The 108984-nt window shown below is 38.7% G+C and overlaps 7 protein-coding genes and 1 long non-coding RNA gene across 14 annotated transcripts; 3 read left to right on the forward strand and 5 right to left on the reverse strand.

The window, feature by feature from the left end:
• Positions 1–6878: 6878 nt before the first annotated feature.
• Positions 6879–18175, reverse strand: LOC121887852. The gene is made up of 7 exons (XM_042398899.1): positions 18148–18175; positions 10406–10471; positions 9570–9679; positions 9272–9442; positions 8440–8985; positions 8147–8317; positions 6879–7857 (listed from the first exon to the last, which is right to left on the reverse strand). The coding sequence occupies exons 2-7, from the start codon at positions 10418–10420 to the stop codon at positions 6996–6998; spliced, it is 1875 nt and encodes a 624-aa protein (XP_042254833.1). The 5' UTR covers positions 10421–10471; positions 18148–18175; the 3' UTR covers positions 6879–6995.
• A 5674-nt stretch (positions 18176–23849) lies between these two features.
• On the reverse strand, positions 23850–36236 carry LOC121887853 (cystatin-B-like). 6 transcript variants are annotated; one of them, XM_042398905.1, is made up of 4 exons: positions 28454–28744; positions 24517–24569; positions 24326–24427; positions 23850–24106 (listed from the first exon to the last, which is right to left on the reverse strand). In XM_042398905.1, the coding sequence occupies exons 1-4, from the start codon at positions 28467–28469 to the stop codon at positions 23978–23980; spliced, it is 300 nt and encodes a 99-aa protein (XP_042254839.1). In that variant the 5' UTR covers positions 28470–28744; the 3' UTR covers positions 23850–23977. The 6 variants fall into 6 exon arrangements, with proteins under 6 accessions (XP_042254839.1, XP_042254840.1, XP_042254838.1 ...); XM_042398906.1 differs by lacking the exon at positions 24517–24569 and having other exon boundaries at positions 28401–28744; XM_042398904.1 differs by lacking the exon at positions 28454–28744 and having other exon boundaries at positions 24517–24917.
• A 4468-nt stretch (positions 36237–40704) lies between these two features.
• LOC121888349 lies at positions 40705–42036 on the forward strand. Its single transcript, XR_006093216.1, has 2 exons — positions 40705–40812; positions 41726–42036. It is a non-coding gene; the product is annotated as an uncharacterized LOC121888349 (long non-coding RNA).
• Positions 42037–42523: 487 nt separating this feature from the next.
• LOC121888445 (cystatin-A-like) lies at positions 42524–43346 on the reverse strand. The gene is made up of 3 exons (XM_042399949.1): positions 43184–43346; positions 42993–43094; positions 42524–42775 (listed from the first exon to the last, which is right to left on the reverse strand). The coding sequence occupies exons 1-3, from the start codon at positions 43250–43252 to the stop codon at positions 42650–42652; spliced, it is 297 nt and encodes a 98-aa protein (XP_042255883.1). The 5' UTR covers positions 43253–43346; the 3' UTR covers positions 42524–42649.
• Positions 43347–48121: 4775 nt separating this feature from the next.
• Positions 48122–51371, reverse strand: LOC121888071 (cystatin-B-like). Its single transcript, XM_042399344.1, has 3 exons — positions 51241–51371; positions 50272–50373; positions 48122–48504 (listed from the first exon to the last, which is right to left on the reverse strand). The coding sequence occupies exons 1-3, from the start codon at positions 51304–51306 to the stop codon at positions 48376–48378; spliced, it is 297 nt and encodes a 98-aa protein (XP_042255278.1). The 5' UTR covers positions 51307–51371; the 3' UTR covers positions 48122–48375.
• Positions 51372–57023: 5652 nt separating this feature from the next.
• On the reverse strand, positions 57024–59179 carry LOC121888072 (cystatin-B-like). The gene is made up of 3 exons (XM_042399345.1): positions 59046–59179; positions 58814–58915; positions 57024–57339 (listed from the first exon to the last, which is right to left on the reverse strand). The coding sequence occupies exons 1-3, from the start codon at positions 59109–59111 to the stop codon at positions 57211–57213; spliced, it is 297 nt and encodes a 98-aa protein (XP_042255279.1). The 5' UTR covers positions 59112–59179; the 3' UTR covers positions 57024–57210.
• A 6446-nt stretch (positions 59180–65625) lies between these two features.
• Positions 65626–67369, forward strand: si:ch211-161h7.8 (thiosulfate:glutathione sulfurtransferase). Its single transcript, XM_042399704.1, has 4 exons — positions 65626–65858; positions 66310–66432; positions 66511–66673; positions 67003–67369. The coding sequence occupies exons 1-4, from the start codon at positions 65723–65725 to the stop codon at positions 67055–67057; spliced, it is 477 nt and encodes a 158-aa protein (XP_042255638.1). The 5' UTR covers positions 65626–65722; the 3' UTR covers positions 67058–67369.
• A 6204-nt stretch (positions 67370–73573) lies between these two features.
• Positions 73574–93764, forward strand: drd3 (dopamine receptor D3). Of its 2 annotated transcripts, none has more exons than XM_042399517.1 (8): positions 73574–73679; positions 73990–74316; positions 79858–79970; positions 82198–82334; positions 84639–84832; positions 87819–87884; positions 90254–90632; positions 92662–93764. In XM_042399517.1, the coding sequence occupies exons 2-8, from the start codon at positions 74032–74034 to the stop codon at positions 92856–92858; spliced, it is 1371 nt and encodes a 456-aa protein (XP_042255451.1). In that variant the 5' UTR covers positions 73574–73679; positions 73990–74031; the 3' UTR covers positions 92859–93764. The 2 variants fall into 2 exon arrangements, with proteins under 2 accessions (XP_042255451.1, XP_042255452.1); XM_042399518.1 differs by having other exon boundaries at positions 90257–90632.
• Positions 93765–108984: the final 15220 nt, after the last annotated feature.

The raw sequence follows: 108984 nt of genomic DNA on the forward strand, positions 1-108984 counted from the left end.
TAATGTAGCATAGAATATTTTCAACCAGAGCTGCAACGATTAGTTAATAAATCAATTAGTTGTTTAGTCCATTAGTTGATTGGGAACTATTTTGATGATAGATTAATCGTTTAACCCTCCTGTTGTCCTCCTGGGTCAAAATTGACCCGAGGACAACAGGTGTAATTATGTGCTGTCATCAAAAAAATTGAAATGGTTTCAAAACAATATCCTGACTAAACTTTTACATATACCAGTCTGCCATAATCCATCGACATATTTTCCTCTGATCTCAGCTATAGTTAAAATAATTTGTATAATAAGTTTAGTTAGGATACTGTTTTGAAACCATTTCAATTTTTTTGATGACAGCACATAATGACACCTAACCAGGATTACAGGAGGGTTAAGGCATTTTTTCAAGCAAAAACACCAAACATTTAATAGTTTTAGGTTCTCAAATTTGAGAATTCAATGCTTTCTGTGGTCTTACCCTATAGTGAATTGAGACCAGAAATTTTATGACCTCGTCCTTGTTCTGTAGGATACTTTTTTTGATGTTTTTTGATGTTTTATTGACTAAACAATTAATAGATAAATCAAGGAAATAAAATAATCGGCAGATTGGTCCATAATGAAAATCATCGTTAGTTGCAGCCCTACTTTCAACATGATCACATTAGAAATATACAATGGGGTCATCTTTCCCCAAATCCTCCAGTACATCATGCAACACAACATCTGCTCCAGTACACATGAGCCTTTTGAAGACTTTGAGATGAAGATATTTGTCTCTTCCTATGTCAACCTGGACCAATTCAATTCCTCTTTTTAACACTAGAGGGGGCAAAACACACCAAAACTGTGACAATTGAGCCGTGTGAGAAAACTTGAGACAGACGTTGAGATTAATTTAACACAATAAAAATGACAAAGATTTACAATGAAAGTATTTATCACCATAAGCACAAGCACAACACAGTAGTTGAAAAGAAAGATATATCAAACAAAGAGCAAAACACCAGTTAAAGAAAGTGAGAAAATATAAGTACTAAGAAGTTTTTTGGGTTTTTTTTTAGAAATGTGAATTTATTGTGACAGTTAAAAACTCTTTTCAGTTTCAGCTTTGGGATCATTTGATTAGCAGAACTGAGAGATTTTAAGTTACTATATGCTCAGAACAATTTTGACTGTTGAATTATTGTAAGGCTAACTGTTAAGTATTTCACTCTTTCTTCTTTTACTCTTGTAGAAGTAAAAAGAGTAATTCATGTACTAATTCATTTTTATACAAACTTTTGTCCAATTTTTGTTTATGGCATTTTTTCTGATTTGTTACCATTGTATTTGTTGTCCAATACTGTTTTTACAGTTTCACAATTACTTCCAGTAAAAACTTCAAAGGCAATCCTCTGTATTCAACTTTAATTGGACATATGTTTAATTGGCTGTATAGTTATGCAGTGAGGGCAGAAGACTGATATGTGGAACATAGAAGTGTAATGTTATTTTTTAAAAAGTACAGTGGCCTTGTGGCAGTTTCAAGCTTTGTGTTTTAAATGTAAAACTATCATTAGGAGCAGCTAAAGATTTCAAGAATCAGCAGATAATAAAACAGCTAAAGGCCTAAAGAACACTTGTCAACACCCAAATCTTTCAACGGCATGCAAACAACTTAAAGGTCAGGTTCACAATTTCTCAAGTCCGTCTTAAAACAACAGTCAGGTGCCCAAACGAACACTGAAAGAGGTTTTCCTCGCTGTAATCATTCCTTCTGTTCATACCGGCTATTCAAAGATTTGCTTCAAATGTGCTTTCAATGTAAGTGATGGGGACCAAAATCCACAGTGTCCAAACAGTCATTTTGTGCAAAAATGTATTTAAAAGTTTATCTGAAGCTTATATGAGCAGTCTGAGTTAGTCATATCAAGGGGATATCATTTACAGCCTTTTTAGCATCAAATTCCCTCTTTGTGTTTCCCTGTTGAGCTGTGGTTGAAGTATAGTAACAAAAAGAAGGACTTTGGCACTAAAAAGACTGTAGAAAAATATCTACTTGATTTGACTCATTTGGATGGCCGAAGCTTCATATTAGCTTAAGATAAACTTTTAAATATATTTTTGCATAGAAGGAGGACTTTGGATTTTGTCCCCCATCACTTACATTATGAAGGGATCTTCTAATTCCTAGAGTTATCGCAGCCCTCTCTAAAACTATGATGCAGGTTGACATTTATCACTTGCATTCCCTGCTCTCATTCAGTTCACATTACTGTCCAGTGGCCAATTTGCACCATTGCCTCATTTATGTAAATATTAACACTGGATGGGACACAAATTGAAAGAGTTTCCTCTTATAAATATCTTGGGTTCTGGATTGATGATAAGCTGTGCTTCAAAAAGCACATTAATGAGCTAACAAAATCACTAAAAGCAAAACTATCATTCTTTTACAGAAATAAGACTTGTTTTACCCAGAACTGCAGAAAACAAATTGTTCGATCAACCTTTTTATCTGTTTTGGACTATGGCGATACAATTTATAAGCATACTTCTGCCGCGACTCTTAAATCTCTTGATTCAGTATATCTTTCAGCTCTAAGATTCATAACTGGAGATAGCTTCAGAACACATCATTGTACATTATATCAGAAAGTTGGCTGTGAGAAGGGAACAACAACACTGTATTCTATTTATTTACAAAGCATTACTGGGCAAACTTCCTACATATATCTTTTCAATTACAGATCACTTTCTCTCTACACTAGATCCCATGACTATTTGATTCTTGAAGAACATCATGTTAATACTGAAATTGGAAAACTGGCTAAAATGGAAGAGCTGATCCCTTATACTCATTTCAATTATCTGTTGGCAGATTTGGTACAGTGTGAATGTGCTTTTTATGAATGATGTTGAGGTCTCTGACTGAATGTCGTCTCTGTTTGTATGATTGCTGTAAATCTTGTTGTTTTTTATTTCAAATAAACTTTGTTTTTATCTTTTCTGTATGTTCTGTACTCACGGCAGCCTTGGAAAAGAGAGCATACTGTCAATGGCCCCTCCCTACAGAAATAGAGGTTAATAAAATTTATTTCCAGAGGGAATGATGCACCTTACACCCAAAGAATTTAAAAACACTCCCATTTGCCTCATTGTTAAATAACATATAATTATTTGCCTTTATATTAAAGACACAATTCCCAACGCAGCAAATCCTAGCTTTGTTTTATATACAACAAAATTGTTGTAATCATTGCTGTATGTTTATCATGACATTTATATTATTTCTTACTATTATTTCCAACAGTGACATTTGTCGTTTTTGGGTTGTTTTTTTTACTGTTTCTTATCTTAAAGTTTGGGCTGGGAGGTTACAAATGTTTCTCATTTGCATAAAAAAGCAGTAGAATGATGACCATGATGTCCTGATATAAACAACAGTGAACTTAGTGGAGGAATCACTACTCAACCTCATGTTGTGGCAAATCATAAAAAAATAAATTATAACACAGAACTGTGGGAATCACCAGAGATGACAAAGTTACTGATTGTTATTGATTATTGTCATTTAAAAAAAAGCTAAAGTTAACTACGCAGTCTAAAAGTGTTGAATGAGCCTTTTGTCTATCTTACAGACTAACAATATAAATCATTAGATTAGATAAGATTTATTCTTGACATCCATGTTGATCTTGATGTCCACATGATAATTTATATCATTGTGGTTTGGGAACTAATGGATTGTTACTTGAAGACCTACTTCATGTTTTGTGTTCAGAGGCAAGAAAGAAAGTAAGGACATTTACTCAAGTACTGTACTTTAGCTCAGGTGAGGTACTACTTTGTTTTTCCACCACCTTTTAATTTACATCAGCATTTAAACAGTTTAGTACAACTTCTCTACATAGTACTGCCAGTACTTTGTGTTTACTTTTATTCAGGCAAATCTTTAAATGAAGGGTTTCTACTGCCTTTTCACAGCAGACATTTTGACATTCACAGTATGAAAAACACAGGTGTAAACATTAAACTTAATGATGGCTGTCATGGTTACTGGGACACTTGGATAGAAAGGAGTCATTGTTAATGTTATTAGTAACACCAGTGCTTTTCCCACTATGACAACTCAAAACGTCTGCTGTGAAAAAGGCCTTATGGAATATCTTTCATTTTGTTGCTACTTTTGCTCAAGTAAATGATTCTTCATGACAGTTTAGAGGGAAACTATTTTACAAACAGGTACAGATAATCCCTGCATGCTTTATGTTTTTGTAGTATCTCTTTCGGTGCTGTACTTTTTAGGCATTGTCTACCTTTCTACGTTAAGAAAGAGGCATCACTTGGGTTTTAACAACGTTTCGCTTATGAGTTATTGATCTGGGAAGTTTGAACCTGTGAATATATTTCCAACTTAATGAGGTGCTGTTTTTTTGCCCCTTCTGGCACTTGGTGCCCTATAAGCACAGTGCGTGATGTGCATCATGTATAACAGTGGCGCTGCTGCAGATTCATTTTCTATGACCCATTTTCTACAAAAGAAATGTCAACTATTTTATTAGTTTCAATATATCGAGGGCTTGGAGCCAAAGGGGCCTAAGTGCCATGTGCGGCTAATATGAGTTTTATATATCAAATTAAAGCTCTCAGTGAGATCTTCGCAGTGCCAAAAGGACACAACTGAAATGATGACCCACAAGTTGTGATTAAAAGAAAACAGAAAGGTGTAACAGTAAAAGTCAGTGCAAAAAGGGCGTAAGCTCACTTGCGCCCTTTTGGCACTGAGCAAAGCATTGTGGGTACAACATTCTAACAACACTTAAGTCTAATTGGCTGAGAGGAAAGCATGGTCAAACGTTGAAAATAAATATTTGACAGCAGGTTTTAATGAGTTTGATGGAAGATGAACCAGATGAAATAGATGATCTTGATATCGACTTTGAGCCAGAAGGTAAATTCTTTTATACTTTTCTCACTCATCATTAGCATGCGAACAGTCCGAGCATGCTAGCAACATGATCGCAACATGATCATATCTTAATTAGTATTCTATGTCAATATTACATTCATGAAAATAGGTTAATATTGCCATAAAATGATTAGGCCTCTAGATTCAAAATGTTATTTTAAAACTTAAGAGTGTAAACTGGCCAGAATGAACAGTGGCATTAGCTAAAGTTAGCCTATGAATGCTATAATGTGTACACTATGTTATGCATACATGCTATGTGCCCTACATACATGTTGTGTAAAAGAAAAGCATGAATACATTTTTCTATTTATTTATAAATTGTTTATTTAGGAGGGTATCTGACTGAGGTCCAGGAGAAAGAGCAGCCAGGAAACGAGGGAGAGAGAGTTCAAGAAATAGAGAAAGATCAATAAATAAATGATAAGGGCATTTTAAAAGCCTTGATGAAAGTTGCTGTGCATTACTTCAAGGTATTTGTCCTTATCTTTTTTCAGTGTTGACTGAAGTGTAATTGATCAGTTTTAATTAAAATTAATGTGGTTTACAATTGTTTATTTACATATGCCCATATTCTGCATTAGTCTATGGGGAAAATGTTTGTGCCAAAAAGGTGTATCTCACTCTTTTGCCATTTTTAAAATGTTTAATAAATATTTTTCAACTTAAACTATAGCAGTATTCCTTTTATAGTAATGCTCAATCTGATAACACAAAAAGATCAAATATTGTGTACAGTATGTGGCAAAGGTAGCTGATTCAAGTTTGATCAAAATTTGTTTTGGCTCTCCTGTAAAATCTGATGTAAGGCACTTACGCCCCTTTGGCTCCAATGTATATAGCCAATGTTATTGAAGTCCAGATTAAATTAAGTTGTGTGGGCAATTTAGAGTTTCCAATTGATCTGTATATCTCTGGAATGTGGGAGGAAACCGGAGCACCCGGTTAAAACCCACGTCAACACGGGGAGAACATGTAAACTCTACACAGAAAGGGCTAAGGCCGCAAATCGAACCCTAAACCTTCTTCCTGTGAGGCCATACTGAGCTACTGTGCTGCCCTAACTCTTAAAAAGGATGTGTTCTTTTACCCGCAGCGGCACAGTGCTCATTTTAATTGTAAATTGTTATGTGTTTTGTGTAAAACTGAAATCAATCAATCAATTTATCAATCAATTTTTATCTATATAGCGCCATATCACAACAAAAGTCATCTCAAGGCACTTTTCACATAGAGCAGGTCAAGACCGTACTCTTTAATTTACAGAGACCCAACAATTCCCCCATGAGCAAGCACTTGGCGACAGCGGTAAGGAAAAACTCCCCTTTAACGGGTAGAAACCTCAAGCAGACCCCGGCTCTTGGTGGGCGGCCATCTGCTTTGACCGGTTGGGTTGAGAGAGAGAAAGAGAGAGGGAAAGGGGGAGGGGGGACAGAAGAACAACAATCATAACAACAACAAGTATAAGTATCAATAGCCAGGGAAGGATGCCATCAGGACTGTGAAGGACCGCGAAGGCTCGGCCCAGAACCCGGGGTTCCTGTGAGATGAGAAAGCACAAAAAACTCCGGGGAAGAAGCAAAGTTATTGACATGCATTGATGTTACATTAATGCATACAGATGGAGAGGAGGAGGAGGAGAGAGGAGCTCAGTGCATCATGGAAAGTCCCCCAGCAGTCTAGGCCTATAGCAGCATAACTAAGGGCTGATCCAAGGCGAGCCTGGTCGGCCCTAACTATAAGCTTTATCAAAAAGGAAAGTTTTAAGCCTACTCTTAAACATAGAGCATAGAGAGGGTGTCTGCACCCCGGACTGAATCTGGTAGATGGTTCCATAGAAAAGCAGCCTGATAGCTGAAGGCTCTGCCTCCCATTCTACTTTTAAAGACTGTAGGGACCACCAGTAGGCCTGCATTCTGGGAGCGCAGTGTTCTAGTGGGATAATACAGTATTATGAGCTCTTCAAGATATGATGGTGCCTGACCATTAAGGGCTTTGTAAGTTAGGAAATCCTGTTAATCGTGCTGATTGAACACACTTGTGTGTCCTAGTCGTCATGTGATCCACCACTGATGCAGGAGGTGAACGGCTTCCTCAGAACCTTGTCCAAGGAGGAGAACATCCTGGTGACGGCCGGACGCTTCTTCTTCTTTGGAGGCGGCGTTTGTGTTGATCCATTCTCCAGTTGGATGACTTCACAGGCTGGATTGACTCTTGCAGTGTTTCTCTGGAAAAACCTCCTCAGTTTCCTCACAAAGGTGCTGATTCTTCCTGTGGACTTCTGTCCAGAGAAATTCTCTCTCCGTGATACATCCACTGCCGGTCTGGGAGAAGCTTTTATGATATCAAAACTGCAGGCTGAACCCTCAGATGAAGAGCAGATTGATTCTGCATCCTCAGCGTCAAACTCCTCAACACTGGTGACTTCGTCGGGACCGGAAAACTCAGGGAGGACTGAACTCTCAGAGGAAGAAGAGATTGAATCTGCATCCTCAGCGTCAAACTCCTCAATGTCGTTGATTGAGTCTGCACTGGAATATAGATTGGGGTCATCATCTGGGGATCCTTCTTCAAGTCGTTTCCTTCTCCAAAGGCACCATTGCAGGATCTGGACCATATGATAGACCATATCATCCACAAGAGATTTGTTGTAGATGTTAGACTCAACAGCCTTGTGTAATTCTGGGAAAGCAGTCGATGAAAAAATTTCAGCCAGTGAGAGGTTCACCCTCCTCGTCACCTCTGCTGAGACCAACACCAGCAGTTTATCTGTGTTATGGGATCTCTTTGGTTCAACTCCCATCCCCGCTCCAACAGACCAATGCAGGCATGTCCCAATGTGGACTTTTGTTATTTTCTCATGCACCATGTAATGAAACCAGTGGGACTCTGACTCACGAATCCTGTTCCTTAAAAAGAGAAACAGTCACACATTAGTCAACTGACCTGTCCTGGGCAGTGCTATTCAAACATTTCCTTCTTTTATGACATTTTTCATTACTCAGGGCCTTTATTTGAACAAAACACATAAACTCTTTAGACTAGGATGTGGTGGAAAATGTTTTAAAAGGCAGTATTGATCATTAACTGTATTTTTGTGGATCCTAATAATCCCAGAGTTACAAAAAGCTACATACAATATGGATGTTGGAGAAGAAGGTGTGAGTGAATAACAGAGTTTGGAAGTTTTTGACTTACATTATGATTGAAGTGTTGCTGGACCCTGTCTGATGCATCCTGAACCGGACCCGAGCAAACATCTCTTTATGCACTATGTGGGTGATCTTGTCCACTATATCAAGACACAGGCCCGAGAGCAACCTGATGGTATCGGTGTCAGTGTGGTCAGTTGCCAAAAACTCCCACTGCCTGGAGGAAAAGAGTAGGAATGGTTAAGCAAAACAAACATTTCACCAGTGTATACACAGTATATAGTCATGATTTCTGCTGCTTCATGATTTAATGTAACTGAAATGTAACTTTTGACTTACTCCTCTGTTATTTTGTGGAGACTTGATTTTATAATTGGTTTGATGGCCGTTTGTATCGACTCCACAGGGCTGGTGACTTTTTCAGGACTGGAAACATCAGATATCTCAGAGCAGATTGATTCTGCATCCTCAGCATTGAGCTCCTCACTGTCAGTGGCTTCGTCTACACTTGAAAACTCAGAGAACTCACTGTCCTGGGATGTTTCTTCAAAACGTTTTTCTCTCCAAATGTACCCATGCATGATCTGGGCTGTATGGTACACCATGTCATCCAGGAGAGACTGGCAGGAGATGTCAGACCCACTAGACTGGGGCAATGGTGGGAAAGAGGGTGCGTAAAAGAAGTCAGTAATAGAGTGGTTCACCCTCCTCGTCACCTCCCCTGCGACCAACTCCAGCAGTTTATTGGCGTTGTGGGAACTCTCCTCCTTAACTCCCATCCCCTCTGCAAGAGAGACATTCAGGGTATCTCGAATGCAGCACTGCATGGCTTCCTCTGACACGAGATAATCACTCAAATCCATCTCTGACGCATCAATCCTGCTCCTTAAAAAGAGTTACAGTCACACATTAGTCAACTGCTTTGTCCTGGGCAGTGCTATTCAAACATATCTCTCTTTTATGACCTTTTTTTATAACTCAGGGCCTTTATGTGAACAAAACACATAAACTCTGTAGAACAGGATGTGGTGGGTTTTTAAAAGGCAATATTGATCATTAACTGTATTTTTGTGGATCCTAATAATCCTAGAGGTACAAAATGCTACATACAATATGGATGTTGGAGAAGAAGGTACAAGTGAATAACAGAGTTTGGAAGCTTTAGACTTACATTGTAGTCGAAGTGTTGCTGGACCCTAAGCTCTGCATACTGTTATAGACCTGAGGTAACACGTTGTCCATTATCATGCAGGTGATCGCCTTCACTACATCCTGGCACAGGTCCGAGAGCAAGCTGATGATATCCGTGTCAGTGTGGGCAGTTGCCAACATCTTCCACTGCCTTGAGGAAAAGAGTAGGAATGGTTAAGCTAAGCAAAACAAACATTTCACCAGTGTATACACATTATATAGTCATAATTTCTGCTGCTTAATGACTTAATGTAACTGAAATGTAACTTTTGACTTACTCTTCTGTTAGTTTGTGAAGATATGATGTAGTCACTGGGTCAATGGCCTTGAATAGGGAAAATCGTGCTGTGATGCGGTGACGCTCTCCATCAAATTCATATGATGAAATCTGACAGGAAAAGAAACAGGTTTTAACAACCAGGCATCTTTTACACAACAAAAACAGTTCTCATTAGGGTACTGTAAAACATCTATGTGTTCAAAATGTGACAACACTATTAACAGTGTGGTAGTTGGTGCACAATTCACAAACCATCTCTTAATGAAATGTGCAAGCTGTCTGCATTCAGAGTGAGCAGATATAGATCTGTGACTCTGTGTGATTAATGTGTTGTAAAATGTTGCATAACAATTAACTGTCAGATATTAAAAATAATAAAAATTTGGAAGTATGTAGCACAGTGCGATGAATAACAAGGTATTTTTCTCACACACATTGATTTTAATTGCATAAACTTTTATCATCTCTACACTAACTGATCTGAACTGAACTGAACTGAACAACATCTCCAAAATGAGGCCATTTCTTTCCTATTGTAAAGTCTTTACACTGGTTACCTGTTAGTTTTCCATTTTTAATACATTTTGTCAATCACTTGTAAAGCACTATGAATTGTTTTTTATTTGTTTGAAAGGTGTTATATAAATAAAGTTCGATTGATTAATTGAATCTATGTCTGCATAAAGATCAATTCATTTCTAATTTATTTTAAATAGAATCATAGCTGACAAAAGTATTTTCTAATCTAAGTAGGCTGGAGTATTTAATCAAAATGGAACGGAAAAGGATGAAATGGGCTCACTGGTCAATCACAACCGAACCTGATTTTCTTACCTGTGCGTTCTCCATAACGGCTGATAGTTTCTTTATTGATTTCTCGGTAGTTTCCACGATGAAGGTCTGTGTACAAATGATCACTGAGGTTATCTTGAGTTGATAAAGTGACTAGAACTGAAATGTCATAAAGGACCAAACGTCACAAAGCCACTCGCATGACGTCAAAGCGCTCTATCCACGTGTAGAACGCAGGAGCAGCGCCGCCGCTACGTGCACGCGCCTCACGCGCTGTGCGTAACACACGTAACTCAGCGTAACAGACAAGTGCTGATGTGTGCGCCTGATTCCGTGACAATTGGACAGGGTTTCAAAAACGTTTTGATTAATATCTATGGAGTAAACAGACACTTTTCTATCTAGACACGGTGATAGAGGCACAGATGAGAATTGTTCTATTTTTTATAGATACACTGTAAGCGATTTTTACTAGTATGACGAAGTTATGATCCGCCCTACTCTGCCTCTGACTGGCTTACCCTGATATTCGTACCCTCTTACAGAGTACAGGCGTAACCGCTGCTAGTACATTTTCTTTTAATGGTTTTAGGCCTGTTTGCGCTAGCGGTAATTAGCATTAGCATTATCACTGTGAACCATAAATTGTTAATGCACCGTTCTGATCTATATAGCAGCTAGCGCTATCACCAGTTCCACCCTCTCATCCAAATATGGTAACTTCTGGCTCCAAAACTCAAACATGGCAACGGTCAAATCCAAGATGGCTTGTGCTTTTACTTTTACTGTTTTATTTCCCCGTTTTCAGATGTCTTGAAGTTATGTTCGTAACCCAAAACAACCATATACAACTTCAAATGAAACTTCACAAAACACTGTTACTGGATATACACACTCAACACTATGACACCAAATGGATTTAAACGCACAATATGTAATTTCAGCCACTAGGGGTCTCTCAATCAAAACAACAACAAAAGAGGGAGTGTGATGACGGTGTGAAGTAGCAAGGGATCATGGGAGTTGTTGTCTTCAGTGTTAAACAACGTGCTTCTCCGGGGTAGGATTACTCCAGTGTTCATTCTTCAGGATGTTTTTACCGGAAGCAGAATTATCCGCAGAGGTCTCCTCCTCTCCAAAACAAACGGACCTGGTGATTACAGGGAAAAACGCTGAATAAAGCAGTTTCGCCTAAAAAAAATCAGCGTTTCTCCAACTATGTTCGGCGAGCAATGGACGTCTGGTAGGGGCTGTTATCTGAGCTGCTGCCAACATTTGCACTGTTTATTTCTCATATAACTTAAGATCCAGACGTCCGATGACTAAAATCATTCATCCGGCTAAAAGATATAGTAAAAAACGACCAAAATTTATCATGAAAATGTGGCTCAAAACGGAATAAAAGTCCATTTATAACAGTGTCTGTCGAACAACCACAATGCCGATGTATTACTTACTCTTTGGTAGATGCAATTGTAGCGGACAAACTCAACGCTGACGCATGCATCTTGTGCACTATACTCTTTGGTAGAGGGTTATGACTATGGCTCACATCACATATTTCTGATGTGATGTGAGCCAAATAAACAAGTGAAATGTTAGTATTTTATCCTCCTTGATTAGAAATTTGAGATGTGCTACCTTTTCCATATTTTTGGAACATGCCTACTGGATTTTGGGTTTAGCACTCTGCTGAGACTCCCATTGTTGAAGCTCAACCTCCTTCTCCAATTCAGTATAAACTTGTTCTATACAAATCTGTAATCTCTTAGCTCTCAGTAGCTATTTTCATTTTTTCTCCACTTCAATCCTATGGCCTGTAAATGGCAAGCTGTGTTGTCAACGCAGAAAAAACTCAACTTACAACATGTATTCTTTGGAATGTAGCCAAAAAACTATTTACGAACAAAATCAAAACTATAGTGGAAATTATTCTTCAATAGTTCATCTTTCAATATGTGTGGTCATTTTGTCTGTATCTCTATCCTATGGTGTGCTGTTGGCATTTGAAATTGGCCAAATTTTTTGGTACTAATAGCTGGTTGAAAGTGCAGATATTTTTGTGAAGATATTTGAAGACTGACTGAAAGAAAAACAGTTTGTTGGTTCGATACTAATGTTCTAAGGATGGTAAATGAGTCAATTTCAGTATTTACAATTAAACTATAACTTTAATTGATTTTCAAATTTTAATCACATTTAGACTAGTAGTCTACTGAAAACAGTAAAAACACATTTTAAAACCATTCAGTTCATTGTGAAGAGACATCAGTCATAACATCTTGAATCATCATCTCCTCTTAAACTAAAACTCATCTGAAAAGTAAAGATTAAGAATTATTGCTTATGTAAGGATAGAATATAGGCCTATCCAGAATGAATTAACCTATGCAGTATCACTGATATTTAAATATGAGTATTGATTATCTGAATTACGGCGCTGATTCATCAGGTGAGGTCAAAATTGGGGAGGAAAATAGTTAAAAAGTCAAAAGAGAGAAAATCTCCATTGAAACACAGTCAAATGAGCTTAAAGGGAACATCAGTGAATTTAAGATTGAAAGACAGGATATTTGATTCTCTGCACATGAAATTAAAAAAACAACTATATGAAATAAATCTATATATGGTGCACTAACATAGCATGAAAAGTATAAATTGATCATGCAGAAAAGTAATTAGCTGTAGTCATTTATATCCACCCCAGACAGTGTGTTTTTTTGGTAGCGTCCCCTTTAAGCCCACCAGGTAAAAATGTTAATTAAAAAATAAACAAAGATAAACATACACATTTATTATCTATTTAACAGTATAATAATATAAACTGCATACAAAAATGTAAACTACACATGCTTATGTCATTGCAATGAACCACACTATGCAGCTATTGTATTGATGCAGCATGTGGTTTGCCAACATGCTAAAACTCATATTTTGATTTCAAAAGAAAAAATATTTCTAATTCAAGTAATATACTAACATATGTCTTACTCAGAACACTAATCAAGTAAATTTTGATAACAAATGAGTATTTACTAAACACGGGAGTAAAAGTATGCCAAACATTTTATCTTCTGAGGGTACCAAAATCATCACAAGTTTTTTGATACTTCTTCTGGGATCAGCAGGCACATGTCACACGTGCTTTGATAACTTAATATTGACAAATCTGATTGATTTACATAAAAAGTGTCAACTCAGAAGTTGCAAGTGGGCTTATATGGTACATGGGCTTAATAGGGACGTTTATCCTACGTTAGCTGGGTGTTGTTCATAACATAACATAATTGTGTAGCTATTAAACAGGGTTTTGTAAATGTTTTTCGCTTTTATTTTAGACCTGGTCTTTGTGCTCAGGACCACAGGACAACATAAAGGAGTACCTGCAGTTTAAGGTATCTGACAATATCTGTCACTCAGTAACTTACTATGAGTAACATCATTCATTAAAATCGTTGTAGTGCTTACAGTATTAGATCATTTTGTCAGAACACTGCTTAGCCTACATATTCAGACCTGCCAACTTGTACACATTTTGCGTTGCATGTACACATTTTGACATCAAAGTACGCTGGTACGATTTGTCATTCTAAACTACGCAAAATCTGGTGGCGCCTGTAAGTTCAATTAATAAATGTATGGTTCAGTTGTGCATGTGCAGTACTCAAGTCCAACAGCAAGAGGCAGCAGCTTGTAGCTTGCCGAAAAGCAACAGAAGAAGAAGAGTTCCACCAGTCATAGCACCGGATTCATTCCTCTAGCCTTCACCCAAATATCAGCAGGGATATGGTCCATACATCCATGATATGGTCATACTTGACAAATACGTAATGACATTACAAGAGACTGCAAAGCGAAAGCAACATGTCACTGATTTTAACCCTTGCGATCCCCCCTCTCACTCCAGCTGGTTATTTCCTTAAGTGAGGACGCCACTTTTAACTCCTTAGTAAACGTGAACGTACTTGGGTGGATGTGGAAAGTTGAAATTGTGAATTGAGTTAAGTTAACGCAGACCTTCCAACTTTGGGAAAATATTTAACGTTAATAACGTTAGCCTAACGTTACGTAATTTGCAAGCTAGCTTGCAGGTGTGTGTAAAAGGTAGAATGGGCCTGTGGCCTACTAGGTGTGTATGTGTTGGCACTGTACTCTATAACTTTGCCTACTACAGGAAAATTTCAAGGAAACACCCCCTACTGCAAATTAAGTAGAATATGTAAGGAGGGATGTGATGACTTCTACAGTTTCAACAGTCATGTTCATATTCAGCCTGTATTGTCATTAGGTCATCATACCATTAAGTTACAGCCTTCCTATGATGAGAACTGTTGTATTAACCAGCTCTAAAATATTGATTTAATCGTAGCCACAAAATAGTCTGTTTAGGCTGGTTTGGGTTTTACAGCTACATTATCATCTTTTCAAATTAGCTAAAAATCATATTTTCAAAAATCAAATTGGCTTAAAGTTTGATTATTGTGGAGATGTTAACAATATAAATATAGAAATGCAGCAGTAGTGGTAGGTTAGTGTGTAGCCTGAGTGAAATTGTGTTCCTTGGTGAACTGTGTTTAGGCAGGTGAAAGACAAATGGACAAACAGCCATAAATGACCAACTAACAGTATCTGCAGATATTTCTGCAAACAATCTGTTATTGGTAGCAAGAATTTTCATATCAGTGCATCCCTCACATTTTTGTCAGTTTTTTGTCTATGCCGGGATATGGCGGAGGAGATCACCCACATAGTGCTGGACAACATGTTACCTCAGGTCTGTTACATGATGCACGGCTTAGGATCTAGCAAGACTTCGACCACAGTGTAAGTCAAAAGCTTCCAATAAACTGCTGATGTTGGTCACAGCAGAGGTGACGAGGAGGGTGAACAGCTCAATTACCGAATTTTTGTTGTTGTGTAAAAGATGCCTGGTTGTTAAAACCTGTTTCTTTTCCTGTCAGATTTCATCAGATGAATTTCATGAGGACAGTCCTCGCGTCAAGGCATGATTTTGCCTATCCGAGGCCGTCGACCCAGTGACCAGTTATTTATAAAATAACAAGAGTAAGTCAAAAATTACATTTCGGTAACATTAAGTCATCAATCTGCAGAAATTATGACTCTATACTGTGTATACACTGGTGAAATGTTTGTTTTGCTTAACCATTCCCACTCTTTTCCTCCAGGCAGTGGGAGTTGTTGGCAACTGCCCACACTGACACCAATACCATCAGCTAACGTTAGCTGGGAGGCTAGCAGAGGCTAACTGGCTGTGCTTCCCTCCGGTCATGCTGCAGCTAAAGCTCCGCTAGGATGTGGAAAGTTGAAATTGTGAATTGAGTTGAGTTAACGCAGACCTTCCAACTTTAGGAAAATATTTAATGTTAATAATATTAGCCTAATGTTACGTAATTTGCAAGCTAGCTTGCTTGTTCACCAGGCATTTAAGGTGGCAATGTAACGTTAGGACATATTGTCCATATGTCGCAGATTGTAAAACGTGACTTTTTCATAGTGTGTATTCATAATTATTGTTGCAGCCAAACCCGTAACTGTAATGAGAGGAGCGGTGGCACAATGGAAAAAGAGTGAGTTAATGTGCCACAGAAATAACGTTACCTCGAAAGTTACCAGGAGCTGTGTGTGCGCAGGTGTGTGTAAAAGGTAGAATGGGCCTGTGGCCTACTAGGTGTGTATGTGTTGGCACTGTAGTCTATAACTTTGCCTACTACAGGAAAATTTCAAGGAAACACCCCCTACTGCAAATTAAGTAGAATATGTAAGGAGGGATGTGATGACTTCTACAGTTTCAACAGCCATGTTCATATTCAGCCTGTATTGTCATTAGGTCTTCGTACCATTAAGTTACAGCCTTCCTATGATGAGAACTGTTGTATTAACCAGCTCTAAAATATTAATTTAATCGTAGCCACAAAATAGTCTGTTTAGGCTGGTCTGGGTTTTACAGCTACATTATCATCTTTTCAAATTAGCTAAAAATATATTTTCAAAAATCAAATTGGCTTAAAGTTTGATTATTGTGGAGATGTTAACAATATAAATATAGAAATGCAGCAGTAGTGGTAGGTTAGTGTGTAGCCTGAGTGAAATTGTGTTCCTTGGTGAACTGTGTGTTAGGCAGGTGAAAGACAAATGGACAAACAGCCATAAATGACCAACTAACAGTATCTGCAGATATTTCTGCAAACAATCTGTTATTGGTAGCAAGAATTTTCATATCAGTGCATCCCTCACATTTTTGTCAGTTTGCTGCATGTGTGCACGTGATGTACAAATTATGTATAATAATTCATTGTGCGAACAGCAGTGATTTGCATCTGACGCATTTAGGTTGCCGAAGTGGTACTGAAAAAATTCGTCCAGGGTTGGCAGGTCTACATATCACCCAGATACTTTATTTTTCCAAACAATTTTATTATGTGTGTGGATTTTAATTAATAGCAGTTTGTTTGTTACTTGTAGGGTTGGCTACCAAAGCAATTCAGCAGGTACCATGTATGCCATTATGAAGAGGTGGCTTCACTGGGAGACCACACTGGTTTTAATGCCACTGTGCTGGTGGATGTCTGCACTGAGCAGACCAAGGAGTGGGTGACAGTATCGAAGGGGTCGTCCAGAGTGACGTGGATGGTGAATGTTACCCGACCAAGGTTGGGGCGCCGCATGTAAGTTTTGCTGTCGAAACTTCTTAAAGCAACTTATTAGTGACCCTTTTTCCTTTGGCCCATACTGCAGTAAATTTATTACATTGTGACAGAGAAATCAATGCAGATCCGCAAATCGGGATGGGAGTTAAGGCAAGGTGATCCCACAACACAGATAAACTGCTGGTGTTGGTCACAGCAGACGTGTCGAGGATGGTGAACCGCTCACTGGCTGGAATTATTTCATTGACGGCTTTCCCACAATTACACCAGGCTGTTGAGTCTAACATCTCCCCCGAATCTATAGTGGATTATATGGTTTATCATATAGCCCGGATCATGCAATGACGCCCTTGGAGAAGAAAATGACTTGAAGGATGGGTGGGGATGGGAGTTAAGGTGAAGAGCAGTTGAGTTCCCACAACTCTGATAAACTGCTGGAGTTGGTCGCAGGAGAGGTGATGAAGAGGGTGAACCACTCAATTACTGACTCCTTTTACGTACCCTCTTTCCCACCATCACCCCAGTCTGGTGGGTCTGACATCTCTTGCCAATCTCTCGTGGATGACATGGTTTACCATACAGCCCAGATCCTGCATAGGTGCTTTTGGAGAGGAAAACAACTTGAAGAAAGATCCCAGGACAGTGACTTCACCGACGATGAGGAGCTCAATGCTGAGGATGCAGAATGAAAGATCAGTCCTTTCCGAGTTTTCCTGTCCAGACAAAGTCACTAGCCCTGTGGAGTTAGTAGACATGGCCATCAAACCAATTATAAAATCAAGTCTCCATAAAATAACAGAAGAGTAAGTCAAAAGATACGTCAAGTCATCCAGCTGCAGAAATTATGACTCTATACTGTGTATACACTTGCTTAACCATTCCTACTCTTTTCCTCACACTGACACCGATACCATCAGGTTGCTATCGGGCCTATGCCGGGATATGGCGGAGGAGATCACCCACATAGTGCTGGACAACATGTTACCTCAGGTCTGTTACATGATGCACGGCTTAGGATCTAGCAAGACTTCGACCACAGTGTAAGTCAAAAGCTTCCAATAAACTGCTGATGTTGGTCACAGCAGAGGTGACGAGGAGGGTGAACAGTTCAATTACCGAATTTTTGTTGTTGTGTAAAAGATGCCTGGTTGTTAAAACCCGTTTCTTTTCCTGTCAGATTTCATCGGATGAATTTCACGAGGACAGTCCCCGCGTCAAGGCATGACTTTGCCTATCCGAGGCCGTCGACCCAGTGACCAGTTATTTATAAAATAACAAGAGTAAGTCAAAAATTACATTTCAGTAACATTAAGTCATCAATCTGCAGAAATTATGACTCTATACTGTGTATACACTGGTGAAATGTTTGTTTTGCTTAACCATTCCCACTCTTTTCCTCCAGGCAGTGGGAGTTGTTGGCAACTGCCCACACTGACACCAATACCATCAGCTAACGTTAGCTGGGAGGCTAGCAGAGGCTAACTGGCTGTGCTTCCCTCCGGTCATGCTGCGGCTAACGCTCCGTTAGCCCCCTAGCTAGCCCCGAATCTCCGTTTGGATCCAACCGGAGCACCGAGCCCCGGTTTGTTATTCAGGTCAGTGGGAAAGTGGGAAGTTGGAAGAAGCAGCGGGTCTGTCAGGCAGCTGAGTGAAGTGGAGCCTGCGGAGGAAGCACCGGTTAGCCCCGGTTTCATTACAGGCAGATTCACTCACTACAGTGGGTGAGGAAATAAAACCAATGACTCAATAAGTACAAACACTTAATTTATTCCTGTGGAGCCGACATGCAAACTGTTTTGGTTTAGTAAATTTCAGCTGTCAGTTAGCCTGGTTAGTCTGTGGACAGACTCTCAAGCCTGTCAGAGGCGTTTAGGGAGGAGCGAAAGAGTACCGCTGTAAATTAAAGGGGTTCGCTTGATTTGCAACACAAGACAAAACGAGAACATCATTACAAAATGACAATAATAAACAATAATCATTTTATCTCAATGATCTTGTTTTCATAATCGTTGGAAGGCAAAATTATAATCAATATAAAGTTCGATTAATCGCACAGCCCTAGTATATATTGTTAATTACTTTTTATCTGGTTCAGTAGTGTTTAGTGATTTTCATGTGTGATCCATATATGCTAATTTGATGTTATTAGGGCAATCTATTAAGTTTCTTCCAATATTCCTAATAAGGAAGTAAGGAGGATTTTTTCTGAAATCTTAGATGATTGACAGATTTTGATAATCAGTTAATAAATTCAGTCATTTTACAAGCCAATATGCCGGTTTAGGTTTCTTAAATGTGAGCATTTGCTGTTTGTCTATTTTTATACCACTCTAAAATAATATCTTTGAGTTTTTAAGCTGTTGGTTGGACAAAATATTATATCTGAAGATGTCACTATGTTGTTAAAATGATCTGCAGTTTTATTAGTAGCCTAAGAGACAAATATCATAAAATCCAGACAAGTAAAACTGAAACTATCTGTGTGGCCTGATCAAGCGGCAACCTCCAGAGCTGAAAAGTGAAGCCAATGCGAAAGTGCCAAAAACCTGCATTCTATCTAATGGCCATCAAGGGGCGACTCCAGTGGTTGCAAAAAGAAGTCTGATTGTATGGAAGTCTATAAGAAAATGACCCTACTTCTCACTTGATTTATTACCTCAGTAAACTGTTTCCTAATGAGTTTATGGTCTCAATTGCTAGTTTCAAGTCTTCTCCAATACAGCATGGTGCTCATTTTATAATTTTAGAGTAAAATAGATGATAAAGCAGGGTATGCTTTAGGGCATGGCTACGTTGTGATTGACAAGTTGCCACCATGGTGACAATGTTGCTTACATAACGTAACTATTGCGTATAGGCATAGCTGCTGCCATTTCACAGTGTGTTTTCAGTTCACTAAAGTTAATTGTAACATTGTGGTCGCCTAAAAAAAGTCTTGTTCAGCGTTTGGTTGTAATAAAAGACACATCAATGAGTCGGATGATCAGTTTTTCTGGTGAGTACATTTTGTTTTAATGGTTTTAGGCCTGTTTTTCCCTAGTGAAAATTAGCATTAGCATTATCACTGTTAACCATGGCTTGTAAATGCATCATGCTAACGAAGCTAGCAGCTAGTGCTATGGTCAGCTCCACCCTCTCGTCCAAATATGGTCACTTCTGGCCCCAAAAATCAAACATGGCAACGGCCAAATCCAAGATGGCGATGGTCAAAATCGCTACACTCGAGACTTCAGAATGGCAGTTTGCAAACCAATGGGTGACGTCACGGTGACTGCGTCCATATTTTCTGGACAGTTAGGCACGGCAATTCCACTTGGACAAATCACATGTCACCATCAAGGAGCAATGGAGGGCTAACAAACTGATGCAGGGCAGGTGTGGAGGGAAAAGCAGGCTGGGAACACAGGAGGAAAAACACAGGGCAAACTGAAAACCAAAAGCCCACCATGCACATGAATGAACACTGTAGTCACACTGAGCAGGAATAACAAACACGCTTCAATATGACATTGACAACCTTAGGGTCTTTAAAGAACTCAGACAGTCATTGCCGTTGTCATGAACATGAAACAATAAGTTTGACAAGTGGCCTGCATGTAACAACAAAAATAGGACTGAAAGACAACTGTTGCTCTTAGTTTCATTTCACTTTTGCACTTAGATTCTACGAGGGTCAGTGTGTAGTGAGCAACAGTCCTCAGTCACATTTCCTTAAGAAAACAGGAAAAGTCTGAAGGTATCTGGTGGATTTGGGGGATTATGGCAACCAAGGAACACAGAGTTTGGGATTGTTTGTCAGACAAAATAAGAAATTTTATGACCTCACCTTGTTCTGTAGGATACTGATGTTTTTTACTGTTGTTGACTAAATGATTAATTGATTAATCAAGAAAATAATCAGCAGATTAATCCAAATGAGAATAGTCATCTGGAACGCAATCTTTTATCATCAGGGATTTCTTTAACAACTGGTTTTCCCTGTTTCGCTATGGATCAGTGAGCAATGAGATTAACAACAGTCAATAGATGAAGCTTTTACACATTTTTTTCAAACATCATAATCATACTTATCTTGATGAAGAGGTTCTGCTCTGAATTCTTCATATTGGTTTTTTCCTCCACTGAGGCTCTCACTTTTATGAAAATACAGCAAATCCAGAATGGAAATGGAGGTTAACAGTTTCGTCTGCCAAGGTTGTAAAGAAGGGAGGTAGACTGAAGCTCATCTGATCACAAATCATTTTTATCTCAGTAGCGTCCTTTGTCTCACTGAAAGCTTCAGGCATGTTAGACATTGTGATAAGATACAGTGAAGTTAATGATGAAGTCAACTGTCTCAGTAAAAATGTTCACTTTTAACTGTTTACTGAATATATACAAAGCACAGTCAGACTATAAACAGAGTTTTTATTATTCTTTTTCAATTTCTAAATATCTTCATGTATTGTGTATTTGTTAACACGTTAGGAATCAGAATCTGAGTTTCCTCTGTGGCATCCTTGAACACACTGATCCAAACCAAACCAGTTCAACTTCCAGTCATTTGGATCAGGTAATCCAAATCTAAAATATTAAAATGTCCATTCAACTTTTGCAAAACTTGAAACATTTCGTAGGTTTGTTCTAATACCAAACTAGTTGCATAAATGTTTCCTCTTTCTTAAGTGTGGTGACATTTTCTAAACTCAAATGGGCTCAGGGAGGATGAAAGTTTGGTCTTGATCAAAAACTTTGTTTCTCTCAGCAGCAACACTTGTATCAGCATTAACATAATTCTGACAAAACTCATACTCCACCCAGTGTTCAGAGGTCTGAGTATATAAATATGGCCCCTCAATAACATCTGAGGATGTAGAACGGCTGCATTAAAAGAGCCAAAACTGTGAGAGCCTGTCAGTCATCAAACAGCTCTAGGAGAGGATCAATTCAATTCCTCTTTCTAACACTAGAGGGAACAAAACACCACAAAACTGTGATAATTGAGCCACTTGAGAAACTTGAGACAGACATTGAGATTAATTTAACACAACAAAAATGATTAAGATTTACAATAAAAGCATTTATCACCATAAACACAAGTGCAACACAATAGTGTAAGAGAAAGATATATCAAACAAAGAGCAAAACACCAGTTAAAGAAAGTGAGAAAATATAAATAAGTAATAAGTTTTTTTTAGAAATGTGAATTTATTGTGAGTGGTAAAGTCTCTTTTCATTTTAAGCTCAGGGATCATCTGATTAGCAGAACTGAGAGATTTTAAGTTACTATTTGCTCAAAACAATTCAGAAATATACTCAGAGAGCCTGACAGGTAAACTTTTATTATCCACTGGCAGCTAATGAAGAGAGGTCAACACTGGACTCATGTGCTCCCTGCACTCTGTCTTTGTCTGAAAGTTTAAAACATTTGGCAATAATAAAAGTCTGAAATTGAAATATAATTTGAGACCAGGAGATTTACTGATTGTTCTTTCAAAAGCAGTTGAAATATTGACAGACATATTTGAAATAGTCCCCAAATGCCCCATTATCTGTAGGTATTCTTTTTATTACAGCTGTTTTGTGATTGTTACAACATTTTTAGACATTTTTAGACCAAACAACTAATCAATTAATGGAGAAAATAATCAACGGATTAAATCTATAATGAAAATAATCGTTAGTTGCAGCCCAAGGTGACAGAAATCTTAGACATGGGTGTCTCAAAACAAATAAAACAAACTATCTGACCAACTGTGTCTGCATGACTGAATACCACTTGTAACCAGAGAGAATATACAGTATGTTTTTATTTTTTTATTTATATTTTTTGCAATTTGAGTGAGTAGGGTTATTATTATAGACTAATAATGCAGCTTTTGTCTTTGTTTCGTCCAGTTAAACCTTATGCAATCAAAGCTGAATGTTGTCAATGTCAATGATAGAAGTCTGAAGGTACGCTCACTATTATCACTATTATCATTTACCCACAGTGTCTTATAATCCCACATTAATGATGTTTCTCTCTCTTATATGTTACTTATTCCTTTTTTTTTTCTCTGTTTAGGTTTTCAGTGAAAGGTGCAGAAGCCACTACACGCCCCCGAAGGTGAAGTGAGGCTCTGCGTGACGAGAGGAGCCGCTTCACTTGATGGTTGAATCCAGACTGGAGCTGAAACTGTGACCTGCTGCTGCGTGCCGACTGCAGGCTGTTCACCACGCAGACCACTCTGACCTCTTCTCCACCTCACTCATATTCCATTGTGGTTATTGTGCTGCATTAACATCACTGTAAAACATCACTGTGTGGTTCTTTGATGAGAAACATTGTACAAAAAGAGTCTTTTTTTAAAGATAATGAAATGTTTTCAAGTGAAGCTTGTTGTCTGTGATTTCATTTCATTTGAGATTTAATGTCAGCAATGTTTTGAAACAAGATTTCAGTCAGTGTCAGTCCCCTTCCTCGTTTTAGATCTGATGTATTGTATGATCTTAAGTATTTGTGAAATCTTAGTCCCCTCCAGAGCAACTGTCAGAAGTAACTGACAATAAGAAAATGTCTCCTGGTTTGTCATCACTCACAACAGGAGGATTTGATTACAGTTTCATTAAAAATAAAATACATTTTTCATGAACACCATTTAAAAATAATTCAATTTGATGTCCATGAGAAAATCCACTTCATTTGTATGGTGCAATTTAAACAACAGCCAGACTTAATCAGGTTAACGAGTCACCTTTTTTTATTTGTAACAATTTCTGCCCAGCAAGACGGCCTGTACTTTAAAACTCCATAGAAAAAAAGCAACAGTTGCAAGAATCACAACAAATCCTTTTTGTGTTTTTGATGCTTTCTTTATTCATTCTTTAGAAACACCAAAATGACTTTACTGCAGTGTAGATTGATTTCAGAACCAAGTATTTTGATAAGAGTTACTGAGCAGTTGAAACAGGTGATGTGATCACTTTAAAAAGGTATGAGGGGGTCGTCTTTGGTGCGGTTGTCCTGTACACCTTTCAGTTCAACTGCTCCTCCATTACATGGAAGTGCTTCAAAGACACTCAGATGAATGTACTGGACTCCTCCTACATGAACCTGCAGGAAAGAGAGGAAAACAGGACATCTAGATGAATATATTTCTCTTGATTTCTTGTTGCGATGTCACAATGAATTCAGTTCATAATCAAGTTTGAAGTTTGTTTATTGTTACATGTCATTACACAAGTACAAGAGTAAGTAGTCTTAGGTTTCAGCTCCTCAACTATGTAGTGAGGAAAAAAATAAATATTTAAAATAAATCACATTATTCATTACCTTGATGATGTAGTTTGTTCCAGCCACAATCTGCTCCCTGTATTTTACAGCTACGTATTCTTTGAAATTCTTCCCTGTTTTCTTTTCTACTTCGAGCTTCACCTGTTTATAAAGGAAATAACCACAAATGCAGAAAGTGATGAACACCAGAGTGTCTGTGGAGATGTGAAGAAGGTAGTTTGATAACTCACCTGATCACAAAGCTTCTGAATTTCCTTAGTGGCATCTTTTGTCTCACTGAATCCTCCACAGTTAGACATGATGAGGTTTGTTGAAGTTATCAAAGACGTCAGCTGTCTGGTTTTAAGAGTCTCAATGCAGGTGCTCAGTTTCAACTTTTCACATGTATTTATACTGTGTAACTACACCTGGAAGGTGGCTCCACTTCATGTTGGGTGGAGCTACATCTCATGACTGTAGTTATAGTTTTGTTGCTCTGTTGTGAATTCCTCCCCAAATTCCAGTTTACATTGTGGAATTTTACAAAATAACACCATGATCTCTGAACATTTCCTCCTTCTCAAGTTTGGTGAGCTGCCAAACCAAACTCAACGGAACATCCACAGCATGACTATTGTTGAGTAACATGCTTCTAATTAACAATATAAAAAATAGTTTTCATTTTCCCCTCAATAAAGTTATTTCTTCATAGCCTATAGATCATTTTGACCACTTTGAAATAAACCAAAACAAGATTGCATGCAGTGAAATTTGTTTTTGAACACTAAAATGATTGCAACAAATGTAATGTTTTGATGTTTTTATGTTTCACTGTCTCACAATGCTGTTAAAACTCACTTTTAAACTACATTTAGGCTAATTTTAAAATCTTAAAGTCTGCAGCTGCACCACAATCCTGCTCACTCAGAAATATCAATATATAATCTCTAATATTACATTAAAAATATCCCAGGGATGTTCAATCAATGCGACCAATTATGTCATGAGTTACATAAAGAATTAATCATTGGTTTTATATGTCTCAATCTTCATATAGACTTTTTAAAAATTAAACTGAGATTACACATTATGTGCAATAATTTAATTTCAGTGCAGGAAGTGCTCTAACAACCTGACATGTGTGCACATATCAGTGTTATAAAAAAAAAGAACTCACACTCAAAAAGGACATGTATAGATTTTATTCTGAGCTGAGGGTGAATAGACGCTGTGTAATATTTGAATGAGAGCACTGCTGTTCAAGGAAAGTGTAAAGTTGTCAAAGATAGTCCTTGAGATAACACACTAATGGACTGAATGAATGAGGAAATTAAACAGCGTGTCTCACTACCTGACAATAAGAAAATGTTTCCTGGTTTGTCATAACTCACAACATGAGGATTTAATCACAGTTTGATAAGAAATACAATAGCTACATTTTTCATGAGCACCATTTAAAAGTAATTAAATTTGATATCCATGAGAAAATCCACTTCATTGGTATGGTGCAATTTAAACAACAGCCAGACTTAATCAGGTTAACGAGTCACCTTTTTTTGTTTGTAACAATTTCTGCCCAGCAAGACGGCCTCTACTTTAAAACTCCATAGAGAAAAAGCAACAGTTGCAAGAATCACAACAAATAGTTTTTTTGTTTTTTTGATGCTTTCTTTATTCATTCTTTAGAAACACCAAATATTTGCCTATTACTTTACTGTAAAGGAATATTGCAGTGTAGATTGATTTCAAAGCCAAGTATTTTGATAAGAGGTGCTGAGCAGTTGAGACAAATGATGTCTCACTCTTTAAAAAAGTGTGAGGGGGTCGTCTTCGGTTTTGTGCTGCTGTACACGAACGTCTGCAGGAAAAGAGAGGAAAACAGGACATCAAGATAAATACATTTCTCTTGATCTCTTGTTGCTGTGCATGACGGGATGTCAAAATCAATTCAGTCAATTTACAAACATCTGACGCTTTCTTTTAAAGAAATAATATCACATTATTAATGAGCTTGATGATGTAGTTCATTCCATTCACAAGCTGACTCCTGTATTTTACAGCTACGAATTCTTTGCACTTCTTCCCTGTTTTCACTTCTACTTCAGGCTTCACCTGTTTATAAAGGAAATAACCACAAATGTAGTCTGTGGAGATATGAGGAAGGTAGTTTGATAACTCATCTAATCACAGAGCTTCTGAGTTTCCTCAGTGGCATCTATTGTCTTGGTGAATCCTCCAGTGATCGGCATGCTAAGGTTTGTTCAAGTTATCAAAGACGTCAGCTGTCTGGATGTTGTGGATGTTTGTGTTCTTACAATTTAGATTTTGATCACTTTGAATGGGTAAACAAGACCTAAAATTCAGTTTGTTTAAATGATAAATGCATATACTATTAAGGTCGGGCATCCAAATTCTCCATAACACCATGATCTCTGAACATTTCCTCCTTCTCAAGTTTAGTGAGCTGCCAAACCAAACTGAACTAAACATCCACAGCATGCCTATTGTTGAGTAACATGCTCCTAAGTAACAATATAAAAAAGTAGTTTTCATTTTCCCCTCAACAAAATTATTTCTTCAAAGCCTGTAGATCATTTTGACCACTTTGAAATAAACCAAAACAAGATTGCATGCAGTGAAATCTGTTTTTAACACTAGAACAATTGCAACAAATGTAACTTTTTGATTTTTTCTTTTTTTTTTTTAATATTCCATCACAAAATAAGTTATTCATGCTCCCCCCAACAATGAATGTCCTCATCTGTTGACACACACAAACCTGCATATACATTACTCTAAAAGAATACAGTAGTCTGTCGACTGCAGGCTGTTCACCACGCAGACCACTCTGACCTCTTCTCCACCTCACTCATATTTCATTGTGGTTATTGTGCTGCATTAACATCACTGTAAAACATCACTGTGTGGTTCTTGAATGAGAAACATTGTACAAAAAGTGTCTCTTTTTTTTTTAAAGATAATGAAATGTTTTCAAGTGAAGCTTGTTGTCTATGATTTCATTTCATTTGAGATTTAATGTCAGCAATGTCTTGAAACAAGATTTCAGTCAGTGTCAGTCCCCTTCCTCGTTTTAGATCTGATGTATTGTATGATCTTAAGTATTTGTGAAATCTTTGTCCCCTCCAGAGCACCTGTCAGAAGTAACTGACAATGAGAAAATGTTTCCTGGTTTGTCATAACTCACAACAGGAGGATTTGATTACAGTTTCATTAAAAATAAAATACATTTTTCATGAACACCATTTAAAAATAATTCAATTTGATGTCCATGAGAAAATCCACTTCATTTGTGTTATATGGTGCAATTTAAACAACAGCCAGACTTAATCAGGTTAACGAGTCACCTTTTTTTGTTTGTAACAATTTCTGCCCAGCAAGACGGCCTCTACTTTAAAACTCCATAGAGAAAAAGCAACAGTTGCAAGAATCACAACAAATCCTTTTTGTGTTTTTGATGCTTTCTTTATTCATTCTTTAGAAACACCAAAATGACTTTACTGCAGTGTAGATTGATTTCAGAACCAAGTATTTTGATAAGAGTTACTGAGCAGTTGAAACAGGTGATGTGATCACTTTAAAAAAGGCACGAGGGGGTCGTCTTTGGTGTGGTTCTCCTGTACACCGTTCAGTTCAACTGCTCCTCCATTACATGGAAGTGCTTCAGAGACACTCAGATGAATGTACTGGACTCCTCCTACATGAACCTGCAGGAAAGAGAGGAAAACAGGACATCTAGATGAATATATTTCTCTTGATTTCTTGTTGCGATGTCACAATTAATTCAGTCCATAATCAAGTTTGAAGTTTGTTTATTGTTACATGTCATTACACAAGTATAAGAGTAAGTAGTCTTAGGTTTCAGCTCCTCGACTATGTAGTGAGGAAAAAAATAAATATTTAAAATAAATCACATTATTCATTACCTTGATGAGGAAGTTTGCTCCAGCCACAATCTGCTCCCTGTATTTTACAGCTACGTATTCTTTGAAATTCTTCCCTGTTTCCTTTTCTACTTCAGGCTTCACCTGTTTATAAAGGAAATAACCACAAATGCAGAAAGTGATGAACACCAGAGTGTCTGTGGAGATGTGAAGAAGGTAGTTTGATAACTCACCTGATCACAAAGCTTCTGAATTTCCTTAGTGGCATCTAATGTTGGACCGTATCCTCCAAGGACAGACATGATGAGGTTTGTTGAAGTTATCAAAGACGTCAGCTGTCTGGTTTTAAGAGTCTCAATGCAGGTGCTCAGTTGCAACTTTTCACATGTATTTATACTGTGTAACTACACCTGGAAGGTGGCTCCACTTCATGTTGGGTGGAGCTACATCTCATGACTGTAGTTATAGTTTTGTTGCTCTGTTGTGAATTCCTCCCCAAATTCCAGTTTACATTGTGGAATTTTACAAAATAACACCATGATCTCTGAACATTTCCTCCTTCTCAAGTTTGGTGAGCTGCCAAACCAAACTGAACGGAACATCCACACCATGACTATTGTTGAGTAACATGCTTCTAATTAACAATATAAAAAAATAGTTTTCATTTTCCCCTCAATAAAGTTATTTCTTCATAGCCTATAGATCATTTTGACCACTTTGAAATAAACCAAAACAAGATTGCATGCAGTGAAATTTGTTTTTGAACACTAAAACGATTGCAACAAATGTAATGTTTTGATGTTTTTATGTTTCACTGTCTCACAATGCTGTTAAAACTCACTTTTAAACTACATTTAGGCTAATTTTAAAATCTTAAAGTCTGCAGCTGCACCACAATCCTGCTCACTCAGAAATATTAATATATAATCTCTAATATTACTTAAAAATATCACAGGGATGTTCAATCAGTGCGACCAATTATGTCATGAGTTACATAAAGAATTAATCATTGGTTTTATATGTCTCAATCTTCATATAGACTTTTTAAAAATTAAACTGAGATTACACATTATGTGCAATAATTTAATTTCAGTGCAGGAAGTGCTCTAACAACCTGACAGGTGTGCACATATCAGTGTTATAAAAAAAAAGAACTCACACTCAAAAAGGACATGTATAGATTTTATTCTGAGCTGAGGGTGAATAGACGCTGTGTAATATTTGAATGAGAGCACTGCTGTTCAAGGAAAGTGTAAAGTTGTCAAAGATAGTCCTTGAGTAACACACTAATGGACTGAATGAATGAGGAAATTAAACAGCGTGTCTCACTACCTGACAATAAGAAAATGTTTCCTGGTTTGTCATAACTCACAACATGAGTATTTAATCACAGTTTGATAAGAAATACAATAGCTACATTTTTCATGAGCACCATTTAAAAGTAATTAAATTTGATATCCATGAGAAAATCCACTTCATTGGTATGGTGCAATTTAAACAACAGCCAGACTTAATCAGGTTAACGAGTCACCTTTTTTTGTTTGTAACAATTTCTGCCCAGCAAGACGGCCTCTACTTTAAAACTCCATAGAGAAAAAGCAACAGTTGCAAGAATCACAACAAATAGTTTTTTTATTTTTTTGATGCTTTCTTTATTCATTCTTTAGAAACACCAAATATTTGCCTATTACTTTACTGTAAAGGAATATTGCAGTGTAGATTGATTTCAAAGCCAAGTATTTTGATAAGAGGTGCTGAGCAGTTGAGACAAATGATGTCTCACTCTTTAAAAAGTGTGAGGGGGTCGTCTTCGGTTTTGTGCTGCTGTACACGAACGTCTGCAGGAAAAGAGAGGAAAACAGGACATCAAGATAAATACATTTCTCTTGATCTCTTGTTGCTGTGCATGACGGGATGTCAAAATCAATTCAGTCAATTTACAAACATCTGACGCTTTCTTTTAAAGAAATAATATCACATTATTAATGAGCTTGATGATGTAGTTCATTCCATTCACAAGCTGACTCCTGTATTTTACAGCTACGAATTCTTTGCACTTCTTCCCTGTTTTCACTTCTACTTCAGGCTTCACCTGTTTATAAAGGAAATAACCACAAATGTAGTCTGTGGAGATATGAGGAAGGTAGTTTGATAACTCATCTAATCACAGAGCTTCTGAGTTTCCTCAGTGGCATCTATTGTCTTGGTGAATCCTCCAGTGATCGGCATGCTAAGGTTTGTTCAAGTTATCAAAGACGTCAGCTGTCTGGATGTTGTGGATGTTTGTGTTCTTACAATTTAGATTTTGATCACTTTGAATGGGTAAACAAGACCTAAAATTCAGTTTGTTTAAATGATAAATGCATATACTATTAAGGTCGGGCATCCAAATTCTCCATAACACCATGATCTCTGAACATTTCCTCCTTCTCAAGTTTGGTGAGCTGCCAAACCAAACTGAACTAAACATCCACAGCATGCCTATTGTTGAGTAACATGCTCCTAAGTAACAATATAAAAAAGTAGTTGTTATTTTCCCCTCAACAAAATTATTTCTTCAAAGCCTATAGATCATTTTGACCACTTTGAAATAAACCAAAACAAGCTTGCATGCAGTGAAATCTGTTTTTGAACACTAGAACAATTGCAACAAATGTAACTTTTTGATTTTTTTTTTTTTTTTTTTTTAATATTCCATCACAAAATAAGTTATTCATGCTCCCCCCAACAATGAATGTCCTCATCTGTTGACACACACAAACCTGCATATACATTACTCTAAAAGAATATTGTAGTAATTCCAAGGTAAAGGAGCAGATTTTTTTGATAAGAGACAGCAGATCTTTAGTGAAGAGAACATAATGTGAGAAAGTTGACTTCAGTTAGTGTCAGTTTACTTCCTCGTCTACTTAGCGTCTGTACAGTTCCCACTTATTTTTAATCTCATAGGTATGCATGACAACATTTTTCCTCCTCAAGGGAATATGTCAGAAGTAAATGACAATAAGAAACTGTTTCATGGTTTGTTTAGTTAGAACTCACAATTTAAGGATGTTTTTGAATTGCTAATTTAATCTCCATTTTAATTGAATTGAGATTTGATCACAGTTTAGTGAGGCCTAAACATCAAAGATTACTTAAATTGGATGTCAAATTGTTAAGGTTTGTGTAAAATCAAATCAACCCCAAACCCCTTCCTAATCACTCTGCATCAATCTGTAAAAATGTTTGTGCATGAATGCAAACAACAGGCATCCTCTACTGCTCACCCATGGAAGATGCGAAAAACAACAGCTGATCTTGTCTTAAGGAAGTATGACAGTGCGCTAGGACCAAACTCAGAAAAACTCACAATTGTAAAGAGAGCTTGATAACAATTGTAACAATGGAAACAGAAAACAGTAGACTTTTCTACATCTATGGTACAGTGAGAGGATCCTCACATTTGCAGAGACAGTTAGGCGTGCCCGCTCATTTACATAAAGCGCCTCGTAGAAATATTTCAGTTTTGATGTCTGAAATTCTGTAAGAAAATAGTATTTGTTTTGTGCAAAAAATGCACAAAAATGTTACACACAATGTTTCGCAACATTTCGCAACAATGAGGAAAACCTACTGCTGCATTTAAGAATTACAACACATCAGAAATCCCTTGCAAAGTTGTGCAACAGGTCAATAAAAGGCAGTCTCCATTTTAATCCAGTGTTGGTAGAAACATTAATGCATGGTTATGCAGACTGTGAACATTTATCCTTGAAAAACAGAGCAGCCTGAAATTAAGCAGGGAAAAGAGTTAATAAGTTAACAACAAAGTTTTATTCAGCATAGTCCATTAATTCAGTATTTAACAGACTTGAATAAAGTGGTGGAATCTTACTGTATGTTAGGCTATACATTACATTTTAAATATATTTATTCAGCTTTAATCTGATTGGGACAAAACAGAGCAGTGGCATCTCCACTTATGGTAGGTCCACCAATTCATCCTACCACTGTCTCTATCTATCCAGTAAAGACTTCATTGGATCTTCTCATCCCAGCCATCTCCTGCCTTCCAAAGGTCTTGGATGAGGATTTTAGCTCGTGTTGAGTATGGCATGAGATATTCCAGTGGGTCATATTGTGATGCCTTCACTTTGTAGACGTTTCTCAGTGTTGGCTGGGAGTACTCCAAGGGTGATGTCTGTAGCCAAGACGGTCCATGAAGCAGTTCCAACTGAGACATAAAGCTGGCTCTTCTGGGTCTTGGCCATGCTGGGAAAGCCACAGTTCTGTGCTGGCTGCTCTGGCTTCCATACAGAGGTGCTCTACAACTAATGAAACATTGCTAGCCCACTGCCTTATCTCAAAACCTCCTGCAGATAGCAACTCACACATTTGGTCAATGAGGTTCCCAGCTTTGTTGGCATATGTGGTGCTGTGCAAACAATTGTTGACAAAGGAGGCTCTCTCAATAGTGTCTAGTATGGCTTCATTGCCCTGGCTATGTCCTTTACATGTGTATGTGATGCAACACCACTTATGGCCAGTGTGTGTTCCTGGAAGCAGATGAGTTGGCTGTTGAGAGTCTGTCCGTTGTATTGGTACGAGCATTTGAAGACAAGCCTAGCTTTGCCATTGTGATTGACTGCATGATGTGGTAGATAGATACAATGACTCACTAGAGGACTCCACCGTCTCAGGGGACAGTTATTTGATATACCCTGCCATCTCCAGTTTCTGCACTTCTTGACAGTAGGTCTCCGCCTGCTTCATATCTTTGGCTATCCAACACTCTGTACTCCGTAGCTAAGGGAGCGGCACTGTCTTGGGTGCCTGGAGGATGGGGTTATCTTTGCAATTGAGGAGAGGTGTTGCATATCTTTTCACACGATCCACATCTAGCATGTACTTTTCAACCCATTTTCAAACTCATCACAATAGCTGGCCGGTAGTTTGTTCAGTAGCCTATCGACATGAGAACCACATTGCAGTTCACCCTCTAAACACCGGAGGATGCATACGAAGGCATGTACTGAGAGGGCAAATTTGTCAAGGCTTCTGGGTCCCTCACTCTTATTGGTGGAGAGTTCAAGATGGCACTGGTAAAATAAGGTAGGGCAGGCTTTGGGATTCCATATGGGGTAGCAGCTCCAAATGTTAGCGCCTGGCTAATTGTCAACTTTTGACACTGTTCCTCTGCTAGACTGTCCTCCATGAAGTTCAATCCAAAGAAACTTTAATGATCACTCGTTGAGTGAATACATGTCATGGATAAGCACAAGGCATTGGTTTGGGATGTGTGTGTGTGTGTGTGTGTGTGTGTGTGTGTGTGTGTGGTTCTAAAGAAAACAAAAGAAATAAAATACAGTATTAGTCTTCAATAACATGTAGTTTCATATATACATTAATAACTTATTAATATTAGGCTTGAATAGTGTAATGAAATATACTGGTTTTGAGCATTCTAGTTTATACATGAAAGAAATTAGTGTTACCTGTGTTACTATCACTGGAAATACACTGCAACTCAATTGCTGGCCGGAATGAACAATTCTGTGGTCAACAGACCCCTCTTGTGGCCAAATAATGTAACTGCAGTGCTGAAAACAGCCACATGGCTGAACACTGCCAATGAATGTAAGGACGTGCTGATGTATATAATTATCAAAGCATAACAAAAAACACTCCCAATATTATTGGCATATTCCAAAAGTATGACATTCATAACATAAAAACACGATGCAAGTAAGCTATATTAGCAAAAAAATATTGCACCGTGTTCACATATTCTGAACAATGTACGAGGAAAGTTATGCATTAAAAACATAAAGCACTCAAAAGAACAATTTCAGGACTAATAGTAAATTGGGTAATATTAATACTAACAATATTTGGTGGTCTGATATTAGCAAAAAGCTGAATGTTGAAGGAATGCTTATCACTATCATCATTTACCCACAGTGTCTTATAATCCCACATTAATGATGTTTCTCTCTCTTATATGTTACTTATTCCTGTTTTCTTTTCTCTGTTTAGGTTTTCAGTGAAAGGTGCAGAATCCACTACACGCCCCCGAAGGTGAAGTGAGGCTCTGCGTGACGAGAGGAGCCGCTTCACTCGATGGTTGAATCCAGACTGGAGCTGAAACAGTGACCTGCTGCTGCGTGCCGACTGCAGGCTGTTCACCACGCAGACCACTCTGACCTCTTCTCCACCTCACTCATATTCCATTGTGGTTATTGTGCTGCATTAACATCACTGTAAATCATCACTGTGTGGTTCTTTAATGAGAAACATTGTACAAAAAGAGTCTTTTTTAAAAAAAAAAAGATAATGAAATGTTTTCAAGTGAAGCTTGTTGTCTGTGATTTCATTTCATTTGAGATTTAATGTCAGCAATGTCTTGAAACAAGATTTCAGTCAGTGTCAGTCCCCTTCCTCGTTTTAGATCTGATGTATTGTATGATCTTAAGTATTTGTGAAATCTTAGTCCCCTCCAGAGCAACTGTCAGAAGTAACTGACAATAAGAAAACGTTTCCTGGTTTGTCATCACTCACAACAGGAGGATTTGATTACAGTTTCATTAAAGAGAAAATACATTTTATATGAACACCATTTAAAAATAATTAAATTTGATGATTTTGATGGATGAGAAAATCCAGTTCATTTGTATGGTGCAATTTAAACAACAGCAAATCTTAATCAGGTTAACGAGTCACCTTATTTTAGTTGTAACAATTTCTGCCCAGCAAGACGACCTGTACTTTAAAACTCCATAGAGAAAAAGCAACAGTTGCAAGAATCACAACAAATCCTTTTTGTGTTTTTGATGCTTTCTTTATTCATTCTTTAGAAACACCAAAATGACTTTACTGCAGTGTAGATTGATTTCAGAACCAAGTATTTTGATAAGAGTTACTGAGCAGTTGAAACAGGTGATGTGATCACTTTAAAAAAGGCTCGAGGTGGTCGTCTTTGGTGTGGTTCTCCTGTACACCGTTCAGTTCAACTGCTCCTCCATTACATGGAAGTGCTTCAAAGACACTCAGATGAATGTACTGGACTCCTCCTACATGAACCTGCAGGAGAGAGAGGAAAACAGGACATCTAGATGAATATATTTCTCTTGATTTCTTGTTGCGATGTCACAATGAATTCAGTTCATAATCAAGTTTGAAGTTTGTTTATTGTTACATGTCATTACACAAGTATAAGAGTAAGTAGTCTTAGGTTTCAGCTCCTCGACTATGTAGTGAGGAAAAAAATAAATATTTAAAATAAATCACATTATTCATTACCTTGATGAGGAAGTTTGTTCCAGCCACAATCTGCTCCCTGTATTTTACAGCTACGTATTCTTTGAAATTCTTCCCTGTTTTCTTTTCTACTTTGAGCACCTGTTTATAAAGGAAATAACCACAAATGCAGAAAGTGATGAACACCAGAGTATCTGTGGAGATGTGAAGAAGGTAGTTTGATAACTCACCTGATCACAAAGCTTCTGAATTTCCTTAGTGGCATCTTTTGTCTCACTGAATCCTCCAAGGACAGACATGATGAGGTTTGTTGAAGTTATCAAAGACGTCAGCTGTCTGGTTTTAAGAGTCTCAATGCAGGTGCTCAGTTTCAACTTTTCACATGTATTTATACTGTGTAACTACACCTGGAAGGTGGCTCCACTTCATGTTGGGTGGAGCTACATCTCATGACTGTAGTTATAGTTTTTTTGCTCTGTTGTGAATTCCTCCCCAAATTCCAGTTTACATTGTGGAATTTTACAAAATAACACCATGATCTCTGAACATTTCCTCCTTCTCAAGTTTGGTGAGCTGCCAAACCAAACTCAACGGAACATCCACAGCATGACTATTGTTGAGTAACATGCTTCTAATTAACAATATAAAAAATAGTTTTCATTTTCCCCTCAATAAAGTTATTTCTTCATAGCCTATAGATCATTTTGACCACTTTGAAATAAACCAAAACAAGATTGCATGCAGCGAAATTTGTTTTTGAACACTAAAACGATTGCAACAAATGTAATGTTTTGATGTTTTTATGTTTCACTGTCTCACAATGCTGTTAAAACTCACTTTTAAACTACATTTAGGCTAATTTTAAAATCTTAAAGTCTGCAGCTGCACCACAATCCTGCTCACTCAGAAATATTAATATATAATCTCTAATATTACTTAAAAAATATCACAGGGATGTTCAATCAATGTGACCAATTATGTCATGAGTTACATAAAGAATTAATCATTGGTTTTATATGTCTCAATCTTCATATAGACTTTTTAAAAATTAAACTGAGATTACACATTATGTGCAATAATTTCATTTCAGTGCAGGAAGTGCTCTAACAACCTGACAGGTGTGCACATATCAGTGTTATAAAAAAAAAGAACTCACACTCAAAAAGGACATGTATAGATTTTATTCTGAGCTGAGGGTGAATAGACGCTGTGTAATATTTGAATGAGAGCACTGCTGTTCAAGGAAAGTGTAAAGTTGTCAAAGACAGTCCTTAAGTAACACACTAATGGACTGAATGAATGAGGAAATTAAACAGCGTGTCTCACTACCTGACAATAAGAAAATGTTTCCTGGTTTGTCATAACTCACAACATGAGGATTTAATCACAGTTTGATAAGAAATACAATAGCTACATTTTATATGAGCACCATTTAAAAGTAATTAAATATATCCATGATATCCATGAGAAAATCCACTTCATTGGTATGGTGCAATTTAAACAACAGCCAGACTTAATCAGGTTAATGAGTCACCTTTTTTTGTTTGTAACAATTTCTGCCCAGCAAGACGGCCTCTACTTTAAAACTCCATAGAGAAAAAGCAACAGTTGCAAGAATCACAACAAATAGTTTTTTTGTTTTTTTGATGCTTTCTTTATTAATTCTTTAGAAACACCAAATATTTGCCTATTACTTTACTGTAAAGGAATATTGCAGTGTAGATTGATTTCAAAGCCAAGTATTTTGATAAGAGGTGCTGAGCAGTTGAGACAGATGATGTCTCACTCTTTAAAAAGTGTGAGGGGGTCGTCTTTGGTTTTGTGCTGCTGTACACGAACGTCTGCAGGAAAAGAGAGGAAAACAGGACATCAAGATAAATACATTTCTCTTGATCTCTTGTTGCTGTGCATGACGGGATGTCAAAATCAATTCAGTCAATTTACAAACATCTGACGCTTTCTTTTAAAGAAATAATATCACATTATTAATTAGCTTGATGATGTAGTTCATTCCATTCACAAGCTGACTCCTGTATTTTACAGCTACGAATTCTTTGCACTTCTTCCCTGTTTTCACTTCTACTTCAGGCTTCACCTGTTTATAAAGGAAATAACCACAAATGTAGTCTGTGGAGATGTGAAGAAGGTAGTTTGATAACTCATCTAATCACAGAGCTTCTGAGTTTCCTCAGTGGCATCTATTGTCTTAGTGAATCCTCCAGTGATCAGCATGCTGAGGTTTGTTCAAGTTATCAAAGACGTCAGCTGTCTGGATGTTGTGGATGCTTCTGTTCTTACAATTTAGATTTTGATCACTTTGAATGGGTAAACAAGACCAAAAATTCAGTTTGTTTAAATGATAAATGCATGTACTATTAAGGTCGGGCATCCAAATTCTCCATTACACCATGATCTCTGAACATTTCCTCCTTCTCAAGTTTGGTGAGCTGCCAAACCAAACTGAACTAAACATCCACAGCATGACTATTGTTGAGTAACATGCTCCTAAGTAACAATATAAAAAAGTAGTTTTCATTTTCCCCTCAACAAAATAATTTCTTCAAAGCCTGTAGATCATTTTGACCACTTTGAAATAAACCAAAACAAGATTGCATGCAGTGAAATCTGTTTTTAACACTAGAACAATTGCAACAAATGTAACTTTTTGATTTTTTCTTTTTTTTTTTTAATATTCCATCACAAAATAAGTTATTCATGCTCCCCCCAACAATGAATGTCCTCATCTGTTGACACACATTAAACCTGCATATACATTACACTAAAAGAATACAGTAGTCTGTCGACTGCAGGCTGTTCACCACGCAGACCACTCTGACCTCTTCTCCACCTCACTCATATTCCATTGTGGTTATTGTGCTGCATTAACATCACTGTAAAACATCACTGTGTGGTTCTTGAATGAGAAACATTGTACAAAAAGTGTCTCTTTTTTTTTTTAAAGATAATGAAATGTTTTCACGTGAAGCTTGTTGTCTATGATTTCATTTCATTTTAGATTTGATGTCAGCAATGTCTTGAAACAAGATTTCAGTCAGTGTCAGTCCCCTTCCTCGTTTTAGATCTGATGTATTGTATGATCTTAAGTATTTGTGAAATCTTTGTCCCCTCCAGAGCAACTGTCAGAAGTAACTGACAATAAGAAAATGTTTCCTGGTTTGTCATAACTCACAACAGGAGGATTTGATTACAGTTTCATTAAAAATAAAATACATTTTTCATGAACACCATTTAAAAATAATTCAATTTGATGTCCATGAGAAAATCCACTTCATTAGTATGGTGCAATTTAAACAACAGCAAATCTTAATCAGGTTAATGAGTCACCTTATTTTAGTTGTAACAATTTCTGCCCTAGTGTTTTTGCTAATTTAATCTCCATTTTAATTGAATTGAGATTTGATCACAGTTTAGTGAGGCCTAAACATCAAAGATTACTTAAATTGGATGTCAAATTGTTAAGGTCTGTGTAAAATCAAATCAACCCCAAACCCCTTCCTAATCACTCTGCATCAATCTGTAAAAAATGTTTGTGCATGAATGCAAACAACAGGCATCCTCTACTGCTCACCCATGGAAGATGCGAAAAACAACAGCTGATCTTGTCTTAAGGAAGTATGACAGTGCGCTAGGACCAAACTCAGAAAAACTCACAATTGTAAAGAGAGCTTGATAACAACTGTAACAATGGAAACAGAAAACAGTAGACTTTTCTACATCTATGGTACAGTGAGAGGATCCTCACATTTGCAGAGACAGTTAGGCGTGCCCGCTCATTTACATAAAGCGCCTCGTAGAAATATTTCAGTTTTGATGTCTGAAATTCTGTAAGAAAATAGTATTTGTTTTGTGCAAAAAATGCACAAAAATGTTACACACAATGTTTCGCAACATTTCGCAACAATGAGGAAAACCTACTGCTGCATTTAAGAATTACAACACATCAGAAATCCCTTGCAAAGTTGTGCAACAGGTCAATAAAAGGCAGTCTCCATTTTAATCCAGTGTTGGTAGAAACATTAATGCATGGTTATGCAGACTGTGAACATTTATCCTTGAAAAACAGAGCAGCCTGAAATTAAGCAAGGAAAAGAGTTAACAACAAAGTTTTATTCAGCATAGTCCATTAATTCAGTATTTAACAGACTTGAATAAAGTGGTGGAATCTTACTGTGTGTTAGGCTATACATTACATTTTAAATATATTTATTCAGCTTTAATCTGATTGGGACAAAACAGAGCAGTGGCATCTCCACTTATGGTAGGTCCACCAATTCATCCTCCCACTGTCTCTATCTATCCAGTAAAGACTTCATTGGATCTTCTCATCCCAGCCATCTCCTGCCTTCCAAAGGTCTTGGATGAGGATTTTAGCTCGTGTTGAGTATGGCATGAGATATTCCAGTGGGTCATATTGTGATGCCTTCACTTTGTAGACGTTTCTCAGTGTTGGCTGGGAGTACTCCAAGGGTGATGTCTGTAGCCAAGACGGTCCATGAAGCAGTTCCAACTGAGACATAAAGCTGGCTCTTCTGGGTCTTGGCCATGCTGGGAAAGCCACAGTTCTGTGCTGGCTGCTCTGGCTTCCATAAAGAGGTGCTCTACAACTAATGAAACATTGCTAGCCCACTGCCTTATCTCAAAACCTCCTGCAGATAGCAACTCACACATTTGGTCAATGAGGTTCCCAGCTTTGTTGGCATATGTGGTGCTGTGCAAACAATTGTTGACAAAGGAGGCTCTCTCAATAGTGTCTAGTATGGCTTCATTGCCCTGGCTATGTCCTTTACATGTGTATGCGATGCAACACCACTTATGGCCAGTGTGTGTTCCTGGAAGCAGATGAGTTGGCTGTTGAGAGTCTGTCCGTTGTATTGGTACGAGCATTTGAAGACAAGCCTAGCTTTGCCATTGTGATTGACTGCATGATGTGGTAGATAGATACAATGACTCACTAGAGGACTCCACAGTCTCAGGGGACAGTTATTTGATATACCCTGCCATCTCCAGTTTCTGCACTTCTTGACAGTAGGTCTCCGCCTGCTTCATATCTTTGGCTATCCAACACTCTGTACTCCGTAGCTAAGGGAGCGGCACTGTCTTGGGTGCCTGGAGGATGGGGTTATCTTTGCAATTGAGGAGAGGTGTTGCATATCTTTTCACACCATCCACATCTAGCATGTACTTTTCAACCCATTTTCAAACTCATCACAATAGCTGGCCGGTAGTTTGTTCAGTAGCCTATCGACATGAGAACCACTTTGCAGTTCACCGTCTAAACACCGGAGGATGCATACGAAGGCATGTACTGAGAGGGCAAATTTGTCAAGGCTTCTGGGTCCCTCACTCTTATTGGTGGAGAGTTCAAGATGGCACTGGTAAAATAAGGTAGGGCAGGCTTTGGGATTCCATATGGGGTAGCAGCTCCAAATGTTAGCGCCTGGCTAATTGTCAACTTTTGACACTGTTCCTCTGCTAGACTGTCCTCCATGAAGTTCAATCCAAAGAAACTTTAATGATCACTCGTTGAGTGAATACATGTCATGGATAAGCACAAGGCATTGGTTTGGGATGTGTGTGTGTGTGTGTGTGTGTGTGTGTGTGTGTGTGTGTGTGTGTGTGTGTGTGTGTGGTTCTAAAGAAAACAAAAGAAATAAAATACAGTATTAGTCTTCAATAACATGTATAGGCTTGAATAGTGTAATGAAATATACTGGTTTTAAGCATTCTAGTTTATACATGAAAGAAATTAGTGTTACCTGTGTTACTATCACTGGAAATACACTGCAACTCAATTGCTGGCCGGAATGAACAATTCTGTGGTCAACAGACCCCTCTTGTGGCCAAATAATGTAACTGCAGTGCTGAAAAGAGCCACATGGCTGAACACTGCCAATGAATGTAAGGACGTGCTGATGTATATAATTATCAAAGCATAACAAAAAACACTCCCAATATTATTGGCATATTCCAAAAGTATGACATTCATAACATAAAAACACGATGCAAGTAAGCTATATTAGCAAAAAAAATATTGCACCGTGTTCACATATTCTGAACAATGTACGAGGAAAGTTATGCATTAAAAACATAAAGCACTCAAAAGAACAATTTCAGGACTAATAGTAAATTGGGTAATATTAATACTAACAATATTTGGTGGTCTGATATTAGCAAAAAGCTGAATGTTGAAGGAATGCTTATCACTATCATCATTTACCCACAGTGTCTTATAATCCCACATTAATGATGTTTCTCTCTCTTATATGTTACTTATTCCTGTTTTCTTTTCTCTGTTTAGGTTTTCAGTGAAAGGTGCAGAATCCACTACACGCCCCCGAAGGTGAAATGAAGCTCTGCGTGACGAGAGGAGCCGCTTCACTCGATGGTTGAATCCAGACTGGAGCTGAAACTGTGACCTGCTGCTGCGTGCCGACTGCAGGCTGTTCACCACGCAGACCACTCTGACCTCTTCTCCACCTCACTCATATTCCATTGTGGTTATTGTGCTGCATTAACATCACTGTAAAACATCACTGTGTGGTTCTTTAATGAGAAACATTGTACAAAAAGAGTCTTTTTTTTAAAGATAATGAAATGTTTTCAAGTGAAGCTTGTTGTCTGTGATTTCATTTCATTTGAGATTTAATGTCAGCAATGTCTTGAAACAAGATTTCAGTCAGTGTCAGTCCCCTTCCTCGTTTTAGATCTGATGTATTGTATGATCTTAAGTATTTGTGAAATCTTAGTCCCCTCCAGAGCAACTGTCAGAAGTAACTGACAATAAGAAAATGTTTCCTGGTTTGTCATCACTCACAACAGGAGGATTTGATTACAGTTTCATTAAAGAGAAAATACATTTTTCATGAACACCATTTAAAAATAATTAAATTTGATGATTTTGATGGATGAGAAAATCCAGTTCATTTGTATGGTGCAATTTAAACAACAGCAAATCTTAATCAGGTTAATGAGTCACCTTATTTTAGTTGTAACAATTTCTGCCCAGCAAGACAACCTGTACTTTAAAACTCCATAGAGAAAAAGCAACAGTTGCAAGAATCACAACAAATCCTCTTTGTGTTTTTGATGCTTTCTTTATTCATTCTTTAGAAACACCAAATATTTGCCTATTACTTTACTGTAAAGGAATTTTGCAGTGTAGATTGATTTCAGAACCAAGTATTTTGATAAGAGTTGCTGAGCATTGAAACAGACGATGTGATCAGTTTAAAAAAGGCACGAGGGGGTTGTCTTTGGTGCAGTTGTCCAATGCACCCTTCAGTTCAACTGCTCCATCAAGTGCTTGGAAGACATGCAGAATAATGTAGTGGATGTCTCCCACATGAACCTGCAGGAAAGAGAGGAAAACAGGACATCTAGATGAATATATTTCTCTTGATTTCTTGTTTCGATGTCACAATTAATTCAGTCCATAATCAAGTTTGAAGTTTGTTTATTGTTACATGTCATTACACAAGTATAAGAGTAAAAATCTTAGGTTTCTGCTCCTCAATAATGCAGAAAAGGCTGAAAAAAGGAAATATTTAAAATATATCATTCATTACCTTGATGAGGAAGTTTCTTCCAGCCACAATCTGATCACTGTAATTCACAGCTACAAATTCTTTGAACTTCTTCCCTGTTTTCACTTCTACTTGGGGCTTCACCTGTTTATAAAGGAAATAACCACAAATGCAGAAAGAGATGAACACCAGAGTGTCTGTGGAGATGTAAAGAAGGTAGTTTGATAACTCACCTGATCACAGAGCTTCTGAGTTTCCTTAGTGGCATCTTTTGTCTCACTGAATGCTCCAGGGACAGACATGATGAGGTTTGAAGTTATCAGTGAGATCAGCTGGCCTGGTTTATGTTTGTCAGTACAGATGCGCAGGTTCGACTGTTTATATAGTGGTACATCTGACAGGGTCACAGCTTGGACAGTGGGTTTTTTTTAGGTGGAGCTACAGTACATGTGTAATCACAGCCCTCATATGACTGTTATTGTTGCTCAACCTTTATGAATCCCCTGTGGGAAAATTTGAACTATTCCTTTGATACATCCTTGATTAGGTGCTGGTTTTTTAAATTTTTGTACAGAGGCAGGCAAGCTGCTTCCAGTCTTTATGCTAACTTAACCTAAGTGTCTCCTGGCTGTAGCTTCATATTAAACTAATGGATAAGTGGTGTCAATATTCTCATCGAACGTGCAGCATAAAAAGCAAATAATTGTATTTCTCAAAATGTCAAACTTTGCCTCAATTAAATTGTAATGTTGGTTTATTCAAACATTCAAAGATTAGGAATGTTTTGATGGCAAATATGTCACAATAAAATTAGAGCTGCATTACTTATACATATATACTGGTTACATATCTTCCTATTAAAGCAGATGATTGAGCCGGACCTGGTATGCAAATCAACCTCTGTAGTATTCATTTGTACAGTAGTTATTTGACTGTGTGCAAATTTTCAGTTTTAACAACATTTTGGTTCAGAGAACATGGACAACATATCAGAAATACAGAAATAAAGGCAGTCAGCAAGTATTGGCTGACCTCCCTGTAAACTTCCTCATTTGGCCTGCGTATTTTATAAGGTTATGCGCACTCCCAATTTATTGGAATAGGGAGTGTACTCTTCCAAATGTCTTCCTCATTTGGAAATCCACAGGGAGTTCAACTTGCTGACCTGCCTGTGAAGTTTATTTTGTTCCCACATGGCTAAGCCTGAGGGATCAATCTCAGTACAAATGGAGTAGCTGTAGCAATACACAACATGCAATACCAGTGCAAGCATAAAGGACATAAGTGCAAAAAACAAAAAACATACAGTACACAGCTCCACATACCATACAATACAATTAGACCAACTTTTGTGTATTTATCAGCTGTACATCTTTGGGAAAGAAGCTCCGATATTCTGTCCTGCCTCCTATTGACCTGCACCTCCTGTCAGAGGGGAGACGCTGAAGCAGATAGTGAGCTGGATGGAGAGGGTCATCCGGGATCTTGATTGCCTGTGAGATGATGCGCTGTGTGTATATGGAGTCCAGCATGGGGAGATGGCAGTCTATGAGCTTTAATGCTCTGGTGATAATTCTGTCTGTTTTCTTTATTGTGTGCTTAGATTGTGTTTCCGTACCAGACAGTAATCAATAGTGACAGGATGCTCTGGATTATTGCTGTGTAAAATTGGACCAGTAGATTTTGCCTGACTCTGTGTTTTTTGAGTTGTCTCAGGAAGTAGAGTTTCTGTTGGGATGTTTGCATTTGATGGTTAGCGCTGAGGTCACATTTCAGGTTATTGCTGGTGTGTGTGCCAAGAAACTTGAAAGAGTCGGTTACTGTAATTGGTTGGTTGTCTATGATAATAGGTTCTTTTATTGATTGTTTTGTTCTGAAGTTGATGTTCATATCAGTAGTCTTTTTTTCATTCAGGACAGGTAATTTCCCCTGCACCAGTGGACTGACTTCTCTACCTCCAGCCTATAAGCATCTTCATTGTATTTTGAGGTCAGTCCTACAATTGTGGTGTCATCCACATATTTCAGAATCCTGATGGTGAGGAGGGAGAAGACAAAGAAGAAAGCAACCCTGTGGCACCCCCGCGTTGTGTTTTACAGTCAATCTGTCAGATCTGATTTTGTTTATTACATTTTTTTTATCTGACAAAACCAACATTTTGCTCATTCAGGGTCAATGAATCAACTCTAATTTAATGAATGAAAGAAATTAATTAATGTATTGACATTTGCTGTCAGTATCATTGGAAAAGCACTGTGTATATTCTGTATTATTTGCCCTGAAAGTCCTCAGCCTCACACCTATTAGCCTGAGCTTAAAATAACACTCCCTTTAAATTTAGTGGGCAGATACCTAACCACTATCATGGTCATTCAGTAACCTTTGACCTAAACATTTTTATTACTAAACCTACCTTGACCCCTTTTTATTGTAGGTCCCTATTATAGAAACTTCCTCCCCTCTGAATGACAGTTAGAGTTACAGCATCATTTTTAGGCTGTGGGGTCATGCCTTTATAGTGTTGCATAGCTGTGACTTGGAAATTTGAGGTTATAGTGATTTTATACATTAGAGCCACACAAGTAAGAAAAGTGCGATAGCAATGGCTTAGGTTAGAACACTGGACATTTCATTAAAATCCCAGAAATAGGATGGAAATCATTATTTCCTCCTCTCAAGGCAAAAATAATTCACAATTATAAACACTGCAACAAAAGTGACTTTATTGTATGAATATGAAAGTAATATCAAAGAGCTAAGAGAGCTACAAAGCAAAGTGCAAACTTATTTTATTCTTTTTTAAGAACAAAAAATCATATGATTAACCCTTGTCATATCATATGTTATCATATGATTTTTTGTTCACAAGGTGTCACAAGGTGAAGCTAACAAGGATGTGACTGTGACTGTCCAAGGATTGACAAATCCTGCTAAGTTGCATGCAACGTTACGTGTTATTTAGTTATTTTAAAAGTTTTCAATTTTGTTATGCACATTGAGGATTACTTGAAAAACATTCAAAAGTTGAAATGATGTAGAAAAAAGAAAATAGACACACAAAGAAGCACAGACAAACATTTCATTATCTCTTTAGTTTATGTGAGAGCCCCTGAATGAGGAATATAACTGTGACTGTGTGTTTTAAGCTGAGTGCTGAGAATATGCAGCCTTTGATACCGCAATAATTATAGATGTGTATAGTGGAATCACTTTTAAATAATGTATAAATTGATTGTTTAAAAAGCATTCAAATGTTGTAAAATGTTAAGTGTGTTATTAATTTACACATTAATTAAAACTTCATTGCTGAGTTCAAATTCAGCTGTTAATGTGATTCTCTCACGGATTCATACCATATAAATCAAACACCTCTCCTTTACACGCTCATCAGTCATTAAATTCATGGTTCACCACCAGAGCAGTTGGTGATTCACTGAGTCAACAACAAATGAATACACAAGCTTAGCCTGCACCTTAAGGCCGATAAATCAATCATTTGTTGTCATAATGGTCCATTGTGTACCTTTGTAGTAATATTTACTCTTTTTGTGACTGACAGCTTGTGTGGGTGGAAAAAAGTGCAGAATCACATCACTCCTCAGGTGTTTAAGGCAGACAGCATGTTCCCACCCTGTGAAAAATGCTGCATTGCATTGCATCACTGGCATTCCAAAGAAATCAAGCTTTGGGTGTGGTGGCCTCCGAGTGAGAGAGGTCGACTTAAATTCCACAACCTTGAGCAAGGTGCTTGACGCATTGGAGGTGACATCATACTGTGGCTTAGCTGGATAGTTTCCACATTTGTTCAATTGTAAAAAAAAAAAAAAGAGAGCATTGTACTCAGTGATACATGACTAGATAAGTAAAGATTTTTTTAATTTCTTGGAACCTACAAGAAAAGTATCAAGTAGATTTATTGACATGAAGGTCAACGGTTTGTCTTGCTGCTGTTAGGCTGCAGGTTTTCCAAACCTTGTGACAGTCACTTTTATATATAAACAAATGTCCGTTACATTCAAGCTCTTGCCAAATGAGTTCACATGATGCTGACTAAGTCTATCACCACTAGGTAAATCTCTTTGTATTTCACAGTATACAGAGTTTTTAAATCTCATGTCAGGTGCAACATTCCCGCGCCAGCCGTTTGGCTGTTATTCGTGCAGCTCTTCTAGACTTTCCAAATGTTATCAGACCCAATGGATCAAATCTGATAGTGAAACAAGTAATTTTAAAAAAAAAAAACGTTTTTGGGTCGATGGACCATCAAAATATATCCGTTTTTACCAGCCCTCTGTGTCAGGCACTTAAGTGGGCCACTTCAGGCAACGATGCGGCACTGCTGGCCTTCTTCTGGCTGGATAAAATGGATCTGAGCCTGAAATGGCCCACTCGTAAAATAGCAAATATGGCCCAAATATCCCAAATCAAACGTGGGCCTCTTTTGGTAAAGATGCGGTACTCTCAGGTTTGTGTATTCTGGATATGAACCAGTTCTGGTTTATCTGCTTTGTTCTTGGTTGACATACATCATTGCTGTGGCTTTCTTGTGGCCCAGATATGTGAAAGAGGAGCAGGAAACCCAAGTGCCATCATTCCACACGGTATGTGGGCCAGATGAAAGTGCCAAAAGTGTCAGGTGTGGGCCTGGTCTAGGCCACAACAATTTTGCTATCTGTGCTGCCAGAGGGGGGAGACAAAAGTCCCGCACTCCAGCTTTAAAGCAAAAAAGAGGGCAAGAGAAAGTGAGTGTGTCAAACCTCAAGAATTTTAAGGTAGTGTTTAAGGTGCTTAAGGCGTGGCATGATGGATGTCAGGTTGAGGATTTAATACCTACTTTATACCATGTTTCATATACTCCAATGATACTGGCAGTAAATATCTATAAACAACACTTTCCCTAACCTCAAAATAAAGACTATCAGGACCTTATTTTTTTAACAAGACTGGAGCAGCTTCAGGAGGGACTTTGTCATCTTAAGATCCATAAATCAATCAAGAACATTGAGCAATGTCAACAACATTTAACATAATCTTACGATAGTGAGTAGACTGCAGTTTGTCTTCATTGCTTTTGTGCAAAAATCTCTTTGTCCAACCCTTTTTCATCAAGACATACGCTCTGGCATGCAGCCATTAAAAATCAGAAACCACCACAGAAGGAAAAACAACACTTAACAGAGTCACAGCAAATTTGATTCATTTATGAATTCATCTTGTACAAAATTGTTCCTTCTTGACAAACTATCATCATGATCAGTATCATCATACAGTATGTTATTACATGTCAGTAACGAGAACTGCATATAACATTGTTTTTATATAATGATCCAAGACAAAAGAAGCAGAGCATTTTGATAATAATTGTTTACAATAAGACGGCAGCTTGTAGGCACTGATGGGGTGCTTTGCTTGGTTTGTGATCCGATCAGAAGTACTCAATAGGGTCGTGGTGGCTCTTGGATTGCTGCATATCAGTCAGCTCCAGGTCTCCTCCGTAACATGGGAGTTTTTTGTAGACACGGAGGTGAACATGATCGTCTCCACCCACATGCACCTGCAAGGAAAAAGTCAAGTATAGGCAAAGTTTCAGGACTGCATTAGTCACAAAGTGTAGCCAGGTAACTAGTGTTTTGCATGTTATTACGTTTTTCTTTTGATTTTATTTTTCCGTTTTGCCTGGTAGGCAATTTGGACACTCCCCAAACACACTTGAGGCGCATCACACAATCCAGAGAGATGTGTGGGTTTTGGACAGGCACTGATAAGCGCTCTGTTGGGACAGACGAGAGCAGGACCTAGTGTGGTGCGGGGTGTGGAGAATAGCAGAAAACCACTTGGACATCCAGCACGGCAAACAACTAGGCAGGCGTGGATGACGCAGCCAGTGACTCAAAGGAGAAATGGTAAACTATCGGAAAGTAAGGAGTGCGTACCGAGGACATCTGAAAGGATTGGGGACAGTCTCTCTAACCACGAAGAGCGTGCCAGTAACTGGACAACACAGATCCTTTCTTTAGTGCAAGATATGTGATTAACACAAACTGAATGCAGAATAAGTGATTAACATGAGAACAAATATGACACGGGACACGGTACAAACGGGAGAGGCAAAGAAGACCAGACAGTAACCCCATGAAAAACATCTCTGGTTGGGTGCCAGGGTGAAACCAGGATGAGTCAGGACAAAGTTTTTTTTTTCTCTCCCCCTCTCCACTCCTATCCAACCACATCTTTTTATAGTTTGTTTGCTTGTCTCGCTGCACTCCCCTTTCTTTCCTCCTCCCCCTTCCTTGCTCTCATTGCTCTCCCCTGCTTTAGGCCGCTCCTAGACCTGTTGGAGATTGATGGCCTGTTGCAGGTCAGATATCCTTTAGAAAAGCCCCCACCTCCGTTTTCAACAGATTAACAGCTGAAATTAAACTAAAATCCAAACTCCAAAGAATAATGTTTGTATTACTCCTATGTACACCAGCTAGTCCCTAACTCCGTCTGTCTGCCATTTGGTGTTGACAAGCATATAGTGGATTTTTAGAGCTTTTTTGCTGTGGCTGGAAATTACGTTATGAGTCTGAGAGCCGTGTGACCCAACCAAAACAGTAAAGTTGCGGCCAGAAATCCAAAACAATGAGCTGAAAGAGCTGAAAGCTCAAACGACGAATTATCACTTGATACAGCAGTTGCTTTCCACTCTATAGCTACTTTTTTGCTTTTTGGTGCATTTTGTCAAGTAGGGCTGGACAATATATTGATATTATATCAATATCGTGATATGATAGATATTGTTTTAGATTTTGGATCATTATATGGTGATATAGCATAAGTGTTGTCTTTTCCTGGTTTTAAAGGCTGCATTACAGCAGAGTCAGATAAGTTTTTGAACTTAACAGACTGCTCTAGCTGTTCTATAATTTGCCCACTTAGTCATTATATCCACATTACTGATGACTATTTATCAAAAATCTCATTGTGTAAATATTTTGTGAAAGCAAAATATGATGTTTGAGTTTGTCAGTATCTTCCAGCCCTACTGCCAAATGACAAAATGCAAATGCAAAATTCAGAATTGGCTATAGAGCTGAAAGGAACTGCTGTATCAATTGATAATTATCTGTGGGTTCATCACCATACTAGCAATCCCTTTCACATGCAAGTAGTCTGTTTTATGTGATCCATTAAAGATATTGATTATATTGGCTAGTAGCTTTATATCTCATTCGATCTCATGGATCTGTTGAGTTTATACGCACAAGATTAAAAAAGCATTCAGCATTTTGGGGGCTTTATATGTCCTATTATTTTTAGCCACATTAATGATAATTACCTTTATGAAGTAGTTGGTCCCGGCCACCACCTGCGACCTGTAACTCTTGGCGTTGAAGACATCATAGGATTTTCCTGCTTTTTTCTCTGCATGGGGCTTCATCTGAGTTATAATGAGGTGACATCAACATCAAAATGACACACAGTCCATGTTCAATGTGCAGAAACTGGAGTTTTCAGATTGTGGTCAAGCCAGCTGCCACATCATTTCCTCCTGCATGTACACATGTGTTATTATGGTAATGAGGTTTTTCCACTTGGAAGAACTGAAAATTGCATCGACAAAACGCGGTTCGCCATCACTTCCAAAAAATACACTATTTACTGTTCTAAATGCCAAATAAATTTCACTAACTCTGGATTTCCAGAACGTTTCATGATGGAATTACAGAATAAAAGCCTTTAAAACATATTATACACTAAAACATGATGTTCTGCTCAGAAATTTATTAAAAATAAACTGTTTACAATCAGTAATTCCACTTCCCAGAGGACCCCAGGTAGCTGCACAAAAAGTTTCAGAGCATTTCACTGTGGAATTTTAGAATAAAGACCCACCAAATATGTTATACACCAAACAAGATTTATAAATTAATAATATAAATTTAATAATTTATGAATTAATTAATTGTATGTGCAGCCACCTGTATCAGAGAGGTCAAGGCTATACATTCAAATGTCACAGTGAATACTCCTGAGTCATAACCTCCTTGGTGAGCCATTTCACTTTCTGAATCAAATCCTAATATTATAAGTCGACTGTAAAGTAAATTAAAGTGACAGAAAAACACGTTTTGTTAATGGATTATTCAATTCTACCAGGTGAAAACATCTCATTACCGTAATAACGCGAGTATATGCGCAGAAGGAAAGAATGTGGCTGCTGGCTTGACTGCAGTGTTTTCAGGGAGCAAAGTGGAAGTGCAATGAATTTTTATTTTTATTTTTTAAATCCCTATTTTCTACTTACGCTTTGACAGATCTCCTGAACAGCTTCGTCTGCAGGAGTTGACGGTTCAAGCCCTCCACATAACATTGTGACAGTCTTCACAGGTCAAAATCAGCGAATGACTAAACTAAACTGACGGGAAGCGCCCAGGTTGAGTCAGTAAATCATATGACGCTGTATTCTGGAGCGTACCATCAGCGTAAGGGTGAGGGGGTGTTTTATTAAATCATGTCAGAAACCGGCTAAAAACAACAAATAAAGTCTGTGATTTAAAAAATAACTACACAAACTACAATTTATATTTCCAGCGTAAATCATTTAAAGTATCAGAGACGGGAAGTTTGAAAATATATCTGAACATTTCTCTTTGTTCTCCCTCTTTAAAGGTAATGTGGATTAGTCTGGGGCTGGGCTGTGTTTGTAAATCAGCGCCGGTTTGACGATTTTGAGAATAAGTCACTATCACCTAAACAGCTTCATCAGCTTCCCTTCTTTCTAGTATTTCCTCTTTTAACATTCATTTATGCTGTACAGTAGATCTATAGTTTCCTGTACTGCAGCAGGATTAAAACCCTCCTTGTAGTCCAGTTATGCTTTGAAAAACTTTCCACAAGTTCACTTAACAGGTTTTGTGACTGTATAGTGATTTATATATTGTGGATATTATGCAAGTGCATTGAAATCAAGTCTGTCCCTATAGGCGTTCATTGGGCTTAACACATTACTGTCTGAAAGCCATGATAAAAGTTGAATAATATTGTAATAAACCTTGCTTTAGGTATGAATATTAAATACTGGACTGGCTGAAAAGCTACCACTGCCACCACCTTTTTCCCCCTGATATGGTCCGGTGTCAGAGATCTGAGAACATTACACACTGACCACAATATACAGAAAATATATAGATTTTATTTGACAGAGATGAGTTCATCAGACAACAGCTTATCCTCGGTCCACTCTTCTTAGTGGACCGAGGATAAGACTGGCCAAGCTATAACATACCACTTGATTTCACACTACTATGGGGTGTGCGGATTGAACTAACCGAGACAGTCATGTACAAGCTCCGTTCCCAGACCACAATCCTGCTCTCTCGGCTCTCCTTTACCAGTTCGCCACCTCCACAATCAAGGCCAGCTGAGACCAATCAGCTCACAGAGTCTCTGTCAGCGGCAACAGATCAGATATGGTGAAACCCATTAGTCTTTAATTAATTGTCAGCACCGTCACAGAACATCACAACCCAACTTCACTATAACGCTCTGGATGGACAACAAATTATATCTGGTGGACATTGACTCATGGAACTGTTTATGTATCTGATCAACGAGTGGATTTCAAGGAGTAAAAAAGAAAAACAAATCCTTTGATGCATGTTTACAGTGGACCTGTTTGACATGATAATTATTTGGACTGATGGAGCCGTTTGTCACGATTGAATGCATTTGTTCACTGCAATATACTGGATAGTTTAACGCTGGTATGAAGTACAGTCCCAACCTTTGAGAGCTCAATCAATTTCCACCGCCTGCTGATATAACGTTACACAGCCCCAAGTGTCAAGTGTGCTCACCATTGTATGAAATGCTGATGTGCATTGAATTCTACGACTGATTGTGTGCATATTATTGTGCTTTTGAATTGTTGATAAGACAAGATGTTGATCAAACATGGAAATGTTGTTGAGGTTGTTGAATATGAAGAATTTAATCCAAATGTGCTTGAAGAAAATATGTCTGGTACAGAAGTGAATGGTGCAAGCAAGCCAAAGGAACATAAAGAAAAGAGAGTGCCCAAACTAACTGAAAAGCTAAAATTAAGCAATTAATAAAAAGAAGAAGTGCTAAATTAAAGCAGTTGGTGATGAAAAGAAAACAAATATGTGGAGTATGATAATCTTGGGATTATTCTACAGCTGTATGACTCCTTTACTGAACTTCTTGGAGAGTTTAGTAAGTTACAATGCTCAGTTTATGAATTGCTTTCAGAAGAGGATAAAGAAAATGATCACATGCAGTGGTACTTACCAAAGGTTGCTCAGTCCCATGAATTTAAAAATACAATAAAAAGATGGATACAAGACGCAACAATACTTGTACAAGAACAGCAAACCATAGAGAAAACAGAAGAGCAAATTTCTGTTGTCTCTGTCAGGATAATAAGCAAGGATGGTCAGAGCAGTGTAAGAAGCAATAGATCTTCTACAGCCTCGTCTTCCAGACATAAGGTTAAAGTGGAAAGAGCTGCACTCTTGGTTCAAGCTGAAGGTTTTAACAGGAAACTTGCCCTTGAAAGAGAAGAAGCTAAGATGATTCGAAAGAGGGCAGAAATAAAGGCTAAAAAAGAAATGCCAACCCTTGAAACTGCTGCAAATGCAGAATTCAAAGCATATGATGAGATGGATGGACGGAGCAGTGTGTATTCAAAGCAAAAGGAGGACGTTACAAAACTTGAGTCCACTTTGGATCATTATGATGGCAAGGCAGAGGAGGAGGAGGAGGAGGATGATGGTGGCGATGATGATGGAGATTTTGTAGATGATGGTGGCATGAAAGGCAGCCATATTGCTGCAAATTGGCCTATACCTTATTTAAGTGCCTCCTGTGGTCAGCAGCTGCATGCACAATCCTCCAAGATGAAATTGCATTGAGGATAAAATAAATAATGATTGTGACAGCCTGTTTCTTTTTAAGCTTAAAAAGAAAGTTTCTTAAAGCCACCAACTTTCACCAGGAGTACAGAGCCTTCCTTGAAGATGTCATCAAAAAGGGGCGTGCTGAAATGGTGCTATGAAATCAGCTGGTACAAGAAGATGGCAAGGTGTGGTATTTTCCCCCAGAATTGTAATCAGAGAGTCAACCGATATTAATCAATGGAGACATATTAACAGCAAAGCTAATCCAACGTCTACCATGGTATGACCGCTGAGGCATTCCTGAAGCATGATGTTTGCATAAGCAGCCCTCAGTTCCCTCAGAGGAAGAGTGGCCACACAGTCTTGTGGATCTTGGTTACGTCTCCCATGACGACCCTGAAATCAAGAGGGAGAAAGTCACAGCCAATGTAATCCAAAAAACAGAACCAAATGCAATTAACATGCTCATTCCCTTTTCTCAACATGGACCAAGCTCCAAAGAACAGTAGTGTGGTTCCTCCACTTAAAAAATCCTCTTACACATCTGAGAAACAGAAGAAAGGAAGTAACTGCTAAGATACAAGACAAAGAAAAGGACCAAGCAAAGCAAGAAGAAATGATTTAAATTGAAATGAAAGCTTTTAAAAGCTCCATGGGAGTACAGACTCTTGCCTTGGCAGACCTGAAGTTAGCACAAACTGCAATTGAGCAGTTATGTCAAGCACACAGCTTCCCAGAAGAAGTTGTGAGTTTGCAGAGTGAAAGTCAGAGTGTAGAAAGACAAAGCTCAATTTTTAAACTAGATCCCAAGCTGGATCAAGGGATACTGAGGGTTGGTGGAAAACTGAATAAATTGACTAGGTCTTAAGAGACAAAGCACCCAGCCATCCTACCAAAAAATCAACACGTGTCAAGATTCATTCTTAAGCATATTCACAGGCAAATAGGATATACTCCTCAGTGGATGCGTACACGGACAGCTGCGGACAGCTGCGGACACCACAGACACATAGTACTTCTGTTTATCCTACTTTCTGGAGTCCATTTGGAGGATGCGTTACATACACACACAGTAGATTGGCGTCTACAGGAAGACAGTGTTGTAATTTCAGCTATGGTGGATGGAACAACATGTTATTGGGTTTACAACAGAAATATTGGATCTTTTGTGCCAATGCACTGTCCAGAAAATTAATCCACTGTGTAATATGTAGGCACCTACATGGTAATGTTGGTGAGCAGAAAATGGCAAGGAAAGATCCACTCCCGATTTGCCACCATTTACTAAAGTCAGTGTTGACTACTTTGGCCGCATTGAAGTCAAACGAGGCAGGAATAGAGTGAAACAATACAGAGTAATTTTCACGTGTTTGGCCAGCCATGCAGTACATCTGGTCCCCAGCCATACACCTGCCAAGTGTGGAGGCAATTGGATGAACATTTCAAGAGATACATGAAGGACATACATACATACAAACAACAGGCAGACAGACAGATAGATTCCTTTAGTGAAGAGTTGTTTGATCTGTGGAGGGCAGCAATAACCCGTCATTGCTGCTGCAACCAGAAGAAGAACCTTTAAATGTCCAGCTGGGACAACACAGGTTGAGCTGTCTTACACAGTGCATTATTTTTTATATAATTAATTTTGATTCAAACATAGGCTATATTTTCATTTTCTTGATCTATCTATGGAGGACCACAAGGGTCACGGAAATAGTAACAAAGTATTTCTTTAATTACTAACTAATTGTACAATTAAAACAGATATTAATAAATTAGTTTACAAATCAATTAATTAATCCATAAATAAATAGACTAAAGTACAAAGTAATTGATATTTTAATGGGCAATAAAAAGAGGAATTATAAAAAGAATTTACAAATGAAATAATCATCCATCAATAAATTGTTCAAATTAAAAAGGGATTTACAAAAACCCTTTAAAATAGTCAATAAGTACATCATTTAAAAATACATTAATGAATTCCTAAATGAAAAATGGAATTTCAAAATCTATTGCAGTTTTAAAAAGAGAAATAAAGAACTGAATTCATAAACTGAATTAAGAATACATGTTTTAATCAGGCATTTAAAAGCACAATTCCCTTTCCCATTTGCATCTTCATTTCCTTGCTGCTTTTCCATTTCCTATTACCTATTGGAAAGTTCACTATTTGGTGGAGCTGTTAACAACTCATAGACATCTGAAATGTGGCCCTGACTACACACTGCTTTTTGTAAAACATCAAAAGCCAAAAACACTGGAAACCACTGGTTTCATCTTTAACAATGTGTTGTATTTTAAAAGCTTGTTATGTTATCCTTTGTGTTAAATCTTTATCTGAAAAGTAACTAAAGCTGTCAGATAAATGTAGTGGTGCAGAAAGTACAATATTTCCCTCTGAAATGTAGTGGAATGGAAATATAAAGTAGCATCAAATGGAAATACTCTAGTAAAGTACAAGTACCTCAAAATTGTACTTAAGTACAGTACTTGAGTAAATGTAGTTAGTCCCTAACTTTGTCTGTCTGCCATTTGGTGATGACATGTAACATATAGTGGATTTTCAGAACTTTTTTGCTGAAAACAATCTGCTGTGGCTGGAAATGACGCTATGAGTCTGAGAGAAATGTAGTGGAGTGGAAGTATAAAGTAGCACCAAATGGAAATACTCAAGTAATGTAAAAGTACCTCAAAATTGTACTTAAGTACAGTACTTGAGTAAATGTACTTAGTTACTTTCCACCACTGGTAACACTTTTGATTAAAGCCAAAAAAAAGGTCAAGAGGAAGTGGGTGCATCAAACCTCAAGAATTTTGAGATAGTGTTTAAGGTGCTTAAGGCTTGGCATGATGGATGTCAGGCTGAAGATTTAATGCCTACTTTATACCATACTTCATATACTCCAATGATACTGGCAGTAAATATCTATAAACATAGACAACACTTTCCCTAAACTTGAAATAAAGACCATCAGGTCCTGAATTGATTTTTTTTAACCAGACTGAAGCAGCTTCAGGAGGGACTTTGTCATCTTAAGATCCATAAATCAATCAAGAACTTTGAGCAATGTCAACAACAATTTAGTCAAAACGTAATCTTACGATAGTGAATAGGCTTCAGTTTCAGAAACCACCACAGAAAGAAAAACAACACTTAACAGAGTCACAGCAAATCTGATTCATTTATGAATTCATCTTGTACAAAATTGTTCCTCCTTGACATATTCCTATCATCATGATAGGAGAACTGCATGTAACATTGTTCTTATTTAATGAACCAAGATAAAAGAAGTAGAGCATTTTGATAATAATTGTTTATAATGAGGCTCTTTGCTTGGTTTGTGATCCGATCAGAAGTATTCAATAGGGTCGTGGTGGCTCTTGGATTGCTGCATATCAGTCAGCTCCAGGTCTCCTCCGTAACATGAGAGTTTTTCACAGACATGGAGGTGAACATGATCGTGTCCTCCCACATGCACCTGCAAGGAAAAAGTTAGCAAAGTTTCAGGACTGCATTCACTGACTTTTTGGCCATTAGAGTCAGCAGAAACAAGCTGAAGATACATCAACATGATCTGTCTAAACTGCTATGGCAAACTTGTTAGCGAACAGTCGCTTATTTACAAATCTGGCAAACACAGAGCAACATCAACATTCATTTGGAGTCTAGCTTGGGCTCACTTAGTTAGATGAATACAAGATATTTTTGTGATCACAGAGGTGTTTACTGTCTTCTCAGGATGTGAATATCTTTGCCTGGAGTGAAACCTACGATTTAATCCAGTACCTCCACAATGAACTAAGAGTACAGCTCACAGAGAGGAAGAGTGGAACCACATTTGTAGTTCTCTTTCTGAAAGGCTGGGCACAGTTTGAGAATGTTGGTTTCACTCTTAGCCAAGATGTTTTCATCCTGGGCAGACTGAAAACACCTATATGATCACTAAGTTCTGATGCACAAATCTGTTTTCAGTTTTTGGATTCTCTGATCTTTGATTTTTTTTTTTTGAAATACTGGATATTTTGAATATTTATTGAAATGAAACCATGTGAGAAGTTTAGAGGGGAAAATCACTATTTGGTGGAGCTGTTAACAACTCATAGACATCTGAAATGTGGCCCTGACTACACACTGCTTTTTGTAAGATGTCAAAAGCCAAAAAGGTTGGAAACAATTGGTTTAATCTTTAACAATGTGTTGTATTTTAAAAGCTTGTTATATTAACCTTTGTGTCAAATCTTCATCTGAAAAGTAACTAAGGCTGTCAAACAAATGTAGTGGAGTAGAAAGTACAATATTTCCCTCTGAAATGTAGTGGAGTGGAAGTATAAAGTAGCATCAAATGGAAATACTCAAGTACAAGTACCTCAAAATTGCCTCAAATAAAGTACAGTACTTAAATAAGAGAGTAAATGTAGCTGGTCCCTAACTTTGTCTGTCTGCCATTTGGTGATGACATGTAACATATAGTGGATTTTTAGAACTTTGCTGAAAACAACCTGCTGCGGCTGGAAATGACGCTATGAGTCTGAGAGCTGTGAGACTCAACTAAAACAGTAAAGTTGCGGCCAGAAATCCAAAATAATGAGCTGAAAGAGCTGAAAGCGCAGTTCCTTTCCACTCTACAGCTACTTTTTTTTGTTTTGTTTGTTTTTTTGCATTTTGTCATTTGGCAGACTGCCAAATAGGGCTGGGCAATATATTGATATTACATCGATATTGTGATAGGAGACTAGATATTGTTTTAGATTTCATGATATTTGATTTTGTTCATATCACCAGCCCTGCTGCCAAATAACAAAATGCAAAATGCAGAATTAGCTATAGAGCTGAAAAGAACTGCTGTATAAACAGATATTTTTATCTCATATGATCATGCTAGAGACTAAGTAGCTTATTACCATTCATGGATCTGTTGAGTTTATATGCATTAAAAAAACCTCTTTATTTACCTTTATGAAGTAGTTGGTCCCAGCCACCAACTGTGACCTGTAACTCTTGGCCCTGAAGACATCATAGGACTTTCCTGCTTTTTTCTCTGCGTGGGGCTTCATCTGCGTTATAATGAGGTGACATCAACATCAAAATTACACACAGGCTGTGTTAAATGTGCAGAAACTGGACAATTTTCAAAGAGCAAAGTGAAAGTGTAATAAATTTTAAAAATACCTGTTTTTTACTTACGTTTTGACAGATCTTCTGAACTGCTTCGTCTGCAGGATTTAACGGACCAAGCCCTCCACATGACATTGTGACAGTTTTTAGAGCAGAAAATTAGCAAATAAATGAAGTAAACTGACTGTGTCGGATCTGGAAGCGCTCAAGTTGTCAGTGATTCATATAACTGTATTCTGGAGCGTACCATTAGCATAAGGAGGGGCTGTTTTATTAAATCATGTCAGAAACTGGCTAAAACAACAAATAAAGTCTGGGTTGAAAATAACCACACAAACTAAATTTTATATTTCTAGTATAAATCATTTAAAGTATCAGAGACGGAGAGTTTGAGAATATATTTGAACACTCCTCTTTGTTCTCCCTCTTTAAAGGCAATGTGGGTTAGTCTGAGGCTGAGCTGTGTTTTGATATAACAGCTGATTTGGAGATTTGGAGAATGAGTCACGGATCACCCAAACAGCTTTATAAGCTTTCCTTATTTCTAATATTTCCTCTTTTAGTCATTTATGCTGGAGAGCAGATGCACAGTGTCCTGTACTGCAGCAGGATTAAAACCATCCCTGTAGTCCAGTTATGCTTTAAAAAACTTTCCACACATTCACTGAACAGGTTTTGTGAGTGTTGATGTTAATTTTCTGTCCAGTTCCTCTTGTAACACAACAGCTGTGACAGTGATAATCACTCAACAGGCCAGAGGAAATTACTTATCAGGTCCAGTGGTGGAAAGTAATTAATTACACTTATTTAAGTACTGTACTTTATTTGAGGCAATTTTGAGGTACTTGTACTTGAGTATTTCCATTTGATGCTACTTTATACTTCCACTCCACTACATTTCAGAGGGAAATATTTTACTTTCTACTCCACTACATTTATTTGACAGCTTTAGTTACTTTTCAGATAAAGATTTGACACAATGGATAATATAACCAGCTTTTAAAATACAACTCATCGTTAAAGATGAAAACATTGGTTTCCAACCTTTTTGCTTTTGATGTTTTACAAAAAGCAGTGTGTAGTCGGGGTCACATTTCAGATGTCTGTGAGTTGTTAACAGCTCCACCAAATAGTGATTTTTCCCTCTAAACTTCTCACACGGTTTCATTTCAATAAATGTTCAAATGATCCAATATTTCACCAAAAATCAAAGATTAGAGAAAAAGTCCAAAAACTGAAAACAGATTTGTGCATCAGAACTTTGTTTTTTCTTCTTTTCTCTCCCATTAATCATCTCAAAACCCCTCAGATTTATCTGGTGACCCTTTGGAGGGGCCCAACCCATAGGTTTGGAACCACAGGACTAAACTAGCTAACTGTATATAAAGTAGTTCAAACTAGCTCCACCTCCAGCAGCTACAACAGTAACATGCTGCTCTAACACTGATGCTTCAGTATTAATAATCTAATGATGTCATATATAATAATATATCAGTCAGAGGGACCAAACCACTACTTTTACTGCAATACTTTAACTACATTTTAATGCTAATGAGTTGAGAGCAGTTCCACCATTGATTTTCAGATTGTTACATTTACATATTTGTTAGTTACAAATTTGTTACAAATTTTAGTTTTTCTATGTGTAAGACTAAGATTTATTTTGTGACCCCTTCAATGGGTGCTACCTTCCAGGTTGGGGAGCCCTACTTGTGTTTCAAAGTCTGATGAACAAAGAGAGTGTCCACATACTTTTGTGCACCTTTGGGCCATTTTTCATGGTTTGTAGTAAGTACCATAGCTACAGTTCTGTGCTATTTTAGATAAGTGTGCTTCTTACAACATCCACAAAGAGCAGTTTTTCAATTTCAGGTTTTTTAAGAGCCTTGATCTTAGTGCCCAACACCAGTGCCTGAAACCTGACTAGTGGCTGAACAGGGACATGTTTGTTAATTTATGTGCACAATGTATAAATAGAAGATAAAATGAAGTGCAGACAGACAAAAATCCAAAAGGCTTATTGTGTGGTTCCCCTAGAAGAGTGTCAATTTCATGTGCAAACCAGAATCTACAAAGTGTGTGGCATTTTGATCGACTTAAAGGCTCAGTAATATCTTTTGATCAAGCTCTCTGTTTATCTAAACACCCACCTGGCCTGGAAGACATCTATCATCCCCATCATGCAACCTACAGTATTTTTCCAGTTCTAGATAAATGAATTCAATCTTACAGATCAATGGAGACAAACTATCTTACACAAACTGGACAAAACTGGCAGGGAGATGTCTGCCTGACTGGATAGGGATGCCAAACTGCACATGGGAAACACAATTAGGACATCTCTTGGACAAGTACGACAAATCCAGGATCAACTGTGACAGAAAATCTTCATCCTGATTTCCATCTGACAGGATGAGTAGATCCATCAGTGGAAAACTGAATAAAATACCTCCAGTTCTATATTCAGCCACCTGACCCAGGTAGGCTTTTGTGTTGAATCAATTCCTGCTGAGACCAATAAAGAGTCCCTGGCAAGATGTGCAGCAAGACAGACAATATCAACTAGTTTTTACTAAATTCGTCCAGAAGTCATTTTGCAGGGAGCAGATATTAGTAGTCTGGTTGAAACAATAAGTAAAAGCCTTTAATCAAGTTGACTACTGCACTGATATTTTTTGAGCTTGTGATCCTTTATCGCCAACCAATGAGTTGCAACCAGTTCAACCAAACATGTTTCTTACTCAGACAGCTTCATTTGAATCATTTTTTAGCCATGCTAGTAGCATGGTGTCAGGGATGGCAATGTCACTCAGTCGGTCTGTTAGTCGTTCCACCACCTCGTCTCCAGAGGATGAATCCTCATAACTTTGGTGAAGCCTTGACTTTTTATTTTGCACCATCATGTGGTCAAACATTTTGTTTGTCCAGTACTTTCCTTTACGACCAAATATATTGGTGGTCTTTCCCACCCTTTGGGTGGGAACCACTTGCGCTTTGAGCTTTTACCCTCAGGGAGGCGTTGTAGACGAGAAGCCCCTCGCTGCAAGCTGGAAGTCGGGGAGGGTCTACACGCGGCGCAATCAAATTAGAGAATTATTGAATAACGGTAGTAGTCTTTGAGATGCAGATGGATTTATATGGCAGATTCACAACTTAATGTGTTTGCTGGTCTAATATTGCTAATCATCAGTTATTTAGATTAACATTATTTATTTAAACAATTTTTACTCAATCAGCAACTTAGCTTTATTGAGAATACATTAACTGTTAACTAAAGCTCGCTAACAACTCATCAAAATATGTACAGCAAGTCTTTCTTGTCAAATGCAATTAGGATGCTGAAGGCATATCTGAATTTCATAAAGATCTACCTTTGTCCTACTTTGTCTTATTGTACATAACTTTATTTTTCTACTGTATTTATTTATTTTGATTATTGTATACTATAGTTATGTTTTAAAAATGTATACTGTACTTTATGTATTTTAAATGTTGTTTGTTGATGTTGTGTCCCTTTCATTTGTCCTCATCATTGTCCTGTATTGTCAATTAACCTGCATTGTTTTTTATTGCTATGTGGTGAAACCAAAGATAATTTCCTACAACATGGACAATAAAGTTCATAACTAACTAACTATATCTTCAAAACTACTGACATTCCCATCAGCCTCAGCTGTACTTATTGTTTAGTGTAAATTAGCAAATGCTAACATGCTGTTATTTGCTAAACGCTAAAGATGGTGAACATGGTAAGCACTGAACCTTCTAAACATGTACATGTGAACATTGTTATACTGAAGTGAGCATTGTTAGCTCAAAGCACCGCTGTAAGGCCTCACAGAGCAACAAGCATGGCTGTAAACTCATTAGAGCCCAAAGAGGTCAAACTCTCCAGCAAAAAGTAAAGATTTGTGAAATGCAGAAAAACACACAAAATTCTAGGTAGCAGACAGTGTTTTTTTCTTCTTCTTGTCTGTCCCTGAGCACAACATCAGGCTACAAGAAACTCAAGGGAAGATATAGTTGTTTTGACGTGGTCTTCCGTGGAACCAGACACCAAACATGGATGGCTATTTTTGCGGTGCTAATGATTGCGTTTGCAGTGCAGGCTCAAACAAATCCAAACATAGCTGTTTGAGCCTGCACTGCACTGTGAGAAGGATATGATACACTATTGTGCAGTGGAAAAATAACACCAAAGTTGCTGTGTGTGTGGAGACTTTGTAGAGTGCAGCTGTATGGGGACAGAGAGTTTGAGAATCAGGGAAGAGGTGCTTTAATGAACGCTAGGTTAAAAAGTGATAATGAGGCTACACCGAATGCATTCCCTCACAATGGCTGAATTGTGCCATCAGATGGGGAAGAGCTGCACCATGGGGGAGATGAGTTCAACTATGTGCAATATTCCTCTGTCTAGAGGTGGTGGGTGGTGATGGAAGAGCTGTTTTTACTGACCAGTACAATTCTGAAGACTGGGAGGCTGCCAAAATGATGAAAGTGTGTAATGATGGTGAAAAATGTATAGGTGGCAACTGAATCAAAGATTTTTTAAAGACAAAACTCACCAGAGTAGAGGGAAACTCTATTAAAACAGATAGTTGGTGTAAATATAAAAGCAAAAAAGTGTGGTTAGAGGACCTTTGTTTTGGTCTTCCAACCAAAACCTGTTGGCCGTACCACGTGCCAAACTTAAAACCAAAGGCGACTGTGCTTTTGTTGCCCTGGCACCCAGACTTTGGAACAATCTCCCCACTTCAATCAGATCAGCTGAATCTGTTGACTGTTTCAAAAAACACCTAAAAAGCTACTTTTTTAGACTGGCTTTCTCATAACATTTCATGAATTCAAGTCTGTGCTCTGGGTGATGACTGTATGCTTGCTGTGTTCGTATGTGTGAGATGTCTGTATGTGTTCTTGAATGTGTCTTTCATGGTTTTTGTGTCCCAATGTCACTGTAAAGCACTTTGTAACCTGTGTTTAAAAAAAGGTGCTATATAAATAAAGTTTTACTTACTTACTTACTTACTTTGTTGATTAAACAATAGGATCTGAGCAGCACTGAAGGCTGGAAAGAGTTAAATCATTCAGATGTCTGGGAAAGACAAAATCAAGCTGAAGCCTACAGGGTATTTTGTTGCTCTATTTCACTCCCAGCTGATATCATCTGAAATGCACAAATCAGCTGAGACTGTGGATACTCAAACTGCGTATAAACATCGACACGGTCCCACTCTTCCAGCGAACTGTCCTCTGACAGCACATTTTCTTTGAAATGGTCAAAATTTGCAGAAAATTAAGTAGCTGTCTGTCACCAGAGCTTTCTTATCAATTGCCAAAACCAGACATGGATGTCTGCGTCCTGAACCAGAGTCTGTGATAGACTTTAATTTAGAGATGATGTACCTTCAAATCTTTACGAGAACAGATTATAAAACCCCACAGTGACTTGCATAGATAACAGGCTGGAGACAAGATGGAGGTGTTTGTAGAGTTACTGGCAAAGTGAGAGAAAGAAAGTGAGGCGTTTCTGGTTGTAACAGGACAAAGATGACAGTAATGAGCAAACAGGCTGAACTAACTTTGAAAATTCGTATTTCAAATCTTATTGACAGGTTGACAATTTGTGGTCCTGACTGCAGTTTGGACTGGATCATTTTAATGTTATTAACATTTAAATGCTCCTTCAGTAAACTGTAAAAATAGACTGGATAAAATTACAAAGTACCATGTTGCATATAATTTTAATTCTAACTTTATATGACCAAGAAAACATGAGCATGCTGACACCCCACCGCCTGCTACTTATATGTTGATTGTATTGTCTTCATTTGCTGTCTTGTTGTTGTTTTTCTTGTACTAGATGACTGCAATGAAAATAAGTCTTTGGGCTGTATTGTGTTTTTATCCTCTGTGATTTTTAGTTTATGTAATGACTGCAGTGTAGTGTTATATGTGTTTTTTAAATCATCAAATGTATTAATTCATTCATAAATTCTAACAAACAAAGGATATTTTATATAATCATAAGTTTATTTGTGATCATTTGTGAAATGATTATTATTTTAAATAAGAATATTGTTGTATTGTTTTGTTGTATGTTTTTTGAGTTGTAGAGTCTGGTGTGGAGTGTTTCTATCCTGTACCGGAAAATTTTCAATAAATTTCACTAAACTACAATTTCCATTTAATCACATGTGAGGCGAAAAATTCCTGAGCGTCGGGTTTGATGTGAGCTACATCTTTTCCATTTTCTCTGAAACATTTTGCCTAATAAATAATCTCCAGTGTTCAAGACACCTTAATCATATTAATCATGAGTTATCGAATAATGAATTTTCAATCAGAATATCAATAAATACAGATGCAAATAACGGGTAAACAATGTAAACGCATTCTGCCAGTATAGAAATGGTTCATGCGTCTCTGAGCAGGACACAATATATGAAGGTCATGTGCAGGTGTTTATTAAACAGGTAACAGACCACAGAGAGAAAACAGCTGCTCTGGCAGTGATAACTGTGCACCTTTGTCAGAACAGTGCACGTGAGTGGATGTCGCCTCACGTAAGGAAAGGACGTCTCATTTCTCTTTTATTCTCTCCTTGCGTGGCTTCTTTGCGTCTCTCCACGCATCTTCAGTGGGAGGGACTAAGACGTAAGTGAGTGAAATGTAGATGAGAGACTTGAGATGTAACCAACGGACTCCAGTACACATTGCAGCAGCCTGCATGACGCACCCTCTGCACGATGCTGACTCACTTACTGTTACGAAGTTTCTGCCAGGCAGCTGCGAAAGTGAATCGCAGATCTTACCCGGCTCTCGGTTCAGTTTTCCGGGATTTTACAACCTCAAGTCCAAAATGTGGAGCTGCATCCGACAGCGGTAAAACATATTTCCTGATATACAGGAATCACCTTAAAACCCTGTAATAATCCTGTAGGCCTGCGTGTCATATCATGTTACTTTCTGCTGGGTATTATAGTGTTTATTATAGTGGTGAAGTTACAGCATTATGTGCCTCTACAGTATTTTAAATCTGGCAGGTTAGTGTTAAAACGAGAGATTGGTCGACTGGCCTTTTTCTTTCAAATGGACAACAATGGTCAGTCAGTGGCCTGGGTTTAGAAGAACAGGGAAAGGTCTAGTTCACCCTCAAAGCAGACAACAACAACAACATTTACCAGCAATAGATGCTAAATTAACACCAGTTATTGTTAAATAAATTGATGGTGAGTTAAAATGTTTACAGCTGCCCAAACTGGCTCTGATTTGACACAGAACTGATTGTAATTTCATATTGAAGTGTTTGTAATCTTTTATATTTTCTCCTCAGCCTCAGTGGTCACCTACACCCAGCTGAAGATCATGTTGTCCAATCATGACGTTCAGCTATTTGACGTCAGAAATCCTGATGAATACCAGGCCGGACACATCCAAGATGCTGTCAACATCCCATGTAAGTGTGAAAACGTGCAGGTGTAAAAAGAGTGGTTTTCTATTTGTTTTTACTGTTATATTGTTTGTGTGCATTTAGTGGGCAGTCTGGAGGAGTCTCTGAAGCTATCCCCTGAGCACTTTCAGCAGAAATTTGATGTGAAAGCACCCGGGAAAGATGACGACAACTTGGTGTTTCACTGCAAAAGTGGCAACAGGAGTGCCAAAGCACTGGACATCGCCCGTCAGCTGGGATTTAGCAGGTAAATAAAGGCAGATACACCCAATCAAAGGTCACAGTGAGAGGATAGTTGACACTTAAAGAGCAAATAAAAGAAAGCGTATTCAATTCCAGACAAAAAGGGAAAAAGATTTCAATTTTGTCGGCTGGGCTGAAGTGGAGCCACCCAGAGCAGAAAATGACACGTTTCATTTGTTTAATTATTAATCAGTGTAGAGCTCTGGTGCTGCAGATAGAGTACAAAGTCCTTGGATGCTGCTTTGTTTCACTGAATGCCAGGTTACTGTTCAGTAGAAAAAGAAACCACAGTGTTCAAAGATAAAGCTGTTCTCTTATGCTTCTTTTTCTCAGGGTGAGACATTATAAAGGAGGGTACAGTGAGTGGGCCGAGCGAGAAGGAAAATGATGCTGATTTCTGCACTTCAGTCCCATGTTTTGATTAAAATACAACTAACACAAAACTACTGAATATAAATGAGAGATGACACATTGGTTAAGCTTCAGTGACAATCAGGTACAGTTTAAATTGACTGATTATGATTTACAGTTTGAAATTGTTACTTGATAGATAAATATCACCTGAATGATTGCACTTATTTGCCCTGTTGCATTTTTTTAGACACTGAATTGAACCTTCTGTTAAGGTCTTGAATATGCTGTGTATGATTAATGTGAGCGTGCTTGATGTTGATAAAATTATATTTTTTAGAAAATTAAACATGTCTCTACAGTTTTTCCCAATCCCACATCACACATTAAATCATGCAATACATGTGCCAATTCATGCCAAACAATTAAACTTCACAAATAGGCAGCAAAATGTTGTTTTTTTCCCCAGAGATTTAAGTTATTTTTTGTTTTCTGCTATCTTCACAATGCTGTTTGCACCATTAGAAATCTGATACAAGTACTTCCATTTCCTTGCAATGCATTGTGGGAACAATAGTTCCCTGTGCCTGCTTAGATGTTTGGAAGTGGGACATAGTTACTGTGCCCAGTTCCACACTACATGCTGATATGCAGTATAAATTGTATAATAATGGTTATCATATACAGTTTTTGCTGTAAGACATTAAGATACTGAACGGTATTTAAGGACAGGTTCACAGTTTGTCAGGTACTGTTATGAACAGTGAAATAGATTTTCTTACTGTGATGATTCCTCCTGTTCATACTGTCATAATGTGCTTTCAGTGTAAGTGATAGAGGACACAAAAAATTAAAAACTTTATCTGAAGCTAATATGAGGTGTCAGCAGTCCAAATTAGTCAAATCAAGTGGATATCTTGAGTGAATTTGGTTCTGACAAGACTTGAACTTTGGATTATATTAATTTAGTTTGACTAGACTGGATGGCCGAAGCCTCGTATAAGCTTCAAATAAACTCTTGAATACATTTTTGCACAAAATAACAGCTGCACATCCATCACTTACGCTGAAAGTGCATGAGGAGGGGATCTTCTAACGTCTAGTATGAACATGAGGAATGAGTGCAGTGAAGAAAACCTCTTTTATTGTTCATATGTGCATCTGAATATTGTTTTAAGACAGACTTGAACAACTGTGAACCCGTCCTTTAAGACAAAATTATACTTGATGCCAAACAAGCTGTAACTGTAAAATGTCATTACCAAGTTTGTTGTTTTTGTTTTCTTGGCCATTCCTGGAGTTGTTTCACTATCATCCACTATTACTTTTAAGTATACTTAGTTTTGCCATTTAAACACATAACTTACTCAAAACCTACTTAGAATTTACATGTCTTTCAGATTTTGGATGCTGTGTTTGAAGTTTGGGATATAAGCAGTTCAATTTCTCAGCCAGTAGATGGCAGCAAAGTCTAAACCAACTCTGAAAATGTTAATTTCCATTTTCCAACCACTGTCTTTTATCATTGCCATAGCGATGCCCTCTCAGGCCTGACCTTCACACCGGTATTAGTCTAGACAGGTATAGATCCTGTGACTAACAGCTCTGCGAGTAGCTGTCAGGACCCTGACCTGCACAGGGTCCATTCATCCCTCATTGAGAGTGAAAGCGGATCACCCCACACCTCTCCATTCTGTACCCTCTCATGTGAGCTATTTGCACAACACCCACAGTACAGCAGGCGCGTGTGTGGAGAAATCAATGCTCTGTCTATGATCTCTGAATGGAGGAGGGTGAAAGGGTTGCGATGGCCCACGCTGGGTTTAAACATCAGAGGCAATCCTTTTAGTGACCGTGGAAAAAGCAGTCCTGAGGTGCCTCTATTCCAAAACACCTTTATTTTTTATTTTATTTTTTTTGCACGTTTAACTCCATATCATAAATCACCAACTCACTGAGGCAATAGCCATTCCAGAAAAAAATTACACTTCCAGGAGCTGCCATTCATGTAGGGGAAACTGAGATTGATTTCCTGAATTTTGCATAATATACACAAATGGAGTGTGAGGGAGATGAGAATTTATTGGATGTGTTTTGAATGACTGGAGAGTTTGACATGTTTTATGGATGCCACACCATCAATGTTGTCAGAAAGAAAATCACAGTTTTAAATGTACAGTGTGGATTCCTGCCAGCTACAGTATGTATCAGGATTCTCTTCAGCTCTTCACTGCACAGGAGATATTTGACAGCGTGCTGCTCTCCAGGAGAAGGATGTGTCAAATTTCCGATGAGCACCAAGGACATTTGGACACTTTTACATTAGTTATACCACAAACTGACTGCATGTCATCTGCAGGTTATTAACTTCCTGCTGCTCATTGCTTTTGAAAATGCGCTTTAATAAAGGCTTTGTAATAAAAATCTATAGCTCTGCTTTAGTGTGTCATTTTTTAAAAGGCAAAAACAAATATCAATACAAATATATGAGCTGTGTGGTCTTCATTTGACCCTCAACTGACAGATTAATGTTGTGATTCCCTACACATACACACACACAACTGCACCCCCTTTATATATTAAAATACTAAGTGCCACATGAAAGTCTGTTTTATTTTCTGCAGCTTTTTCAATAAAATCATTCATTCTTTGCATGTTGGAATTGGTTCACAGAGGAACAAAAAATAACACCTGCCTTTGGTACACTTCACATTGGTTTGGTCCAGCTCCTATTTGGTGTGCAATGTGGGAGCTCCTGCAGGGCTTATTACTCTTATCTTAAAATGCCATGTAGAAGATAGAAAAACAAAGCACATTGGCTGGGAATGTGAGATAGAAGACACAAGCTCCTGGTACTTTTTATCTGCACTTTTCTTTCTTTTTTTGCATTTCTCGTATGAAAGGGACCCACAACAGTGCTGTAACAGTTTATACATTTTTTTTCTCCATGCATAGTTCCACACTGGCCTAATTACGCTCAGTAAGGCTCGCTGCCCCCCTCGTCTAGTTGTTTATGAGGCCAACATTAGGCTATTTTTATGCAAATGTCACTTCCAGCAAAGCATGACCCAGACTGGTTCAGGGTCATCCTGAGGAATACAGCCATGGGACAGGTCTTTTACATGTTATTTAAACGAAATATAGAATGAAAAGTAATGAAAATATAACAGGTTTTTGGAATTAAGCGTTGGTCACCTTGTCATTATTTTGCCACTGCATCACTAGCGTGCACAGGGAGACACCAGGGGCCAGATGCATACAGTAAAACTCAGTGTAGATTCAGGACTAAAACTGTGTCTACGCACAAAGCCAGAAATATGCATATGCATTATTTTCGTCAGATTTATAGAGCGGTACAAATCTCAGTCATTGTGGAACTGGGCGCACGTGCACGAGCTTCATTTCCACTCCCACAATTAGCCATAAATGGATGAAGACACACCCTGAACCAGCCGTTTTCATATCAGTTCGCCGCCTGTTCCACCAGTCTATAAACCTGCCAATGAAACAAAGAGAAATAAGTGCAGTTTCACAGATTGTGTTGCATCTAAGAGGTTCTCCAACACCAGAACAGCTGTCATTACGCGCAACTTTTACGCACAGCTGTGCGGCTCTTTATACCGTCCATATTATTAATTCACCACATGGACCTGTAAGCCATCATCAGCAGTGATATCTCTGAAATGTAAACAATGATTAGTTTGTAGCTCTCATATCTAAACTGACTTCACAAGGCACAACTAAGGATCAAATAAAAAGAATATTAACACCAAAATACGATGTTGACTCCTATGTAATTTCAAAGAATGATAAAATGAATCACACAAAATGACTGATCAATATTGCGTTTGTAAATGCCGTCTCTCACCTTATATTTCATCTCCACCTCATCACATCACCCTCACATCGCTTTAGAAAACCAAGTGTACGCCTGGTCTGAAGAATGCCTGCGGTGCGCACATTCTCACCGCATATTCTGTGTTTATAAATACCAGTTTATGTGCGGGGTACGGCGTATGCGTGGTTTTTGTGTGTACTCATCGTGCATCTGGCCCCTGACGTCTCCTCCACGTGTACACGCGCCTCCGGTGTGGCTGAAAATCAAAGTGTTAGCTCAACGCGTGTTACCGGCCGCCACAGAGCCACAGAGCCACAGAGCTGTGGGGAGAAATGAAGTAAATGTGTGTGAGTGCGATTCATCTATATGAGCTTCCCACATTCATCTTCGCCTGCGCGCAATGGCACCGAGCGCTCCTCCCGCTCGTTTTGCGCTGCAGGACGCAATGACCGGACAACTTTTAACTCTGCACGGATGATGCTTTCCTCCATGGCATCTGATGAATTCTTCATTAGTAAACAGTAACAGGTATGTAAGTCTGTTTATTTTGCCTTGTGGAGAAAAAAAACACACTTGAGCATCATTTAACGCTTAATTGAAATGTTATTTTCTGCGTTTAATCCTCACTGTTCTTCAGTGTTTGTGCCTATGAAATTGTTATCTGCTGCTTTGTTTGTGAATTGTTTCAATCCAGCATGGGCTCTGATATGTGATCATATGGGAAAATCATTTTTGCGTAATGATTCCTCTGTGTTCCCGGACTATATTTGACCCCAATCTCTCTCGATGCGTGATTGTGAAGCCTGATAAGGCTCCTATCACGGGGTTTAATTGAGTTTTACGATTAAGGTTTTGGACGCGCGTAAATTAAGATTCCCTGGCAGCTATAACAACAATTTCCAGATAACAAATCAACAAGAAAAAAAAATCAGTTGCTGTCAGTTAGGTCCTCTTTGGCTGCACCACCTACAGTTAACTGATCCATAATTAATTATGATTCTTGTGATAATGTCACCAGGTTGTCTTGCTCCTCCATCACTGTACATGCTTACTAATGGCTTCAGAGCATATAGGCATTTTTGGCACAACTGAACAGTAAACCTATGTGTGCTTGCGCCTGTGCGTGCGTGTGTGTGTATATGCGCGTGCATTTGAGGGTCTGATGATGCCCATTTCACACACACAGACTTGTAGGGAGGTCAGAGTATTTGCTCATTGACTTTGGGAGAACAGGATCAGATGCAGGTTAATATGAGAGAAAGGTCCTGCGAAGAAAAGAGTGAGGAGAGAAATCAGTTTCAATTAGCACTGTTCTACAAATATAAACAAACCATTCACTGGAGCAGTGTGCTACTTCATGTCAGATTAATAATTCATGTGTGCATATGGGTATGTGTGAGTGTGTGTGTGTGTGTGTGTGTGTGTGTGTGTGTGTGTGTGTGTGTGTGTGTGTGTGTGTGTGTGTGGTTATCCAAGCTCACACCTCAAATGTTTTATGATTTGCTTCAATGCGACCTGTCACATCTAATTTTATGATAAACTTGCTGCTGCGCTCCCAGTAGGAGACTTCAAGGTGATTGGTATCGGTGGCTGTAGTTTTCTTTTTCTTCCCCAGGCTCTCTTGTGGACAATCATGTAATACTGGAGCGCCTGTGGAACTGAGTGGAATTATAGACTGAGGAAATCTTTAAAAGCCTCCTGGGGTTGAGCTGTTGTGGAAAATTGTCTTGTCACTCAAGAAACACAAAAAGAGCATGAGCAGGTTTTGAAATGATATCAAAAATACGATCAGAAGTGCAATGCATCATATTTCTGAGAGAGAGAACACATACCAACGCCACTTCCTAAGATCCCGTTTCTCTCTACTGGAGCCAGTTTTTAAGTAGTCCTGTACAGAAGCAGAAATATCTACAGTTGACCCCAAAGGTCAGCAAAAAGGTTTCAAATGGGATCATGGTTCAAAGGTCGACTAGTCTAGGGGTAGGATGTCTTCACAGGCATACATTACAATAATGACGGCACACAGATATGTGTTATAAAGCTTCAGGAATGAACAACAAAACATCTCCATTTACGTTCACACAGTTTCTGAGGCAGTTTCTAAGGTAAAGATAGACACAGTAGGTTGGTGCATGGATCAGGCATCAAGTGACACAAAAAACCTGTTTACAAGTGTCCTATAGATGTCCCTGGCTTCATGTTGCAACCCAACTGTCTTCAAGGGCATGAGACAATACAGAAATCAATAGAAGATATTAAACAAAAAGATATATAAATAATCACCATTATTAGATTACTTTCACAGAGCCAGGTCTAAAAATGATTTTGGTTTTTCTGTGTCTTTCTCCCTATTTCCGTCACAGAGGAGAGAAGGAGCTGGATAAGATGGATCACTATGTTTACCATCCAGACACAGGTGTGAGAATTACCACAGCACTGTTTTCTGGACTCAGGCCAGACAGGGAGGTTTGGGAATAAGTGAGAGGAAGGATGGAGTGCAAGGAGCAGAGTCCAGAACCAGAGCCAGCCAGACCTCTCAGGGTGGCAGCACGGACTTACCCTACCCCGATGAGCTAACCTCACTGACACTGCTCGAAGGCACACTGCCAGCCCCTCATTAAAGTTACCATCTCTGCTTTTTGGTTTCTGTGTCTGTTAGTTGTGTTAAAACCAATTTACAGGGAGACAATACATTTGAAAGGCTGACTGGAACAATCATAATTGTGCTGTCGAAGGAGTTCGCTGTTAAAAGCTGCTGAGTCTTTATGGGCTGATTGTTTCTATAGGAGCCACAAGGACATATTATCTCCAGGAGACATCAGTATGTATTTTCATTTTTCATTCACACCCTCGTGCCACTGTACAGCAATCAGCAGTGAGCATTACTGCTGAGATGCATTTCAACCGTTTAATTTATCAGTTCACCTGACTACTGTTGCTAGGAGGCAGGAGATGTTTCCCAGTAGGCCTCTGACCTGAAACGATGCTGCCACCATCATCTGATGTATAATATACTGCACTTATATCTGAATAATGAGATGTAAGAAATGTTTGTCTGTGTTTGCATGAGATTCCAAAAGAGAGGAAGTTACGTGATGACAGCACTAAACTATGCTCCTCTCCTTTCATAGGTCTGCCCAACATCTCACCTCCCATGTCACCGGGACGTCTCCATGGCAATGTTTAGCAGTGCAGAGAGGCTCTGGAACGAGTCAGACCACCTTGGATGGGACGAGAGGAATGAGAGCACGGGGGCACCGGAGCAAGACGAGCGTAACTACTACGCCATGCTGTACTCCCTGCTCATCCTGGCCATCGTGTTTGGGAACGTGTTGGTGTGTCTGGCTGTGCTGAGGGAGCGCTCCCTTCAAACCACCACCAACTACCTGGTGGTCAGCCTGGCGGTGTCAGACCTGCTGGTGGCCTCATTGGTTATGCCCTGGGCTGTGTACCTGGAGGTGAGGGGCCTCATTGTGTATGTATTTACAAAATCTCAACTACTGGAGTATTGATCTAGAGCAGCAGTCCCCAATCTTTTTTATCTGACTTATCCCATGAGCTCGAGTAGGCTACTTCTTCATACATGTTTCAAAAGCACTAATTTCAGTTGGTTTTAAAATGAATGTTAAAGGATGAGGCTGGTAATTTTTTATATTTTTCTTGCTGTCAACAAATCTCATGTGCACAGCCAAAGCAACAATGACCTGATCTTTCTTACAAGTATCATGTGTGTATCGAGATTCTGATATATCTTATTCCTCTGTGCCACAGACATCCGTTTTTGTCCAAAAACTATTAAAAACACGTCAGTGAACTACACTGTTGCACTGGGTGACATGGTCTTTCACCCCGAAAGCGATGGTTATGGTGGTTTGTTTAGAAATGGCTGCAAAGAATAATAACAGCGACCACGTTTTCAGTCTCTATAGAGTCTGTCTAGTCTTTGGAGCCATTTAAACGAAAGTGCCCAAACTCGTTTGGGTGAAGGAACATGTCACCCAGTGCAACAGTGTGTTTCATTGTCATGTTTTTAATAGTTTTTGGACAACAACCGAGGTCTACAGCACAGGGGAATAAGATATATCAGGCTTTGGACACACACACAATACTTGTAAGTAGGATCAATTCATTGTTGGTTGGACTCTGCCCTTGAGATATGTTGACAATAAGAAAAATGTAGAAAATCGCCAGCCTTGCCCTTTAATAAGACTACATAAAAGTGGATACTGTCACAATAATTTTGTCATATCGGTGTAGCTTAATTGTCAGTGTTTAAGTTGGTTTGGTCACGTTTGTATTCCCACATGGACTTGCAGAGCAGAAGCTAGCCCCAGTTTATGCCTCTCATTCTAGCATTAACTTCATTCAAGCTACTGTAAGCCTCAATTTCTCTAAAAATACCCAGAAATATTTGAAAAACCAAGAAAGTTGTTAAACAACAATTACCAATATCTGAAGGTATTTCCAGAATCGTACCAACCAACTGGATGAAAACATATTACGCCACCAGCTAGCATATTTGTTTGAATTAGAAGACAGCAGAGTTGAAACTTTGTAAACAGGTCAAATATCTGTTTTTATTGTGCAGGGGACAGAATTGTTTTTCATAAAGATGGTTAGAAGAGTCTGAAGACTCTGGAAATACTTTTGTTTTGTTATTTACTGACCTTCTGGGTTGTTCAAATATCGCCAGAGACGATGCTTACCTCTGTGGCTGGACCTTTAAACCATTTATGCTTTACCAATTATTTCAACTTTTTTACTTTTAGCCAGTCATTTCAAATGTATATCCATATACTTTTAGTGAAATATTGCAACTTGCCTCTCAGGTTGATGGGAGGTGTGTAATGTACAGTTAGTATATTGTAGCTGGCAGCTTATTGATTATTGTGACAGTACATTTACTAAAGTTAAGCTACTCCACAATATTCTTATATACTCCCTGGCAACTGCAGGGAAACTGCTCCCTGGGGAAAGTAGCCCTGGTTGGGAATCACTGATCAAGAGAACTGATGGAAAGAAGCAGCATAAGAAATGGAGAGGACGCATTAGTGCTGCAGAGGATGTGGAAGAGACTGAAATACAGATGCCTGGCAGTGAGTGAGGGGCTGACACTGGAGAGGAGAGGAGAGAAGAAAGGACAGAAAGTTGAGAGAAGCGTGCAGAAGCAAAAGTGGACTTCTGCAAAAAAAAAAAAAAGGAGCTGGAGTCAGAGAAAAAGGATGAGGGTCATTTGGAGCTTATTATGTGGTGACAACTGTGTGGGTGATAGGAAAAAAGTAATGATGATGAAATGTAGTTTAGATAGTGCTTCACTATTCATGTAGATTACACATAATTGCTGAAGGACATATTGAATATTAACAAATAATGGCTTCATCTACTTTGGGTAATTGGCTGAGATTCAAATTACGAAGAAGCGACTGCATATCTGCAAATTTCATTTTTATTCAACGTTTGAAGCAAATTGCTATTTATGATTGCTGTTAATTTTTATTTGCACTTCCTAGATTAATCACCAGTTTGTCTCCTAATTGTTAATTTCCTCAGCCTCCCTTCTCATGTCACTCACTATTAAGTAACTTCATTAACTGTACCGGTGCACATTACCCTCGAGCATCCACATTTCATCAAAGTAATACACTGCACACTGAAAATACACCACAGAGGTGTCCTGTTTGTATAATCACAGACACACAGACATGCGCATGTGTAGAATAGCATCCTTGAAGCCCAGTGTGTTGCTTAAGGGCAGGTGTTGCCCACATGTGGTCGAAAAATCATCTGGTTGAAGTCCAGTTATGTTTAATAACCAGCCACCCCGCTGCCTAAAGTTTGCTCACTGTCAGCAGAATGCTTTATTTCTCACTGCGCTGAAGATTCAGCGGCAGGTCAACCAGCAAGAAAAATTAACACACCCAGTGAGCAGAAGCTGACAAGTGAAAGATGATTATATCCTGTGAAAGGTAATTTAAGGTAGCCAGGAACCTCAGCGGGATTCAGTCATGCATTTAACTCCCATGTAAGCAGTCATGCTGTAAGAGCATGTCCTACTTTTTTCATTGCAGAGTGTAACTCTTCATTTAAGATTCAAGGGAGAGACTTACAATCCCAAAATCATTAAAAGATAGTAAGTACAATATTCACTCACTTGAGGAAAAAAACATATTAGTTCAGAGTCAGGGGCTAAAGGCTTCCAACTCCCAAGACTGGCACTGCGAGCACCATCACCCCGCGAGCTTTAATCTGAAGGAGGGGGGATTAGTTTCTTGTGACCAGAGGGTTGCTGGTTTGCTTCTCCAGGCGCGTCTTGGTAGGAAAATTGACTGAGTATCGCTCTCGCCACTCTCAGCAGGCAGTATTTATGTGCCCTTGAGCAAGCCACCTTATCCCTGAGATGGAGCAGTTGATGTATGAGTCATACTTGAAGGAAGTGGTCGTATTGGCAGCGATGACTGAGAATTCACTCAGATTCACAATTCATCCCAAATGATGTTGCTCAGCCTCAGCAAATATATGATCTGCCTGTGGAAATAGCTTCATTTATAGTGCAGAAGTTACTTGTCCTCCTTCACATTAACATTTTATCAGCAGTGTTTTATTTTAGAGAATACAGTGTAATCTGACATAAAACATTAGATTTAATAATGCAAATGTATTAATGCACACTGCTGCTTTATCCCAGAGTCCTTCAACTTTTGTCAAGACTTTATAAGTTAAGTCTCAAATCTTTGTCATTTTATACACCCATAAAGCCATAGTTATCAAAACATTCTTGTATCTTTACAACATACATCTATCAATTTTAAATTTCAGCCCAGAACAATTAGTCATACTGCCTCCCCCTCCCTAATTAGTCCTCTATCTCCTGTCCCAGTGTCCTGACAACTGCCGCTGCTGCTATGTCTTTTCATCGAGACGTTTAGCCCACTTCACCGCTGTGAGAACACACATCACATATATTCAACGTCAATACGAGGTGTCTGAAGAGCCCCACTGAGTCACCATCATATACCCACACTGTGCGCACAATGTTCAATATGTAACCACATGTGTGCCGCGGTGTATTTGTGCATGGGGGCGACTGAGTACAAATAACTGCTGTGTACAAACTGTATGTATTGTGCATGTGTTGGTGTTATTTCTATGTTTAAGAGAACCAAACATCCTGAAAATGAGAAAGGTGAATAGAACATGGGGAGTCTCTAAATTGCTAGTTTTGGGTTCAGAATTGGGTTTGGGTTTGAGATTAAAGAGGTGCTGCAGTAATTTAGTATTGAGCTTCCATTAAATGGAGGATTTGTCAGATGTGGATTTAAGAGACAATCATCCAAATCGATGCAGCAGAGGCAGAGAATTCCTGCTTTCTAGTCCTACACTGTGTCCCATTTCCATACTATATTAACTGTATATAGTATGTACTGTTCTAATTGTCATATAGTATAATGTGTTTGTAGTTAGTATACAAAAAAGTCAACATACAGTATTTACCATTTTTGCACTGTGCCAAACTTCATAAAGAGAAGGCAAAATGTTTTTTCTTTTTTTTTGTTTTCCAAGATCTTTCTGTTGCTGTCACCACCTGCAATTTCATTTCATTTTTTTGCAGCTGTGAGTGCCTCCTCTACTCCCTTTGTGCAATGCATTGTCAATCAACAGTGTGCATCAACAGCACACTTGAAAATCAAGCTTTTTTTTTTAGTATGCACAGTGACTATTTAAAGTAGTTTATGTTAATTTTTCCTTGTGAACCCACCACATACTCAAAACTTGCTTAGAAATAATATGAAGTATGGGGTTATCACCATGCTAGTATTGGCCAAGCTCTAACAATGCTGGCTTCTGCAACTCCCAAACACAAGCTTTCCATTAAAAAATGTACAGCCTGCAAGTTCAAGCCAACATAACCCTGTTGATATCACTATGGCATCATCAGGTGCTGTTTTCTCACTGGACTAAGCCCCTACAGAGCCACAGAAGCCATTATATAACATTTTTTCACCAGCTTAGTAGTACACATGACTGGTTCTCGTGCCTTAAATTGGTGGAATGCCCCTTTAAAAAAATGAAATAATTACTGTATAAGGTAAAGGGTCAAGATTAGTATTTGTATTAAGATATGGCATGTTGTGGAGTGTTAGAATCAGGGAGAAAAGTTAGGACATAAACATAAGCAGCAGATGTTTCCACATTAGTATGTATAAGAAGAAAAAGATTGTATATCTGTTTGCTTTGGTGTACGTGTGATATCTCTCGTCTATGCAAGGGAGATTGATGTCTATTTACGTCTTTGTACGTGTGTGCCTGTGCGTACTCCCGTGTGTGCCTGCCGCCTCTCCATGTAGGTAGGCGTATATTCCCAGTCAGGCAATGGAGTTTGGATCCCATTTATCTTTGTCAGACAGTTATTACCAGGCATTATAGAGCCTAAGTGAAAGCCTGTCGGTCTAAGCAGGACTCTGCTGTGGGGGGGTGGAGGTGGGGTGGTTGTTTGGGGTGTTGTTGCTTTAGCCGGGGGTTAATGTCCTTTCTGAGAAATGGAAGCTTCCTCGAGGATAATTAGACCCTGTCTTTGACACATTCCCTTGTTTCTACTTTTCTCTTTAAATGCTAACAACATTATGTGTCTCATCCATCATCCAAAATCATCACAGAACATTCATAATTGACCATTTCTCAGCAGTTTGTGTTATCTGAGGACAAGTGCTATGTGCTGACATAAACATATTTGCTAATTCATGCATACATTAGCCTAAGTAATAGCCATATTAACATAAATTCTTAAATTCAATATAGAAAGGCTGTAAAGGTGTCAGTTTAGGCCTATTTTTCTTTATGCGTCCATGTAATCTGCACATTTTTCCTTCTCCTGTTGCCTTTCTGTCACATGTACAAGTGTGTGCGTTCATGTGTGCACTCGACAGGTACTTCACACTTCACGGTGAAAAAGGAGGAAGAGAAACATGTGCGTTGTTAATCTGCCTGTCTGTCCTGTGCAGGTGGTCGGCGGTGCCTGGCTTTTCAGCCGGCTCTACTGTAACATCTTTGTCACGCTGGATGTGATGATGTGCACCGCCAGTATCCTCAACCTGTGTGCTATCAGCATTGACAGGTGAGTGTTCAGTGTGTGTGTGTGTGTGTGTGTTTACCTCACTGCTGCAGTTATTGTGTATGACTACATATGTTTCCATGACATCTCCAGTATAAATCTCATCCATGCAAGGTTTCTTTTCTTCACCTTACCTCATAGATATTTCAAACCTTCCTGGAGGAAGACAATGTTTTCCCATCCTGCTAATGTTCTTTTGATAGATGTCTACCTTTGTGTATACATGTGTATCAGTGTATGTCATTGTATGACAGAATTAAAGACAGTGTGGAGAAGGCAGAAATGAGGAGATGTTACATATACAGTGTGGCTGAATTTTGGTGTTTTAGGCTCAGATTCAGATGTTTACTTGTAATTGCTGCATATCTGTTTGCATTAATTCAGGAGGGACTGTGTCATGCAGCAGCATCTCTTTGACCCTTTACTATAGATGTGCATCTTGTATTTGCATTATTTATTTGCTTTAGTTTTCTTCTTTCTTGTGTCATAGTTCATATTTCATAGCTCTCCGGGGTCTTTGAACTTACAACCCACAGGCATCAAGGGTTCAGCTACATAGAATACATAAAGTACTTCATAAGGAATGGAGGCATCAGGGGGATTTAGTTGTACATACATGCACGTAGGAGGGAGTATTTGTCTTCCTTAAGACTTTTCAACGGGTGTTTTCATAAGAAAGTAGTGTTGTCATGTGGAGAGCTGGATTAGCAACCAGGCAAAGCATGCGCCTACTCATTTTTAATCATTCGATTAACTACAAATTTGTGAAGTAACCTGCAGCACTAAAGTATATTAACAACTAAGGAAGGTCCTGCAATATTACCCAATAATGTGCCCTTGTCATATAGTGTCAAATCCAGACCATGGTAATTTCAGTATTTATATAGTGCTCACATGGTGCATATTCCTAAATAAAAATGTGATTAATTAAATTAACACACAATATTTAATACACAGAAAACCTGCAGGCAGGTGTGAGTCTCTCATGTGAACGTGAAGGTGACATACACAAAGCAGAGACACCAATGTAGTTTAATAAGGTCATGGTAATGTATAAGAAAAAGTTCCAACCCCTGATTTTCCCCTTATTTCACTGCAACTGAATGAAAATTCAACAAATCTTGTCTTTGTCTTGTCTCTCATATTGGAGGTGTTTTCTAAAATACATGACAGTCACAACTTCTTCTTTTGACCCTGCAGCAACAATATGTACCTGACTTGCATGTGGTTACCCATCTGCTGACATACATGTTTGTCCTGCAGTGTTTTTTGTGTACAATACAGGTTCTTTGGAGCCCTGTTGTTCTCATGATTGATTATCATTCAAGTCAACAACATGGCGACAGTATCACATGTTTTGTAAAGTGCTAAATTAAAGCAAAGCACCAGGGGCGTTGATAGTGTACAACACACCTGTATTACCCTTGCAACAGCATTGTGGGGAAGATTTGTCACATGTTAAAAGGACGAGTGAAAGCAGGCGGCATAAATACACCAGAAAGGAAGTTCTTACATCAAACTTCAAGGTAAAGTGTCTTTGTGAAATGACTTACAGTGGAGGTCAAACGGAAGAGCCTTGTTTTCATCCTCAACTAAAAGTCTTGCTTAAAGTAGCACTTAATCAATAAATCATGTACATTATTTTATACCACCATATTTTCTTAATCTCCGCTTTTATTCAACCCGACAGCAGCGTGGCAGAAGGGTAAAGACCAAGTAAAGCGGAGAGGGGAGAGTATTTTTAGTGAATGTCTGTGTGTGTTTGGCTCCGGGTTCACCCTACATTTTGCCCAGAGAAGAACCGGAGTAATTAGTCTGATGAGGATAAACAATCGTGGCAGTTTTCTGGCTCTAAACAACATAACATCACATCCATTTTGGGTCGGGGTCCAGCATAATTGCTGCTTCCGCTGAGCCATTGCTGAACCTAGTTTTCCCGGGCTCATTATACACTCTTGGCGTATAGTATGCTGATTAACTCTTAAAGCTCCACTAGGTTTATTTCTGAATACCCAAATTGTTTCTAAATAGGAGTGCCTGGTTCGCTGCTCCATTGTTGGTCTTTATATTATTCACTTTCTCTCAGCAGTGCATTTCTTGGCATCTCCAAAACCCAGTTCTTTTCAGGGACACTCTTTCTCCTTCTAATTATTCATTCTTACTGTTCTATATCAGCTCAGCTCTATAAAGCTGTACAGACTCTAATCTGTGTGTGTGTTTGTGTCTGCAGGTACACAGCAGTGGTGATGCCTGTCTTGTACAACACCACCCATCGCTCCAGGAAGAGAGTTTTTGTAATGATTACCACTGTGTGGGTCCTGGCCTTCGCTGTCTCCTGTCCTTTGTTGTTTGGCTTCAACACCACAGGTCAGGTCAACAACATTTTGACTTCATCTTCTTGTCTGCGTGCATCTGAGTGAAGTTATGCAGGATCCCAAACAGAATGCAAAGCAGGAAGACGCAGTGTTGTTATGAAATTCAGGGTCAAAATTCAGTCAACAAGCCATTTGGGGTCAGTGGGAGGACATGAAATGCAACCTGGAATGTGATTTAAAGGTGCACTCCACCAATTTAGCATGCCAGACTCATTTTTCTAGTCATCTGGAGTGATACTTAGCCTATGAAAATTATGTTTAATGTATTCTGTGGCTTGGTCTTGAGCTTATGTCAAGCCTGAGAAAATAACCACTTATCACACTAACAATGGGGTTATTTCACCTTGACAAAGAGCCTGTGTTAGAAAATGGGCATGTTAAGTTTGAAAGATGTGGGCATTTATCAAGAAGGGAAAAAAAGTGTGAGATATTGGGAATTTCTGACAGCTACGATATCTCACATTTGGCCAAAAGTACAAATATTAACAATAAATCGTTAAATTCAGCTATTTTTAAAAGAGCTATACCCTGTTTGTCTGCATGTGGGTTAGCTTGTTAACAAACTGTGATACATACAGTATGCAACATAACCATAGTAGCAAATTTGGGTTATTTTACATGACTAGCAGTCAGGGTAACCACGTTCTAATAATCCATGAACGCTCCAAAGTTGGAGCAACAGGAGGTTTTTCTGTTTTAACCACTCTGCATGAATGCAGCGTAACACAAGGCAGTATTGAGTTGCATTATGGGAAATATAGGATTTTTGGAGCTTGACTACACATTTTGGAGCTTGACCCACGTAAAAGACCAGATATCTTCTGTCGAAGCCTCTGCAGCTTCGATTTTGACCATTCTTTTTTTCATTCTGTCTCTTGGAAGTCCCTCAAGGATATATTGTTAAAGTGAAAGAAATATTTGCTGCCACATATGCTTTTAGCCTGTTACAATATACCTCAGTTCAGTGCATTGCAGGAATTTTGGGTTTTGAGGAGCTGTTTATGTTTTAGCTTCCATTAAATTGGCCTTGAGAGCTTCAACTTGCTGCAATCCTTTAAGCTGTGGAACTGAACATATAGCCAGAGAGACCAGTAGTGATGGCGGTAATTTGTTGAGAAAGGAAGATTTAAGCCAAGTCCCATCTAAATATTCACATTTTGGGAAAATATTTTTTGAATATTGCTTTGCATTATGGTTAAAGGGTGGTTAAATGAGGCTTCTGTATCATCCTCTCATCTCAACTTCCTCTGTCCCTTTAAGTATTCAAAGGGATGTTTATTATTTATAACCTACATAACTGAAAATTAGCTGAGCTGACAAAATCATGTGTGCATGTAGCCAGTGAATCAACCACACAACAATAAAACAGACAGAGAAACTTTGAGAGACATCACCAGTAGCTATTTTAATTTCAACAGCCAGCAGCACAGATGCATGACTGCACGCACACAATTAAGAGCATTAGTCAGAGACAATGTAAAGCTACTCACAGAGACACACACATTCGGTTGAGTCCACTTACAATCAATGCAAAACAATTGCTGCTGATTGCTGGAAACCCACTGTTTTGTCAGTACGCAGCCACACATCACCATTGGGTTGAGGGACCACTAGGTTCACATCAGATCCAGGATCCTTCATTGTGCTTTAAAAGGGACATAGTGAAAAAAGAGAAGCTTGACGAGACAAATACTATATAAGTGCTGCACAAAATGGCTAAATGGAATCTAGAAACGGATGATTTTGTGGAGAGAAACTAGAAACAGATTCTGTCTGTCTCTCCCTGTTTCCATCTCTCTGTGAATTGAGGTATGTGTTATTGATCCAGAGGAACATCCAGGGAGCGGCAAATCACTTCAGATTGTTCATGCCACTGACATGCAATATGCATTTCACAGCTGCGGTCAGTGCCCGTGTCATTTTTTCCCCCTTCAATCATCAATTCACAGCACTATTAGCTTACCTGACAGATATTTAACTTTGGCGTTTTGATTGAAAAATTGGCCCACACTGTTATTATGGTGTCAAATGGTCTTTTATCCTGAATTTCATGGCGCAATTATTGTCAAATCCATCATACTTCCACTCATACTCTTAGCTGTCAGTGTATGTATGCAGGACTGCACAGTTCAGTATGTACACAGAATATGAAAGAGGACAAGCCGCTGAGGTCATTTTCAAGATGGAGATCATGCACCTGGGTCAGGGATCGGCTGTAAAATACGCCCACTGTCTTTTTTATTATTCTGTCATTTTGAGACTGTTTTGCATAATGATATTTTTGCTTTAAATGCAGATGACCCCATGGTGTGCTCCATCTCCAACCCCGACTTTGTGATTTACTCCTCGGTGGTGTCCTTCTACCTGCCATTCATGGTCACCCTGTTGGTCTACATCCGCATCTACGTCTTCCTCAGGATGAGGCGGAAGAGGATCACCTTCGGTCAGGCCAGCGGAAAAGTCCAGCCGGGCTCGACTCCACCGTCTGTGGTGAGACAGTTATCTTGTTTCTGTGTCTTTCTTTTTCCTTTGTTGATGTTTTCACTTTCACTTTCTAATAAGGCACTGTTTGTAAAAGATTTATAAATTGTAACCTTATTAATAGTTAATAAATAAGTACAAAATAATACATAACATGAATAAATGAATAAAGAATACATAACATGCACATTTCCATTTTTATTCTGAGGCTCTACTGAAATATCTTTACAGTTCCTTATAGTTCAAAAAATCCGTATTTATCTTGTACTGGTCCTTTACACAGCCCCTCAGTTCAGCCTCTGTCTGAAACAGGCTGTTGTAGCTCCTGTCTCTTTAAAGCCCCCCTCCTGATGAGCCCACTCTGTTCTGATTGGTCAGCTCCTGACGTCTTGGCTCTGGAGGCTACATAAACAAACAATAATAGTAGGATTTCACTTCTTTTTCTTGTTCTTTACACAAAATATAAACTCAAATATATTCATGTTCGAACTGAAATATGAGAGTGGACAGCATACACAACCCACGCAACAACCTTAGCAACAAAGGCTACAGAATGGACGGCTGTTTGTCGGCATGTGCGAACAATCAGATGGCAGGTCGATGGGGAAGTAGAAGTAACTTTGCAAACGGGGCTTTCACAGCAGGCTGAAGCCCTGGCTTTTGACTTTCAGGGAGCATTTTTACATATGTTTACCTCAGGTTTTGAAACTTTGACCGTGTTTAACATAAACATTCGACATTATAAGAGTATATAAATGATAGAATATCACAAAAAGCATGATATGTCCCCTTTAAAACTCTAAAACTCTAAACTTTTAAACAGCAGTGGACCGTGTTAATTCTGACCTTCTGGAAAAGAGCTGCAGGGCATCGGGACCAAATTCATTAATAAATCATTTATCCACACTTACAACTGCAGTCTTGGATTGCAGAAAACACTTATCACTATCAATTGATATAAACACTATCAATTATTTAATGAACTTGATCCTTTTTTAATGACTTACTAACATTTATAACTGCTAACTTGATCAATTATTATCATTTATTAATGATTTCCTCACATTTATAACTGCTGACTTGATCGTTTATTATCATTTATTAATGATTTACTAACATTTATAACTGCAGACTCGATGGCTTATTCAAAAAGTGAGAAACTATTGATCTTTTAATAATTACTTATTAATGACTCCACAGCCAGAAAGGTTTTTCAAAACATGGCAACCCAAAAGTTGCTGTTTAACGGGTTATTTTTGATCCATAAAGCATTAGTAGTTAAATGATTTATTAAACACGAATAAAGCCACAAGTTACAAGTTATAAATGTTTTATAAGCTAAGGTTGTCTTATTAGAAAGTGGTAACTGAAATTTACCTGAACACAGTTGTCTACAGGCTGAGGAAAATTGCATCATCCACTATTATAAAACCCTTTACGTCTGATTGTATGAGGTCAAAAATTCATTGTGGTGGAGTTCAGAGTGATGTTGCTTTTTTTAGCTCCTGATAAGTCGGTTCTTTGTAGATCCAAGGTTTTCTTCTCGACAGCACATGCATTATGCAGTCATTCATAATGACTTGCAAATTACAATTCACCTTTATATTAGACCTCTCCAGTTGGATGCATTCACAGCGTGCACACACCTCACTAACAGATTTTTTTTTCTTTGTAGTTTCTGTTTCAAACCTCCACCGAAAGCTTCACAACCAGACGCCATTACGTTATAAAATGTGACTTGTAATCACAATGATTTACCAAAAAACACTAGGTAAAAATGCCATGGTAAAAGTAAAACGCATGAATTTCTATGAAGTCATTTGGAGATAAAAGTTTAAGAGGAGATCTTAGGAATATTACTTTGCTTTAAAGTAAAAGGAGAGAAAAACAATGTGACTGATCTTTTTTAGATGAACACAGGTCAAAGATGAAATATAAATGTATAAGCAGCTGACCATTTAAATTATTATTCAAAAATAAGGAAGGAAGAAACACAAACAACTAATAAATATGGGCTAAATAGATGTTTTATGTTTACGTTGGGAATCAAGGGCTTGAGTTATATTTTATTACTTTAAAAAACGATTATGTCTTCTAATTTTTTTTTTACCATCATTGATTTTGTGACGCTGTTCTTTAAATGGTGGATATCTCATTACAATGCAAACCTGAATTTTGTCCTTAACCAGCTGTCGGTTCTTTGATCTCATCCATCACTCTAAAATTTGTCCCAGTTATATCTATCACACAAATGATGGCTTTATCTTAATATCCACGGGCAAGGACACATGAGGTCATGCTCTGTGCATCTGCATCGACCCTATTTTTAAAATATGGTGTATAAAAAGACACGATTAGATCATTCAATCCAGGGACTTGACCGGCCTTGGCGCATCCAGGAGCTTCCTGAGTAATATGGTTGGATTCATTCCACTCCATTTTTCCCCTTCATTGCACACATACCCACAGTCAAGTCTTCTACTTTAACAGCAGGTTACAGATAATTGGTTGCGATTGAGCCTCAGTTTGGAATCTCATCCATAAGTGGAGACACCTGTTGTAAGATCCAAGCCCTGGAGGAGTTCATGCTGAGACAGTTATAATAGGAAAAAGTGTTTTGAAATAACATAATAGGACTCTGACTCAGTCAACTGAAAGAACATTTGATATGAAGAAAGAAGCATTGTTTTTTTCTTTGTTTCAAAGGCGACTATCTTAATTTCTGTGGTGAGATTTAATTGACTCACACAGTGTTTGGCTCAAGATTGAGAGTGACTGAAAACAGCAGACATGCATCCTAATTCTCTTGATTATTTTGTCTGTGTCTGGGACATTTGTTTGAATTTTAATGAAAACATCCTCTGAGATGAATAGAGATGACTTATTTCCAAGTGAATGGCACACAAATCCTGTACCAGTAGACTGACGGTGTAAGGGTGTGGGGATAAGTGAAGCATTTCTCTGGAAAATCTTGAACTTTCCTCTGATCCCTCAGGAGACCTGTCTACAAGAGGAGACTCCCAAGGCGAAGCAAGACCTTTCACCTATAAGGATTAACGTGGTAGGTGTTATTTTAAACTACAGATTGAACGCTACCATGAGATTCTTGGATTGATTTTTTTTCACTGCTCTAGTTTTGCTGAATACAGCGCAGCCTGATGCCTGACTAACTCTCATATTGACTGTGTTGGCGTATTGTGACATGGTGGCATGCAAGGCGGTTCTGTTTTTAGCTTTTCATGTGGGTCTGTCTGTGTGTATGTTCATGCACACTTGAGTTTTTTGTTCCGCTGTGTGATCACAGCCCATGGGTCTGAGAAAGAGCCGCGAATCGAGATTCTGAACCGTGGCCTCTTGCCCTGCGTCACCTGGTCACTAGTCAACTGAGCAAAGTCTGTGGCTGACGCACTGCAGCACCTGCATAACCTACAGACTGTTCAAAGGAGGAGGAAATAACAATCTGTAATTTTCCCCCTGAGGAAAATATGTGATGCTTAAAATGAACGTCTGAGTAAGAGAAGACTGAAAATACATGTTTGTGGCCACACTGGAAATAAACATTGCACAATACTTACAGCTAGTTAATAACTCCTCTTATGACTGCAAAGGGAAAAGGCTCTTTGGAGCTGTAAGAGATCAATAGACAGGCTAGAAAAATGAAATAGCGCATTTAAAGGTAATGTATACCTTCTGTAGTCGTATTACTTTGCGTGTGTTGAATACTAACTGTGCTCCTGGGATTTAAAAACCTGGAGAAGAGGAGGAGGAAGAGCTTTTCACTGCTTTCAGTCTGTCTGAACAGCACTTCTGAGACGTATTGGCCATAACCTCCAAGTTCCTGAGGCGTATCCACCACTTTTGGCCCTTTAATGGAGTGTATAATATTTCCCCCATGAGCTTAAGGCTGCATTCACACAAAATCCAGCAATGCGGCACCTTCCCGCAGGGTTGTGCGGAGGTGTGGGCATGTTTATTTGCGCTTTAGAACATAATCACTGTGAAACAATCAGAAAATAACGTTTTATTCCTCTCATTCACTGCATTTGTTCTCACAAGTGCAGCTCGCCCTCTTCATTTGCTGTCTAGCTCTCTCTCTCATCTCACTCGCGCTCTCTCTCTTTTTCTCTCGTCTTTTTTTAAAATGAGTCAGGGAGCAGAAAGCAAAGTCTAACTTTAATTTTAACATTACCAAACAAAGAGCAATGTCCTCCCCTCAACAGCTCTGACCAGTCTGATCGCCAGCTTATGTGACGCAGTGTGACATCGAGTTGCATTTCTGCAAAAGTTGATTCTTGTTCAACTTCTACCCGCAGGGCCACTGCAGTTTTTTGTGGCACCCCATGCTGTCCCCACTCCTGCAGCCTAAACACACTACCCCCATTCAAATGACTGAGAGGACTGGCGTTTTTCCCACAATGCCTGATTTGGTGTGAATGCATCCTAAGGCAGGATAGAAAAAGGGACTCTTTCACCAGATATTACACATTTAAGAGACATTTAAGAGAATAAAGAAGGTAGTGAAATCACCTTCAAAATTCAAACATTAAAGCTGCATTAATTGATTTGTTTCTGCCACTAGGGGGCAGCAGAACAAGCTTTTTGACACTTTATCACCTTATAAAGTTGTGGCAAACAATTACCTATTTCTACATCCAACAGACATGAAGCAACATTATCATTAGTTTGGAGTCATGTTTCTGGCCACCTGATGAATATGATATAATCATATGCTCCCACTATGTTCACCAGCTGGTCACTAATTTTGTCTGTCTGTTGTTTGGTTGTGAGAATAAACCAAAACAATGAGCTGAAAAACCCTAAAACACTCCATAAAGCTAGAAGAAACTGCAGTCAGTTGATAATTATCTTTGGGTTCATTACTACAAGCAGCCCCTTTCACATAACACAAAGTCATTTGATCCTTTGTTTATATTAAAAAACTGATCAGTGCAGCTTTAATGTTTTAATGTCTAATGTGATTACAGTATAAACAATGCATGAAATGTGTGCTGATTGTAAGTAGAGCTGCAACAATGAGTCAGTTAATCAATAAGTTAATTGAGAGAACATTAATCGACAACTATTTTGATTACTGAATAATTCCTTAAGTGATTTTTTGAGCAAAAATGCCAAACATTTGCTGGTTCCAGCTTTTCAAATGTGAGGATTTGATGCTTTTTTTTTGTCGAACATGATAGTAAACTGAATATTCTTGTTTTTTGGACTGTTTCTGACAAAACAAGACATTTGAAGACATCATCTTCTGACATCACAACACATTCTGACATTTCATAGACAAAACGATTAACTGATTAATCAGGAGAATAATCGGCAGATTAATCAATAATGAAAATAATCGTTGTAGCCCTAATTGTAAGGCATCTCGTTTACTGTTAAAGTTGCAGATGATCATGTGTTATTTCCTGACAGCAGAGTGTAGAGCCCTCAGGTCCCTCCAAGCCCAACCTACTGTCAGGATGCCTGTGGCGCAAACGCCCAAAGACGGGACCTGTGGAGAACTCTGTGCTGCCCCCAGTGGACATTCAGAACTACTGCAGCATCAGCCATGCCTCCTGCGGCCCCACCGAGATGGATCTGGAACAAGAGCGGGGGGAAGAGGAGGAGGCGGAGGAGAACAACCAGAACGAGCGGCCTCCAGTCCGGATGAGCTGTGAGGTGAAGGATCTGTCCAACGGACGAACACACACGTCACTGCGGCCGGTGGCTCACTTGCATACCAGCAATCCACGATTCAGGAGCATGCATGCTCGGGAGAAAAAGGCCACTCAGATGCTGGCCATTGTGCTTGGTGAGTGGAGACCATCTTAAGTGGGATAAGATGAGGAAATGAAAATGTAAAATGTCATGGTAACACTTCAACACAGGCAGTTTTATAGCTGCAGTATATGAGTTTCTTATTCTGCTTCAACTCCTGTAACATTTTTATGACAGACTTTTCTGCCATACGTATCCGTTCACCTTTGCTGCGCTCTCGTCTGGCTGTGATGGCACCAGCACATTTGCTTACTCGACGTGTATTTGCTGCATATTTTGCAAAGCCAAAATAAATCACGACGAAATGTCAAAAAAGTCTGGCTGGCTTCAGGGTTCGCAGTGTGTGTCCAGACAAATGCTGTAACTCCTGACAAAGCTTCCACACGCTCCAATTATCAGCCAGGTTGCTGTAAGCCTGGTCCACTTAGCTGTGGCAGAGCATAGATCTTGCTGACAAAAATGTAATCAGAGGTGTCTGATTACATTACACCGTTGCCAGTGAAAACAGTGGCGCGCGCACACAGAAAATAATCTCAGTCCGGCCCACTTCCCATCTGCTTGTCAGCCACCTGACCGCTGTAATGTTGTGACCCTAATTGAAGTCTTTTAATTTAATGAGTGTAAAATAAACTATATCCTGTTGGCTATTGCTGAGTAAGTGACATGAAAACTTGCATATGAATACCACACAAGATACAGGTTAATTAAGAACCAAAAGTGCTTTAATTGACCCCATTCCTATTTCTGTTAACACCTGTTAAGCTTTCATTCATACATATACAGTTTATATGATATCTGTGGAATATTTACTACTTTAAATTCACAGCAATTTTGAAAAATTGGTCTTTTTTTTTTACATAGAAAGGCATAGAAAGCAGGCTTTGCATTTGTAACTGTCGACAGCCAACTTGGTCAGGTGAAATGACAACTGATGCTAGCATATTTTGTCAGTTGCTGTTAACCAGTGTTAGCTAATTAGGTAACTCTGAGTTGGTTGAACTCCATCTTCAGCTGACTTTATAATGTTTCAAGCTCACCTATTTTAAAAATGAGAACCCTGTAAAATGGTCTTGAATATGAACAAGATGGCTGCATACTGTACATGATATACTATAATGCTTAGGCTAAAGCTAATTGGTCCCAATTAAATAAAAAGTCAGGGTACTCATATTTGATAACGTTAGTAGAAGTGAATAAAAAGCTTTGTTCTTGTATTGCTGCTAGCTGTAACATTACAGCACAGTATCATAAATAAAAATGTCATTAAAATGTTATTGTTCAAAGATGACAGGTTTCCAGTGATGTTTGATATAAAAAACATACTTGGACATGAACGCACAGGTTAGATTTATACTTATTATCAATATATGAAAAACTGTATGTTTCACTTTTACAAAGGAAAAGAAAAGAGTGTCTTAATAAGTGTAAACCTCCCCAAATACAACAAAGAGCGGAGACCCACTACCACTCTAAACTCTCTAAACTCCGATATAGACGAATCCAGCGGCTTATTTATGTGTTTATTATGCAAATTTACAAGTGAGGTGCCACCTGGATTCCTCTATGGTGTCTTGGCTCCCAGTGTATGTGTCAGTCTTGAATTAATGTAGCTAGCTAATGACTACATTAATTATCAGCTATCTCCTGGCTTACATAAGGCTGGGCTGCTGACATTACATCAGAGTGGACAAACACACTCACTGTTTTATCTATTCCTCACACTTTTGTTGATGTGTTTTTGTTTTTGACACCATCCTCCAAACTCTTACAGAGTATTTCTCTTTCAGGGAAGGGTTTTAGCGAACATGATCATGATTAACATGAAATGTCTCTTTTTTTCTCTTCCCTCTCTCCCATCTTCTTTACACTTTTCAAATCCTCCCATCTCATCTACACTTCAAACATAATCCCTATGTTTCACATGTATGTCTTTTCCATCCACTCACCATTTTGGTCAATTTACTCTCTTTTTTTTACTTTGTACAACACTCTGTCCCTCTTACCACCTCAATCCCCTATCGCCCTCTCTCTCTTTATACTTCTCTGCTCTCTGGCTGCTCCAGGGGTGTTTCTCATCTGCTGGCTGCCTTTCTTTGTGACTCACATTCTGAACACCCACTGCAGGACATGCTTCGTGCCTCCTGGGCTTTACAGTGCTTTCACCTGGCTTGGGTATGTCAACAGTGCCCTCAATCCTGTTATCTACACCACCTTCAACATAGAGTTCAGACGGGCCTTCATCAAGATCCTCAGCTGCTGAGGAGGACAAGGCGCCAGGAAATTGAAATGGAAATGAGGCACTCGTGCCACAACTCAGACGTGGTGCATTTAGTAAACAGTGACCACAGATGTATGCTGGTCATGGTCAAGACAAGGAAATCTGCTTTGTGCCGCGGCACAAAGCAGAAGACGAGGTGATGCTGTGGTGTGCAATAAATGCAAACAGAAGAGGATTTTCACTCCAATAAAGACTCAAACCTTTGTTTCTCAACAGGGCTCTAACACCGTTTGAACAGTATTACTTACATTTTCACATGCATATAGTCTTATTGATAGCACAAGGTATGGACTTCTTTGTGCATATGTAGTGTACAGTACGTGCTCAGTTCCTCAGATCAGGACTTTCCAATCAATGTCAGTTTGGATGCTCTTTGGGGTCAAAACGGAGCCTGATAAATTGATCGCAGAGCTGTGGGCCACCTCTGTCCTGAGGCCTGCTGCTACCTCACTGTGTGGATTAACTGATGTTACTCACCTCCCCCACTCACTGCCTCCTTCATCATCATCCTCATCACCATCAGTTGCTCACCAGTGCATGCACATATTAAAATTCAAGGCCGTTCACTTGAATTGTGCTGGAAGGATCGTATTGGTCCCTGCCAAGACTCAAATCATTTCGAAGATTGTCTTATATATTGATGTGGAGGCATTGTCCTCAATGTGGAACCGTTAGAATAAAAAAATGTGAGATTTTGATGTAACGCACAGTGGAAACATTGTCAGTGTTTTTTAAAGGAACTGCCTGTTTATTGGCTAACCTCCCCCGTGATTTAGAGCTGCCTCCTGGCTGTACTGATGCGCTGATGAAGGCAAGAGCTTTGAGATCTTAACAAATCAAGCAGGATTGTAAAACCGTGTGGTGGGCAGGTCTGTCATGGACAGAGCATTTACTGCAGTGTGTTGTAAATAAAAAAAAAGATGAAATGCTTTTCCAGGCTTACCATCATTTATACAGACACAGCTTATGTATGTGTGTGTATGTGTGAATGTTGCTTGTGATTAGAGATCATTTCGGTGAGTAAAAGTGCTGGTTGGCTTTCTAGGAATAACGCAAGAGGAGGCCAATTGAGCAAACAGGATATTAGGAGATTTAGAGACAGAAAGGGTTTAAAAGACGAGCAACGGTGGCACAGAAGGAGGATGAATCTGGACAGAAAAACACAGGATGAGATAAGGGATGATGGGAAAGCTGAGTAGGAAGGAGTAAAGCCAAAAAGGGAAAAAAATGATTGAAAGAACAAGGATAAAAAAATTACTGTAGGAGGGGAAAAGAAGGTAGATGGATAGCTGCCTGGGAGGAGAGGGGGGGTTGGTCTTTCTCAGCCTACATCTCAAGCTCTCTTATTTCTCTGAGAGGCATAAACACCTGCTCCCCTGACACTTTGTGCCATTGCGTTGACTAAGACTACTCATGATGATGACGCACCAGATGTGTATGTGTGTGTGTGCATGCGTGTCTGTATTTATGGATGCATGCTGTGATGCGAAAGGGACCTCCAGTTCGTGATCATCTTAAGTGAAACGTTATTAACCCATAGCATTAATTTATGTGTCCCCTCTCCAAAAATACTTATGCAACTGAAATCAATATTTAATACAATGTTAAATAAATGTATATTAGCAAGGGTGCAATAAGGGCATAAAATATACTGAGGTTTAGATTCCATGATCATGGGAAGAGGTGTTTGCTCTTTTCTCTTTTAACTGAATTTAAATATAAATGAATTTTATTTAAGATCCAATTTAGTTGATAAATACTGTGCAGCTGTGTATATGCATCTCCAGATTACATTCAGCCATTCAGGGAAAATACTGTTCATCTCTTACTGTAAATGAACTGAATATGAGCCCAAAGCCCCAAAGACCCAAAGCCACTCCAGAGGCCTCAAGCAGCTGCAGTGTTCATAACAACATGAAATGGCTCGAAGGATCAAATATACTTATATTATTTAGTAACATACTTAAAACACTGGAATTCCTCCTCTGGGAACCATGAATATGCTTTCATGGTAAGATTCAGGTTACTTAAAAAATGTAGGAGGAATGTAGGAGGAGGGAATTAAAGACGCTAAGTCAGTCAAAACCAAAACATTACAAAAACTGATGCTCTTGAATTCATAGAAAGCTTTGTTTTTGTCCAAAACCTCTGGTAGTTTTATACTAACTCACATAAAAAGTCAAAAGATGTTCATTGAATTGGTATAAGAGAGTCATGACATCTTTTCTGCCACCTACTGTAAGGGAGACATGTAGACCAATAGAAGGCCAGGTGTAGTGTTGACCAATGAAATGATCCCTGCCTCCTTGCGGGTCCGTTCACTTTTACTTCTTAGAGCGTCCTTAATGAGCAGTTACTCTTTAACCGGGTTCATCCACTCCTGCCCGCCAGGGCTTTATTAAATGTATTTCCCTTGTTTTCTTTATGACTTGTGGAATATATATATACCAGAGCCTGTATTTTTTACTATAATAGCTACATGTAATAGTACAATGACAGAGAAAACAACGTCACCTTCATGACTCAGGAGGAGTCTAGCGGACCACCAAAGTCAAGGACCTCAAGTGGTTAAGTCATATTTGCGGCATGAGAATCCTTCCATGATAACATGTTGGCTTTCAAGTGCTGTATGTTACGTGAACACTGTTGCTAGGCAACTAACAACAAAATGGACAAAACTGTGTTTCTTTTTTTTCTTCTTTATTTTAGTGTTTGTATGTAGCCACTATAGTAAAAGAAAACATGTGGACACTAGTATATATATTAACTCTCCTTTTATTCCAAAAGTCATAAAGAAAGCAAGGGAAGTACATTTAATAAAGCCCTGGAGGGCGGGAGTGGACGAACCCAGTTAAAGTGTACATGCCCGTACAGGACGCTCTAAGAAGTAAAGCGAACCTGCCCACATGGCGGCAGGGATCATATCATTTGTTAATACTACACCTGGCATTCTGTTGGTTGCAGGATTTTGACAGGGTTATTGCACAAAAAAATGCAAGAGCAGAGCAGAAATCTGAGAGCAGACATTTTGCGAGCGCCCAGAAGCAGCCTGAGTGCGAGGAGAAGGACTGAAGCTGGAGAGCAGGAAATCTGTGCAAGCAACAATACATCTGAGTGCCAGCATACAGTTTGAGAAGAAACAGAGCAAATCTAAGTGCAAGCAGGGGCTATTTGAGTGCGAGGGCAGGGTTTGAGGGAAATCTGAACGTGAAATCAATAAATCATGCTCTCAAAATGAAAGACCACGCCGCTGAATAAAGATAGCAAAAAAGCCTCATAGACATGGCTGAAAAGTTTGAGAACCACTGATTTACCCATTCCTTTTTGAGATATCCTTCTCTGAACAAAAGTGATAGACTGGCAGACTAAATGGCCAACAAACATGCATGACTCTCCTTAGACTCCTGCTGCTAGTGAGGCAAAAAACAGAAATGGACATGACTCTGTGCTCTCAAAGCAGTTATAGTCCTGAATATTTATCCCAGGATAAAACTATGCCAACAGATTTTAAGTGAGCTCCACTTAATCTCAAGTATATTTGTATGTATGTACTGTACTTACTGTCAGTATGTATGCTGCGCAGCTATATGCATATACGGATGGATGGATACATACATGGGCTTTGGGAATTATATTATTTCCTGCATAACATGCATGAGTCTGATGTGTGCATGTCTGTGCAGCCACAAACAGGTGCTTATTTTCTTTGCGTCTGTGCACATTTGTGTAGCTACCATGATGGAACATGTGTAAACAGATCTAAGTGAGCAGGAAAGTTTAAAAATGAAGGAGCCCATCCATGAGTGAAAGGCAGAGGGCAGGTTTGGCTGCACTGCTCAGTATGTTCGGTAGTCTGCTAGTTGAGGATGACACATTGGACGAAGGAAAAGATAAACGCAATGAGGCTTGTGCATGTTTATCAGCAGGTTTCAGAAGGAAGAGGATGCGTGCTTGAATGATGGCTGCTCATTGTCTAATTACCCAGACGTGGTCACACATGTGACTAGGGAGGCAACGCACACAGGGCAAAAATAAGTTGACGACTGAGTGCCACCACTCCAGTTCCCGCACAAATAGCAAGTCTCCTCCTGCTTCTTCCCTCTGTCTCAATGGATATGAGAGGCTTTGTGCATTTCTGTGGGTGGAAGGACAGATGTGATAGACAGTTGCAGTGTTTAGCCGTGGCTAATGATGATGGATAAAGATGTTGATTACAGACAGGGGTGGCTGCACGCCATGACTGACACTCAGTCTGTTCCTCTCTCCTTCCACCAATGCCTCCCACTTTTATCCTCCCACAAACGTGTCAAAGCAGCATGATAATCATCCTCCCCTCTCTGTCGCTCACTGTCTTTTGTACATATGCAGCCTTTACTGTTAATTCGATGCCATTTTGAGGTTAAGGGGTCATGTGTGAGGAGGGCACCAATCCTGAAATAAATAGCGACGTCTTGTTCTTTCATTCACTTGCTGTTGAGTCTGTTTTTAAGATTGGAAGTGAATATGTCTGGTTCCATCTCCTGGTCTGAAGCCAGTGCGAAAGTACCTTAAGGTGCAATATGCCACTGATGGCAACAAGATGCTGGCTCCAGAAAAAATCCCTGGCTCCAACTGACTCCAATTCTAAAAGCGTCAACTTCTCTCAAGAAATACTAAGTCAATTTTTTTTTCAACAAGTCATTTATGGTCTCAATCGCTAAATTTGGGATCTAGTAAGTGTGCTGGTGGTCATTTTGGAAAATATTGCTCCATTAATAAGATTTGAAGACTTATGGTAGCTTTGACGTCTGCCATGTGGGTGTTGACTGACAGCTGTGATTGACAGTTCGCTCCCTGGCTCCAGGACTCGTACTGACTCTGACTTTCTGTGATTATGTTTAAAGAATAAACTGATTTTTCTCCAGACACGCAGTTCTACTGTGTTTGTTGTTCAGGAGTTACACTAACTAGTGTCTAGTCTGTCATGAAATATTTCGGTAAGTTTAATGTTACTTGATTACGATACCTGCCTTGTTAGCACAGTTTAGCTAAAGTAGCTAACGTTAGGCTAAGTGTGCAGCGGTTGGTGTTGGTGAGAGCTAGCATTCACTTTGGTCCAAGGTAGCAGGGCATGTTTCTAGAGTGTGAAGTGAAGTGCAATTACATAAGCATACTGACCATTAGCTCCAACTCTAGGATTCGAACTGGCTCCAATGTGAACCTATGGATGACATCACACCTAGCAACACCCATCTTTATATACAGTCTATGTCTGACACAAACAAATGTAGGGAGACAGCATGAGTTGACTGTCATCTGACTCGTGTGTGTGTGTGTGTGCATGTGTGTGTGTGTGTACTAAGTGGATTAATTATGTTGTGGAGGCAAAATCACTTCACATAGTCAAATTATGTAGGACTCACCTCCCATTTGGGAAAAAAGCTGGTCCCCAGAAGGTTATGATATAATTAGACATTCTGGGAATTACACGGTATTGTGTAGTTCTCTCATATCTGTATATGTAGCTACAGCCAGCAGCCCATTAGTTTAGGTCAGCATAAAGACTAGAAACAAGGGGAAACAGTAGCGTGGCTCTGCCCAAAGGTAATACAATCTCAGACACTCATTAATTACCATGTTATATCTCATTTGTATAATCCGCACAAAAACCAAATGGATTAATTTCCATTTTTCTCATTTTGAGATGAATGGTTTTATGCATGGTCTTTGTTTAATAAAGACTAATAATAATAAAAACTAATTCAATAATTATTGAATTATTAAATGAATTAATAATTCATTTGCTCTAAATAAACCATAAACCACAAATTGTAATTCTAAAAACTTAAGTTTTAGTACTGATTACACAAACATGATATACCATGTTAATTAGTGAATTTTAAAGGTGCCAATAGACAGATTTTGTTTCCTTCTGAGATAAACTAACTGTCTCTCCTGTTCTCAGGCTTTATGCTAAACTAATCTAACTGGCTGTGTCTTGGAAAATCTTCAAATGGGCCAATAAATCTTCAGTTCACCCACAACTTAGTATTAAACTCAAAACCTACAATAAGAGAAAGTCTCAAGCAGGTAGAGTTCAATGTGAATAGGTTTACTGTGCATAAAGAGCAATACAAAGCAAACCAAGGCCTTCATCCTGGGATAAAAACCTAATGCAAAATCATAAATCATCATATTTTATACCCTTCTTAACCTTTCCTATTGTGGAGCTTATTTTCTAGACTCCACTTCGTTTTTTTAATCATATTCAACCATTTGGTCATTATTGCTGAGTTCATGAGTGACCTTGACGCTTTGGTGATAATACAAGTATGATTTATACTGTCTCAGCATCTTTGCCTTTTTCTCTAAATAAAAATGGGCCTGGCGGCCTTTAATCATCTCACAGAGAAAACCAAAATGCTACATCACAGATTAGCCTTCTTACTAACTCCCTGGGAACTGTCTCTGATTGACATAATGTTATCTTTGCACACTCACTGGCACATTCATTTGATCATGGAAAGGCAGTTTCCACCACAGCTGCTCAGCATGCAAACATGAGAGTAGTATCACTTTCCTCAACAAACTCTCGGCAAGAAAGTGAGAAAGCATATCCAACTATTCATTTAATCATAAAATTTTAGAGTTGGTTTTAGGTCAAGATTAGGGTTAGTCCAAGGTTGAGTTTAGGGTAAGTATCTAGGGAATGAATCTTCTCTACTAAAGGAGGGAATCTCTGTCTGTATGTCCTTTGCATATCTCGAGAACCATTTATCCGATCTTCTTCACACTTGGCAGATGTATTGCTGGGGATCCAAGGATGTGCAGTGTCAAAGTTGGTGTAATTTCAACACATAACACAATCAATATTAATAAACTCTGAATAAACAAGCGATGGGCAAGCTGCTCCGTTCTGCAGCAGCGGGGCAGGGCTTCTGGGCTCTGCAACTGCATGTCATGATCAGAGCTGTATAACCCTGCCATGAGGGAGGGGACGACATATCACTTTGTTTGATAATATTAAAAGTTAGGTTTTGCTGTGGGTTTCTGGCTCATTTTAAAAAAAGACAAGAAAGAGAGAGAGAGGGGGAGCGAGTTGAGAGCAGGAGTAAGCGTCAGAGAGACAGCGCTGGAAAGCTTTCTCTGACAGAGAGAAAGCCTGTGAATGACAGAAATACAAGGTTGTTTTCTGATTGTCTCATGGCGGTTATGTTCTAAAGCACAAATAAACAACCATCAAACACTCAACAGGTGATTTACTGTGGAGACAGATGCTCTTAGTTTCTGTTTCATTTTCCTCCTCTGCATTTCTCCTTCTCATTCAATGATTACATCCAACTAATGCAGCAGCAAATACAAAGAACAACAGGTCAACTCTGTGTTGTTTTTTCCTCGTGTGAGTGCTGTGTTTCAAGCACGGCAGCTGAGGAGATAGAGAGAGAGAGAGAGAGAGAGACACTATTAGACTACTACTTCCTCCTGTCAAATATTCAATGAAATAAGGAACATTTACTTTAACATGTTCAACTCTGTAATTTCAGATTTCAAAGAGCTTAATGACCTCTCAAAATTAAAAAATACTCCTAGGAGAAGGAGACAGGGCATATTTTGCTGCCCAATAAGTGTCAACATGCCACAACCTGAGGGACAGTGAATGACCTAGACAGACATGCATTCACACACAGACACAAATACATGCACAGGATATACTGTAGCCTATATATATAATTAATATAAATTACATTGTTCTCGAAACTTTCATGCCGTAAAGCCTATTGAATTGAAAAAAGAGAGAAAGAGAGAGAGAGAGAGGCAGAGAGAGGAGAGGGAGCGGTGGAATAAATAAATGACTGACCAGTCAGTGGTCTGCAGTGTTTTCACATCACTTTGTAATATCAGCTCAGTTCAAGAAAAGTTTTTTTTTACATGGCGTGCTTGAAAAAAACAGCTTTTAATCAAGAATGGACTGACTCTTAGTCTACTTTCCATGGGCAGTTCAAAACCAGTATGCCTCATATAAGCATAAATCTTTTGAACAAATATAACCACTCAAATGATCTGAACTGAAGCCACAGAAAATAAACAATCTAAGAGTCCAACATGATCGATCCACTCTATTTTATTATGCACATTTTTTCAAAAGCTCTCTGTTTTTTTCATGTTGTTGGTGTACATACTCATTCACACTTCACATCAACAATATTAATTTTTAAATGCATTGGAGCAGCAATACCAGAGGCCAAGCAATCGATCCATTCCGAACAGGCACGTCTTGAACGGGAACTGCACCAGTGTAAATCGACGCGTTGTCGTCCTAAGCGACAAAAACAAGCATGTGTGTGTGCGCAAAGGTTCCCCCGGTGACAGGTTAATACCATTCAATTCTAATGAATGCATAATGTGGCCAGGAGGGAAGTTAAAACCCTTTAAACATGTCAACCAATTACAGAAGATCAAAGCAAACGATGCAGTGTATCCCACACATTCACACACACATATAAAAACATTTGCATACATAATATGACACACTGAATGTAATCACAGTAAAGCTGAGATGGTTTAATTCAGACATAGTTTATTTTAGTATTTATTTATTTAGGCAAGCTTCCTTCTGGGAAACATGACCGCACAAGTGATCTTTGTATAGATCGGACTTTATTAAGCATAATCATAATATATTTCTACTCTAGTGGGTATAAAGTGACTGTAGTCACTATATGTAGTCTGTAGTCAAAATGTTACACAAGGAGAAGGAAAAACCTACTCACTATTTTATGCATTCAGTCACACTTTAATCATTTACTTTTAAAATGAAAAAAATAAATACATTTAAATAAATAAATACAAATATTATGGTAAGTAGAATTTATGAGATAAGTTGGTTTTAGTATAAATATTTTTATTATTATCATGTATAACTTTTCATCTATTTTTTATTTTCTTGGCAGAACTGAGCTTCCATACATTGAGATTTAACTTTCCCACACACGTGCAACAGATCAAATTTGATATTCAGTGTCTTGCTCAAACAATTCAACTTGTAGACAGGAGGAGATGATTAAATGTCAACCCACTCTACCAACTACATGTCGTGGTTTTTGTTCATACAATCTGAAACTCCAGCCACTGTTTTGGTGTCTTTAACCCTGCTTTCTTTCAGGGTCATGTTGTATTGATTGGCCAATTCAGAAGCTCCAGCTGGATTGTTACAACGAAACGTGACTGGACTTTGTGTTGTTTTTTAATCTTCAGCAGCAGTCTGGGCTCCCTCTGATAGCATGTATATCTGTACATACTCGTGCACTGACGATCACTCTTTTTTCCCCCCACGCTCCCTCACATCTTCTTCATGTATCCCCAACAGTATTTATCTCAGAGCAGCTAAGGAGGCCTCAAGAGGAGAATGTTCTTCATGGGTTTCGTGACTAACATTCATTAGTAGCACTGAGGATATCAGGTAACTATTTCTCTTGATTAGATATAATTAGTTCTAGATGGTTGGTGATGCAGAGTATTGGTAAAGAGGGGGAAAGCAGATGTTTCAAAGGACTTTTCAAAGTGAATTATTTCAACTTTTAAAGACACCTTTAAAAACAAGGTGCATAGTACAAACCTATTCTATCTTTATCAGATGTGGACATAGAGCAAGAACAGAGCAAACCTGTGGCAAACGCTTTGACATTTGTATGCAAAACAACATCAAGGTGCAGCATGAACACTCCGACTGGAGTTCATTGAATACGCTACGTGAACAGTCAATTACAGACCCTGCACCGAGGGATCGACTGATAAGCCCCCGAGAAACCCTCACACATACACACAGTCACACACCCATGCAAATAAAAGCACACACAAATGTGTGCATACACTATCACACACATACAGACACTCAAAGTTTTGCATAGTAGCCAGTGTACTCCAGCTCTTCAGGGTGAGTGCTTCGTTTCGATGGTTCTTTAGATCCTCTTCTGTGGAAGAGATTAAAGGGCAAACGCTGCTGCCCTGAGAATTACCATCACAATGCAGCCGTGTGATTATTATCTACAAGCCAGGTTTCAAGCAGGGAGCTACTTTTGGTGTTAATGAGCAGAAGGGAAGTGGAGGACAAAGATAGAGGCAGAAAAGCCCCACCACACCTATCAGGATTAATCTGAGGAACAAACCACTCTCCCTCTTTGACTGCGAACGGAGGAAACTACCTCAATACACAAGTGCCTGTATTTCCCTTGAGAAATGGATTCCTTCTGGAGGAAATTATGGCGATGAAATTATTATTTTACCCAAACTGAAGACCGTACTATATCTTGCAAATTGCACTTAGTAGCAGATAAGCTGTGCTTCTTAAATAGAGGCACACATTCAATAATGTATCAGGAGTTGGCATGCATAAGTAATGCATTCTATGCACGGTCGCACGTTTCTCACTCTGGACCCCCAGCACTGGGGCTCCCCTTATTCTGTCAATCTGTTGCGCAATTAAAGCGAGACCTCCCCACCACCTCGGCTGACGGGGATGACAGGGAGTGACTCGCTGGGTTAGGAGAAAAGTGGTTGGTGAGAAAAATGTGCATTCACATGTATGATGGTGCTTGGGTGCATTTGACTGTGAAGAAGAAAAAAACAGATCAGGAAAGAGACAGAACATATAGACTTGGTTTTTAACATTTTCCTCCTATAGAGTTTAAAATACATGCAGCATGAAATATTGTATAATTACATCACATTTAAACCCAAATTGCCGTAATGACTCACTAATTACACACTTTGCTCTTGTGCCCTTCGTCCATTTTAAGCAGGCTGCTGATGCTTTGACAAAGAAATATTCACCAGAGCTGGGAAGAGCAACGAAAAATCATTCCTCACTTGTGCTTATTCGGAAAGCTTTCCACACTTCCAGAGTTTGTGTTTACTTCTAGTTTTTTTTATCACAACCTCACAAGCAACTGGATGCAACCGGCTACCTTAATCACCGCCTAGACACACACTTCATCTCTCTGTTTCCTGGCAGACTTCTTACTATCTACCCTGCTTGCTCTGTTTTAATTTTCCTCTCCTTTCTGCTTCCTCTCTCTGTTGGGTGAGATACAACACTCTGTACATGTGACTCCAGCACCAGGCTGCAGAGTCTGGGAGTACTAAACTGGGTCCACACATGCATCTTGTTTCCACCCTCATTTCTTGCCTTCTCTTGTGTCAACATTTCCGAATGGTTCAATCTCCAGCTCTTTCTGCTTTGCAATCAGATATGTGCTTTGCTTGTCTGCTGACGCGCATTGCAGCATGGATACTTAAGTCACTGTATCTTGGTTTTGTCCATATCCATAAAACTCCCCAACGCCTTCTTCTTTAGTCATTTTTCAACTTTCTAATTGTAATCTGTGCTGTGTAAAGACATAGCGTTCGCACCTCTCTTTCCAAGTACTCATCACCTCTGTCGAGCTGATACATTTAGCCTTCAAATGTCAAGAACTCATGGGATACAATGTTTGATAAAGGCTGCTAAAAAACATAAATATTGAATAAATATCGATATTAGATCATTTTTCAGAGAACTCCTGTCCTTATCTAAACATATGGTTATGTTCCAAAGCTGGATTTTTGATAATTAACATAGTTGTCAATGGGATTATTAATGAGGTTTTTCTACTTCTGGAGTGAAATCCTGACTGTCTATTGCTTCGATAAACTGTCAGTCATATCCTGCCAGGAACTGTGGGAAGTGACCACAGAATTATGATGCAATTAGCAATCAGCTAGTAACATTCCCTAAAAGCTAAAATTTAAATAATTTCCAATGCCAGTTTCCATGACTGAAGTATTGATCTTCTAACTCTGAGCAAGATAGCAAATAAGTGTATTTCCAAAATGTCTAAAGATTTCTTTAAGTACTAAAAATGTACATCTGATGTGTGCTGCTGAGTTACACTCCTTTCTTGAACTCTAATCTATGAACTTCTTTGTCCTTTCTTCTCTGTTACCCAAGGCCTCGTCTATTTCTCATACCAATTGCCTTTTTGTCTCTCACACCTTCCCTTTTCTTTTATATTCTGCTTCTCCTCATAACTATAATCCACTCTCGCTCTCCCAGCTGCAGGCCCCTGCTGCCTGTTAGTCCTGTGAAACTTGTTAATTAAATCTGCAGATTGAAAGACCCCGGGGAACAATGCTTAATCGATGAGCACAAATAGATGATTTTCATTCCACACAATTCCACCCATAACACAGCCCAATCTTTGGCCCTATTGAGAGGATTGTGTGTATGTGTACTCAAAGTACAATTACAAAGAGGTCATCTAAACAGTGCAAGAGCAATCTCAATCAATCACTAAATGCTAACAATCTGCCTCTCCCTTAGTCACAGAAAATAGATTGTTTCTCTACCACACAACACGTCCTTTTTTGTCAACTCTGTGCTTCAAATCTTCATTTTAACTTTTCCCTTTACCCCATTTTCATTGGGCTTTCTTTTTCCTGGTTCTTCTTTTATCTCCTCTTTTGCTGTTGATACGTCAGCTAAATCAGGAAAGACAGTGCTTCTGCTGGAGACTTAATGAGTACCTGATGAGTAGCGGAGGAGGTTTCCTCTAACCAGTGGCTGTCATCTCATTCCAAAATCCAGAGCAATGTCACTGGCGATTCACAGGGAACAGAACAGAGGTTACATGCAAATTAAGTTAAAACTGTGTCTAACCATGTACAAATGAAGACAAATCTGCATGCATGAAGCGTGGCATGAGCACATGTGCAAGTACACTTGGTAGTCAGACACAGGGGTGCCTGGCCTTTCTTCAGCTGCAGGCGGTATCCCGTTTTGCCCAGCTGTTCTTTTGCCCCTGCAGCTAACGCTGTGTCTGACCTCCACATCTCCAGCAACAACAACCCGACCCAGCTGGCTGCAAGCAAGCTCAAACATCAGCAGCATCCACAACAACACCGGAATGCAAAGTCACAGAGAAAACATGCGCTTGAATCATCACAGACGCAACAATCGCTCTCAAAATAGCTGAAATAGTCCTAAAGCGGCCACAGAGATGTCGTCAGTGACCCACCATGAGTTTTTACACTTTTATAGGTGAACTTCAGCTGTTTCATAAAAATGTTGTACAGGTAACAGTTTTATTCTTATTCTAAGTTAGAGAGCTGCACAACAATAAAGACTGGCTTATTTTAAGCCTAAAATGTTAGCCACCCCAATCTCAGGGTGGCTAAGATTGGTGTTTCCATGGTAACAATCAGTGACACCTGATGACAAGTAACAATCAGTGTCACCTGCTGACAAAAAGAGGAAAAATATGGCTCAATTTGTGGTTTTTGAGCAATGCCTTGAGTGGGAAATAAGAAAGGAAAGGGCTGTGTTAGTCCACAGGAAACAATTGAAAAAATATAGATTTTTTAAAATAAAATCTCCTTCTAAAGGTTTATAAAGATTTTCTGCATGATATGAACAAAGCTGAACACAATGAAGCTGTAGCGCAGTTGGCAATGTTTTTAATTTTAAAAGTCTCATTTACACAGACTTCATAGCAAATTGGTCTTATTTAAGATAGTTGAGAAAAAGATAGCTTTGATAAACTGATTAACTTGACACTAATATAATATGTTTTTATAATATTATTCATTATTATATTCAGATTCAGATTCTATAGTTATCAAACTTCAGGTTGCTGTAAGAACTGAATTTGCTCCCGGGGATCAATAAAGGTTATCTTATCAGTTCAGATGCAATTATAAAAACATTTTTTTTACTCTCTCTCTCCTCCAAAAATCATTTCACCTTGGGATACAAGAAAAAGATTGAGAAACCCTCATCTGACCTCCCTGTTATAGTATATCTTTTAGTTTTTAAGGGGTTTTGTAAATTTGCCTGTGTTTTGATTCAGATACTTGTTAAGATATTTCCGTCTGGACTAGCTGATAGACCGACCATCAGACCGACACTGACATCCACATCTCTAGCACACATAATAGTGCATTAATAATGACAGTACAAAGAAATCTAAAATCCTTGGAGACTGCAAACATCTTTAGTCAAACTCTCAGAAGATACAGTGCTCATGTATTTTTGTGGATTATTTTACAACCACACCTGCTTTGATTAAACTTTGATTATGTCTCAGCTATCACTACACCATCATCTTAGCATGTCCTGCTTGGTGTTTTTGATTGAAAATATAGTAACGCAGCTACTCCTTTGGATGAAAAATGCAAATTCAGGCTCCCTTGTGTACTTAGATATAAGATGTTGCAACAGCAAGACACGCTAAGGCCAGCAGTGTCCAAGAGGCATGTAGCCTTAGGGAGTAACAGGCTGAAATAATATTCTGCTCCTGTTTCAGCTCCTGTACCTACTTGCAAATGAATGCAACACTTCCTATTTATTTCTTTGCAATAATAGGTTTATTTTTATGCATTTCTTTGTGCACAATCTTTTGCATCTTTTATATTTGTTTGAATAAATGCAGCCAATTTCTTTCTTCTTACTAAAACTGTAAATATAAGCTATACAAACTGAAGTCTGTGTAAATGTCTCAAGTCAATTCATGTATATGTAACTAAACTATTGCACTTATTTATACGCCTCTTGTGTATAATGTCTCTGTATACATCATCATCTACTATATAAATTGAGGTCATGCAAACTTCAACCTCAAATAACCCTGAAGGTAAACAATTTAACAAAGAGCAGTGGAAATGATTCTTAAAGCACCACATATATGCATGTACACAGTTAATTATATAGTGTCACAAAGATCACCTCTGTGGCGTACTGATACTTGAAGCAGGTGGAGTACTGCTGATTGGACGTGGGTATACTGCGGCCCCATCTTATGCATTTCAAATGAAAGCGGTTGTATAGATGTCTGTATTTGAAAAACAGATGTAAATTTCCCGGTTTACATTTGTACACTCTCATCTCCCCTACTGATCACACTGTTGGTGTCATTTCTCTGCTAAATGTCCAAAGTGGGGATGAGTAACTGAGACGTGGTGCAGAGAGGTGGACAACAGCAGAGGTTTGTGTCTACGTGTGGCTGTTTGACAGTCTTTTCATCAACAACATTGAAACATCGACCTAATGCCAGAGTTTCAATGAGTGTTTTGGCTCCATCATTCACAGAAACACACACTTCCTTCAGCCTGGAGCAATGATGCAAAAGATTCTGCTCACACATTGTCAAGCCAAGTCAATTTTAATTGTATAGCCCAATATCACGAATCTGCCGCAGGGTGCTTTACAGTCTTTACAGCGATACAACATCCTCTGTCCTGAGACCCTCGATTCAAATAAGGAAAAACTCCCTTAAAAACCCCTTTAACAGGGACAAAAATGGAAGAAACCTCATGAAGAGCAACAGAGGAGGGATCCCTCTCCCAGGACGGACAGATGTGCAATAGATGTGTGTACAGAATAAAACACAAATTACAGAATACAGCATTGAACAAAGTAAAAATATTATAATGGATTGATAATACATATGAAGAATGTGATGAAAAGGATGCCAAGCAGCTTTCAGGTGCCACCAGAACAGAAAAGGACCTGAGCCACTTCACCTCAATCACCATGGAGACCTGGCAGGATCACAGACTACACATGCACACAGGGAAGACTCACATCACACCATTCACATACACGGGAGAAGACATACAAAAAGACATTAGTCACACAGTAGAGAGAGAAGGATAAAGACATCATTCAGAGACAGAGAGACATGAGGCAAGGCTAAGCTCTTGCAGGATGGGGAACCAGATCCAAAACCTCAGGAATTGGCACCAACAGCCAGGGAAGCAGAGCGGTTCCAGGACGGGTGCTGGTCCAGAAAGAGATGCCTGAGAGACAAGAGAGGACAGAAGGAGAAAATAGAGAGAGAAGAGAGAAGGGCACAAAGCCCGGATGCTCAAGTACTTGTGGAACAAACAAACAGAAGGATAGATATGCAATGGTTACAAGAGCACTTGCAATAATCAATAATCTCGTCGGCAGGACAACACTTAGTAAATTTATTGAGACAGAAACCGACCCTCTGGGCAGTACAAGCTCATGAAGTTATCAACGAAAGGCAACTAATTGTAGGTTAAGGCAAAAAGATGAGTTTTAAGTTTATATTTAAAGGACTCAACAGACCTA

This window comes from Thunnus maccoyii, chromosome 21 (assembly GCF_910596095.1).
Source record: "Thunnus maccoyii chromosome 21, fThuMac1.1, whole genome shotgun sequence".
Lineage (NCBI taxonomy): Eukaryota > Metazoa > Chordata > Actinopteri > Scombriformes > Scombridae > Thunnus > Thunnus maccoyii.

Bases quoted from the DNA above. Each gene is read 5' to 3' on its own strand.
- drd3 (XM_042399517.1), top strand. From the start codon at position 74,032: ATGGCAATGTTTAGCAGTGCAGAGAGGCTCTGGAACGAGTCAGACCAC. The intron at 82,335-84,638 runs GTCAGGTCAACA...CTTTAAATGCAG, and splicing joins GTTTGGCTTCAACACCACAG to ATGACCCCATGGTGTGCTCC. The intron at 84,833-87,818 runs GTGAGACAGTTA...CTGATCCCTCAG, and splicing joins GCTCGACTCCACCGTCTGTG to GAGACCTGTCTACAAGAGGA.
- LOC121888071 (XM_042399344.1), bottom strand. From the start codon at position 51,306: ATGTTATGTGGAGGGCTTGAACCGTCAACTCCTGCAGACGAAGCTGTT. The intron at 50,374-51,240 runs GTAAGTAGAAAA...ATTATAACTCAG, and splicing joins TTCAGGAGATCTGTCAAAGC to ATGAAGCCCCATGCAGAGAA. The intron at 48,505-50,271 runs GTAATTATCATT...TTTTCCTTGCAG, and splicing joins GGACCAACTACTTCATAAAG to GTGCATGTGGGTGGAGACGA.
- LOC121888072 (XM_042399345.1), bottom strand. From the start codon at position 59,111: ATGTCATGTGGAGGGCTTGGTCCGTTAAATCCTGCAGACGAAGCAGTT. The intron at 58,916-59,045 runs GTAAGTAAAAAA...ATTATAACGCAG, and splicing joins TTCAGAAGATCTGTCAAAAC to ATGAAGCCCCACGCAGAGAA. The intron at 57,340-58,813 runs GTAAATAAAGAG...TTTTCCTTGCAG, and splicing joins GGACCAACTACTTCATAAAG to GTGCATGTGGGAGGACACGA.
- LOC121887852 (XM_042398899.1), bottom strand. The intron at 9,443-9,569 runs GTAAGTCAAAAG...CTTTTCCTCAAG, and splicing joins CTTCACAAACTAACAGAAGA to GCAGTGGAAGATGTTGGCAA. The intron at 7,858-8,146 runs GTAAGTCAAAAA...TCTCTTTTTAAG, and splicing joins AGCAACACTTCAATCATAAT to GAACAGGATTCGTGAGTCAG.
- si:ch211-161h7.8 (XM_042399704.1), top strand. From the start codon at position 65,723: ATGCTGACTCACTTACTGTTACGAAGTTTCTGCCAGGCAGCTGCGAAA. The intron at 66,433-66,510 runs GTAAGTGTGAAA...GTGTGCATTTAG, and splicing joins AGATGCTGTCAACATCCCAT to TGGGCAGTCTGGAGGAGTCT. The intron at 66,674-67,002 runs GTAAATAAAGGC...TCTTTTTCTCAG, and splicing joins CGTCAGCTGGGATTTAGCAG to GGTGAGACATTATAAAGGAG.
- LOC121887853 (XM_042398900.1), bottom strand. From the start codon at position 35,705: ATGTCTGTCCTTGGAGGATTCAGTGAGACAAAAGATGCCACTAAGGAA. The intron at 28,312-35,636 runs GTGAGTTATCAA...CTTTATAAACAG, and splicing joins TTCAGAAGCTTTGTGATCAG to GTGAAGCCTGAAGTAGAAAA. The intron at 27,991-28,209 runs GTAATGAATAAT...TCTTTCCTGCAG, and splicing joins GAGCAAACTTCCTCATCAAG to GTTCATGTAGGAGGAGTCCA.
- LOC121888445 (XM_042399949.1), bottom strand. From the start codon at position 43,252: ATGTCTGTCCCTGGAGCATTCAGTGAGACAAAAGATGCCACTAAGGAA. The intron at 43,095-43,183 runs GTGAGTTATCAA...CTTTATAAACAG, and splicing joins CTCAGAAGCTCTGTGATCAG to GTGAAGCCCCAAGTAGAAGT. The intron at 42,776-42,992 runs GTAATGAATGAT...TCTTTCCTGCAG, and splicing joins GAAGAAACTTCCTCATCAAG to GTTCATGTGGGAGACATCCA.